The sequence below is a fragment of the Mesocricetus auratus genome, unplaced genomic scaffold, assembly GCF_017639785.1.
Source record: "Mesocricetus auratus isolate SY011 unplaced genomic scaffold, BCM_Maur_2.0 Super-Scaffold_100006, whole genome shotgun sequence".
Taxonomy (NCBI): domain Eukaryota; kingdom Metazoa; phylum Chordata; class Mammalia; order Rodentia; family Cricetidae; genus Mesocricetus; species Mesocricetus auratus.
In genome coordinates, this window is record NW_024429190.1 from 47,555,864 (window position 1) to 47,700,042 (window position 144,179).

A 144,179-nucleotide genomic window follows, 5' to 3' on the forward strand; every position below is an offset into this window, starting at 1 on the left:
ACAGTTTGAAATTTCCTGCTTGGGTGAGTAATCTGCCAGACACACTATGCCTATGGGCTGAAGACTGATGCCCCAACATTTTAAAAGAATTTTGGGTGGCTGTCCAGGCAGCAAGATATCTCTGTCAATTCTAGAGTTTATATACTATCCTTCTGTGGTCTTTTATGGAGTTGGAGAGAGATAGTAATGTTTATGGTTTGCCTTAGTTATAATAAAAGATAAGTTACATTTAAGACTGTAGACTCACAAAGATAGATGATAGAATATTTTCTTTAAATTTTGCTAAATGTTGATAGACTAAATATTGTGACTGTAGTTCTTACTTGATAACTGTTTTGTTATATATAATTTTGCTATGTTAAAGTTAAACTCCTTCTTTTTATTTAGACAAAAAAAGAGGAAATGATGGGAAATGTTTTTCTGTGTATATATTTGGCTTATTGGTTGATGAATAAAGCACTGTTGGCCAATAGGGAAGTAAGATAGGTGGGACTAGGAGAGGTGGAGAATTTTGGGACAGGCAGGTACAGTCAGTCACCATGTAGGACACATGAGGAGTAACAGGTCTGGACCCTTTTTCTGGTAAGAGAAGACCACATGGGAAATAATTACATTATTAGTAATAGATTAATAATTTAAAAAGAGTTATTCAATAAGAAGTCATAGCTAGTAGCCAAAAGTTTCATAATTTAAAAAAAGGAAGAAGTAAGCATGGAATGATTTTAAGAAATATGGAAAGCAATGTTTCAAGAATTTTGATAAGTTTGGTTTGACTATAGAGGAATGATTAAGGGAAAGAATCATGAACCAGTATTCTTGATTCTTTATCTTTCAATAATCTGATTAAGCAGAGCTGCAGAGGTAACCATTTTTTCTTCTTTATTTGTACCCTAATAATTTTTGGGGTTGGGATTCCTTTGAAAAAAAGAAGACAGAGGAGAGATTAAAGAAGTTTCTATCATATTCAACCTTAAATTGGGGACATGGGAAAAAAGAAACTGTGGAACCACATTCACAGTCATTCTACTTCCTTGCATGGGTTGAATCATTCATCGTTGGAGCTAATCCGCATTTGTACCATGGCAAACACTGCCATCCTACAGCCTTGTGCATGTACTTGAGAATGTGATTTTTTTTAAAAGTCTATCTCAGCAAATCTGAAAAACACAATCAATCTTGGCTATATTCTTTTACTCAGGAAGATTTAGAATGCTTTGGGGAGAGCAGCAAAGCTATAACTATCATTCTCTATCAGTTCAGTACCATTAAAATGTGTGTCATTCTATGATTAAAAACTAAGCAGAGGACAAACTGCTTATATAGCTGAGATGCTGTTGATAAACAAGTAGGTATGATGTTGAGATGCATAGTATTCTGAACACCCCCTAGATTATCATAAAAATGCCTTTGTCACTAGAGAATCAAACACATTGATACTATTTTTTCAGAATTTGAATATCCACTAGTAAAATAAATGCACCAATGCAAAACACATCATTATTTTCATAGGAAAGCACGTTTATGGATTCATTGATCAAGATTTATATAAATGGTATTCCTTTTTCTACCACTCCCTGTTTGTAACAAATGCCATCACTTATACAAATACCACTTTAAGGTATAATATCATAACTGAGTTCCTGGTGAATATGATAACAATGGACTTGCTAAAGTTAGTGTCACACAAGTCTGCATGGTAAATGGAAATAAAGAGAAAAGAAAGTGCTGGGATGTGTTGGTGTACACCTTTAATCACAGCACTTGGGTAGCAGAAATGGAAAGATCCTTTTGAGTTCAAGGCCTGACTGGGCTATAGAGCAAGTTCAGGGACAGCCAGGGATACATACAGAGAAAACCTGCCCTGGGGGTGGTGAGGGGGAAGCAAACCTTGTCTTTCAATAGATCCTAACAGGCATATACATGTGATGGTGTCTGATGGATTTTACAGTAAGTACTGAACTGTTGTTAATGGCAAGGATGTCTATAGACTTTCATTGTGAGCAACTGTGTTTATAAGAAACTCGAAATTCAATATTATTTATCCTTTGTCTCAGTTTTCAGTTTGGGGTTTGCAATTCTTAGGTGTGCCAAGGAAATCTTATACTTTAAAATGGAATGCCACAAATAAACTTCAGCTGAGAAAGGCAGTTACATAGAAAACTAAAACACATAAAATATAGAGGTTAGTGTCAGGGGCACAATCAACTTCAAGTGCCTTATCACCTTTATCAGGATCTTGGCTGGCATAGAGTCTCCAAACACTGAATTTTGTGCCATATAACACCTCCCTTTAGATTCTTGTCTATCTTTTTGTTTAAATTTATACTTTGAAAATAGAGTCCAATTTGTCATTGATCATGCATTAATCTGCACTTGGCATTTCCTGTCTTCTGTTCCCACAAGAGTGTCCCATGTCGTATGAATGAGTTGTCTGCCACCTACACCCCTGTGTCAGTTCAGCAATTGCTCTCACCTTCCATGAGACAGAGGTATACACAAAGGGTGGGACACATCTCTGCACAGAGTTGGCTCCATGTACAATTAAGTGTCCACACTCATTTCATGAAGATCTTCATGCCAAAAACAAAACAAAACACCATATGTCATTAAACAGGAAATAAAAATCATTAGAGGTAAAAACAGAAACAGCAAAAGAAAAATATTTTCTTGGTTTTCAAACAAAAGTCTCAACATTTTCTTTGGTCAGAAGACATGTGAGTTATATAGCTGGTCCTGATTTCAGTTATTACTGTATTATGTACCATTGCTTCTCCACCCATCATCCAGAGATTTTGTTTTCTGCTTTAACATGATGTTCATTGTAAATAACACAATCTTGATAAAAAATCAGGCCTTTGAGTTTACTGGTTGATGGTTATTTCAGATTCTAAATCCACTTAAACATACAAAGTTATACATCATCCTAAGTCAAGCATGGGGCAAGATATACTTCAAGTATGACAACAGAACTAGAAAAGGGAACTCATTTTATAAATCTTCCCTAGGATCTAAACACTCCAATCCCATAGTTATTATATAGATTAGACTGATTAAGTCACATTGCTTAGAAAATAATTGTAAATTCTAATGCAATGATGCCATTGTTATGTTTCCACAGCAAAATGTGTCTGTGTTTTAAAACATAACAAGAGGAATCTGATATTATATCCCGATTGTCTGCTGGATGCAGACTGACAGTGATGCATTTGGGAGTGATTTGAGTTATAACTGTTAGAGATATAGAAATTAAATACTGCTGACACACCCCTCCAGCTCTGTTCAGTCCTGTATCTGTAACTAAAAACTCTCTCGCGAGCATTAAAGTTAGATCTACATTCTCTCTCTCTCCCTTTCCAGTCATTGGTACTTTTATTTCTTCCCTTGCCCATCTCTGTATCTTCATTCGTTAAAATTTAAATGTACAAAAGATCATGCAGATTCCTAATTGAAACATAAAAGGGCACTAAGCATTCATATAAAATGTTCAGAACTTCTGGCAGGCTTTTTCCCTGTATGGTACAGAGGAATAAACTATTTCAGGGAGTTTCAGCATAGAATACAGACAGGTTATTTTCTGTGTAGTGTCAAAAGTAAACACATCTTGGAATCCTGTTTCTAATGCCTAATTTCACCATGAAGGCAGAATAATTGGAGGAACATCTTCCCAGTAAGGGGAATTTAAATTTATAAACATAGCGTGCAGTTTTCACTTTCTGACAGAGCCACAACAAATATATAATTTACAATTTGGGCTTATTATCAGGGAATGTGCACATCAAGCATCTTCCCAGATAGCTCATATGAAATGTTGACAGGCAGTATTTAAATACAGGTCCAAAGATGTAGATGCCGTTTTGTGACACAAGTTGTCAAGAGCATAACAAAAATGAGAACTAGGTCTGACTACACTCAAGTATTCTAACTGAAATACTATTTCATACCCACTAAGAGTTTAAGTTCTTTATAGGAAAAGAGATTCTACAGTTCTTCTTTCATGAACTAATATTGCCTCTAGGTAAGATAATAAAACTATGTATAGTAAAAAAGACTTTTAAAGACCTAAAGAAAACTAACAGGCAGGGAGTGTATGGTTAAAATGAAGGGCTTGGAAAGTAGATATGGGAAGTGAATCTAAAAAGTTTCCTCTAAGAAAACAAAGAAAGGTGAGCTGTTCAGTTCATTGAGCTAAGAATAGACTCTGAAGCTCCATGGTTACATCCATGAGGCACTGATCTGATCATCTCAGTTATTCTATGAAAATTTCTCTAGCCATATATCCTATATTCAGAATTCAGGAAGAATCTTATATTGAGAATGACATAAATTGCATCACTCAACATCTCCATGACTAAGAATCTAATTTTGACACCAAATCCCTGTCCTCCAGACACTGTTATGTAATATATATAATAAATTCTGACATATTTTCCATAGACTGCCTAACTTTTTCCCTTGACTCTATGCCTCTAGGTTTCTCAAATATTCTTAAGTATTTCTTATTCCTAGTTCCTTTTCTAACATTTGATTTCCATTTCCTCCAAATAAAGGTCATTTGATTATTTCCTTAATAATATATATTTATACTAAACTTTATAAAATATAATTACAGAAAAACATGTCCCCAATAAATTATTTTGGAAGAAGAATGTCATGATATTATATTTAAGGCAGACATTTGTGTGTATATACACCAAATATTCTGTTTCAAGATCTTATAAAATTAATTAAATTTCATGCTGTATTGAAAGTTTTCATATTTTCCTATTACTAATTTATTACGGGATAAAAGTAATATATAATAATATTTACAAAAAAGATCAAATGGCTTGAGATTAAGGTGGCCTTCTAAAATCATCTATAAAGTTTATTAAGTTTAGAAAATTCTAAACAATATCATGAAATTAATTTGTAGAACTTTTATTTTCAATTTACTTTATCTGCCCTTTTCACTGATACTAGCCTATTCTAATTTTGATGTACCTCATAACAAGTATCCATATTTTTGCACTGGACACAATGAAATGTAATTCACACATGTATTGTCTATTTAGCAAATTCCAAATAGTTATTTAAGAAAAATCCAGCATTTACTTTCTATATCCCAAAATCCTTTGCTGAAATTTCGTTGAGTTAAAAACAAAATTGAAATATTTAAACATTTTTAAGAAATATGTATTTTAGATCTTCTCACAAAAAAGATTGTGTATACTGCAATATATAACATATTGTATATAATATATATATAATATATGTATTCAGTAACTTGAGTTAATAATTCTCAACATATATGTATAACAAAACATTTCTTTGTAATGATAGATGATGGGGAAGTTCTGTGTATATGTCAATAAAGCAATGTTGGTCAATAGGGAAGCAAGATAGGTGGGACTAGGAGTCCAGGAGGACTCTGGGAAGGAGAAACACAGAGAGTCATCAAGTAGCTGCCATAGGGGTAAGAAGTCCAGACCCTTTTCTCCAGTAAGAGAAATACTTAGATTAACAATTATAGGGTAAATACTTAAGTTAGAGATAGCCAGTAACAAACAAGCAAGGCCAATAGCTTCGTAATTAATACAGCGTCTTGTGTGTTATTTGGGGACTACAATGCAGCAGAGCCCAGGCAATTGGTTGGGAAAAACCAAAGTGGCTGGCAAGGAAAAGACTTCACTCAACAGATAGATGTAATAGATATTCAGCTAAAAATAAAAATCTTAAAAATAACACCAACGACAACTTTTAAGGAAAGAACTAAAATGAATAAAGTTTATGGAAAGGTTTTCTTATATTTCACAGAAACTGTATTGCTGCTATTTTATGAAAGAAGTTTCCCTTGGAGGAGAGGACTAATGTGCAGCTGGGAAGGCGAGACTGAGAGGGTTTCCATGCGTGCTGCAGAAGAGAATATGAGTGTCTCACAGTCACATAGCAACTGTCACAGGGGACAAACACCAAAGTCATCCTTTAGTAGCTGATGAAAATAGTAAATAAATTTCATGGCAGATTCTCCTTTTGGGTAGTATTCTAGATAGAAAATATTGCTATCTGTGAATTTGTATATGTCTATGTCTCTCTGTCATTTAACCACTACATATACACTGGAAAATTGTTCGTATCGTTGCCATGTATCAGTTGAGTATGATAAGGCACTGATACATAAATAATGCTGCAGCATTCTCTCATAGAAACTAAGAGACTAACCTTAGACTTACTATTGAAGAATAAAATATTTAGAAGATGACTGGACTTTCAGACACAGATTATTTATGTGGTTATTAACATATCTGAAACAATTCATAATTCCTTTCCTCCCTTGTAGTCCCTGTGGACCTACAAAAAGATGATCATTTGTGTGAAAAAGATTCCAATTTAATGAGACAGTCCCTCAAGTTGTCTGAATCAATTTTTCTGGTTTCTCTCTTATCATGGTCTGGAGCAGTCCCCTGTTGGCCTCTTAGAAATCACTCTGGGGTTCAAGAGCTCACCTTGTCCAGTCAGCTCTCTTTGTGGGTTTCACCAGCATGGTCTTGACTGCCTTGCCCATCACTGCTCCATCTCTGTTACTGGGTTCCAGGGGATCAGTTCAGTGTTTAGTTGTGAGTATCTGTTTCTGCTTCTATCAGTCACAGGATGAAGGTTCTAGGATGTCACATAAGGTATTTTGATGGGGATTGCATTGAGTCTGTAGATTGCTTTTGGCAGGATTGCCATTTTTACTATATTGATCCTACCTAAACAAGAGCGTGGGAGATCTTTCCATTTTCTGGTGTCTTCTTTAATTTCTTTCTTTAAAGACTCAAACGTCTTGTGATACAGGTCTTTCACTTGTTTGGTTAGCATTACCCCAAGGTATTTTATCTTGTGTGTGGCAATTGTAAAGGGTGATGTTTCTCTGATTTCTTTCTCAGCCCTCTTATCTTCTGTACATAGTAGGGCTACTGATTTTTTTGAGTTGATCTTGTAGCCTGCCACTTTGCTAAAGGTTTTAATCAGCTGTAAGAATTCCCTGGTAGAGTTCTTTGGGTCACTTATGTAAACTATCATATCATCTGCAAGTAGTGAAAGTTTTCCCTCTTTCTTTCTAATTTGTATCCCCTTGATCTCCTTTTCTTGTCTTATTTCTGTAGCTAGAACTTCGAGTACAATATTGACAAGGTATGGGGAGAGGGGACAGCCTTGTCTTGTTCCTGATTTTAGTGCAATAGACTTGAGTTTCAGTCCATTTACTTTAATGTTGGCTGTTGGTTTGCTATATATAGCTTTTATCATGTTTAGGTATGTTCCTGTTATCCCAGATCTCTCCAAGACCTTTAACATGAAATGGTGTTGGATATTGTCAAAGGCTTTTTCAACATCTAGTGAGATGATCATGTGATTTTTGCTTCTCAGATTGTTTATATGGTAGATGACATTGATAGATTTTCTTATGTTGAACCAACGCTGCATCCCTTGATTGAAGCCTACTTGATCATGGTGGATGAGTTTACTGATGTGTTCTTGGATCTGATTTGCCAGTATTTTATTGAGTAGTATTTTTGCATCAATGTTCATGAAGGAAATTGGTCTGAAGTTCTCTTTCTTAGTTGTGTCTTTGTGTTGCTTGGGTATCAATGTTATTGAAGCCTCATAAAAAGAGTTTGGCAAAGACCCTTTGGCTTCTATTGCATGGAATACTTTGAGAAGAATTGGTATAAGCTGTTCTTTGAATTTTTGATAGAATTCTGCATTTAAGCAATCTATCCCTGGGCTGTTTTTGGTTGGGCGACTTTTGATGACTGCTTCTATTTCCTTTGGTGTTATAGGTCTATTTAAATTGCTTATCTATCCAGAAAGTTGTCCATTTCCTTTAAATGTTCGAATTTTGTGGACTACAGGTTTTCAAAGTATGACCTGATGATTCTCTGGATTTCCTCATTGTCTGTTGTTATGTCCTCCTTTTCATTTCTGATTTTGTTAATATGCATGTTCACATTCTGCTGTTTGGTGAGTTTGGATAAAGGTTTGTCTATCTTGTTGATTTTCTCAAAGAACCAACTCTTTGTTACATTGATTCTTTGTATTGTTTTCCTAGTTTCTGTTTTATTGATTTCAGCCTTCAATATGATTATTTCCTGGCATCTACGCCTCCTGGGTGTGTTTGTGTTCTAGAGAATGCAGCTGTTCTGTTAGTTCCTAGTGTAACTATTCCTCAGTTTCTTCATTTGGGCACTTAGTGCTATGAACTTTCCTCTTTGCACTGCTGTCAAAGTGTCCCATAAGTTTGGATATGTTGTGTCTTCATTGTGATTGAATTACAGGAAGTCTTTAATTTCATTTTAATTTCTTCTTTGACCCAGGCATGGTACAATAGCACATTATTCAATTTTCATGAGTTTTTGGGGTTCCTGAGGTTTGTGTTGTTGTTGAACTCTAAGTTTAAAGCATGGTGGTCTGATAAGATACATGGAGTTATTCTAACTTTTTTGTACCTGTTGAGGTTTGCTATGTTGCCAAGTGTGTGGTCAGTTTTTGAGATGATTCTTTGACAAATGTAGATGCCTTTGTATTTGGGGCATAGATATTCAGAATTGAGACTTCAACTTGGTGGATTTTTCTGTGATGAATATGAAATGACCTACTTTATCTCTTTTAATTGATTTCAGTTTAAAGTCTAATTTGTTATATATTAAGATTGCTATCCCTGCTTGTTTTTTGGGGCCATTTGATTGGAAAAATCTTTTCCCAACCCTTAACTCTGAAGTAATGCCTGTTTTTGAGGCTGAGGTGTGTTTCTTGTGTACAGCAGAAGCATAGGTTCTGTCTTCGAATCCATTCTGTCAGCCTGTGCCATTTTATGGGAAAATCAAGACCATTAATATTGAGGGATATTAATGACCTTTGATTGCTGGTTCTTGGTTGTTTTGGTATGGTTGTTCTTGGTGGAATTGTATGTAGATTTCCACCCCTTTTCTCTTTTGGGTATTGGTAAAGTGGGATTATCTATTTCATATGTTTTTCTGGGTTTAGTTAACATTTTTGCACTGGAATTTTCCTTCCAGAACTTTCTGTAGGCCTGGGTTAGTGGATATGTATTGTTTATATCTGCTTTTGTCATGGAATATCTTTTTTCTCCATTTATAGTGACTGAAAGCTTTGCTGGGTATAGTAGTCTGCACTGGCATCTTTGGTCTCTTAGTGTTTATAGACTATGTATCCAGGACCTTCTGGCTCTCAGAGTTTCCATGGAGAAATCAGGTGTAATTCTTAAAGGTTTGCCTTTATATATTATTAGAAATTTTTCCTTAGCTAATATAAGTATTCTTTCTTTATTTTGTATGCTTGGGGTCTTGATTATTATGTGGCTATGGGACATTTTGTGATTCACTCTCTTTGGTGTTCTGGAAGCTTGTTGTACCTTCATTGGCATGTCTTTCTTTTAGGTTGGGAAACTTTTCTTCTATGATTTTTTTATTATTTATAATTTTTTTTATCATTTTTTAAAAATTTTAAATAGCTTGTTTTACATATCAATCCCAGTTCCCTCTCCCTCCCCTCCTCCCGCACACCCCTTCCCCCCCACCCTCCTACCCTATTGCCAAATCATTCCACATAGGGGATATCAGAGTCTGTCATTTTACTCTGGGTAGGGTCCAGGCACTCCCCTAAGAGTCCAGGCTGAGAGAGCATCCCTCTTTGTCCTATAGGCACACGAAGACTGTTTGCATATCAGGGATAGACACTGATCCACAGCTCAGGGCCCCATAGGTTGCCCAGGTCTTCTCACTGACATTCACATTTGGGAGGTCCAGATCAGTCCCATGCTGGCCTCTCCACTGTCAGTCTGGGGTCCAAGAGCTCTCCCCTGTTCAGATCAGCTGTCTCTGCTGGTTTTGCCAGCCCATTCTTTGCCAATTTGCTCATTACTCCTCTCTCTCTGTCACTGGGTTCCTTGGGTTCAGTTCAGTGATTAATTGTGTGTTTGCCTCTGCTTGCATCAGTCACAGGATGAAGGCTCCCGGATGGTTAGAGACATCAAGTTCATTATCAGGAATGGGCATTCGAGATGGTCTCTCCACTATTGATTAGCTTGCTAATTGGTGTTATCCCTTTAGATCACTCGGGGTCACTCTGGTGCCTGATCTGTATTCAATCCTATGATTCCCTCTTCCCCCTAATCTACCCCCACCCCCTCAACTTCCTGTTCCCCCATGACCAACTCTCTTCCTCTTCTCCCCCTCTATTCTTCCCAGGTCCCACCCTCCCCACCCCTCGCTGTGTTCCCCATCCATTCAGGGGATCTTGTCTCCATCCCCTTCTCTTGGGTACTATGCATATATACATATCTTTTAGGTTCTTTCCTGTTTCCCAAACTCTCCATCAGTGGAAGTGCAAACTGGCACTATCCTGATCCATGTCTAAAATCCATATATGAGTGAGTACATACCATGTTTGTCTTTTTGCGACTGGGTTACCTCACTCAGGATGGTTTCTTCCAGTGCTATCCATTTCCCTGCGAATTTCAAGATTCCATTATTTTTTTTCTGCTGAGTAATACTCCATTGTGTAAATGTACCACATTTTCTCTATCCACTCTTCAGTTGAGGGGCATCTAGGTTGCTTCCAGGTTCTGGCTATTACAAACAATGCTGCTATGAACATAGTGGAGCAGATGCCCTTGTTGTATGAACTTGCCTAATTTGGATATATGCCTAAGAGTGGAATTGCTGGGTCTAGTGGTATATTAATTCCCATTTTCCTGAGGAATCTCCATACTGATTTCCAAAGAGGCTGTATGAGTCAGCAATCCCACCAGCAGTGGAGGGGTGTTCCCCTCTCTCCACATCCTCTCCAGCATAAATTGTCTTCGGTGTTTTTGATTTTAGCCATTCTGACAGGAGTAAGTTGGTATCTCACAGTTGTTTTGATTTGCATTTCCCTGATGGCTAAGGATGATGAGCATCTTCTTAAGTGTCTCTTGGCCATTTTAGCCTCCTCTACTGAGAATTCTCTATTTAGCTATGTACCCCACCTTTTAATTGGATCCTTTGGTGGTTTGGAGACTTGTTTCTTGAGTTCTTTGTAAATTTTGGAGATTAGCCCTCTGTCAGATGTAGGGTTAGTTAATATCTTTTCCCATTCTGTGGCCTGCCTTTTTGTCTTTTTGACTGTGTCCTTTGCCTTACAGAAGCTTTTTAGTTTCAGAAGGTCCCATTTGTTAATTGTCGATCTCAGTGCCTGTGCCACTGGTGTTATGTTTAGGAAGTGGTCTCCTGTACCAACTCGTTGAAGAGTATCTCCCACTTTCTCTTCTAAAAGTTTCAGTGTGGCTGGATTTATGTTGAGATCTTTGATCCATTTGGACTTAAGTTTTGTACTAGGCGATAAACATGGATCTATCTGCAGTCTTCTGCATACCAGTACCCAGTTATGCCAGCACCATTTCTTGAAGATGCTTTCTTTTTTCCATTGTACAGTTTTAGCTTCTTTGTCAAAAATCAAGTGTTCATAGGTGTGTGGGTTAAAATTAGGGCTTTCGATTCGGTTCCATTGGTCTACCTGCCTATTTTTGTGCCAATACCAAGCTGTTTTCAGGACTATAGCTCTATAATAGAGCTTGAAGTCAGGTGTGGTGATGCCTCCTGAAGTTCCTTTATTGTATAGGGATGTTTTAGCTATCCTGGGCCTTTTGTTTTTCCATATAAAGTTGATTAATGTTCTTTCCAGGTCCTTGAAGAATTGTGATGGAATTTTGATAGGGATTGCATTGAATCTGTAGACTGCTTTTGGCAAGATTGCCATTTTTATTATGTTGATCCTACCAATCCAAGAGCATGGGAGATGTTTCCATTTTCTGGTATCTTCTTTGATTTCTTTCTTCAAAGACACAAAGTTCTTGATATACAGGTCTTTAATTTCCTTGGTTAACATTATCCCCAGATATTTGATGCTGTTTTAGGCTATTGTAAAGGGTGATGTTTTTCTGATTTCTTTCTCAGTCATTTCATCATCTGTATATAATAGGGCCACTGATTTTTTTGAGTTTACCTTGTATCCTGCCACATTGCTGAAGGTGTTTATCAGCTCTAGGAGTAACCTTGCAGAGTTTATTGGGTCACTTATGTAAACTATCATATCATCTGCAAATAGTGAAAGTTTGACTTCTTCTTTTCCTATTTGTGTCCCCTTTATCTCCTTTGGTTGTCCTATTGCTGTAGCTAGAATTACAAGTACAATATTGAAGAGATATGGAGAGAGTGGACAGCCTTGTCTTGTTCTTGATTTTAGAGGAATTGCTTTGAGTTTCTCTCCATTTTGTTTGATGTTAGCTGTTGGTTTACTGTATATTGCTTTTATTATATTCAGGTACATTCCTGTTATCCCTGATCTCTCTAGGACCTTTATCATGAAGGGGTGCTGGATTTTGTCAAAGGCTTTTTCAGCATCTAGTGAGATGATCATGTGGTTTTTTTTCACAGATTGTTAATATGGTGGATTACATTGATAGATTTTCTAATGTTGAACCATCCCTGCATTCCTGCGATGAAGCCTACTTGATCATGGCAGATGATTTTTCTGATGTGTTCTTGAATCCGGTTTGCGAGTATTTTATTGAGTATTTTTGCATCAATGTTCATGAGGGAAATTGGTCTATAGTTCTCTTTCTTATTTGTGTCTTTGTGTGGCTTGTGTATCAAGGTAATTGTAGCCTCGTAGAAAGAGTTTGGCAGTGAGCCTCCTGCTTCTATTGTGTGGAATACTTTGAGGAGTATTGGAATTAGCTCTTCTTTGAATTTCTGGTAGAATTCTGCACTGAAGCGATCTGGGCCTGGGCTTTTTTTATTTGGGAGAATTTGATGACTGCTTCTATTTCATTAGGGGTTATAGGTCTGTTTAGATTGTTTATCTGTTCTTGATTTAGTTTTGGCAAGTTATATCTATCCAGGAAATTGTCCATTTCCTTTAAATTTTCAAAGTTTGTGGAGTACAGATTTTCAAAGTATGCCCTGATGATTCTCTGGATTTCCTCAGAGTCTGTTGTTATGTCCCCTTTTTCATCCCTGATTTTGTTAATTAGCATGCTCTCCCTCTGTCTTTTGGTTAGTTTGGACAGAGGTTTATGTAATTTGTTGATTTTCTCAAAGAACCAACTCTTTGTTTCATTGATTCTTCTCAGTGTTTTTCTGGTTTCTACTTGATTGATTTCAGCCCTCAATTTGATTATTTCCTGGCGTCTGCTCCTCCTGGGGGAGTTTGCTTCTTTTTGTTCTAGAACATTCAGCTGTGCTATTAATTCTCTAGTATGACTGTTCTCCAGTTTTTTCATGTGGGCACTTAGTGCTATAAACTTTCCTCTCAGCACTGCTTTCAAAGTGTCCCATAAATTTGTGTATGTTGTGTCTTCATTCTCATTGAAATGGAGGAAGTCTTTAATTTCTTTTTTTATTTGTTCCTTTACCCAGGGATTTTGCAATTGTGCATTGTTCAATCTCCATGAGTTTGTAGGGTTTCTGTGATTTGTGTTATTGTTGAATTCTAATGTTAATGCATGGTGGTCTGATAAGATGCAGGGGGTTATTCCAATTTTTTTGTATCTGTGGAGATTTCCTATGTTTCCTATTATGTGGTCAATTTTAGAGAACGTTCCATGTGGTGCCGAGAAGAAGGTATATCCCTTTGTATTTGGGTGGAATGTTCTGTAGATGTCTGTTAAACCCAGTTGGGTCATAACTTCTATTAGTTCTTTTGTTTCTTTGTTAAGTTTCTGTCTGGAGGTCCTGTCTAGCAGTGAGAGCGTAGTGTTGAAGTCTCCTAGTATTAGTGTGTGAGATTTTATTTGCATTTTGAGCTTTAATAATGTTTCTTTCATGAATGTAGGTGCCTTTGTATTTGGGGCATAGATGTTTAAAATTGAGACTTCGTCTTGATGTATTTTTCCTTTGATGAATATGAAGTGTCCTTCTTCATCTCTTTTGATTGATTTCAATTTGAAGTCTAATTTGTTAGATATTAGGATTGCTACACCCGCTTGTTTCTTGGGACCGTTTGATTGGAAGATCTTTATGTTTTCAGTCCCTTTGAGTTGGGTTTCTTCACCTTCTTCTATACCTATTATTCTTAGGTTTGGTCTTCTCATGGTGTCCCATATTTCCTGGATATTTTGTGTTAGGGATTTCTTGGACTTCAGATTTTCTTTGATTGATGAATCTATTTCTCCTAGTGTGTCTTCAACACCTGAGACTCTCTCTTCCATCTCTTGTATGAAAGTGGCCCAGCTCGCTCTGCAGGCTCCTAGTTGCTTGGTCATCCTTCATGCAGGAGTCAACCTGGCTACTGTCTCCAAGCCAGAGGATCTAAGAGAGGGAGAGCAGGAGGAAATTGGGTATAAAATGGGGAACTGGTGCTCACCTCTGACTTCTGCCCTGAGTGTGGGCAGAGGTGGCCCAGCTCTCTCTGCACGCTCTTGGTCCCTTCAATTGAAACATTTCTGCATGGCAATTAAACATATGTTAAAAGAGTGATAATTGCAAAGACAGCAATGAAAACCACTTCAATAAACCGCATTACTGTATTGGTAAATTTAGCATCACTGTGACGAAAAACATGAGAAAACATCTTTATGGTGAATGTTTTTGTCGGATAATGACAGACCATGGTTGCTGAGATCCATCTACTTTATTGTGGCAGGAACAGGGATACGAGGAGGCTATTCAGCTCACAATTCTCAGGAAGCAGAGAGAAAAGGGAAACAGAGTCCAATTGTAATGAGCAAAATCATGTTCTTGAATCCTACTTCCTTATAAAGAAATGGCTGAACCCAATTCTTAAAGGTTCTGAAACCTTCCAAAATGAAGACAACACCTAAAGAATAAATATTGAATACATGATCCTTTTAGGAAGATTTCCTATTAAAAAGTCTTTAATAAGCTATAACAACTTTAAAATAATTAAAAGGACAATAAAGAACATTGTAATTAAGTAAATTATAAAATAATATGTTGGTATTACATATCAATAAAGTTTAAAACAATGTGAAAGGAGTCAAATGCATAGAACTACTATAAAGTGACAAAATTGAAAAGTAGGAATCTTGAATGTGCAAGTGTTACTAAATTTATTACAATAAGAAGGAAGTAGAAAATAATAATAAAAACTATATATTTTATAATGACACATGCAATTGAAAAATTCCATATGTGTATCATATTAAATATATGTGACATATTAAATATGATAGTATATATGCCATGCTAAATCTGATACTAGTAGAAAGTAAATATGAGAGACAATAGACACTACAGAATAAAATATTTTAAGGTAGAAAGCGAAATAATGAGTCTTAAACTCTATAACAATCTCCTAATTGCTAGAGGAAAATAACATGATAAATGAAAATGATTTAAAAGCATATTTTCAAGTACTTTTGCATAAACAGAAAGGAACTTAATGCCTCAAACCATGTATCAACCCTATGGTAAGTATCGTAAAACAGACATGACTTCTTGGGTTGACAGTAATTTGAATGCTTTATTGGTATCATCTCCAACTAACTACATATTAAGAGTAGAACTTCACTGGTTAGTTTGTTAAAGTGGATTTGATATATCTATGTAAAAAGATGTTCTTTTTAAAATTTTCATTAGTTTGGGTGTTTAAAATCTTATATAAATATTTTGTAATAACCCACTAATGATTTATGTGAACTCTCTATTTGGAGGCAATAGTCCAAAGAGAAATGTGTATTTCTTTTAGCTGCTGACAGAATGAACATCAGATTATGGCTGATTATAATGCTCCCAAACTCTGGCATGCAGACGTGACTGGTTGAAACAAACAAGAGTTTTAGTTTCCTTTTTCAGTCTTGTTGTGTGCACACATGTATAAGCCAGACATTATTCTATACGTAAGGTGCATTAATGTGTGTCTCCTTTAAAACAATGGGACATATTCTCCGTTAAAACTATTCTAGTCTACAACTAGAATTACATGTTACACAATTTTCAATTTATCTGTGAATGTGGAAAACAACCTCTTGTAGCCAATTCAATAGTTGGGTCTTCATTGTACTTAATTATAGATATTCTGTATTCTTCTGTGAGCAAAACTCCTGACTTAAAAAACTACTGCTAAATATTGATTTCATCTGAGTCCACATTTCCATGTTTGCCAATTCACAGCACAATGTAGGCAACAGCCAATCATGTCTAATGAGATCCTCTAATGGCTTCATGAATGAGGTATTCTAGTCAATAAGCACCTTGTGATTTATTGTGAGACTCATCATTATTCCTGAGTAATCTGGGGTTTTTTAATCACCTTACATATCATGATGAAATCAACTTACATTTCCCACTCATGTCTGTTTTAAATTAAATCAACAATTCTATGAAATTCTTTTTAGCAATAGTATATTAATACTTTTACTGTGAGTTTTATAAACATCCTCAGTTGTTTAATTTTACAATTCACTTTATGAGAATACACACTGCTGGAACAATTTTTAGTATTTTGTAATTAATATTTCATAATTAATAATTAATATTTATATAATTTATCACAAAAGTAAAATAAATACTAAAAGTAACTCTATCATAAAATTAGTAGATCTAATGTACTATGTCTTTAGGCCATAGGCTACTCAATATCTGAATCAATTATTTTCATAATATTCAACACAACACAACACAATTCACACAGTTTCCCAACTCAAACATCATATAAACCTTTGAAAAATAGTTTTTCAGTGTCTGTAACCCTTTCAAAACTCATGCTGAAGTTTGATGCCCAAGGAACAATGTACAAAGAACATTATAAGTTTATAGGGCTGTGAAGGCTTTGCTTTCATAGATGTGATTGTGGCTTTATAAAATAACTTTGATTCTCACCTCCTTATTTTGGGTTCCATTGTTTTGTAATGGATTGCCAACCCTCCAGTACTTTTAATAAATATATTTGTAAATTACCCACTCTGTGTTCGTATGTTATCATGGCATAAATGACTAGGGGACACTCCACCCTGGCACAGTAACACTATTTCAGTTCATTTTCTTTGCTTGGTGTCCTTCCCCACCTTGCTTGTTTCTATTTGATGATTACACAGAAATGCAAAGAAATGAGAAGATGTCTAAATAGAAGAAATGGAACATAATGTGTCAAATGCTGGATGTTGACTCATGCAATGATAGGGAAATCCTTCTGTGTATATGCTTCTCTTATTGGTTAATGAACACTGATTGACTCATTGGTCTGGAAGGAAGTGATGTGGCTGGGCAGGATATAAGCAAGGATAAATAGAAAATCACTGCTCTTCTTTTCTCTGCAGACACTGAACAGATGCCATGTAGATCCCAATGGAGTAAGAGGCCCAGACCTTTTCTGTGGTAAGAGAAGACCATGTGGAAATACTTAGATTATTAGAAATGGGTTAATAATTTATACAGAGCTAGCCAATAAGAAGCCATAGCCAATGACAAACAGCTTCATAAATTTAGAGTCTGTGTGTTTCTTTGGGGCAGAGAAGGGTGGCAGGACATAGTCGGGTCAAGAAAACCCCACTTAACAATGCAAAATCTGTCCTCCTTTTCCCTAGGATATAGTTGTTAATCATCTTTGTACCTGTAGTCGATAAAACCACGTTCCCTGAAGGAGCCTTAAGATTTAAATTGGTGAAAGTATCATTTTAAATTATTCAAAAATTGTTCAAAAAGAATAAATTAAGAACTGCACGGCAGGGAGATTATCCTAGATTATCACATGATCCCAGTATAATAACAAAGATCTGTACCAGTGGGCAGTGAAACAGTCATAGACAGATTTGCAGAACTGACTTGAGTGTCCTTGAAGATGAGGAATACAGACTGAAAATGGGGTATTTCTAGAAGCTGAAGAAGACAAGGAAACATTTTTCCTACATCCAAAGATCCATGCCTCCTCGCACTGGACCTTGCCTCTCACTTCCATTTTTGCAAAATAATGACTCTGCAGTTTGAAGTAATTGCAATTATTAAATCATAAGTAGCAATGTATGAGCTGTGAACTCATCCTGTCATTCACAAACGTGTTTGATTCTCTCCTTTACTGTACATTCTTCACATGGTTCCCTACCTGGAAATGAAAGCTGACATATGGAGGCCTTACAGGGTCAATTGACTCTTTTGTCCATCAGTTTATTGTCGGTTTTGAACTTTAGACTGTATTTTCACAAGTTCAGTGCCAATATGTGTGTGCTATCAATATGTTTTCTAGAATATTTTTGAGGAATTAAGGGTATTATTTTTTTAAACAAGAGGTCATTTCTAAACAAAATAGTAAAAATAGGGAAACTTGGGGTCCAACCTTAACACATTACAAACATCTTGGAGAAAAATGAAGTCACTGTCTTGCTGTTGATAACTTTAAAAGATATTGCTGGGACATTGGGTGTAGTTTACATAAGAAATAATAAGGACCGATTTATGCAGCCAGATCTGTCTCCCAACATGGCCACACTCATGACAGCTCTGAAAAGTTTTCCTAATCAACTGTCCTCACTTCCTGTTGCCCTCTCAGAGAGCTGCTCTCTTATCAGCATGGGTCCCCCCCAGTTCTGAGCCCAAAAGACATTTCATTATACAATGATTGGTACATTTTCTCAGTTCAAGTATGCAGTGATGGAAAGCATTGCTTTCCTTCAGTCAAGAAAGATTCATCATCCTTCCTTTTCCCTAATTCTGATATCCTAAAAATATTATTGGGCAATAATGGAGAATGACATCCTCTACTCTATCACAATACTATGAAGATTAATATCCTGCATTTGTACTTGCCTACAGTCAGTCTCTAAACCTCATTAAAATAACAATGAATGGATTTAATGGATTTTTTGGAATTACTACACACTGGAGAAACAAAGAGACAAAGAATTATCTTCAGTAATCAGAATCTATAAAAATTAAGTTGATTCCAGTGCCTGGGGATCGCCTGGGAACTGCACAGAACTTCCAATCCTGGTGGGAGCCAAGCACCCCAGATTCCAGGTTTTCTCTCCTACCAACGAGACCAGAAAAACTAGCTGATCCAGGGATACCAGAGGACCAACTGTTCCGGCAGGATCAGGTACAACAGGCCCTGCTTTGGGGCCTGTGTTCCAGTGCCTGGGGATCACCTGGGAACTGCACTGACCTTCCAATCCCAGCAGGAGCCAAACATCCCAGACTCCAGGACTTCTCTCCCACCAACAAGACCAGGAAACCAGAGGAGCCAGGGAGACCAGGGGAACAGCTGTTCCAGCGGGATCAGTAAAACAGGATCCAGCAAAGGGTCCAGAGGACCAGGTGGGAGGCTAAGTGCCCCAGATTCCTGTTCTTCTTCTCCAACCAGAACAAGGACAAGGAATAGAATAATTACCAGATTATCGGACTTGCTAGCACCCACAAAAAGGGAACTCTGGTCCCCTAACAACCAAACCAGCAAGGGGGTCTTTGTGCACCCACTATAAGAAGATATGGGAAAGAGACAATACAAAAACACACTCAGCAACAGAAAAACAAATATGACACCACCAGATTCTAGAGACTCCACACCAGACTCCAACATTCCCATGCAAATGAAGCCGAAGAGAATGACTTCAAAACCACATTCATGAAAATGATAGAGGCCCTAAAATAGGATATGGGAAAATCCCTCAAAGAAATGGAAGATAAAACAATCCAAAAAATGCAAGAAATGGAAGAAAAAACATACCAAAAATGCAAGAAATGGAAGAAGAAACAAACCAAAAAGGCAGGAAATAGAAGAAAGAACAAACCAAAAAAATCATAAAAGGCAACAAATGGACAAAAAGATAAACCAAAAATTGCAAGAAACAAGGCAAACACTGCAAGAGTTGAAAATTGAAATAGAGACAATAAAAAAACACAAAATGAAGAAAGGCAGGAAATAGAAAAGTTGGGCAAATGGTCAGGTACTACCAATGCAAGCATTACCAACAGAACAGAAGAGATGGAAGAGCGAATCTCAAGTGTTGAAGATACACTAGGAGAAATAGATTCATCAACCAAAGAAAATCTGAAGTCCAAGAAATCCCTAACACAAAACATCCAGGAAATATGGGACACCATGAAAAGACCAAACCTAAGATTAATGGGTATAGAAGAAGGAGAAGAAAACTACCTCAAAGGGGCAGAAAACATATTCATCAAAACCATAGAAGAAAACTTTCCCAACCTTAAGAAAGACATGCCAATGAAGGAACAAGAAGCTTACAGAACACCAAATAGAGTGGACCACAAAAAAAATTCCCCTCGCCACATAATAATCAAGACCCAAAATATACAGAATAAAGAAAGAATATTAAGAGCAGCTAAGGAAAAAGGTCAAGTAACATATAAAGGCAGACCTATCAGAATTACACCTGATTTCTCCATGGAAACTCTGAAAGCCAGAAGGTCCTAGATAGATATTCTACCTACACTAAGAGACCATGGATGCCAGCCCAGACTACTGTACCCGGCAAAGCTCTCAATCACTATAGATGGAGAAAACAAGATATTCCATGACAAAACTAGATTCAAGTAATATGTATCCACTAACCCAGCCATACGGAAAGTTTTGGAAGGAAAACTCCAAACCAAGGAAGTTAACTACAACCAGAAAAACATAGGCATTAGAGAATCCCTCTCTACCAACAGCCAAAAGAACAAAGGGGTGAAATTCTACGCATAATTCCACCAACAACAACCATTGCAAATCGAAGAAGAATGAGCAATCAATGGTCATTAATATCCCTCAACATTAATGGCCTTAACTCACCCATAAAATGACACAGGCTAGCAGAATGGATTCGAAGACAGAACCCTTCCTTCTGCTAATTACAAGAAACACACCTCACCCTCAAAGACAGACATTACCTGAGAGTTAAAGGTTGGGAAAAAATCTTCCAATCAAATGGACCCAAAAAACAAGCAGGGGTAGCAATCCTAATATCTAACAAACTAGACTTTAAAATAAAATCAATCAAAAGAGTTAAAGAAGGTCATTACATACTCATCACTGGTGAAACCCACAAGATGAAGTGTCTGTCCTGAACATCTATACCCCAAATACAAAGGCATCCACATTCGTAAAAGAAACATTATTAGAACTTAAATCACATCTAAAGCCCCACACAGTTATAGTGGGAGATTTAAACACACCACTCTCAGGAATACTAGACAGAAACTCAACAAAGAAGCAAAGGGTCTAATAGAAGTAATGGCTCAACTGGGATTAACAGACATCTATAGAACATTTCATCCACGTAAAAAAAGAATATACCTACTTCTCACCACCACATGGAACCTTCTCAAAAATCGACCACATACTTGGCAACATATCAAACTTCAGCAGCTACAAAAATATTGGAATAACTCCATTCATCTTATCAGGCCACCATGCTTTAAAATTAGAATTCAACAACAACACAAATTGCAGAAAACCTACAAACTCATGGAAATTGAATAATAAAAAACTGCACCATTCCTGAGTCAAAGAAAAAATAAAAAAAGAAATTAAATCCTTCTTCAAATTCAATGAGAATGAAGACACAACATATCCAAACCTATGGGACACTTTGAAAGCTATGCTACTGGGGAAGTTCATAGCACTAAATGCCCACATGAAGAAACTGGAGAATAGTTATACTAGAGAATTAACAGCACAGCTGAACACTCTAGAACACAAAGAAGAAAAGTCCCCCAGGAGGTACACGCCAGGAAATAATCAAATTGAGGGCTGAAATCAATAAAATAGAAACTAGGAAAACAATACAAAGAATCAATGCAACGAAGAGTTGGTTCTTTGAGAAAATCAACAAGATAGACAAACCTTTGTCCAAACTTACCAAACAGCAGAGAGTGAACATGCAAATAAACAAAATCAGAAATGAAAAGGGGGACATAACAACAGACTCTGAGGAAATCCAGAGAACCATCAGGACATACTTTGAAAACCTGTACTCCACAAAATTCGAAAATTTAAAGGAAATGGAAAACTTCCTGGATAGCTATCACTAGCCAAAACTAAATCTAGAACACGTAAGCAATTTAAATAGACTTATAAACCCTATGGAAATAGAAGCAGTCATCAAATGTCGCCCAACCAAAAAAAGTCCATGTCCAGATGGCCTCAGTGAAGAATTCTACCAGAAATTCAAATAATTGCTTATACCAATTCTTCTCAAAGTATTCCACACAATAGAAGCAGAACGGTCTTTGCCAAACTCTTTCTATGAGGCTTCAATAACCTTGATCCCCAAGTCACATAAAGACACAACTAAGAAAGAGAACTTCAGACCAATATCCCTCATGAACTTTGATGCAAAAATACTCAATAAAATACTGGTAAATCGGATCCAAGAACACATCAAAACAATCATTCACCATGATCAAGTAGGGTTCATTGCAGGGATGCAGGGATGGTTCAACATACGAAAATCCATCAACGTAATCCACCATATAAACAAGCTGAAAAACAAAAATCATATGATCATCTCACTAGATGCTGAAAAAGCCTTTGACAAAATCCAAAACCCCTTCATGATAAAGGTATTGGAGAAATCTGGGATAACAGGGACATATTTAAACATAATAAAAGCTATATACAGTAAACCAACAGCCAACATCAAACTAAATGGACAGAAACTCAATGCAATTCTTCTAAAATCAGGAACAAAACAAGGCTGTCCACTCTCTCCATACCTTTTCAACATGGTACTTGATGTTCTAGCCATTGCCATACGACAACAAACGGGGATCACGGGGATACAAATTGGGAAGGAAGAGGTCAAACTTTCACTTTTTGCAGATGATATGATAGTTTACCTCAATGACCCAAAGAACTCTACCAGAGAACTCTCATAGCTGATTCAGCAAAGTGGCAGGCTACAAGATCAACTCAAGAAAATCAGTAGACCTACTATATTCAGATGATAAAAGGGCTGAGAAAGAAATCAGAGAAACATCACCCTTTACAATTGCCACAAACAACATAAAATACGTTGGGATAATGCTAACCAAACAAGAGAAAGACCTGTGTCGTAAGAACTTTGAATCTTTAAAGAAAGAAATTAAAGAAGCCCTCAGAAAATGGAAAGATCTCCCATGCTCTTGGATAGGTAGGATCAATGTAGTAAAAATGGCAATCCTGCCAAAAGCAATCTACAGATTCAATGCAATCCCCATTAAAATCCCAGCACAATTCTTCACAGACCTTGAAAGAACAGTAATCAATTTTGTATGGAAAAGCAAAAGACCCAGGATAGCCAAAACAACCCTGTTCAACAAGGCAACGTCCGGATACATCACCATCCCTGACCTCAAGCTCTATTATAGAGCTATAGTCCTGAAAACATCTTGGTATTGGCACAAAAAATAGACAGGTAGACCAATGGAATCGAATTGAAAACCCGGATATTAATCCACACAAGTATGAACATCTGATCTTTGACAAAGAAGCTAAAAATATACAATGGAATAAAGAAAGCATCTTCAACAAATGGTGCTGGTATAACTGGAGGCTGGCATGTAGAAGAATGCAGATCAATCCATGTTTATCACCATGCACAAAACTTAAGTCCAAATGATTCCAAGACCTCAACATAAATCCAGCCACACTGAACCTCTTAGAAGAGAAAGTGGGTGGTACCCTTGAACGAATTGGTACAGGAGCAGCTTCCTGAACATAACACCACTAGCACAGACAGTGAGATCAACAATTAATAAATGGGACCTCCTGAAACTGAGAAGCTTCTGTAAGGCAAAGGATACTGTCAGCAAGACAAAAAGGCAGCCCACAGAATGGGGAAAATATATTCACTAATCCCACATCTGACAGAGTATTGATCTCCAAAATTTGCAAAGAACTCAAGAAGCAAGTCTCCAAAACACCAAAGAATCCAATTAAAAAGTGGACTGCAGAACTAAATAGAGAATTTTCATTAGAGGAGTCTAAAATGGCTGAGAGGCACTTGAGAAAGTGTTCAACATCCTTAGCCATCCAGGAAATGCAAATCAAAACAACTCTGAGATACCATCTCACTCCTGTCAGAATGGCTAAAATCAAAAACACCAACGACAATTATGCTGGAGAGGATGTGGTGAAAGGGGAACACTCCTCCATTGCTGGTGGGAGTGCCAACTTCTTCAGCCACTTTGGAAATTTGGAAATTCTGAGATTCCTCAGAAAAATGGGAATAAACCTACCACAAGACCCAGCAACCCCAGTCTTAGGCATATTTCCAAAAGATGCCCATTCATACAACAAGGATGTCTGCTCCACTAGGTTCATAGCAGCATTATTTGTAATAGCCAGAACTTGGAAGCAACCTAGATGTCCCTCAACCGAAGAGTGGATAGAGAAAATGTGGTATATTTACACAATGGAGTACTATTCAGCAGAAAAAAACAATGGAATCTTGACATTTGCAGGCAAATGGATGACACTAGCAGGAACCATCCTGAGGTAGCACAGTGACAAAAAGAGAAACATGGCCTTTACTCTCTCATATATGGATTTTAGACATAGATATGGGGAGTGCCTGCCTACAATCCCATGGCCAGGGAGTCTGGGAAGCAGAAACTTCATTCAGTGGCTGAAGGAAGAAGAGGCACACTCCCATGGCTAAGCACTGAGCTGAACTCAAGAAAGCCAGTAACAGAGAGGGAGGACTGATGACTAAAGCGATTAAGACTGGGCTTGTTTAACCCTCAGAAAGAGCTGACCTTACAAAGGTTAACTTTTGAATCCCAGGCAAGACCCCCTGAATGTGGGTGTCAGTTAGGAGGCCTAGGTAATTTATTGAGCCTTGGGCAGTAGATCAGTACTCATCCCGAGTATACACATGGACTTTGGACTCCCATCCAACAATGTGAGATGCACTCTCACCCTGAACTCTTGGGGGAGGGTCTATGCCCTGCCCTGGATGAAATGACAGACTATGGATACCCCCATGGAGGGCCTCATCCTCCCTGGGGAAATGAGGGGATCATGGGGAGTTGTGGGGAGGGCACCTGAAGAGTGGAGGGAAAGGGAGAGGGATCTGGAACTGACTTGTGAAGCAACCTTGTTTCTAATCTAAATGTAAACCAAAAAATAAATAATAATAAAAAATAAGGTGATTAATATGATTTTAAAAATTCAAGTTATATATTTTTAAGATTCTGGGACTAAATGAACAGGGGAAATTTTTCTGCATGTGTATTTCTCTTGTCTGAGAATATCTGTGTTCATGTTAGTATTGCAGAAAAGTGTGCATATGTGTGTGCATGCCTGCAGAGGTCCCCTATGGTGACCTCTTCTATTGCTTTCTACCTTGGTTTCAAAATGGAATCTCTCACTGATAGTGAATTCACCAGTTCTGCAAGAATGGTTACCCAAGGCAGTCCAGGTATGTTCCTGTCTCTGTCTCTGAAACTCTAGGGTGATTCCTCATGGCCCAACCTCAGGTAGCATGGATGCTGGTAATCCACACTCAGTTTTTCTTGCATGCATGGGAAATTTTTTATTGACTAAGTCATCTCCTCAACACTGCTGTTTTGGGTAATAGACTTTATGGGAATAGCTGATAGCTTTTATTTAGATTCAAGTAAAAACTAACAAACGTACAGACATGTACAGTTAAATTACTATTAGTAATATTGGCATTCTATCACTTTTCATTCGTTTAACTATTGCTCAAAAATACATCTTTGTTTTAATCTAAACAAAGCTTTGTTATGCACCCTAAGTGTCAATGAAATATTAATGATGCTTGAATTATTTTTCTTAGTATGCAAAGTTAAAACTTAATTTCCTTTTATTCAACTTTTTCCGTGACAGAATTATGATTCTCAGATAACTCAAAGGGTATAATAATATCTGACCTGTGCAGACAGATAGCCAATACAGTATAGAAAATTCAAAATATACCACATATCTAATTGATTCTATCTTTTCCATCATCACTCACATTGAATTTATTTCTCTTACTAGATGAACTGCAAGGTTTTTATGAAGGTAGTTCTTCATTCTTCAAGGTCATGCATATTTACAATATTTACAAGTTATGAATTATTTAATTAATATTGATTCATAGTTACTGTACTAGTGTAGTAGAAGTACAAAAAAGAGAAAAAGTTGGCATTTTTATCTGAAAGAGTTTTTGACCACATTTCCATCTATGTTCTCTGCTACAGTTCCTCCAGAACAGACACAGCCATGATGTTGGATTAGGTTTTCACAGAGAAGCTGACAAATAAGATCCAAAATTCACAGTCATTAAAAATATTTAAATTTATTTCCATCGCATTGCTTCAAATTATGCTTCTAGTGAAAATACGGTTAACTTTATGTTTTGCACAAAATTTGACATTTCATTAAGTTTTCATACAATAAACATTGTAAATGACAAAAGAATGGCATTTTAAAACAGATTCATAAAAATATTTATTGAACTGTAGCTAGCTTTCACTAAATGTTGACTGGGCTCACAGTAAAAATCTCAGGCGTTAGACATACAGCAGTGAATGAATGTTGCCAAATGCTTGATGCCTATCACTTACATTCCATCCATCTCCCTGGTAACTTAAAAGATTACACGTCTGGCTTAGTAGATTCCTCAACGAAATTTAACAATGCTGAAGTTGGGGTATGAAAAGGGGAAAGGGAAAGGCAGGCATATACAGTATTTTTAAGTATGTCAAGATAACATTTCGGTGTCTATTATTTTGACATTCAAGAGACATTCGAACTTGCATTTGTCATTGTCTGCGTGAGCCACAATACCTGTGGTAAAAACAAATATGGTTTACTTTGGTACAGAAGCATGAATTTTCAGTTAGACATGTATAGAGATGTAGAATAGGGTTCTTTAGATACTAGAGTTTAAGAAAAGACTTTCATATAAAGACAAAAATACGAGTCATGAACCTACAGATGTTAAAAAACAGCAGTTGCAATATTGGCCATGGTGATGTTTAAAGTCTTAAACACTGGGATCTCCATCCTTCTTTCTCTTAAATTTTTCATCTTTGTGTGTGGTTATCATACCAAACACTTAGATTTTTATGTGCATATTGTCTTCTACATTTGTGTTGTTTAATAGTAGTCTTTCTCCATTTTTTCTTACAGTCACATTTGAAACACTACAATGATCTCTATCTCAACTATTTTGAGAACACTTGAGATTTTGTCTGTCCCAAACTATGTTTTCTGTTTTTACTCACTGACTGAAAATGAAGCAGATGTATATTTCTGCATTTCCTCTTTAAGATGAATCTCAGTTTACAGTAGGAAAGTCCTTAGATGTGAGTTTGGGTTTCAGAATTGGATGGAGATGAGTTGGATTTGATACATTGTTGCTTTGGGAAAAAGAATTCCTAGAGTCTGCAATCGCCTGTCTCTATATAGCTTTCCAAAGTCTCTCTTTATTCCTTTGGGAAACATATAGTGTAGTAGGATATGGCCAAGTGACAAAAGCCAGAATTTTCTGTCCCAGTTTAAGCTCCATGGTTGTGGCATGGTAGCATTCAAAGATTCATGACAGAAGAAGGATTTTCCCACCACACTTACTCATCCATACTCTAGTTCTTGCTGAACCATGAAGTTAGTCTTTATTTGCAGGGAAACATGCCTCATGGTGGCCTGCTATGGTAGACAGCATTTTGCATTTGAGGTAAACTGAAGGTGTTTACAGACCATCGAAATAGATTGCCATATGTAGTGTGTGATTGCTTATCATATCTTAGTTCTTAAGCTGCTGCTGCCTCTCACAGTCCCTTTACAATAAATTGGTCATTTCTTCTATTTGTCATGGAGAGTGGTTTAGGATATTTATCCATCATACCCACCATACGGCTAAAGGAGTATTTCAGTGGAGTGCATCATTCTCAGAAATATAACTGGAAGTTTAAATGACAGACAATATTTTCTGTCACTTTGTTGTTGGAAAAAAGCACTGATGTATTAGAATGTAGATTTATGGTCTGTATGGCTTTCCAGAATACATTTTTAATGGGGTAAAAAAAAAACATGTCTCAAAAATCTTCAATAATCCAATTAACACATTGAAACTTCCTGGAGAAATACTTAGAGACTACAAAAGTGCAGCACCTTGTAATATATGAAAAAGTCAAGCCACAGTTAAAACTTCTGCAATGATTTCTGGGTTTAAAAGAATCATTATCACTTTACTGATATTATGCACATTTTATGAACATAATTCATCCCTACTGCCCTTCTCTTGCTCTGTGTCTATTGATATATGGCCCACTGCAAATTATTGGAAACGTTATCATAGAGAGCAGTTTCTAATTATTTTCACTGATTAAAGTTCAGATACATCAAATATTCTGATCTTACATGTGGTCACCTAATGGGAGGAGTGGTGCTATTAATTAATCTGTGCCATTAAAAATAAAACAACAGATGCTCTCTTCCCAGATTTAGTCCTCAGAGCCATACTTGCCACTGCAACAGCGTACCAGCTGAAGCTTCCCCAATCCCCTGTGCCCTTCTCCTGCAGATTCCACAGACCATCAACCACTGCCCTTCATTTCCTGCCTCATATCTATGGTTCAATGCCTAGGCAGACACTACTTCTGAACTACAGTCCACACCTTCTAGAAGATCAAGTAAACTGTCTGTGGACCTTCCCCACGCCCTGTGTTATAACAGAGCCAATTCTTAGGGTCATCTACAGAAATAGAGTAGAAAATCAGGGGCAGTTTCCACTTTTCCAACCTGGTCCATGCTGGATTCCCTCCTTTCAAATAATTCCAGCTGTATCACGCTATCATAAAACTAGGCAGAATGTGCATACACACACATACAAACTGACTTATGTGTATTACAGGTATTTATAGTTAGATAATTTGTAACTATGCTTTTCCCAGATATTCTTAATATTTTGCCCTCCCTCTCCTTTATATCCCCAAAATAGAGTGCACCTTTTTCCCACTTTCTTCATCAGACCTCTTATACCCAAACATTTCCTTCCCCATTGCTGCTACACATGCAAACACACACACACACACACACACACACACACACACACACACACACACACACATAAATGTATGCACGCACACACTACTTTTTACTTTTCTACAATTACCCCAGGATATGTCCTCACAGGTGAAGATTTGGAGCTAAGAACCAACAGTGAGAGAGAACAAGTGAAGTTTGTCCATTAGGGTTTGGTTACTTTACTCAGCATACCTTTTTCTGGTTCTACCAATTTACCTGCTGAATTAATGCTTTAATTTTTCTTTGCATCTGAGTAGAATTTTGTAGTGTATTTGTACCATATTTCAATATTCATTTATCAATTGAAGGACATTTATGTTGTTTCTGTTTAATAGCTGTTATGAGCAAAGCTGCTATCAACATGACTGAGCAAATACCTGTGGAATTTAATGTAGAGTCCTTTGGGGTATGCCAAAGATATGATATGGGGTATATCACACATTTATTTTTGTCTTTTTTATTTTTAAATTTAAATTATGAACAAGGTTGCTTCACATGTCAATTCCAGCTCCCTCTCCATCTCCCTCCCTTCCTCCTATGCCCTCCCACCAATCCCCCATTGCCTCTGCCTTAATCCCCCCTCCTTTCCCCAGGGAGGGTGAGGACCTCCATGGGGATAACCATAGTCTGTCATTTCATCCATAGCAGGGCCTAGGCCCTCCCCCCAAGAGTCCAGGCTGAGAGAGCATCTCTCATTGTGGTATGGGCACCCAAAGTCCATTTGCATGCCAGGGATAAATACTGATCTACTACACAAGGCCCCATAGATTGCCTAGGCCTCCTCACTGACACCCACATTCAGGAGTTCTGGATCTGTCCCATGCTGGATTCCCAGCCATCAGACTGGTGTTCAAGAGCTCCCCCTTGTTCAGGTCAGCTGTTTCTGTGGGTTAAACAAGCCCAGTCTTGACCCCTATGCTAATCATTCCTCTCTCTCTGTCACTTGGTTCTTTGAGTTCAGCTCAGTGTTTAGCTGTGGGTGTCTGCCTCTGCTTCCAACAGTCATTGGCTGAAGGTTCTATTTCCCAGACTCTCTGGCACTGGAATTATAGGCTGACACTCCCCCTGATCCATTTCTAAAATCCACACATGAGTGAGTACATACCATGTTTCTCTTTTTGTGACTGGGTTACCTCACTCAAGATGGATTCTTCTTGTGCTGTCTATTTGCCTGAAAATTTCAAGATTCCTTTGTTTTTTTCTGCTGAATAGTACTCCATTGTGTAAATGTACCACATTTTCTCTATCCACTCTTCAGTTGATGGACATCTAGGCTGCTTCCAGGTTCAGGCTATTACAAATAATGCTGCTAAGAATATTTTGGAACAGACGTCCTTTTTGTATGATTATGCATCTTTTGCATATATGCCTAAGAGTTGAGTTGCTGGGTCTTGTGGTAGGTTTATTCCCATTTTTCTGAGGAATCTTCATACTGATTTCCAAAGTGGCTGAACAAGTTGGTACTCCCACCAGCAATGGAGGAGTGTTCCCCTTTCACCACATCCTCTCCAGCATAAATTGTTGTTGGTGTTTTTTATTTTAGCCATTCTGACAGGAGTGAGATGGTATCTCAGAGTTGTTTTGATTTGCATTTCCCGGATGGCTAAGGATGTTGAGCACTTTCTCAAGTTCCTCTCAGCCATTTTAGACTCCTCTATTGGAAATTCTCTATTTAGTGCTGCAGCCCACTTTTTAATTGGATTCTTTGGTGTTTTGGAGATTTGCTTCTTGAGTTCTTTGTAAATTTTAGAGATAAGCTCTCTGTCAGATGTGGGTTTAGTGAATATCTTTTCCCATTATGTGGGCTGCCTTTTTGTCTTACTGACTGTATCCTTGCCTTACAGAAGCTTCTCAGTTTCAGGGGGTCCCACGTATTAATTGTTGACATCAGTATCTGTGATACGGTTTTATGTTTAGGAAGCAGTCTCCTGCAACAACTCATTCAAGGGTACCTCCCACTTTCTCTTCTAAGTGGTTCTGGGCCTTTGAGTTGTGATAATTCTCCCTCCTGCATTCTTGTTATTCTTCTATTTGGTGATTTCATAGTGTCCTAGATTTCCTAGATGTTTTCTGTCTAAAATATTTAGATTTAATCCCTAGTGCACAAATGTACTTTTGGGAGCCTGTTTCCCATTCAGAGATATTATCTCAGCCCAGATATTTTCTTATCTTACATATCAACCACAGTTCCCCCTTCTACCTTTCTTCCTGCTTGCCCCCAGACTCTCCCCAACCGACTACCCTGTCCACTCCTCCAAAAGAGTAAGGCCTACCATGCGGAGGCAACAAAGCCTGTTATAATAAGGTGAGGCAAAACCAAGACCCTCCTCCTTCATCAACGATGAGCAAGACATGACTCCATAAGGAGTTACCTCCAAAAAGCCATCTCGTGCACCATGGACAGATCTTTGTCCCACTGCCAGGTGGTCCCCAAACAGACCAAGTCATACAACTGCTGTTCAGATTCAGAAGGCCCATCTCAGACCCTGAAGGTTCCACAACTCTCAGTCTAGAGTTGGTGAGTTCCCAAAGCTTGGTTCAGCTGTCTCTGTAGATTTCCCCATCATGGTCTCGACCTTCCCCTTGCTCATATTTTCCCTACTTCCTGTCTTCAACTGGATCCCTAGAGTTCAGCCTGGTGCTTGGCTGCAGATCTCTGCATCTGCTTCGAGCATTTCCTGGATGAAGGCTTTATGATGACATTTAGGCTAGTCACCAATCTGATTGCAGGGGAGAATCAATTCATGCATCGTTTCCACCATTAAGTCTTAGCTGGGTCATTCTTACGGATTTCTGGGAATTTCCCTAGTAACAGGTTTCTCCCTAACCCCATAATGGCTCCCTCTATCAAGATATTGCTGTCTCACTACATCCTCCCCCAACTCAACCATCCCCCATTTCCTCATGTTCTCTTCCCCCATTCCCTACCCTCTGTTGCTCCCCAACCTCCAGTTTATCCAAGAGATCTCATCTATTTACCCTTCTGAGGATGATACATGCATCCCTTTTAGAGTCATCCTTGTTACCTAGCTTCTCTGGAGCTGTGAATTGTAGTCTGGTTATCCTTTGCTTTACATCTAGCACCAACTTATGAGTAAGTACATACTATCTTTGTCTTTCTGAGTCTGGGTTATCTCACTCAGGATGATTTTTTCCTAGTTTCATCCATTTTCCTACAAATTCCATGATATATTTTCATAGCTGAGTACCACTCCATTATGTAAATGCACCACATTATTTTTATTCTTTCTTTAGTTGAGGGGCATCTAGATTGTTTCCAGTTTCTAGCTATCACAAATAATGCTGCTGTGAACACTGAGGGCAACTTATGTTGGACAGGTTGTGGAATAAGGGCAGCATTCCTCCATTGCTTGTGGGAATGCAAACTTGTACAGCTACTTTTGAAATCAGCATAGCATCTTCTTAGAAAACTGGGAATCAATCTACCTCAAGACCCAGTGATACCACCCAAAGAATTCTCAGTCTTACCACAAGGACTCTTGCTCAACTATGTTCATAGCAGCATTATTCACAATATCCAGAAAAATATTTCAGCAAGGTCATAGGAGAAAAATTTTTTAACCTGAAGGAGGTGCCTCTAAAGGTACAAGAAATTTACAGATCACCAAGTATATTGGATGAGAAAAGAAAGTCCCCTTCCCATATAATAATCAAAACTCTAAATACAGAGAACAAAGAAAGATTATTAAAAGTTGCAAGGGAAAAATACCAAGAAGTATATAAACTCAAACCTATTACAATTATACTCGACTTCTCAGAGGAGATTTTAATAATCCAAAGGCCTGGAGAGTTGTGCTACAGACTCTAAGTGACCACAGATGCCAGGCCAGTCTGCTAAACCTAGTAGACCATTCAATCAACATAGATGGAGAAAAAACGGTATTCCCTAGTAAATTCATATCTATCTGCAAATCTAGTGCCACAGAAGGTGATGGAAGGAAAAATTCAAAGTAAAGTTCACTACACGTAAAACACAGGAAATAAATACTCTTACATGAGCAAACCAAAATAAGGGAAACACCACACACACACACACACACACACCACCACCACCACCACCACCACCACCATCACCATTACCACCAAAACCCAAATAATAGGAATTTACAAGCATTAGTCATTGATGTTTCTAAATGTTAATGTCCTCAATTCTTCAATAAAAACATACAGGCTAACAGAATGGATACAGAAACATGATCCATCTTTTGACTTCATACAAGAAACATACTTTAACATCAAGAATAGATAATACCTCAGAATAAAGACCAAAGAAGCAAGGTGGTGTGAGCATTTTAATGTCTAACAAAATGGACTTCAAACAAAAATTAACCAAAAGAGATTGGGAAGGATCCTACATATTCATCAAAGGAAAAAATCCACCAGGATGGCATTTTAATTTTTTAGCATATATTCTCAAGTACTAGGGCACCCATCTTTGCAAAGGAAGCACTGCTTACTACAGCTTAAGTTATATATTGACATACAAATGCTAATAGGTGTAAACTTCAATACCCTACTGTCACCAATGGACAGGTCATCCAGACAATAACTAAACAGAAAATTGCTAGAGCTAACTGATATTATAATCTGAGTAAACCTAAAAGATATTTACAGAACATGCCACTCAAACACAAAAGAATATACCATCGTCTTAGCACCTCATAAAACTTTCTCCAAAAATAACCACAAATTTAGAAACAAAGAAATTCCTGAACTGAAATACCCTCGTGCATCCTATCAGATCACCATGTACTGAAGCTGGATCTCAACAGCAGAAACAACAGAAATCTTAAAAATCTCACAGAAACTATCTATTGGATGAAAAAGGGGTGAAGACAGAAAGAAAGAAATCAAGGACTTTCTGGAATTCAAGGAAAAAAATTCACAGCATCACCAAACTTATGAGACACAATGCAATTAATAATAAGGGTAAAGTGCATAGCACCAAGTGCCTACATTTAAGAAAAAAATTGGAGAAGTCTCTTTCTAGCAATTTAGCAGCATACCTGAAAGCTCTAGGACAGAAATAAATAATCATACCAAAGGAGTAGAAGGCAAGAAATAATTAAACAGCAGGCTGAAATTGGCAAAATAGAAGCAAATAGAAGTAGATCAAGAAAACAACACCCTTATAATTCCCTTCCTATGAGGAAGGGTGTCATGTGTTATTTTAGTATAAGAGACAAAGATGTGTATCTCTCAGAAAAGAGTAACCTCTAGCAACTGAAATGTCTTCAGGGATTTCCTGTCATAGTTTGAGCTCAGACCTTTTTCAGAGAGAAACACCAATAGTCTGAGGCACTGTTTCCAACTTAAATTCCCATGGACAGAGTTCTGGACCCATTCTAATTTTAATTTTAGTGAGAATTCTAAAACTTGAATCAGTAATTAAACTGTCACCATAGGAGACAGCCCTGAAGAAAATAAAGGTCAATATAATTTTTCCTAAACAATGCAGAAAGAGAGTTTAGATTTAGAAATTAGTCAACTAAAGTTGATTCATTTTTTACCCACTGACTGAGTCCGTATAGCGTTGTTCATATACACACAGATGTAAGACCAATGGTATATTGGGAACTTACTAGTGGTCAGAGCTAAAGTGACACTAATTTTTCAGCAGTCATAAACTGCTTATAGAACATCAGCTAAGCGTGGGGCCTCCTGAGCCACTTTCCCTTTCCTGATGAATTTTTTTGTTTTATTATTACTACATAATTTATTTAACCTTTTAAATTTAAATTAGTAACAATTTTTTACATATCAATACCAGTTCCCTCTCCCTCCCATGCTTCTACTGGCCCCCACTGACTGCCCTCTCTTCCCCCATCCCACTCCCCATCCACTCCCCAGGAAGAATGAGGCCTTCCATGAGGGATCATCGAAGTCTGTCACTTCATTTGGAGCAGTGCCTAGGCGCTTCCCCAAGTATTTTTTCTAAGAGAATATCCCTAAATGGGGGAATGGGCTCCCAAAGTCCATTTGTGAACTAGGAATAAATGCTGGTTCCACCACAAGAGACCTCATAGACTGCCCAGGCCTCCTAACTGTCACCAAAACTCAGGGAACCTGGTTTGGTCCTATGATGGTTCCCCAGCTGTCTATCTAGGGTCAATGAGCTCCCACTTGCTCAGGTAAGCTGTTTCTGTGTGTTTTCCCAGAATGGTCTTGACCCCTTTGTTCACCTGACAATTATTTAATGGCCTGATCTTTGTAGGTCTTGTGCAGGTTAAGTCCTGATGCTTCATTTTGACACCTACATTAGCAATGCCTTATCTCCTGGACATTTCATAGGACTCCTCTTCATCTTCTGTCTCTAAGATTCTTTCCACCACCCTTTCCAAGATGATCTCTGATGCTCAGGATGGAAAATATATCATTGATATCTTTTCTTTCCTAGCAGTCTACACAGCAACTTCTAACACCATACACTCTATCCAGGAAGGAGATACTTTTCTGGTCATTTGAAGATTGACTTCGATATTACTTCTATATTAAGCCATTATCTTTACCAACTAGCTATGGTAGGCAACAAACAGCAAGAGCAAAATACTGTGAATTCTACTACTTATTTCTTTTAATTGGATTGTAAGAAAATAGATTCCCAAGTAGTTCCTTCATGCACACTTCATTGTAGTTACCCTTTCCAGGGACTCCTAGCTTACCCATCCACATTACTCCCTTCAAGCTTGAGCTCTTTATCCACAGTATTTCTCCTCTACTTAAATTTCACTTATATTTAATTATCTTGTCTCCCTAAAAGTACCCTCTTGATAATTTCCCAGTTCTAAATTCCTAGCGTCTACATGCACTACAGTTTAAACATGTGAAATGAAAGATTTGAGGCAAAGCCCTATATATGAAATAGTATATGCAATGTTTTTGTTTTTTTGTTTTGGACTGAGTAGCTCACTGAGCCTAAATTTTTCCAGCTCTATACATTACTTGAAATTTTCATGATTTTTTTATTTAGAGTTGAATAAGACTTCCTTGTACATATGTATCACATTTTCATTTTCTATCCATCAACTTGATAGACAAGTAGGTTGATTACATCTCTTGTTACTTAGATTATCAATAAACATGGATATGCAAGCATCCTCTCTGTAGAAAGATATAAAGTTTCTTAGGCATATGCCCTGGAGTGGTATAACTGGATGTTATTATAAACTGATTTTTAGATTATTTTGTGAAACATCAAAACTGATTTCCGAAGTTCCCATACTACATGCCCAACAGTGTATAAAGTAGCCATTTCTCCAAAGCCATGTCAGCATTTATTGTGACTTGTAGTCATGATTATAGACATTTTACTGGGGTGACATGGTTTTACTCTGCATTCATCCACTAACTAAAGACTTTGAACACCTTTAAAGTGTTTACTGACCATCTTTCTGTTCCCTCCTCCCTCCCTCCCTTCATTCTTCCTTTCCTCTGTACCCTCCTTTCTAGATAGCAATCCTCTGTCAGATATACACTGACAAACATGTTCTCCCATTCTGTGCACTGCAACTTTGCTACATTGAAAGTTTACTTTGCTGTGTGGAAACTTATAATTTTCATGAGATAACATTTGTCCATATATTTTTGTCCCTTTGCTTTTGGATACCTATTTATAAAGTTCCTGCTATGGTAATAAGTCAAAGTTTTCCTCAATTAGTTTCAGTATGTCCAGTTTTACATTGATATCCATGATACATTTGAAATATTCTTTGAAACATGCCATCAGTGTCAGATTTTCTGGGACCAGAGGTACAGAAGGCTTTTAGTCACCATTAGGATGCTGGGAATCAAGACTTAGCCAGTGAAACCAGAGTCATTCCTTCAGCCCCTGAAGCTAGGTTTCTATTTGACTTCTAAGTTTCTTTGAGAAAGTTGTTTAGTTCATTAGAGTTTTGTTTCTTTGAGGAGAAGTTTAAAGAAAATCACCAATATTAAATTATTACTGTCAATTACATGTTAAATAATCTTTGAGGCTATTCTTAAAAAAGAGAAAAAAGAATAGAAATAATTGAGTAAATTTTTCAATCATAATAAAAAGATAATAATCTTTAATGCAATTAACAGCTCATTGGCAAAAATACAATTGAAACCATCATAAGAGAAATCAAGTGTCCAAAACCTTCTTAGCATAAATGTAAATCATTATGGAAATTATTTCTTCAGCTGAAATGAAGTATTAATAAGAATATTTTAAGGAATCAGCATATACCATAAATATGATAGAAGTATAATATATATTTAAATGGTAATGCTTATGATTCCATCAATTTAGAAAAAACAATTCAGTTAATAATATTGAACACAAACATTCAAGCAATGGAAACCACAGGTATGTGTAAAGCATACAATCTTCTTGGTATTCCAGGAGATATCAGATTTTAAACAATAATTAGGATGAGGACAAAGCCAAAGAAAACAACTTATATATTTAATAACACTAAAATGGGGTTTCTTCTATTTATTCCTGTCTATAAATGCAATTAAAATAATATATACTTATCTTTAGCACAGTATTTGAAAAATGAAAATAAAGTAATGTAGGCAAAGCCTTTCAAACAAAATTATCATAGCAAAACTATGATTTGTTTTTAAAAGTGCTACCTTTCAAATTCCTCTGCTATTTACTTCCTGGTTCTCAGAATCAAAAACAATCGATAACCTTAGCATTACAATAAATTTTTTTTCTCAGAGTCATATTCTCACTGTCAAATGTTTGGTACAGTAAAGAAAATATCAATTGGCAAGCTAAGCAATAGTGGAGGGACCACCTCGAATGCCCATTCCTGATAATGAACTTGATGTCTATAACCATCCGGGAGCCTTCATCCTGTGACTGATGGAAGCAGAGGCAAACACACAACTAAGCACTGAACTGAACCCAAGGAACCCAGTGACAGAGAGAGAGGAGTGATGAGCAAATTGGCAAAGAATGGGCTGGCAAAACCAGCAGAGACAGCTGATCTGAACAGGGGAGTGCTCTTGGACCCCAGACCGACAGTGGGGAGGCCAGCATGGGACTGATCTGGACCCCCCCAAATGTGAGTGTCAGTGAGAAGGCCTGGGCAACCTATGGGGCCCTGAGCTGTGGATCAGTGTCTATCCCTGGTATACAAACTGTCTTCATGTGCCTATAGCACAAAGAGAGATGCTCTCTCAGCCTGGACTCTTAGGGGAGTGCCTTGAACCTACCAAGAGTAAAATGACAGACTCTAGATATCCCCTATGTGGAAGGATTTGGCAATAGGGTGGGAGGGAGCGGGGGAAGGGGAGTGTGGGAGGAGGGGAGGGAGAGGGAACTGGGATTGACATGTAAAACAAGCTATTTAAAATTAAAATAAAAAATGATAAAAAAAAAAGAAAAAGAAAATAAAATGGTAGGTTGCAGTTGAACTGATGTTTCTGTTTCAAGTTCAGAAACGGACAGTAGCTCAGAATAATCAAAATGTGGCAACCCACTTTCTTCACCCTCTGGCTCCCCCATCGTTCATTAACATCTCAGATATCCCATCATATTAAAAAATGCACAAATAGCTGTTGCTTGGTGTTGTTTTCAAATTAACTTTTAATGACTATTTATTAGGTGATATATTGCACTTAATTTTGTGATTATATTTAGATATGTTATGTTAGAAATATGACAACCTGGAAAAGACCCCATATCCATTACATGTGAGAACATAGTCATTTTAGGCATGTTCTCTGATTAAATCTAATATGCAATTTTTTTCTGTATTTTTTTGTTTTTGAAATTCATAAGAGTTAATTCAATTAATTGGTTCTCAACAATTCTCCATGCCATTTGCTGAATCTGTTAAAAGATGTTGAAAAAATAGGACAGATTTACTAGAAACTAATAAATATAAATGGGTATAGCAAAAAAAAATCTAGCCTTGTAAGAATAAAATGTAACTGGGAAGTGGTTGCTCGTGCCTTTAATCCCAGCACTTGGGAGGCAGAGGCAGGTGGATCTTTGTGAGTTAGAGTCCAGCATTGTCTACTGAGGGAGTTCCAGGACAGTTTCCAAAGGTACAAAGAAATCCTGTCTTGAAAAACAAACAAACAAAAGAATAAACAAAAGAATAATGAGTCAGTATTATTTCGTTAAAATATTGAAATACTTAGGGAGAATAAAATGACTTCTTTTTATAATATAAAATTATAGTATAAAAATATATTGAAATTATGCATAACTTAAGACTTTTTGGTGAAATCTTGGTTTCACATTTTAAGTTAACAACAGTAACTTCAGCAAATGACTGAATAGGCATGCCTGGCATTCAAACCAAAATAGATACTACTGAAAACCTTTAAACATATGTGTATCAACTACTGTACAAGCTACCATATACATATATGTGTGTTGGGGAGACAGTAGAAAGACATAGACAGAGCAAGTTAAAATGGATTTACTTTAACATATGGTGTGTGTGTGTGTGTGTCTGTGTGTGTGTGTGTGTGTGTGTGTATTAAACATCAGAAGCTAATAAATAAGAAACCCAATGCCAGGAATGAATTAATTCTTTTGGAATTGTTGAAGAGTTGAGGCACATAGACTCACTTACCTCTTGCAAGCTATCACCAATGTTCTGGTTATCACCCACAACTTTGAGAGTGAGATCATGTTTCTAAAGACATCATCTCCTTGAGTAATAAAGCTAACCAATTAACAACTGGGGCACACACACAGGAAATAGAAAAAGCCTTTAAAATTGCTACAAAATTATTGTAGACAAATACATGATCTGCCAAACAGACAAAAATGTAGTTGCATAAAGAAATGAACAAATAAGTTAACCTGATACCTCCAAAGAAACCTGACCTCTATAGCAACAGAATCTAAAACAGAAGAAAACTGTATTGCCTGAAAAAAGAATTCAAAAGAAAACAGCATTGCTTGAGAGAATAAAAATAGATAATTATTGAGACAATTTACTTGTGGTGGTTTTTTTTGTTTTGTTTTTAATTTCAAAACCCAGCTATATGTGTTTTAAAAGAAAATGACTCCAAAGCAAGTGACACTAATGGGAGGTGTGGCCTTGTGGAGTAGGTGTGGTCTTATTGAAGGAAGTCTGTCAATGTGGAGGCAGGCTTTGAAGTCTCCTATATGATCAAGATACTGTGAGTGTCTCAGATCACTTCCTGTTGCCTTCAAGATGTAGGACTTTCAGCTTCTTCTCCAGCACCATGTCTGCCTACTTGCTGTCATGTCCCCCACCATGACAATAATGGACCGAACCTCTAAACTAGCTGTAAGTGTACCATCCCAATTTAAGTATTTTCCTTTATAATAGTTGAAATGGTCATCATGTCTCTTCAAGCAATAGAAACCCTATATAAGACATTATATGAATGATAAATTTGACAAGGAGTTAGAGAATCTAAGAGAAACTGTAGCTAAAGGATTCCATGAATGACTTCTTTCTTAATTTCTTCCATTGTAGACCATTGGTGTGCTGTTAGCTTCCATAAATTTGTTTACTTTCTGTTCTTTTATTTGTTGTTGATATTCACTTTTAAGTTACAGTGGTCAGACAGAATTCAAGATGTGATTGCAATTTCATCATATTTTATGAAACTTTCTTTGTGTCTTAATATGTGTTCTAATTTGGAGAAATTTCCATAAACAAATGAGAAGAGCATGAATTATTTAGTATTACGGTGAAATATTCTATAAGTACCTGGGTTTTAGAATGGATACACCTGCTTGTTTCTTCTGTTTACTTATATTACCTTTTTCCTATCCTTTTTCCTTAAGGTAGCATATATTATTTGTCATTGGGTGTATTTCTTGGTATATCCATTCTGATAAACAATTAGTCTGTGTCACTTTTTTGGGAAATTGAATAGCTAATATTAATAGCTTTATTTTATGGTGCCAATTTATTTTTGAGCATTTGTGTTATTGATTGATTGATTGATTGATTCATAGGCTGAGTTATCCCAGGACCTGAGACTCATTAATTAAGCTAGGATGGTTGGCCAGTGCAAGGGATCCACTTGACTCTCCTTCCCCAAGTATGAAATCAGCTGGATATTTAATGTAAATTCTGGGGCTCCAACTCACTACTTCATGCTTGCACAGCGAACACTCTACAAATAGATCTTTTTCCTTATTCTGAAAATGAGGATTTTAAAAAATTGATTTTGACAACAAAACCTGAGTGTTTTCCCTTTTGCCCATTTAAAACTATATTAAAATGCTCCAGTATGTTATTATTTAATATGTACAATATCATTATTTGTAAAATAAAATATGACATTAATATTTTAAAAATAAATTTTGGATTGCAAATTTCAAAATTCAAAAATAACAGTATTTTTCTCTATTTTCATTGGTGACTACTATTCAATTCTCCAAATAAAAGTGTGCTTGCTATACCTGTAAATTTCCATCTGTTCTGGATGTTTTGTGTGTCTTTTTCAATTTCTGTTAGAAGCAGAATAAATTGTTTTACTGTAATATGTGCTTTTATTACCATATATTAATCTTCTCTAAACTTTAAACACATGAGAGTATCCTAAGACAGAGTGTGTGCCTTATCATAAAATTACAATTCAAGCCAACTAGTCCAGCTTCAGGTGAAATTGGGTCTCCGGCGGGGACCGCCTGCCCAGCACACATCCCCCTCGATCTTCGGGGCCTCTCCCAGCATCCAGAAGACCTGCCCACATAGGAAAGAGATCAGCCCCTCCAAGACCCAACCCCAGCGAGTCCAGCTTCAGGAAAGGCATCAGCCCCTCCAAGACCCCAACACCAGCGAGTCCAGCTTCAGCATCCCCAGCTTCAGCTACAGGAAGGAAGGAGACCAGTGGAGACGGAAAGACCCCACCAGTACCCACTGGAAGAAGAGATGGGAAGAAGACAGAATATGAGATCACTCAGCTATAGAAACACCAACATGACCCCACCAGAATCCAGGGATCCAACACCAGCAAGACCCGAAAAGCACTACATAGACGAAGAAGAGGAGACAGACCTTAAAAATTATTTCATGAAGATGATGGAGACCCTCAAAGAAGAAACGAGGAAATCCCTTAAAGAAATAGAAGAAAAAACAAACAAAAAATCCATGAAATGGGGGAAAAATTCAAGAAAAAAACAAATCTCTCAAAGAATCTAAAGAGCACCAAGAAAAAACAACCAAAAAATTAAGGAAACAACTCAAACAGTTGAAGGATTGAAAGCTGAAATAGAAACGATAAAGAAAACACAGAATGAAGGGATGCTGGAAATGGAAAAGTTCGGTAAACGATCTGGAACTACACATGCAAGTATCACCAATAGAATACAAGAGATAGAAGAGAGAATCTCAGGTGTTGAAGACTCATTAGAGGATATAGAGTCGTCAACCAAAGAAAATCTCAAAACCAACAAATCCTTAACACAAAATATCCAGGAAATATGGGACACCGTGAAGAAGCCAAACCTGAGAATAATAGGTATAGAAGAAGGTGAAGAAATTCAACTTAAAGGTACAGAAAACATATTCAACAAAATCATAGAAGAAAACTTCCCTAACCTAAAGAAATGTATGCCTATGAAAGTACAAGAATCTTACAGAACACCAAATAGGCTTGACCAGAAAAAGAAGTCACCTCGCCATATAATAAACAAAACATCAAACCTACAGAGTAAAGAGAAAATATTAAGAGCAGCTAAAGAAAAAGGCCAAATAACATACAAAGGCAGACCTATCCGAATTACACCTGACTTTTCAATGGAAACGATGAAAGCCAGAAGATCCTGGACAGATGTCCTACAAATGCTAAGGGAACAAGGATGCCAGCCCAGACTACTATATCCAGCAAAGCTCTCAATTACCATAGATGGAGAAAACAAAATATTCCATGACAAACACAGATTTAAACAATATGTTTCCATGAATCCAGCTCTACAGAAAATGCTAGTAGGAAAACCTAGAGCCAAGGAAGTTAACTACATTCACAAAGACACAGGCAATATATAATCACACTTTACAAAACACCAAAAGAAAAAGGGAGGAGAAACTACACAAAATAACTTCACTAACAATAAATCAAGCGCAAACAAGGATCACCAATCAATGGTCATTAATATCCCTCAATGTCAACAGCCTCAACTTGCCTATGAAAAGACACACACTAGCAGAATGGATACGAAGACAGAACCCTTCCTTCTGCTGCATACAAGAAACACATCTCAACATCAAAGACAGACGCTATCTCAGAGTAAAGGGTTGGGAAAAGATCTTCCAATCAAATGGTCCCAAAAAACAAGCGGGTGTAGCAATCCTAATATCTAACAAATTAGACTTCAAATTAAAATCAATCAAAAGAGATGAAGAAGGACACTTCATATTCATCAAAGGAAAAATACATCAAGATGAAGTCTCAATTTTAAACATCTACGCCCCAAATACAAAGGCACCTACATTCGTGAAAGAAACATTACTAAGGCTCAAAATGCATATAAAATCTCACACATTAATACTAGGAGACTTCAACACTATGCTTTCACCGCTAGACAGGACCTCCAGACAGAAACTTAACAAAGAACCAAAAGAACTAATAGAAGTTATGACCCAACTGGGTTTAACGGACATCTATAGAACATTCCACCCAAATACAAAGGGATATACCTTCTTCTCGGCACCACATGGAACCTTCTCTAAAATTGACCACATAATAGGAAACATAGCAAATCTCCACAGATACAAAAAAATTGGAATAACCCTCTGCATCTTATCAGACCACCATGCATTAACATTAGAATTCAACAATAACACAAATCACAGAAACCCTACAAACTCATGGAGATTGAACAATGTACAATTGCACCATCCCTGGGTAAAGGAACAAATAAAAAAAGAAATTAAAGACTTCCTCGATTTCAATGAGAATGAAGACACAACATACACAAACTTATGGGACACTTTGAAAGCAGTGCTGAGAGGAAAGTTTAGAGCACTAAGTGCCCACATGAAAAAACTGGAGAACAGTCATACTAGAGAATTAATAGCACAGCTGAATGTTCTAGAACAAAAAGAAGCAAACTCCCCCAGGAGGAGCAGACGCCAGGAAATAATCAAATTGAGGGCTGAAATCAATCAAGTAGAAACCAGGAAAACACTGAGAAGAATCAATGAAACAAAGAGTTGGTTCTTTGAGAAAATCAACAAAATAGACAAACCTCTGTCCAAACTAACCAAAAGACAGAGAGAGAGCATGCTAAATAACAAAATCAGGGATGAAAAAGGGGACATAACAACGGACTCTGAGGAAATCAAGAGAATCATCAGGGCATACTTTGAAAATCTGTACTCCACAAAATTTGAAAATTTAAAGGAAATGGACAATTTCCTGGATAGATATCACTTGCCAAAACTAAATCAAGAACAGATAAACAATCTAAACAGACCTATAACCCCTAATGAAATAGAAGCAGTCGTCAAACGTCTCCCAAACAAAAAAAGCCCAGGCCCAGATCGCTTCAGTGCAGAATTCTACCAGAAATTCAAAGAAGAACTAATTCCAATACTCCTCAAAGTATTCCACACAATAGAAGCAGGAGACTCACTGCCAAACTCTTTCTACGAGGCTACAATTACCTTGATACACAAGCCACACATAGACACAACTAAGAAAGAGAACTATAGACCAATTTCCCTCATGAACATTGATGCAAAAATACTCAATAAAATACTCGCAAACCGGATACAAGAACACATCAGAAAAATCATCCACCATGATCAAGTAGTCTTCATTCCAGGAATGCAGGGATGGTTCAACATTTGAAAATCTATCAATGTAATCCACCATATTAACAATCTGCGAAAGAAAAACCACATGATCATCTCACTAGATGCTGAAAAAGCCTTTGACAAAATCCAGCACCCCTTCATGATAAAGGTCCTAGAGAGATCAGGGATAACAGGAATGTACCTGAATATAATAAAAGCAATATACAGTAAACCAACAGCTAACATCAAACTAAATGGAGAGAAACTCAAAGCAATTCCTCTAACATCAGGAACAAGACAAGGCTGTCCACTCTCTCCATATCTCTTCAATATTGTACTTGAAGTTCTAGCTACAGCAATAAGACAACAAAAGGAGATAAAGGGGATACAAATAGGAAAAGAAGAAGTCAAACTTTCACTATTTGCAGATGATATGATAGTTTACATAAGTGACCCAAAAAACTCCGCAAGGTTACTCCTAGAGCTGATAAACACATTCAGCAATGTGGCAGGATACAAGGTAAACTCAAAAAAATCAGTGGCCCTATTATATACAGATGATGAAGTGACTGAGAAAGAAATCAGAGAAACATCACCTTTTACAATAGCCAAAAACAGCATCAAATATCTGGGGATAATGTTAACCAAAGAAGTGAAGGACCTGTATATCAAGAACTTTGTGTCTTTGAAGAAAGAAATCAAAGAAGATACCAGAAAATGGAAAGATCTCCCATGCTCTTGGATTGGTAGGATCAACATAATAAAAATGCCAATCTTGCCAAAAGCAGTCTATACATTCAATGCAATCCCTATCAAAATTCCATCACAATTCTTCAAGGACCTGGAAAGAACATTAATCAACTTTATATGGAAAAACAAAAGGCCTAAGATAGCCAAAACATCCCTATACAATAAAGGAACTTCAGGAGGCATCACCATACCTGAGTTCAAGCTCTATTATAGAGCTATAGTCCTGAAAACAGGTTGGTATTGGCACAAAAATAGGCAGGTAGACCAATGGAACCGAATCGAAAGCCCTAATTTTAACACACACACCTATGAACACTTGATTTTTGACAAAGAAGCTAAAACTGTACAATGGAAAAAAGAAAGCATCTTCAACAAATGGTGCTAGCATAACTGGGTACTGGTATGCAGAAGATTCCAGATAGATCCAGGTTTATCGCCTTGTACAAAACTTATGTCCAAATGGATCAAAGATCTCAACATAAATCCAGCCACACTGAAACTTTTAGAAGAGAAAGTGGGAGATACTCTTCAACGAGTTGGTACAGGAGACCACTTCCTAAACATAACACCAGTGGCACAGGCACTGAGATCGACAATTAACAAATGGGACCTTCTGAAACTAAAAAGCTTCTGTAAGGTAAAGGACACAGTCAAAAAGACAAAAAGGCAGGCCACAGAATGGGAAAAGATATTCACTAACCCTACATCTGACAGAGGGCTAATCTCCAAAATTTACAAAGAACTCAAGAAACAAGTCTCCAAAAGACCAAAGGATCCACTTAAAGGGTGGGGTACAGATCTAAATAGAGAATTCTCAGTAGAGGAGGCTAAAATGGCCAAGAGACACTTAAGAAAGTGCTCAACACCCTTAGCCATCAGGGAAATGCAAATCAAAGCAACTCTGAGATACCATCTTACTCCTGTCAGAATGGCTAGAATCAAAAACACCGAAGACAATTTATGCTGGAGAGGGTGTGGAGAGAGAGGAACACTCCTCCACTGCTGGTGGGAATGCCGACTCATACAGCCTCTTTGGAAATCAGTATGGAGATTCCTCAGGAAAATGGGAATTAATCTACCACTAGACCCAGCAATTCCTCTCTTAGGCATTTATCCAAATGAGGCAGGTTCATACAACAAGGGCATCTGCTCCACTATGTTCATAGCAGCATTGTTTGTAATAGCCAGAACCTGGAAGCAACCTAGATGCCCCTCAACTGAAGAGTGGATAGAGAAAATGTGGCACATTTACACAATGGAGTATTACTCAGCAGAAAAAAAACAATGGAATCTTGAAATTCGCAGGGAAATGGATAGCACTGGAAGAAACCATCCTGAGTGAGGTAACCCAGTCGCAAAAAGACGAACATGATATGTACTCACTCATATATGGATTTTAGACATGGATCAGGATAGTGCCAATCTGTACTTCCACAGATAGAGAGTCTGGGAAACAGGAAAGAATCTAAAAGATATGCATATATGCATAGTACCCAAGAGAAGAGGATGGAGACAAGATCCTCTGAATGGATGGGGAACACAGCCAGAGGTGGGGGGGAGTGGGACCTGGGAAGAAGAGAGGGGGTGAAGAGGAAGAGAGTTGGTCATGGGGGAACAGGAAGTTGAGGGGGTGGGGGTAGAATAGGGGAAGAGGGAATCATAGGATCGAAGACAGATCAGGCACCAGAGTGACCTCGAGTGATCTAAAGGGAAAACACCAATTGGCAAGCTAAGCAATCGTGGAGGGACCACCTCGAATGCCCATTCCTGATAATGAACTTGATGTCTATAACCATCTGGGAGCCTTCATCCTGTGACTGATGGAAGCAGAATCAAACACACAATTAATCACTGAACTGAACCCAAGGAACCCAGTGACAGAGAGAGAGGAGTGATGAGCAAATTGGCAAAGAATGGGATGGCAAAACCAGCAGAGACAGCTGATCTGAACAGGGGAGAGCTCTTGGACCCCAGACCGACAGTGGGGAGACCAGCATGGGACTGATCGGGACCCCCCAAATGTGAGTATCAGTGAGAAGGCCTGGGCAACCTATGGGGCCCTGAGCTGTGGATCAGTATCTATCCCTGGTATACAAATTGTCTTCGTGTGCCTATAGCACAAAGAGAGATGCTCTCTCAGCCTGGACTCTTAGGGGAGTGCCTGGACCCTACCAAGAGTAAAATGACAGACTCTAGATATCCCCTATGTGGAAGGATTTGGCAATAAGGTGGGAAGGAGTGGGTTAAGGGGAGTGCGGGAGGAGAGGAGGGAGAGGGAACTGGGATTGACATGTAAAACAAGCTATTTAAAATTAAAATAAAAAATGAAAAAATTACAATTCAATAAATGTGGGAAAATATCTACAAATTATCATTTGAAATAGATTTCCAGATGCTGTTCAAAGTTTCGGCTGCGGAAATATGCTTTGTTGGTTATTGCTATATAATTTCTTAAAATCTATCACACTAATTGTCCTTATTGCTTCTTAAGCATTAGGATATAATTAAAAGTATTTATCTCAAATATCAGGAAGACAATCGAAAGTGTATTACATCTAACATGCATTGTTTGTTCTACTTTTAATATGAAGAACAACTTATTATTCACCTTATGTTTTGTATTGATATACTCTGCCAGAGGAGTTGTATCAACCTTTGCTAGGACTTCACCTGAATTTATAGCTATAGTGACACACTTGAGAACAGAATATGTTTTGGATTGTTACAATGGGTCTTGTGTATCACCTAAGATGATAATTTGAGTAGACATATTATTAGATAGTATGGTGCCCTGACTTAAATATTGGATTTTTGCCCCAGTTGATTCAGGAATCATCTTAATTGAAGATTCATCTAGCTATATCTTCATTTCCAGGGATGACTGACATGTTTTGAGTGTCTGTTAACATCTGTTTCATTCAGTCCAAGGAGACACAGTTGTCAGGCCACATTAGCTCTCAAGTTTAACTCATAGTCACTCAACACAGTTACTCAGTCTTATGTTCCTGCCAAATTCTGATTTTTTTCATTCTCGGGGCTTTTAACTAAACCATTACCTATTTAAGAACAGAAAGAAACAAAAGAACACTATCTGTTAACTTCAGTGAACTTAATATTCCCAGAAAAAAACTGATTTGACTGGAAGAAAGACAAGGTTATAGGCAAACCCATACTCTGGATTAGAAAAAGAAAAGAAAAAATCATGGAAAGAGGATTTATATGAAAATTGGTGCTTGGGATAATAACCTAAGTACAGTTCTGCTGCAGATGCTGGAGGCAGCAGGACCCAAGTGTCACTAAAACATCACTTTATCCCCTAGAGATAGAAACTGCAAACTGTGAACCTGAATGCACATTATTCATTAGTTTTAAATGCTGGATTTTAAATGCTAAGTGTAATTTCCATTCTATATACCTTTGTCTTTTTCTTTTTCTTTACTTAATACCAGTACCTGTTTACTGTTACAAATTTTTTTTTCAACCATTTTTTTTTTAAGTCAGGGTTTCTCTGTATTGTTTGAGGCTGTCAGTCCAGCCTGGCCTCGAACTCACAGAGATACGCCTGCCTCTGCCTCCCCAAGTGCTGGGATTAAAGGCGTGTGCCACCACCGCCCAGCTTGTTACCAATTTTTTTTTTCTCTGTATTATTTGGAGGCTGTCTTGGAACTTGCTCTGTAAACCAGGCTGGCCTTGAACTCAAGAGATCTGCCTGCCTGTGTCTCCCGAGTACTGGGATTAAAGGCATGTGCCGCCAACGCCCGGCTATTCACCCATTTTCAATCCAACGTTCAACCCAGGATATTCCCTCATGCAAAAAGCCTTAAGATTTACACAATCCACCCTCCAATTGAAGGCCATCTCTCAGGGTCCCCTTACTTTCCTGACTTTTGTCAGGCGAAGGCCTGGAGATTTAATCTGGTACCCCTAGCTTGGTACCCCTTTTTAACACATCCACATAGCCTTACTGGCTAGCCTTTTAGATCTCTCAGTTCCCCTTTACTTTCCTGACCTCAGTGGATCAGGCAAAAGACTGGAGATTTTTTATTTCTTATTTTACCCTTTTTTTTTCATTTCTTTTTTTCTTTTTCTTTTTTTTTTTCTTTTCTCTCTTTTTTTTTTTTTTTTTTTTTGAGACTGGGTTTCTCTCTATCCTTTTGGAGGCTGTCCTGGAACTTGCTCTATAGACCAGGATGGCCTCATTCCTTCCTATCTCTGCCTCCCGAGTGTTGGGATTAAAGGCGTATGCCACCAACACCCGGCTCTCTGAATATCATAGCAAACATCCTCCCAATCTGGGACATTTAAGCCTTCCCCAGTAATGAACCATGGGCTCCCTCGTTCAATCCATTTTAAAAAGCCTGCCATGCTTGTAGTCCCCTGTTCTTCAAGCAACTTTTTTACGTGATACTGTAATTTAAACTTCCAGGGACTATTTCCCATTGTTTCTTTTCCTATTTTCCTCCATCTGTCCCTAGCTGGCAAAAGGGACGGTCCACTTACCTCGCTTTCACGATCTCGGTAGGACCTCCAATTGTCGGGTCTGCTGTGCGGCCTGTGTCCGAGAACGTGCGGAGGGTGTCAGGGATTGACAACACAGAGACTCGTTCAACGATGTAAAGAAAACTTTAAGCAGGCTCCAAAAAGGTTCAAGAAAACTTCCTAGGAAAGGCTCCCACCAGAGAAGCTTCTGCTCTCTCCTCTACCCTGGCTGGTTCTGCTCTGACCCCAGAAACTGATCTGGGCGTGGCAGAAGGGGCGGTTAGTCTTTGGACAAGGTCGAGGTCAGGGTGGTTTCTGTGGGCAGGCCTTTTCCAGGAACTTAATGCCCCCAGGCCTTGTATTGTTTTTAGTAAACATGTCTTACAGCTGCCTACTCCCAGGCAGAAGGGGAAGTGGGTCTCTGCTCAAGGTCTGGTGTTCCCACAATTTCTCATAATTTAGTTCACATTTCCATAACATCTATTGTTTTCTGGATAGCACTCATTCTTTCACAGTCTTGTGTGTAATTATAGTAAAATTAATAGTGTTTATTAAAATGAGTGAGCAAAATGTGTTATTCAATATTCCAGTAATATTTAATTTCCTTTGTTCGCTGGACATTGAACATCAGAATGTCTCAGCAAATGTCCAATATGACCTTGAAAGCATACAAATCTCTCATCACTGTAGTATCAATAAGCTCACTAAAAATGAGTAAAAGAAAATAGAAACATCCTCACTTCCTGAGAACAGCAGATGATCTAATGATTGTCATATAGATCCCTATTAATAGGCTAATTAAACTGACAGAAATGTAAAAGTTAAACTATACTGCCTCAAATTCTTATAATCACTTCCTACTTCTACACCACTAATGTGATGCAAAGGCTCCTAACAGTGTCTTGGCCATGTTGTGCAATGGTACTTTGCCTCAAGGCCATGTCACATATATTGTTCTTTTCCTCAATTCTCTGATGCACAGTATAAAACATCAGCAAAAGCGATTTCATGCTTAGATACATTTAACAAGGAAATGAGAATACTAATACCCATTGGGCCACCCTTGTTGACTGCAGACAGTAATTAATGAATAAGTGTTTCTTCTCTTTGTTCTCCATGACAGTTCTGTGCCTTAAAATTGCATATTCAAGCACTTGCACTCCGAATTTTAATTTTGGTTCCTTCCTTCTACACTTGCTCCTTCAGGTAAATTATCAAATAAATGTCCACTATGTTCACGTTTTTCTTAGGATGTTGCTTAACGAATAACTGCTGTGACAGAGCTGTTACTAAGATTTTAGAAAAGAAATTCAAAGATATGAATTCTGTTCCACCTTAGTTACAAATTAGAAGTGATAGGAAGGTCCAAATAGGGCCAACTCCTGTGTGGAGTGGTAGTATTGTGTCACTGTTAATGTTAGTAAAGTACTTTTCTGTGCTTCATTGAAATGAAGCTCATAGGCAAGTAGGTGGTTGAGTTACTCAGCAATTATGACACTCAAGAGGAGTGGAGGCACATGCAATTGTCAGTATTATGGAACTGGCTAGATTGTTAAACAATATGTAAAGTGTTTATGGAGCAAAATGTTTTAAATTATCCACTTCTTTAAGCTGACCATAAAAAAAGTGAGATTTCATGAAATTACATGGATCTGATATTATGGAGAAACAATAACCTGAAAAGTAAGCCAGGATTTTTCACTCCAGGTACTAAAACTACAAATGAGATTGGAAATACATAGTGAAGTTGTTCAGTGTCAGCATCAGAAGAGGTTTTTCAAGATGGGAAAAAATTGTTTATATGAGCCTTAGACTTATTATTATATAGATACAAACTACCAAATTTTCCCAATAATCTCCATTAGTTTGTAAGAAGACATTGAGTATCAAAGAAAATCATGAGTGACAACACTGTGATTTCAGTTACATAGCATCCTGAGTAATCTACATAGCTTGCACACAGACTTCTGATCTCAAAACCATTACTTGTTGTTTCTCTGGACCACTGTGTTTGGGATTATTTATAGAGAATCATTAATGGCTTGGAATTAAAAACCCTCCAAGGATATGTAATCAGAATACAGCTCAGCTTTGTTATTATTCCAAATCTTGGAAACAACAATTTCTTACAGATAATGAGAGAAAAATGCCAAAAATAACTCAATATCACACTGAGCAATGAGAAAGATGTGTCATGTAGATAATGAAGTTAAAACAGTCTTGCAAGACTCAGAATTTTTGAAGAACATGGTAATGTCAATATCACAATAATCCATTCTGTTGGCTATACAAGCATTTGTGAAAGTCTTAAACATGACGATTCTCTGTGGATTCAGCTTGACTATTTAGCAGGTTAGTGTATTGTGACACAAAGAGATTCCAGAAGGCAAAGGTGGAGGGCAGTGGTGACTGAATAGAGTTCAGATGAATCCATTCCACTCAGACAGTCCAGATAGTTCAGGGCCTAAACACAGAACACATCAAAATCTCTAGTTTTCAATGCTTAGGAGGCCATCGAGATATCTGAGTTTAATTTGGTATAATTAATATATTTAAAAGTATGTACGTGATATATGTGAGGGTAAGATAATGGGGATGGAAATGGAGGTAGTGGTGGTGGTAGTTTAGGCAGACATGAAAGCTACTAAGGGATAAACACTGATAAATGCAGTGAGAAGAGATCAAGCTGCCAAAATGCTGCAAAATTACATAAAAGGACCCAGAAAGGACAGGGTTTGGAATATTTTTTCTTTCAGTAAATAAATAAATGGCAAACAACCAAAACGCAAAAATCCACATTCCCGCTAACAGGGTTCTTTTTTGAATGCCTAGTGCAAAGTAATGGTGAGACAATGAGAAAGGTGGTAGTGCTTATGAGGCAGGACTTCAATTCCCGACACATTAAAACTTGAATAGCTGTCTAAGAAGTAAAGTATAGCAACCATAAAGAAGAATAGGTTTGGCGATATTAATTTGATGATAATAAAAACAGAGATGTGATAGCTATAGCTAGGAGCCTAGATAAAATTACCCAAAGTATGGAAGTCACAGAATTCCAATAGTTAGTTGTCAAAAGGAAGGGAAAGAAAAAAAGGAATATATTGAGTGGGGGAATACATGGCCTAGATTAGATTTGGAACGCTGGTTCCCAATACTACATAAATGGTAAGATGGGTACTATTAATGTTGAAGTATAATGAATGTTGAACACAGACTGCCTTCCAGCTAAAAATGAAATACACAGAGCCCAATCAGTGATAAAGTATAAAGGGATAGACAGAGATTTGTACAATTTATACACTTGACTAAATTCACTCACATGCCTTAAATTTTGTGCAAATCTCAATAAAACCTATAATAGCAGAAGACCCTAGACAGTAGACTTCAAAGCCCCAGTGGTTCCATTCAAAAGAATTGAATGCATTTGCTCTGGTCTATGAAATGAAGGTAACTTTATTTTTGAGTCCATAAAGTATCTTTATTTTTTTCTGAAGCAACACAGGGTAAGCTAATCCTGGTAGTATGTCTTTCTTGCAAACAATTCTATATAAAAATTACATCATGCCTCCTCTCAGCAGACAGCTGCAACTGTTGTCAGAGGAAATCAAGACAAACAAAATGTGGCTGCTGTGCACTAAGGCTGCATGAAAGAATTCCCACAATAGCTGTTTGCTAAAGGCAATGTTTTATAGTCTTAATTATAAAACCTCTAGAAAATCACGGGGCACACACAAATTCATTTACCTCATTTATTTCTTACCCTTAGGTGCAATATTGTAAACAAGTGTATTTGAAATCTGAAACAGAGATTTATTTCACACCACTGTTTATTCATTTCTAGTAAAATGGACTTACTTCAAGCGGCATGTCATCATAGATAATTCTTGGCAAGCCAGAGTTTTAATTTCATTATAAAGTACATATTTTATAACTCCAAATGTTTACCACCATTTGCTGCTGAAGAACTTAGTAATAATTGGAAAATGTGAACTTCTGATTACTGGGAGGATATTTTGGTAAAGTAAGTAATTAGGTAATTATGGCCTCTATAAAAATTAATGCAAATGAACAAAACAAATGTGCAGAAAAGCCATAACAATGTCTTGCTTTGTCACTAAGTGAAAGTCTAGTCATCTCTGGGAAGCAAACATTTGTTGGTTTTGAATGGAATGAGGAAAACTGAATAAATCATCTCATGAAGGCAATGAAGTCTAACCAGGAATTCAGACAGATGATATTTTCCATCTGTTACTTCCATATCTTAGTGTTTATATCTAAAACAATCTTTGCATTATTAAATTCCTTACTGTCAAGCATTCAACTCAAGATATAATAGCATTGTACATGAGTGAAAGATTTTTCTCTGAAATTAGAATTAAAAGGCATACATAGGTGAGTAAAAAATGTCCCAGGTAAGAGTTTAAAAGGCAGGCATAAAGCCAAGAGGTAAGATTCATATAGAAATATCACCAGACATCAGAACACCATGGTTACTATCTCGTTTTCCTGCCTGGTACCCTAAGTAAACTTTGTGATAAATTTTTTGACTGTCACATTAATGTATAAAATGTAACTATAAATCTCTATTATTATGCTTATAAGGTTTTATGCGTGGTATGTAACAGCTAAAAATACTCAAGTGAGATGTGAAGCATTCTATACTGAGTCCCCTCAGTAGAGAGTCACATCCTCCCATTGAATTAGAAATATTCTGTACACAACATGACCTTTGTATTAACACAATGTTGGGTACACATAAAAAAGATTCTACAATGAAACCCCACATAAATACTAAGTATATAAGCTCAAGCTTTTCTCCAAGAGACATAGGCAAGTTTCCCACTGGACTCTAACTCTAAATTGATACCACTCCTTGGTAATACTCAATAGGATTTTAAGAACAAATAAATCTATAGTTTAGCCTATGTTCACACACAAGGTAGTTCAATTTAGATGCTAAAGTATGTTTAGCATTCTGACTTCCACCATTTCCAGAAAGTATAGCTACTGGAAGTAATATACTAAAGTTTGTTTTGTGGCAGAATCTTGTGTCAGAATTATTAATGGAAGGGCACAGTTACTTCAGTCCATCAGTTATAAGAAGATTATAAATAAAAGCAATCATTTCCCCTTTTAAAAGTCAAAGAGGTAAGCATCATCACCTAAAGAGACAGAGTAATGATTTACATGACAGCTCATTTAGGTACCTTATTTGACCAGAACTAAAGACAGATGGGTCTTTGAGAATAGCTGAATTATCATATGCTTAATTAGGTGGGGTTTTTGGTCACATCTGCTTTTCCAGGTGTGTAGCTACAGCAAATCAGTAGAGTAAAAAAGGACATAGAACAGTTAATGTGTTCTAATTGAAGAAAGTTTTTATAGCAGGTTTTGCTGCTTCCTTGGCATCATGAAATGACAGCCTAATGTAAAAATACACACAATTGTTGGTCAATAGATTTTTTGAAAAAAAATATTATACTTTTTAATATTTCGATGAGCTAAAATGCTTTAAAGTAGATGTAAATGAATATGAGACAAAAGAATGTTTTCAAGTGTGGTGGTAAATCTTTGTCACATGAATATTTATTAAGGGCTATACTGCCCTTTACAGACTGAGTCAATCATATTCAGAGGTTCAAAATGCCCCAGGAAGTCAGTATGAATAATAACCTCTGTCACCCAATTGCTTGTTTACTGGTCTTAGAAATGTAACACCTAGAGGTAACCCATCTATACACCAGTAACGTGTTCATATTTATTTACATTAGTTATGTTCTGCACTCTGAACCTAAGCATTATACTTTCTAGAATTAGCTGGCAATTGGGTTCATGTAAGTATTATGCAATGGGTGGTAGATCAAAGGTGGGGCAGTTATTTTTTCTTTCTTTCTTATTTCCAATAAAATCTGTTTCAATCATTTCATCTTTTTAGTTTCTGCTCCTACCAGGCGTCTACAGCAGTAGACATCTTAATCCTTGTACCCCCCCCCTTACCTAACAGTGGCAAATCTTCTCTTGCCTCATGGAAATGATGCACAACTCTCAAATTCTTCTCACATCTTTAAATAATTTTCCTGAATATAATATACCTGCACATTACTAAATGAGTGTGGTCTGGCATGTAGTTTACAAAGCAATAAGGAAATACGTGCTCACTTCAGGCTACATTTTTTTCTACATCAATGGCTTCTACTTTAACACTGGAGCATTTCTGTATTTAAACAGTGGCTGCCTACATTTTTCCTAATCTGTTTTCTACAATTCAATTTCCAAATATAAAACAATTTTTATGATAAGCTATAGAATGATATTTCTAACTATAGAAATTAAAATCAATATACACAAATCACCTAATAGAGTTCATCTCTCATAGGTGACTCTAAAAGAAAGAAATATGATAGCCAATAGCATTAGTTTAGAAATTCATGATAGCCATGGTGAAAATTTAGGGACTGATATCTCTGAAATGAACTTGCTAACAAAGCAGAAAATATTAACAGCTTCTCTAAGTTGTATAAGTACATCTTCCTTGTTCAAATTCTGTTGGTTCAAATTCTGCGCTTTAACCTGGAATAAACAGAACCTGCTTTTTTAGCTCACCAAGAATGCACATACTTGAAAATATACACTTAAAAAGAAAGGTCATGAGAATAATTTGAATATACAAAAATTAACTTCAGTCAACAGTAATATTCTCAAAAACTACTGTTTGTAGACTTAAGTGATAAAGAAATAAATGACACAGCAGCAAAACATTCATAGAAGCTCAAGTCAAGGGGTCCTGATTTTATGCTTATATGTTCCTCTTTCTACATGGAAAGTGATCAGAAAATTCATAGCATCTGAGTTGAATCAACACCTTAGCCTTCAATACTTAGAGAATTCTAGGACACTTCACCATCTGAATGTGTTCAAATACTGACTGCAATTGTGGGAATGCCACAATCAATGTCAAGGTGCTTTACTTTTCAGTTTAAGAATAGTAAGGAATTCTGTCTTCCAATTCTGTCATTACAATCTTCATATCATGGTAACTTTAATTCCTGAAGAACTCTTTCAAAATTGAACCTGCTAAATGGACTCTTGAAGAATATGGGTAAGAGAGAAGGATCATCAGACTCTAGCCTGAGATCAGAGCAGCTCTCTCCCTCCTAATTCTCATTAGGCTACATACAACCCTTTCTCAGCTGCAGGCAGACTCAACAGGTGTGAAAATATAAAGAAAACAAAGGCTAACAAGAAGAAGCCCTCTATGCAACTTTTGAAAGAGTGTCACCTTTGCTGTACAGATATGTTATTGAATGTGGCTGTTTGACAATTGCTTACACTCCTGTAGTACTCATCCATTGTTCTGTAAACTAGCCTAACAAACTCATTGGTTTACTAACCTAGATTCAAATGGAATCCTTTCTTTAGTTTCTCCTTGATGCCCCATGAGAAACTTCAATCTAGGAAAAGCCTTAACTTCTTTTAATTTAAATTATAGGATATTTTTGTGGAACCGTGTTAATTTTGCTTTCTTACAACAAAATCATTCAGAAATATTCTTTGGAATGCATGAAGGTTGATTCACAACTTCTTGCCAAGGATTATTATTCTATGGGAAATAAGAAAAGAAATAAACTTACCAGGACAAAAATTGAAAACAAAAAGCAGAATTGATAAACAGATAATAACTTATATGTCCAGTCTGATAAAGCTAAAACCCATGTAAGTCAATGGAAATAAAGATGGATGACTATCTCTCTAGATATACATAGAGAAAATAGAAAGACCTCATATCTTGTGAAGTTATAGTGTAATGACAAAAATAAGAGAAATGACCAAAATTTCTATATAAATAGTTATTCCAGTTATCATAGCATCACTATTAAAGAAGTGGCTTTTACAGTACACTTGACACAGGATGAACTAGATGGACAAAGTGAAAACCACTCACATCCAGTCCCATTAATTTTATTCTATTTGGAGATGTTTCAGCAGGGTATATGATCTGTAAAAGTGAAACAAAATAATTACAAAATGAAAATCTGTTGCAAGGAAAATTATAATCTGTTATAGGAATCTCCATGGAAATGCTAAATCCCACTAAGTAATCTGAATTAGTTTTGAGACTCTAGAGACCTTTACCATAAAAGATACTGGGTGAGAGAGAAGGGAGGAATGAAGGAAGGCACTGACAGTACAGAAATCAAAGTCTCTTTGGACATCTCACTTGTAAGAGACAATAGGCTAACATATAGGAAGCTGATGTAGAAGAGAGTTCTGATCTGATTCCCACAAGTTGTCCTCTGATATTCATGCATGTGCTTTGACACATGTACACACACACACACACACACACACACACACACACACACACACACACACTAATAATGGTGATGATAACACAATGTAACACCAAAGGCCTGAAGCACACATGTTATGGCAACAGATTAACTCCTTCTGGGAATCATGCTGTCCCTTACCTATGTTAACACATATGTCAGAGGTCTTTACTTAGAACATCCATCTTTCCCATCTCCATTGTCAAAAGCATTTTTAAATGATAGACTCCTGCTTGGGACAGGTTAATGTGTTAGATGTTATGGCAAATCTACCAGGAGAAGTCATTCTCCCTAATAGGAATCAGTGTTCCAAGTCATGTTTTAGTCCTCACAGGCTACTTACCATACTTCCTGATTTTATTCACTTAATTTCAAATTCCTCAGTTATGTTTATTGTTAATTATTCCAAATTAGAAACAATAACAAAACCTAACTCAAAAGTTAAAACGTTCGTGTCACTACTTACTTCTTAGCAACCTGTTTTAAACTCATTAAAATTTGCACAGTAATCTACACATGGGCCATTTATTTTCCTTTTATGCTTTCACTTTATAATTATGTTGTGAGCAGTGTGACTGCAAGAGCCAAGCAATTGTATTTTAAGTAATTCTTTTAACAAAAAACACACTGTCTTTTCATAACAGAAGTTAATTGGCAAAATTACTTTAAAATATATTTCTATGGCTGCTTTCTGAATGCTAAACTCATTAATTGGTAGCAATTGGTATCAAACCACTGTGGGTATTATTACCTTCAAAGATCGCTTCCTTTACATGAGGAAAATATGTAAGAAAGAAAAGGTGGAAGCTTGTGAGATTGATAGCATTTAAAGTATGCTAAGAATTAAATTGGATGTTAAAATAATGTTGATTGAATTTTAACTCTAGAGCCCAGTTAAACTTTCTCTTATTTGAAGGACAATAAGTATATCTACCATGAAGATATAGCAAGATAGATTCTGCAACTCTGGATAGCTCAGTCAGTGCTAAAAGCAAAACAGGAAGATCTTGCATAAATCAATGTTTCACCCTTGTGGAACTGGACACGGCATTTCTGGTTTCAATATGAATGTTTACTCTCGGGAACTCCTTGGCAAATGCTGACCAAATCAATTAAAACTGTTTTCCTCTATGAACAGGTCCTAGGAATAGCCTTGATCTGCCAATTTCCAAACCTATCCATGTGGCTTTCTGTCATGTAATATATAATATGTAATTATCCTGATTCTAGGAACATTTTATGAATCCTTAAGTATTTGCTCCTTGGACACTACAGTTCTCTTCTTTCTCTCTGTTTCTCTGTCTCTATCTGCCTCTGTTTCCATCTACCTTTCTCTCCTCCTCTTATCTCTCTCACTCTCTTTAAGTATGTGTATATGTGGGTAGGGGTCATACAACAGAACCACACAGATTCTATGCAAAAACTCAACCTCTGCTGAGTTTGTATTTTGGATGTTTTCATAATATAAATCTACTCTATCTGAAAATATTTCATATTACAGAATTCTTATTCATTGTTTTCATTAATTTAAATATCTTTTAAATGTCATCCTAAAATTGGCACGGAAATGATCAGACTGAATCTAGTGCTTCCTTAGGTTACACTTCTGTTTTTCCTCCATGATAGCCATTGTATTTCCTGCTTCTCAGTGGGAAAATAATGCTTCTCCTTCTAAAATACAGAAACTGTTATTATCCTTATTGTTCTTCTCTTCTGTGATATAAATACTTCTAATTTTTCACTTTCTTCCTCATGTGGTATGATCACTTTGTTCTTTGCCAAATGGAGGTCTAATCTGGAAGGACTTAGAAAAGTTTCCTTTGAAAATAAAATTTCTAGAATGGAAGAGAATATTGAGTTCTGGAGCTGTATTCATCCAAATTATTTGCTAAGATTAAAGTGGGATCCCCCAAAATCATAAAGTGGGTATTAAAACATATTTGTCTAGGAAACAGTAGGTATGAAGCAGCAACTCAGAAGCTGAACATCTAGGAGATGGAAACAACCAAGGCATCCTTCACCTGATGAATGGATAATGATTATGTACCTAATACACATAATGAAATTCTATTCAGTTGTAAGGAAATTAAGTCATGAAATTAGCAGGCAATTGGGTTGAGTTGAAAAATATTATACTGACTGACTGCAACATGAAAAATAAAAGACCCAGAGACAGATATTGAAGTTCAGACTTCAAGCTGAAGAACAGAAAAGCAAAGCATCCAGGCACTTCGTCTTACTCTACCTCAGACTTAATGGCAATCCTGGTTCCACAAAATCTCAGACCTCTTCTCAGCATGGCTGGAGAATCCTGAGACTTCAATGTCTTCCTATCCTCAATATGGCTGAGAATGAATGCCCTTTCTGAGATCATGTTCCTCTTTTAAATACCTCTCATGAGACCTGGGATTAAAGCATGTGATCCCAGGTGCTGGGATCAAAGGCATGAGTTCTGTTACTATTCACTCTTGGGTTAGCCATGGTGGCCTTGAACTAACAGAGATCCGTCTACCCCTTAATCCTGAGTCCTGGGATTAAAGGTATGTATCACCACTGCCTGATTTCTATAGCTTGAGGCTGACTTTGCTTTTTTTAATCCTCAGACAAGCTTTAATAAATCATAAATAATATATAACTACAATGTATAACACAGACCCAGAAATGCTAACACCACATTCTCTCTTCTTTGTGGATATTATTTTGAAATCCTTAGATTTGTATATATAATCTGAAATAACTGCAAAAGTCAGGAAAGTAGACACAAACAATGTAGGTGGGAAAGGATAAAACTCTAATGAGGTATACAGTAGAACACAGGTGCTATGAAAGGGGGGTGGGGGAAGTAGCGCCTGACTTTGAATGAGGAGAAGGGATAGGTCAGAAATAAAGAAAGCAGGTGCTATTTGAGAAAGCCACAAGGAGAAAATGTTTTATAAGGTTACTGAAAATTACAATAAAACAAACAGGACAAGTGGGGAATCTCTAGAGAGGGAAATGGGAAAAGTGGGTAAGTTAACTGGAAAGGTGGGAGGGAGGATACTATAGAGGGAAAGGGAAAGAAAAAGAATTGCATTCTAGCTCTAGGGTGAGTGTCAGCGAAAAGGCCTGGGCAACCTATGGGGCCCTGAGCTGTGGATCAGTGTCTATCCCTGGAATACAAACAGTCATCGTGTGCCTATAGCACAAAGAGGGATGCTCTCTCAGCCTGGACTCTTAGGGGAGTACCTGGACCCTACCCAGAGTGAAATGACAGACTCTAGATATCCCCTATGTGGAAGGATTTGGCAATAGGGCAGGAGGGTGGGGGGGGAAGGGGAGTGCGGGAGGAGAGGAGGGAGAGGGAACTGGGATTGACATGTAAAACAAGCTATTTAAAATTAAAATTAAAAAATTAATAAGGGAATGTAGTATTTTATATTTATATAGAATATATGTATATATAATTTTATGTGTATAAGGACACACATGTATAATGTGTATGTATATAAGTGTGTGCTGTGTGTGTATGTGTATATGTGGGACCATGGATAGGAGGGGATATTCCAAGGAAAAGGAAATAGAATTTTGTCTTATAAAGGAATAAAAGTAAACTGGAAGTATTTAATGGAGATGGGTATATGAGGAGAGGGCAAATGAGAGAATATGGGGAGAGACAAGTAACAAGAAAGGCCTTTTGAAAAGTCATAAAAACCTACTATTATAAGATTGTGACTTAGTAATATTTACCATTGCTATGATGAAACGTCATAACCAAAAACAACTTGGAGAGGAAAGGGTTTATTTCATTCATACTTTCATACCACAGTACATCATCAAAAGCCCATAAAGGCACTAAATTCAGGGCAGGAATCTGGGGGCACGGTCTGAAGCAAAGGCCATGGAGGCATGCTTCTTATAGAAGTTGTCTCCTTTCTTATAGAATCCAATACTACCCAGGCTGAGACCCCCCCCCAATCACAAATTAAGAAAATGCCCTATACACTAACCTATAACCCATTCTCTTTTTTGTGGCATACTGCTTTAATCTCTGCTATTGGGAGGCAACTGGATGAGGATCTCTGTGACTTTGAGGCCAGCCTGGTCTACAGATCAAGGACCAGGACAGACTCCAAACCAAAAAAATAAAAAGTTTAAGAGCCAGAAGGAATGGATGACACTACAAGTACAAGGCATAAAGGCATACAAGGCAATCTGAATTAACTGAGCAAGTATAATATAAGCTCATAAAGACTAAAGCAGCAAACACATGGCCTACATGGGTCTACACCAGGTCCTCTGCTTATGCCTACAACCCTTCTTTTTGCCACATTTGTTTATTTTATAGAAAATTACATATCCATCCACCCATTACCCCAACCTCCCATCCTCCTATGCTTCCCACCAAGCCCCCAACTCACCCACCACCCACTCACAAGGGATAGTGAGACACTCCACAGGGAGTCATCGAAGTCCATCATATCATTTAGGGGAGGGCCCAGGCCCTCCTTTCCATATCTGGGCTGCAATAGTATCCCTCCATTGGGAATGGGCTCCCCAAGTCCATTTGTGGCTTTGGAGTAAACTCTGGCTCCACTGTTAGAGGTTCCATAGACTGTCATGGCCTTCTAGCTGGTACCCATATTCAGAGGACTTGGTTTGGTTCAATGCTGGTTCCCCTGCTTTACAACCAGGGTCTGGGTGCTCTCTTTAGGCCAAGTCAGCTGTTTCTTCAGATATCTCCAGCTCCTTCATGGTTCATTTAGTCATCGCTTCTCCCTCTCCACAACTGGATTTTAGGAGTATGGCTCAGTGTTCAACTGTGAGTGCCTGTTTCTACGTCAATCAGCTACTGGGTCAAGGCTCTAGGAATGATACCAAGGTAGTCATAAATCTCATTATAGGGGAAGGGTATCAAAGGCAGTCTCTCCACCACTGCCTAGATTCTTAGATGGGGTTATCACTGTGAATCCCCTACCTTTTCCTATGTGCCAGACCCCTCTCCAAACCTATAGTGGTTCCCTTTATCAAGGTATCTCCTTTCTTGCTGTCTTATATTGTTCCTTTTACTCAGTTCTCCTATTCTCCTGCCCTCTTCTCTCCTTCTCTTCTTTCCATCTCCCTCATCTCCCCCTGTGCTCCCAATTTTCTTATCACCCTTTATTTCTTCGGAGGAAAATGGGTTTTTCTCCTGGGGTACTCCTTGTTTTCTAGCTCTTCTTATGGTGTGTTTTCTAGGCTGGTAATCCTTTCCTCTATGCCTAAAAGCCATATATGAGTGAGTACATACCATGTTTGTCTTTTTGTTACCCCATCCTGGGTTACCCCATGCAGGATGATTTCTTCTAGTTCCATCCATTTGCTGCTAATTTCCAGATTCCATTGCTTTTTCTGTTGTTTTTTTCTACTCCATTGTGTAGATGTACCACATATTCTATCCATTCTTCAGTTGAAGGGCATCTAGGTTTGTTTCTAGTTTCTGGCTATTACAAACAACACTGCTATGAACATAGTTTAACATATGTCCCTTGTATGAATGTGCATGCCCAGGAGAAGAATGGCTGAATCTTGAGGTAGATTCATTCCCGTTTTCCTGAGAAACTGCCATACTGATTTCCAGACTGGCTGTACAAGTTGGCACTCCCAGGAGCAATGGAGGAGTGTTCCTTTTGCTTCACATCCTCTCCAGCATAGACTGTCATTGGTCTTTTTGACCATTCTTTCTGGTGTAAGATGATGTCTCAGAGTTGTTTTGAGTTGCAGTTCCCTGATGGCTAAGGATGTTGAGCACTTTCTTAAGTGTCTTTTAGCCATTTTAAATACCTCTATTAAGAATTCTCTATTTAGTTCTGCATCCCACTTTTTAATTGGATTGTTTGATGTTCTTGTGGCTAGCTTGTTGAGTTCACTCTATATTTTGGAAATCAGTTCTCTTTCAGATGTAGGGTTTGGAGAAGATCTTTTCCCATTCTGTCAGCTGCTGTTTTGTTTTACTGACTGTTTCCTTTGTCTTACAGGAGCTTCTCACTTTCAGTAGTTCCCACTTATTAATTGTTGTCTCAATGTTTGTGCTACTGGTGTTATGTTCAGGAAGCAGTCTCCTGTACCAGTTTGTTCAAGGGTACCTTCCAATTTCTGTTCTAAGAGGTTCAGTGTGGCTGGATTTATGTTGAGGTCTTTCATTGATTTGGATTTAAGTTTTGTGCATGGAGCTAGATATGGATCTGTCTGCAATCTTCTACGTCTTCACAGATGCAAAAAAATGCAAAAATCCCCTGTATTTTATCAGACACCCATGCTTTAAAATTAGAATTCAACAACACAAATCGCAGAAAACCTGCAAACTCATGGAAATTAAACAATGCACAATTGCATCATCCCTGGGTCAAGGAAGAAATAAAATAAGAAATTAACGACTTCCTGAAATTCAATGAGAACGAAGACACAGCATACCCAAACGTAAAGGACATTTTGAAAGCAGTACTGAGAGAAAAGTTCATAGCACTAAGTGCCCACGTTAAGAAACTGGAGAATAGTTACATGAGAGAATTTCCAGCACAACTGAAAGTTCTAGAACAAAAAGAAGCAAACTCACCCAGGAGAAGTAGATGACAGGAAATAATTAAATTGAGGGCTGAAATCAATAAAGTAGAAACCAAGGAAACATTGCAAAAAAAAATCAATGAAACAAAGAGTTGGTTCTTTGAGAAAACTAACAAAACAGACAAACCTTTATCCAAACTAACCAAAAGGCAGACAAAGAGCATACTAATTAACAAAATCAGAAATGAAAAGAGGCACATAACAACAGACATTGAGGAAATACAGAGAATCATCAGATCATATGTACTGGACAAAATTCAAAAATATAAAGGAAATGGACAATTTTTGATAGATATCACTTACCAAAATTAAAACAAAAACAGATAAGCAATTTAAATAGTCCTATAGCCCCTGAATTAGAAGCAGTCATCAAAAGTCTCCCAACCAAAAAAATTTCAGGGCCAGATGGTTTCAGTGCAGAATTCTACCAGAAATTCAAAGAAAAACAATACCATTACTCCTCAGATTCTTCCACAGAATAAAAGCAGACGGGGTATTGCCAAATCTTTTTTTTTGAGACTACAATTACCTTGGTACCCAAGCTCCAAAAAGATACAACCAATATAGGGAACTACAGATCAATATCCCTCATGAACATTGAGCAAAAATGCTCAACAAAATTCTGGCAAATAGAATCCAAGAACACCATGATCAAAAATCATCCACCATGATCAAATAGGCTTCATCCCAGGTATGCAGGGATGGTTCAATATATGAAAATCCATCAATATAATCAACCATATAAACAAACTGAAAAAGAAAAACCACATGATCATCTCCCTAGATGCTGAAAAATCCTTTGACAAAATCCAACACCCCTTCATGATAAAAGTCTTGGAGAGATCAGGAATAATAGGATCATACTTAAACATGATAAAAGCAATATAAAGCAAACCAATGGCCAACATCAAGCTAAATGGAGAGAAACTCAACACAACTCTCTACAATCTGGAACAAGACAAGGCTGCCCACTCTCTCCATATCTCTTCAATATTGTACTTGAAGTCCTAGCTAGAGCAATAAAACAACAAAAGGAAATCAAGTGGATACACATTGGAAAGGAAGAAGTAAAACTTTCACTGTTTGCAGATGATATGATAGTTTACATAAGTGACCCAAAAATCTCTACTCCTAAAGCTGACAAATACCTGTAGTAAAGTGGCAGGATACAAAATTAACTCAAAAAAATCAGTAGCCCTCTAATATATACAGATGATAAATTGGCTGAGAATGAAATCAGTGAAATATCACCCTTTAAAATAGCCACAAAGAGGATGAAGTATCTTGTAGTAATACTAGCCAAACAACTGAAAGACCAGTACTGTAGGAGTGAACCCCACAAAGCTATCCACCCATGAGGGCGGAGACATGTAAACTGACACAGGTAGATATAAAAGGAAGTGAAAGAGGAAGGAACCTCCCTTTTTTCCTGGAAGCTAGCCACGCTTCTAACTCTGGTATGTGCGACTCTCTCTCTCTCTGATAAATAAATATATTGTTTTCCTTATATAGCCTCGATACAGTACAGTAATAACTTTGATTCCTTAAAGAAAGAAATTAAAGAAGGTACCAGAAAATGGAAAAATCTCCCACGCTCTTGGATAGGTAGGATCAACACAGTAAGAATGGCAATCTTGCCAAAAGCAATCTACAGATTCAATGTAATTCCCATCAAAATACCAACACATTTCTTCACAGATCTTGAAAGAACTATACTCAACTTTATATGGAAAAGCAAAAACAAACAAACAAACAAACAAACAAAAAACAGGATAGCAGCAACAACCCTGTACAATAAAGGAACTTCCAGAGGCATCACCATCCCTCTAGCCAGGAATAGTTGAATCTTATTGAAACATTGGACAAACAGGTTCCTCAGAAAATCCTAGAATCACAGGCCTTTCCCAAGGCAATTGGTTACTCTCCATAATATTATTGATGACAGAAAGTACGTAATTGAACTGGGAGAAATAGAGATTCACTTCTACCTCATCAAATTTACCTCCATATGGATCCCATTTCTGTGCTTCCACAATATACCACATACAGTGAATTGAGATTTTTAAGGTTTGATTTTCAACATTCTTATTAATTTGGGGCAATATTTTAACACGTGTAGGTGAAATTCTTGATCTTCAATTATCCTACACATAAAGATTAGATTCTCTTACTTAATGTTGTGTTGCTTGTAGATGTGCCTTAATTCAAGGTGAAGATAAAAATTTTGTAGGTTAAATAGAAAATCTTGCGATATATCACACAAGACATCTTTTCAAGAGAAAAATATTTATTAAACTACACTCATGGTGGTATCTGAGCATTTATTGAGCTGCTCTACGAAAACACATTTCTCTTTTCTCTGTCTTATCTATATCTGTGTCCTGTCCAAGAGGATTTCCAAGTGCTTCAAGGCATTCTGATCAGATTTGACTGATAATGTTCTCTGTTCACAAATCTAGCAGAGATAGTCTTAGTTGGGAAAGAAGTGGACATTTATTGAGTCATTAGGCCTTCAAAATACACAATTTATCTGTGGATAGATTGTGAAATGACCTTTTTATACCCCACAAACAAGACTACAAAAGGGAATCAAAACACTGTAGATAACTGATACTAGAATGGAATATGTCCTAGTCTTTTGTCACATCTAACTGCTTACTAACCGTGTGACAGTAGATGAGTTTGTCAATATTGCTATACATTACACATGTTAAGACATGATAAAATATTAATAGTCATTTTCACCCTAAATTCTATTTGATCCACAATAAATGTAGCATAAAATGGAACAAAATGATAGAAATAGCCTGTGCTGGTCATTTGGGTTGTATTTATATGTTTAGGAATGTGTTTTTCTGTGTGTGTATGTGTGTAAAACACCAATTATAGAAAATAAGGTTTTGAGAGAAAGAGGGGGGGTTACCTGGAGGGTGTTGGAAAGAGGTAATGATTTAATTATATTTTAATTTCAAAAATAAAATATTAATTAAACAGTTCCTAATGTGGAGTATAATGCCACTGCTTTACACATTTAGTGGTTTCTTATGTGTTTGTTTTGAAATAGTTTCAGTATTTCTGTGACTGCCCTCAAACATGCCACTTCCTGTTCTCAAACTCCTCAGTGCTTATATTACAAAGGAGTTCCAAGCATGCCCAGGTACACTGAATTTATTTATTTATTTATTTATTTTGGTTTTACGAGACAGGGTTTCTCTGTATTGTTTTGGAGGCTGTCGGTCCAGCCCGGCCTCGAACTCACAGAGACCCGCCTGCCTCTGCCTCCCAATTCATTCCATCTTATTTCTGCAACATGAAAATCCCACAATCTTGATATGACCTCATTTTCATGATTGGACTCCAACTCTAATAATCACATAAACATTCTAGAGATCATAATTGGTCAGGAAGAATGTACATAAGAGATTTATTTCAGAAAAGAAAGCTACATAGTACTCCTTAAGTTAGATCATGTGGCCCTGTTCTTCTGCCAGGAGCTCTAAAAAGAAAAACTAAATAACTTTGAATTATATGCACCTTCTCATAAAACCAAGTACAAATTAGGTATCCTTTTAATATTGGGTGGAGAAAATGTAACTGGAGAAAGAAAAATATCTATTATAAATAACTTTAAAAATATTTTCTTTTAGCCGGGCGTTGGTGACACACGCCTTTAATCCCAGCACTCGGGAGGCTGAGGCAGGTGGATCTCTGTGAGTTCAAGGCCAGGCTGGACCGATAGCCTCCAAAACAATACAGAGAAACCCTGTCTTGAAAACAAAAAAAGAAAATATTTTCTTTTTAGTATTTTAAGAACCTTTAGGGATTTCAAAGATGTGAGCTCTTATCATGATTAAAATATGTTCAATAAGTGTATTATGTCTTCATATATTCATGTGATTTGTCTAACTTCTAACAATTATTTTGAAGTGTCACAGACATCAAAACAGGGCAGTTTTAAGAATCAACAGAATGCCGGGCAGTGGTGGCACACGCCTTTAATCCCAGCACTCCGGAGGCAGAGGCAGGTGGATTTCTGTGTGTCTGAGACCAGCCTGGTCTACAGAGCAAGTTCCAGGGCAGCCTCCAAAGCTACAGAGAAACCTGTCTCGAAAAACTAAAAAAATAAAATGGTACAAACAGAAGACATGGAGGGTCCTTATCCTTACGTCACTGAACATATTGTGAAAGAAATAGGACATTGGTAAAGCATAAGCATTTTACTATAAAATTATATGTGGAAGGATTTAAGAAAAGACAAATAATAAATTAAGTAAGTCATGAAGAGTTGACTATATTTAGTTATATTTAAATTTACTTTTTAAGGAAAATGAATGACAATAAGATAGGGAGAAATGTGCTCTGGTTCAAGTCAGTAATATACGTAAAGCTTACATTAGAGTCAGAATAATGGCGTAATGTAACTAACGATTAATGGAAAGAAGTAAGTACAGAGAAACAAGACTCTCAGATGTTAGGTGTCAATCCACATATATACAAAAGCAATAATACATATTAAATGATTGAAATTGAGGTGTGGATAAACTCCGTGGAGAGTTTCTTGTTTGGTCATTGCTAGTAACATGAATGTAATATCTAACACATGAAGACAGCAGAGGACAAATGGCAGCTGCACCAATAAGTAATTAAAATGAGAAATGGTGAATATGTGACATAATGAGAAAAGGTGCCTTCCCAAAGTCACTCATCCTCTTATTGGCTCGAAACCATTTGTAAAATTGTTAAGTATTTTAAAGTCCAGAAATTATCATTTACAAGGGAGTAAAGATATTGATAGATATTATGGAACTTTCAGTTTTCCTATCATGCATTATTCCATTTAATTACTATTGTCCTATTTATTTTTCTTACTTAAAACAGCAGTTTCCACAACTAGATATCATAAAAACTAATCATAGCATAGAAAATGTGTCACAAACTTCTCATGGGATAACTTCATGTTCTATATTCATACAAAAGTAGTTATCTGCATGTGAGGTACTATTATTTAGAGAAGGTAAATAATTTTCACATGTGTACACATTAGGAAGTGAGTGGAATTTATATACATAACCAATTGTATCTGTCAACAAGTGAGATGTTTAGCTCCCACTCCCTTGATACCTGTACACGTTTTGTATAAATATTTTGTCTACTTAGTAATGAGCAACAGATATCTTTGTGGTCTCTCTACCTTGCTGCTGTTCTTCCAAATAAAATTTCTGTTCCTCCCAGTTGCAGAGAGGGAGGAGTGATGAGCAAAGGGGTCAAAACAGGACTGGTGAAATCCACAGAAACAACTGATCTGAACAAGGGGAAGCTCATGGACCCAGACTGATAGCTGGGAAACTAGCATAGGAGTGATCCAGATCCCCTAAATTTGAGTGTCAGTGAGGAGGCCTCTGCAATTTATGGGCTTCAGATATGTAGATCGTATTTATCCCTGGCATCCTAAGGGAGTTTGGGAGCCCATTCCACACAGAGGAATACTCTTTCAGCCTGAAAACATGGGGGAGGGCCTAGGCCCTGACCCAAATGATATGACAAATTTTGGAGATCCCCCATGGATGTCCTAACCATCCCTGGGGAGCCAAGTGGGGATTGGGTGGGGGGGTTGGCGTGGTGCAGGGGAGGAGGTGAGAGAGAGGAAGTTGGGATTGGCAATTAAAACAAGCTTGTTTCTAATTTAAATAAATTTAAATAAAAATTTCTATTCCTCAAAAAATATGCATCAGAAGGAAATTCTGATGCATGGTATAAAATGCTGGGAAGGTGTTTCAAGATGATAATGTATCTTCACATAGACTTGCAGCCTGTTTAAGCAGACTATTTTAAGTAAGAATCCTTTTTGGATTATGGCAAAATGTCTAAAATTACTCTCTGTCATTCCTCAGTTTTATTAATCTCCCTTTACCAGATGGCAATTTAAACACAATTTATTAACAATGAAAAGGTTTCGGTTTTCTGGATCTGCTATTGCAGAGCATAATTTGGTAATGCTATTAAACTTATAATTGAACCATTAACACATGTTCATATTACATAAAAATTAACATTCTTAATATTAACCACAATTATTTTAAAAAATACTGCTTCTCCACTTTTGATGTTAGATAATTGTTCAGTATTCAGCTTTAGAAGGATTATTAGAAGAAATGATTTTTAAGAAACATGATAGTAATAGACAAAAACCAAAAGACTAGGAGATAAAATCAGTAGTATATTAAAAAGCAAATACAGAAATTATCATACAGCAATGTTTGGGGCCAGGAAGTCATATTTTCTACTAAAACAATTTCTATTACTCCTTACTTATATGATCTCAATTAGGACATTTAGCCTCACTATTGTTCTGTGTCTTGATCTGTAAAATGCAATTTATCATCCCTTATTATAGGGTGTACTAAATAAAGTATTATATGGGAAATGCCTGGGATAATGTCTAAACCAGAGGTGGTTAGAGACTGCTGAGCTCAGCTTTCCTAAAACTCATATCAAAACAGGCACAATCTGAATTATAAATAAATTCTAATTAACTATTTAATAATTGAGACAACCCGGGCCACAGTAGGCTACAAATAAAACAGACGGCAAATACCTCACATCACTCAGTTATGGTTTAGCCTTTGCAAGTTATCTCACACCATGGGAGAAATCTTTTTTAAATTCTTTGTGAAACCACTTAAGAAAATTATTGTAGTTCAATGAGGAAAGAATTAAACCTCAATGGTATAGCGATCAATCAATACTGTAGAAACTTAGTGGCCTGCCGTATAGACGAAAAAGAAAATCTTCTTCGGAATCTAACTGTCCTAAACCATAAAAGCATGGCTTTTAAAAGTGCAATGAGAGCAAGGGAAGAAACGAGAGCAAGAGAAAAAAATGAAGTGAAAGAAATTGAGTTGAAGGAGGACTGCTTGGCTGTGCCTGATTTGTGATAACAGAAAAAAATAGACTTTGAGACAGTAAAATGGTGATACTAGAAGTTGAATTTGGAGTCATACAGACAGAAACCAAAGAAAAGTCACTAGAAAAAAAATAAAACTACCAAACCCTGCTTGGTACAACAGAGAATTCCGATATTAGTGCCAATAGCTACTCTGTGTTACTTAGAGATTACACACTGCACAGCGCGCTGGGTGTTTGCATGCAATCCTAAACTCGAACACTTTTGAAATATTTCAGTAGAAACGTTGACAAACACGACAGAGCTTTCACGTGGCAAACTAAGGTGTAAACCCTCCAAAGCTTGCCATCCTTTTCTCTGTGAACTCTATTAAACCCTAAACAATTCCTAAACCCAAAATGAGGAAAGGAGCGCTCATGCAGGCCATGCAGTGAACTGTTTTTCAATCCTGATGATCCCTGAATTGCCCTAAAACCCTCTTTCCTGCGCATCCTTAAGACTCTTCTCTTGTTTCAAGACAAAGGCCTTGTATCACAGTGAGCAATCAGTTAATTCCCAAAGCCCCGCCTTCTGGTACGTTGTATGAAACTCCTCTAGAAAATCTTCTTCACAGACTAAGTAAGATTGTTGGAAAAACAGAGGACACCTGAATTAAAAAGGAAACCACAGAGCATTTTAATGCAATCCGGAGCCAAGTACCTCCACTCCGCCCCAGCCTTATCTGGTAGGTCTTGAGAGGTATGATGCATCTGAGTGAATGGAGAAACAATGCATGGGTCCCAGGGAAAAAGTCAAGAACGCAAAGCCATTGAGAAGGGCTCTATTTGAAACACACTCTCTTGGCATTCTAGAGACTGACAAGGGTAGGTGTTAACTCTAGGCTTGGCCTGGGTCAGCAAGAGAACAGAGACATCCTTGGGACTCAGGGAAAGAACGGGACTGAGTGGCATGCTGTATGTGAAACTTTCACTTCCTTCTGAGCATTTCAGATATGACTGAGTTTAAGCCTAAAATGAGTTACAAAACCTCAAAATGACTGCATGATGACATTTCCTTTATTACATTTTTCTGCCATTGTATGGAATATGACAGAAATGTCTTGAGGTAGAAATGTCATTCTGATTTATAGGAATCAAAATAAATACCCTTCCTTGTGTGCTTAGGTATGCAATTTCTAAAATACTATAAATAAAAATAATTTTAAAACTAGTGCTTCAAATAACAAAGTTCTTGACAAGACTTTTTAATTTATTTTTTTACATTTTTAAAGAACTGAGTTCTCTGTACACCTCAGTTTCTATACTCACGTTACAAAAGAATAATTTATTATAACGTACATACCAAAAATAATCGTTTGGAATGTCAAGGCTATTTGTTCTATACCTGAAATAATGACAATGCCTCTTTCCCATTCTTTACCATTATGATGTTATTACACATTCATGAAACTGAATCCTCTTTTCCATTTCTAAAACAACTGATCAATATTCTTTATCATGCACTGATGTTGGGAACCAAGATGAGAGTATATCGTTAATGAGTCACAGACAAAGTAATGATGCCATTTCATTGATAAATTTAAAGGAATTTCCTAAAGCTACTTTCCTTAACTGATGGAACAAATTACCAGTGAAGTGCTCACACAGGGGAACAAATCTGCTTTAATACTCTTGTATTCCATGTAATGTTAAACCAGCATTAGAGACAGAATAGTGGGAGAATAAATTGCCTTACTGGTAGCTTCCCCCTTCTTTCTATTTAACTAACCTAATGAGATGGTTTTGTCCTGAGTTCAGCAAGCTCATGCTTTAATGAACCAGGTAATATGTCTGCTTTCTAGAATGTTTCCTGATGAATTGTACTCCGTGATCTATGAAATAGATGTTTTGTCTTAGATGGTATATGCTTTTCTGAAATTATGTGAATATACATACTGGAAAGTGATTATATAAATATACTATGCTATTTTATTTTTATGTAAATATTTTTCACCTTTTATACATTTTAATTAAAATGTAATTACATTACTTTCTACTTTCATTCTCTCTCTCTAGCCCCTCCTAATGTCCCTCCCTCCAACTCAGTCCACTTCTTCCCCTACTCTGAAACTAATAGCCTCTTCTACCTGATTGCTATTGTGGCACACACACACACGCACACACACACACACACACACACACACACCATACATATGTATGCATAAATACATAAATACAACCAGCTGAGTACGTTTATGTTTTTTTGTGTTCATGTGGTCCCAGGGATAGCCACTCTATATTGGATAACCGATTAGGGGACTCATGCCTCTCTCAGCAGTCATTAGTTGTCTATAGTTCCTTTATACAGGTATGTGGTCCTGTGAGACTTTCCCCCATCTAGGTACTATGTCTATTCTTATATTCATTGATCACATCTTACTTATCCAGCCATTTTTGTGAGAAAACGTTTCATAGCAGACTTTCTAGTACTCCATGCCCTTTTTCTTTGATATTCCTTAGCCATAGATACAGGGTCTATGATGCAGATATATACACTGGGATTGGGTTTCCCACAATCTGTTGATTGCTGAATTGTGTCCAGTGATGGTTTCCTGTAATAGTCTCTATTTTCTGAAAAGGTAAACTACTTTGATGAGAAGTGATACACAGGAAACAAAAAGCATGAGGAAGGGATGAGTAAGACAAAACAGAGTCTTCAAATCACAGTCTTCATTTACCTACTTGCCGCACCCATGACCACTTCCTAGAGTTTCCAAAATAGTGCTACCAATAGATGTTAGAGTTCCAACACACATTTGTAAGAGTTAACACTTTGTAACCAAATCCAATACTTAAACACTTTTCCCTATATACTTATTCTTCTTCAAGAAGTCAAGTAGCACAAAGGAAGAGTCAAGATAAGCAACAACAAAGTGTACTATTTCATAACCATGTATGAGCCCCTTTCTCCAAATCTGTAGCATAGTACTAATGATTTTATTTAAAAAATAGTGTCCTGAAGTAGTCAATAGTAGGGGGTGTAAAGTTCCAGATTCTAAACATTATTAAATGTTCGATATTGCTTAATTCCAAGAGACACAATCTACAAAAATACTCTTGTTTTATTTCTGATCTTTCCTAAGACTCTCATAACTCCAGTAGTGTCTGACTATTGATTCACAAATTAAAACAGATTCCTTAATGTTTCAACAATATTCTGTGATGAAAAAATGGAACCTAAAAAGATGACAAAAACTTGTTATGAGGAGAGCAAACCCCTTCACTGAAGTAATAAGGTTCTTTATGCATCTGGATATGGAACATATTTAATAACTGAAAATATGATTAATTCCTTTCCATAAGTGGACTCAGAAGGTTAAGATTTCAAAGGACCTACACAACAATGGAAAGAATTATATTTTCACATCTTCAGTATCCAGCTTGGTTAAGGACATAGTTTAAAACAGATTGAGCCACAGTGAAGATTTTAATAATGGATTTCACCCTGTCTTAGAAGTACTTAAATTAAAGATGAAACTAACTATTGCTTTATCTAGGTCATACCCTGGGGGCCAAGCAGGGTTGTTCTTTACAATTTAATGCCTTTGATTCTGTACAGTCTAACTCCATATGCTTCTGGCAGTGGGGTATCCCCAGTATCATTTGCAAAAGGCAAGTTTTCACAATTGATCTTATACTTAGAAAATCTTTGCAGATATTCTGAAGAATTTTCTCATTCACTTAATGTTACATATGTGACAATTTTCAGTTTAAAACTGCATGCAACATTAAATACTGGTGATAACACACACATACACACACAAACACACACACACACACACACACACACAAAAACAAACAAACAAACAAACAAAAAAACCCACTCAAGTTTTGTTTTACTAATAGTAAAGTTAAGTAGTACTAAAAAATGCACTCAAGATAAGCACCACTTCCTCAATTTGGCATCAGAGGGAGACATAAAAGGTTGATTCCTATGGAATGCCTCAATTACACTTTATTAATACATTGTAATGGAACTAATAACTCATTAGCCTTATTTGGATTGTACTTAGTGCTGAACGAATTAAACAATTCTAACTGATGCAATTAAACTATCTAGATCAGAGTTTTAAAATGGCAGTCTAGGGAGCCAGAGAGATGACTTAGTGGGTAAGAAAACTTGCTGTGCACACATGAGGACCTGAATTTAGATAACAATCCATATGGAAAAGGCAGTGTAGCCTTACCTTGTGCAATCACAGTACTAGGGGCAGTGCAAGGGGTCACTGGGCTTACTGGTTAACTGCCTGACTTCAAATTTAATGAAGGACCCTGCGTCAAGGACTGAGGCAATTATGATAGAGCAGGTACCTACATTTTTCTTTATGCATGTGCATGTCCTGTGTGTGTGTGTGTGTGTCTGTGTCTGTGTGTTGTGTCTTGTGGGTGTGTGTGTAAAGTTTCCACCTCCCTCCCCCTTCTCTCTCATACACACCCTCCCACACACATTCGCATTGCACAGATTACCTCTTGTTTATTGTACTTATTAGTTGACAACATTGAAAACTGGAAGACTGGGGGAAATGTGACTGTAACATTCTCATTACAAATACTGCAAGCACAATAAGAGAAAAGAATGGAAAAAAGAAAATGCTAGCAGTGAAGGCAGGAAAGGAATAAAAGAAAATTGGAGAAGATAGGGAATGGACAGGAGGAGATGGTCCAGCACCTCTGGGCCAACAGAGCTTTTTTGTAACAGCTACTCCTTTGAGAGCACAGTCCCCTTTAGTTATTATCTCTATTCCAAATTTCCTGCAATTCCCTCTATGTCCTATTCTTTTACAGCAGACCCTTTTCACTTGTTGGTTTCTTCTTTTCACATGTGCTTACTTTAATCTGTAGTCTTTAATTTAAACATCAAGCTTTTAAAGCAATTTTACTGCTCAGATGTTATCTAATCCACAATAGAGAGCATTTTTTTCAGTGAGAACCAAGCACTTTCCATTTTTATTCTTGAAGCAAGTAAAACATGAGGTGACCTTTACAGTTAAGTAAATGAAAGTGCACTAAGGGAATACACTTGGAGGTATGTCCTATAATCTTTGGCCATGTGAAAAGAGCCAAGAATATCTCACTCAGGTCTTTGCCTTTTCCATGGAGATGGTGTGCACGTGCCATGGCATTCCTTGGGTGTACTTGTTTTCAAGAGCATGCACTTATATACAGTTTACACAGTTCTTTCTAGAAGGCTACCTTATGGAAAGAACACTCAGCACTCCATCCATACTTCAATGTAAATTCACAGTTTGTTTGGTCTACAATTATAATCTCAAATATAAATCATAAAAAGAATTATCAGTCTTGATGCAGGTGGAGAGGGAACTGGTGCTGCCTCAACTTGGTATGCCAGACTTTGTTGATCCCCCAAGGGAGGCCTTACCCCCTCTAAAGAATGAATAGGGGGATGGAGGGGGAATGTGTGGGAACTGAAACAGGGGAGGAAGGAGGAACTGGGGCTGGTATGCAAAATGAAAAAAAATTAAATAAAAACAGAAAGGTTTAATGCAGTTCTTGGTCATGACTGTGAGCAATAGGCTTTGCTCTCAAGAACTAAGAAGCAGGCAGAGCCAGCTGCTAGAGGACTCAAAGGATCCAGGTGTAGCTTAACAGTCAAAAGTTTGCTTGAGGTTGGAAAAAGGCAAAAAGATACACAGTAAAAGAAGTCCAGACAGGAAACAACAACAAAAACAACAATAAAAAAGCAAGCAAGCAAACAAAAAACACTCCAAATAGGTTCCAGTGTGTTTTACAATGTGTGAAGGCTTAGTGCACATAGACAAACTTAGAAAGAAAGAGCTTAGAAAATAATGATGGAGGGCCTTACCCTCCCTGGGGAAATGAAGGGATATTTGGGGGGTTGGGGGAAGGGCATGGGAGGAGGGAAGGGAAAGGGAGAGGGACCTGGAATTGACATGTGAAGCAACCTTGTTTCTAATTTAAATTTAAAAATTATATATACATATATATATAGAGAGAGATACCATAATAGTTGGAGTCATAGCTTTGAGGAGAGAGCTGACACTAGTAGAACTCTCCAGAGATCTACAAGGATAACACCAACTGGCAAACTAAGTAATAGCGGAGAGTCTTCACTAATAGCCCCTACCTGATGATAAGGTTAATGACTACCTTATATGACATCCTAGAACCTTCATCCAGTGACTGATGGAAGAAGAGACAGATACTCACAGCTAAACACTGAACTGAGCCCCAGGAACCCAGTGACAGAGATGGAGGAGTGATGAGCAAAGGGGTCAAGACCATGCTGGTGAAACCCACAAAGACAGCTGACTGGACAGGGGGAGCTCTTGAACCCCAGAGTGATGACTAAGAGACCAGCGGGGACTGATCCAGACTCCATGAATGTAGTGTAAGTGAGGAGGCCTCAGAAATCGCTGGGACCTTGGGTAGTAGATTAGTGTTCACCATGGCATACAAATGAACTTTGGGAGTCCATTACACATGGAGGGGTGCTCTCTCAGCCTGGACACATGAGGAAGGGCCTAGGTCCTGCCCTGGATGAAATGACAGACTCTGGAGATCCCCCCAAGGAGGGACTCACCCTCCCTGGAGAATGATTTGGGGATTGGGCTGGGGTGGGGGTGGGGCTGGTGGAGGGACAAGGGGGCAGCTGGGATTGACATTTGAAGCATGCATGTTTCTAATTTAAATAAAAAAATAGTTGAAAAAAATAAAGTATTTAAAGAGAGTAAAGTAGTATAAGAGAAAAATGCCAAATAAGATGGGAAATCTACAGGGAGTATGGATCATAAATGTTGTTATTTCGATTTTCCTAAAAAGAATTTTAAATGAATGAAATTGTGTACAGAGTACAAGACTCAACAGTGCTTGTGTCTACTGATTTCCAGATCTTTGTCCATTAGGGACAGTGTTTAGTCTCTATTTCCTCTCTGCCTGTGTTTAGAATTCAATGCTAAAGCCCATTGTTCTCTCTTCATCTTTTCTAGGTAACGATTCCTGGAGATGCTTCCTTCCCAGCATTTTGTGTCATCCCAAGCTTCCTGTTAAAATCAGTATCTCTTCTTTTCTTTTGTTTTAACATTTTTATGTTCTGAACGTTATTACATGTTTACAATGTACTTTGGTCACATTCACTGGTTATTCCCTCATTCAAACTCTTTCTGTGAATTCTATTTCTATGCTGTCAGAATGTCCATGATCCAGTAACAATAAATGCTAGTGTAGATATATATGGAGAAAGACGAACATTTATATACTGTGGGTATGAATAAAACCTATTGGAGACACTTTGGTTATCAGTCTGGAAGGTTCTCAAAATCTAGAAATAGAACTATGACATAACCCAGCTAGGTTACACCAAGTAATATACTTATTAGATTTCTTATTTTTCCACAAGGACACTTGCATTTCCATGTTCACTTTTTCTCTGGTCACAATATCTAGGAAAAAGAACTGACAAAGATGTCCATTGACTGATAGTAGCATAATGAAAACTTGGTACATAGATAAAATACAATAAGTAAATAAATAAATAAGTAAATAAATAAATAAAACACAAGGGAAATTGCTCAGTTATAAATAAAAATTAAATCACTAACTTTGCATTAAAATGGGTAGAATTTGGGGGAAATTATGTAGAGAGTGAGCCCATCTGAGTCAAGAAACAGCATTTCTGCATGTTCTCTTTCACTTGGGGATTCTGGGTTCAAATTGATTATTTTGTGTGTTAAATTTTGTTGGTATTTGGAAGCCAGGAAACAATGGATGGGTCTTTTGGGAGAGGATGCATTAGAAGACTGAAGATAGTAACACAGGATAAAATAAAAGAGAGGAAGAATAATGATGAAATGTTCCAGCAAAAGTGGTCTAGAGAGACAAAGTAGAACTGGACAAGAGAAGAGGCAATTATAATGGAATACATAATGAATCTTGAAACCTGTGATGCAATAACCTAAGTAAAGAATATCATTAGAGCAGATAGTAAAACACTTGTGACATGAAAGAATAGGATGATACTGTAAGTTTAGTGTTTAAGCAGGGTAGATACTAAATCCAACAAGTTAAATCAGTGTTGTCATAAAAGTGATCTTTCTAACAGTGTTACAGGTAGAATGTGTTGTTATTTTGGAACTTTTGGAGTAGAAAGGCCTTGAATTGTAGAAGCAGAGCTTCCTGGGCTGGGTGAAAGCTGGGAATCAAGAATGGAAATAGATCTAGAGATATTAAAAATTTAGCTCAAGAATTTGGGAAAGGAAAAGGGACTCTAAGAAGTGCACTAGGGGCCATCCATGTGACATTTTGGCTTGGAATTTAGCTGCCTTTTGCCTGTTTTCTATACTCATGAGTGAAGAAAATTTAAAAATGAAAGACAAGGAGTAGAAACGTATGGCTTAAAATAATGTGTTTGACACCCAGTAAAAGAAAAACATGTATGACACCTCCAGATTCTAAAGACTCCACACCAACAAGACTTCTACATTCCAATGCAAATGATGCAGAAGAGAATGACCTTAAAAAAACCCCAGAAACAGCTGACCAGACAAAGGTTAACTCTTGAATCCGCATGGGACTGATCAAGACCCCCTGAATCTGGGTGTCAGTGAGGAGGCCTAGGGAATCTATTGAGCCTTGGGCAGCAGATCAGTACCCATCCCAAGTATACACACGGACTTTGGACTCCCATAGAACAATGTGAGGTGAACTCTCACCCTGAACTCTTGGGGAAGGGTCTAGGCCCTGCCCTGGATGAAATGACAGACTATTGATACCCCCATGGAGGACCTCACCCTCCCTGGGGGAATGAGGGGATAATGGGGGGTTGGGGGGAGGGCACGGGAGGAGGGGAGGGAAAGGGAGAGGGACCTGGAACTGACTTGTGAAGCAACCTTGTTTCTTATCTAAATTTAAACTGGAAAATAAAATAAAAAAATAAATAAATAAGTACAAAAAAAAGTTTATAAAGCACAAATGAAAAAAAAAAAAAACAAGTTCATGAAAATGATAGAGGCTCCAAAAGAGGATATAGGAAATTCCTTCAAAGAAATGGAAGGAAAAGCGAACCAAGGCCAGCATGGGACTGATCTGGACCCCTGAATGTGAGTGCCAGTGAGAAGGCCTGGGCAATCTATGGGGCCCTGAGCAGTGGATCAGTGTCTATCCCTGGAATACAAACAGTCATCATGTGCCCATAGAACAAAGAGGGATGCTCTCTCAGCCTGGACTCTCAGAGGAGTGCCTGGACCCTACCCTGAGGGAAATGACAGACTCTAGATATCCCCTATGTGGAAGGAATTGGCAATAGGGTGGGAGGCTGGGGGGGATGGGGAGTGTGGGAGGAGGGGAGGGAGAGGGAACTGGGATTGACATGTAAAACAAGCTATTTAAAATTAAAATAAAGTGATAAGAGTGAAAAAATTCAAAAAATGCAACAGATGGAAGAAAAGTCAAAGCAAAAATTGCAAGAAACAATTCAAACAGTGCAAGCGTTGAAAACTGAAATAGAGACAATAAAAAAAAAACACAATCTGGAGCTGCAGAGAGAGAGCTGGTACACTTCTGCCCGCACTTGGGACAGAGGACAGAGGTGAGCACCTGGTCCCCATCTTAGACCCGATTTCCTCCTGCTCACCCTCTCTCAGATTCCCTGACTTGGGGATGGCAGCAAGGTCGACTCCCCCCCTAAGGAGGGCCAAGCTACCAGGAGCCTTCAGAGAGAGCTGCTCCACTTCTGCCAAAACCCAGGGCAGAGGACAGAAAGCAGAGGCCAGAAATTATTGGATTTACTTGCACCCACTGAATGGGAACCCTAGTCACCTAACCACCAGGATAGGACGAGTCTTTTTCTACTCCCACTGAAAGAAGTGATGGGCAAAAGGGAATATAAGGATGCATTCAGCAACAGAAAAACAAATATGATACCACCAGACTCTAGAGAATCTACACCAGTAAGAACTGAAAAGCCCAATGCGGATGAAGCAGAAGGGAATGACCTTAAAAACACCTTCATGAAAATGATAGAGGCCCTCAAAGAGGATGTGAGAAAATCTCTTAAAGAAATGGAAGAAAATACAAACCAAAAAATGCAAGAAATAGAAGAAAAAAACAAACCAAAATTCCAAAAACTGGAAGAAAGGGAGGAAAACACGAATCAAAAATTACAAAAAACAATTCAAACAATGCAAGGATTGAAAGCTGACATGGAGACAATAAAAAAAACAGTCTGAAGGAATGCTGGAAATCAAAAAACTGGGAAAACTGACAGGTACTACAGAAGCAAACATTACCAACATAATACAGCAGATAGAAGAGAGAGTATCAGGTGTTGAAGACACACTAGGAGAAATAGATTCGTCAATCAAAGAATATCTGAAGTCCAACAAATCCCTAACACAAAATATCCAGGAAATATGGGACAGTGTGAAAAGACCAAACCTAAGAATAATAGGGATAGAAGAAACTGAAGATTTGGTTTGTCTATCTTGTTGATTTTCTCAAAGAACCAACTCTTCGTTGCATTGATTCTTTGTATTGTTTTCCTAGTTTCTATTTTATTGATTTCAGCGCTCAAATTGATTATTTCCTGGTGTTTACTCCTCCTGGGGTAGTTTGCTTCTTTGTGTTCCAGAGCTTTCAGCTTTCAGCTGTGCTGTTAATTCTCTAGTATAACTATTCTCCAGTTTCTTAATGTGGGCAATTAGTGCTATGAACTTCCCCCGTAGCACTGCTTTGTTAAGTGTCCCATAGGCTTGGGTATGTTGTGTCTTCATTCTCATTGAATTCTAGGAAGTCTTTAATTTCATTTTTAATTTCTTCTTTGACCCAGGAATGATGCAGTTGTGCATTATAAATTTCCATGGTAAGTTTGGACAAACCTTTGTCCGAATTTACCAAACAGCAGAGAGTGAACATGCAAATTAACAAAATCAGAAATGAAAAGAGGGACATAACAAAGGACTCTGAGGAAATTCAGATAATCATCAGGTCATACTTTGAAAACCTGTACTCCACAAAATGCAAAAATAAAGGAAATGTATGACTTCCTGGATAGCTATCACTTGCCAAAACTAAATAAAGAACAGATAAGCAATTTAAATAGACCTGTAATCCCTATGGAAATAGAAGTAGTCATCAAAAGTCTCCCAACCAAAAGAAGTCCAGGTCCAGATGGCCTCAGTGCAGAATTCTACAAGAAATTCAAAGAACAGCTTATACCAATTCTTCTCAAAGTATTCCACACAATAGAAGCAGAACGGTCTTTGCCAAACTCTTTCTATGAGGCTTCAATAACATTGATCCCCAAGCCACACAAAGATACAACTAAGAAAGAGAACTTCAGATCAATATCCCTCATTAACATTGATGCAAAAATACTCAATAAAATACTGGCAAATCGGATCCAAGAACACATCAAAACGATCATTCACCACGATCAAGTAGGTTTCTTCTCAGGGATGCAGGGATGGTTCAACATATGAAAATCCATCAATGTAATCCACCATATAAACAAGCTGAAAAACAAAAATCACATGATCATCTTACTAGATGCTGAAAAAGCCTTTGACAAAATCCAACACCCCTTCATGATAAAGGTCTTAGAGAGATCTGGGATAACAGGGACATACTTAAACATAATAAAAGCTATATACAGTAAACCAACAGCCAACATCGAACTCAATGAACAGAAACTCAATGCATTTAGTTCAAAATAAGGAACAAAACAAGGCTGTCCACTCTCTCCATACCTTTTCAACATGGTACTTGAAGTTCTAGCCATTGCCATACGACAACAAAGTGTGATCAAGGGGATACAAATTGGGAAGGAAGAGGTCAAACATTCACTGTTTGCAGATGATATGATAGTTTACATAAATGACCCAAAGACTCTACCAGGGAACTCTTACAACTGATTAACACCTTCAGCAAAGTGGCAGGCTACAAGATCAACTCAAGAAAATCAGTAGACCTACTATATACAGATGATAAAAGTGTTGAGAAAGAAATCAGAGAAACATCACCCTTTACAATTGTCACAAACAACATAAAATACCATGGGGTGACGCTAACCAAACAAGTGAAAGACCTGTATCACAAGAACTTTGAATCTTTTAAAAAAAGAAATTAAAGAAGCCCTCAGGAAATGGAAAGATCTCCCATGCTCGTGGATAGGTAGGATCAATGTAGTAAAAATGGCAATCCTGCCAAAAGCAATCTACAGATTCAATGCAATCCCCATTAAAATCCCAGCATAATTCTTCACAGATCTTGAAAGAACGATAATCAATTTTCTATGGAAAAACAAAAGACCCAGGATAGCCAAAACAATCCTGTTCAACAAGGCAACGTCCGGAGGCATCACCATACCTGACCTCAAGCTCTATTATAGAGCTATAGTCCTGAAAACAGCTTGGTATTGGCACAAAAATAGACAGGTAGACCAATGGAATCGAATTGAAAACCCGGATATTAATCCACACAAGTATGAACATCTGATCTTTGACAAAGAAGCTAAAAATATACAATGGAATAAACAAAGCATCTTCAACAAATGGTGCTGGCATAACTGGAGGCTGGCATGTAGAGGAATGCAGATTGATCCCTGTTTATCGCCATGCACAAAACTTAAGTCCAAATGGATCAAAGACTTCAACATAAATCCAGCCACCCTGAACCTCTGAGAAGAGAAAGTGGGTGGTAGCCTTGAACAAATTGGTACAGGAGACAGCTTCCTGAACATAATACCACTATCACAGACAGTGAGATCAACAATTAATGAATGGGACCTCCTGAAACTGAGAAGCTTCTGTAAGGCAAAGGACACAGTCAGCAAGACAAAAAGGCTGCCCACAGAATGGGAAAAAATATTCACTAATCCCACATCTGACAGATGGTTGATCTCCAAATTTTACAAAGAACTCAAGAAGCAAGTCTCCAAAACACCAAAAGATCCAATTAAGAAGTGGGCTGCAGAACTAAATAGAGAATTCTCAATAGAGGAGTCTAAAATGGCTGAGAGGCACTTGTGAAAGTGCTCAACATCCTTAGCCATCCGGGAAATGCAAATCAAAACAACTCTGAGATACCATCTCACTCATGTTAGAATGGCTATAATCAAAAACACCAACAATTTATGCTGGAGAGGTTGTGGTAAAAGGGGAACACGCCTCCATTGCTGGTGGGAGTGCCACCTTGTTCAACCACTTTGGAAATCAGTATGGAGATTCCTCAGAAAAATGGGAATAAACCTACCACAAGACCCAGAAACTCCACCCTTAGGCATATATCCAAAAGATGCCCATTCATACAACAATGATGTCTGTTCCACTATGTTCATAGCAGCATTATTTGTAATAGCCAGAACTTGGAAGCAACCTAGATGCCCCTCAACCGAAGAGTGGATAGAGAAAATGTGGTGCATTTACACAATGGAGTATTATTCAGCAGAAAAAAAAACAATGGAATTCTGAGATTTGCAGGCAAATGTATGACATTAGAAAAAACCATCGTGAGTGAGGTAACCCAGTCACAAAAAGAGAAACATGGCATGTACTCTCTCATATATGGATTTTAGACATAGATCTGGGGAGTGCCAGCCTACAATCACATGGCCAAAGAGTCTGGGAAACAGAAACTTCATTCAGTGGCTAATGGAAGAAGAGGCATACTCCCATGGCTAAGCACTGAGCTGAACTCAAGAAAGCCAGTAACAGAGAAGGAGGACTGATGACCAAAGGGATTCAGACTGGGCTGGTTTAACCCCCAGAAATAGCTTACCTGACAAAGGTTAACTTTTGAATCCCAGGTATCAGCCTGGGAATCCAGCATGGGACTGATCAAGACCCCCTGATTGTGGGTGTCAGTGAGGAGGCCTAGGTAATTTATTGAGCCTTGGGCAGTAGATCAGTACTCATCCCGAGTATACACACAGACTTTGGACTCCCATCCAACAATGTGAGTTGCACTCTCACCCTGAAATCTTGGGGGGAGGCTCTAGGCCCTGCCCTGGATGAAATGACAGACTATAGACACCCCCATGGAGGGCCTCACCCTCCCTGGGGAAATGAGGGGTAATGGGGGGGATTGGTGGGAGGGAAAGGGAGAGAGACCTGGAACTGACTTGTGAAGCATCCTTGTTTCTTATCTAAATTTAAACTTAAAATTAAATAATAATTAAAAAATAAAATAATAAAAAAGAAAGTGAAGAAACCAACTCAAAGGGCAGAAAACATATTCAACAAAATCATAGAAGAAAACTTTCCAAACTAAAGAAAGACATGCCAATCATGGTACAAAAAGCTTGCAGAACACCAAATAAAGTGGATCACAAAAAAAAGTCCCCTCACCACATGATAATCAAGACCTCAAGCACACAAAATAAAGAAAGAATACTTAGATTAGCTAAGGAAAAAGGTCAAATAACATATAAAGGCAAACCTGTAAGAATTACACCTGACTTCTCCATGGAAACTCTGAAAGCCAGAAGGTCCTGAATAGATATTCTATCAACACTAAGAGCCTATGGATGCCATCCCAGATTACTATACTCAGAAAATGTTTCAATCACTATAGATGGAGAAAACAAGATATTCCATAACAAAACCAGATTTAAACAATATGAATCCACTAACCCAGCCCTACAGAAAGTTCTGGAAGGAAAACTCCAGTCCAAAGAAGTTAACTACAACCAGAAAAACATAGGAATTAGATAATTCCACTTTACCAATAGCCAAAAGAGTAAAGGAGTAGAATTACACATACAATTCCACCAAGAACGAACATTCCAAAACAAAGGAGAACCAAGAATCAAAGATCATTAATATCCCTCAATATTAATGGTCTTAATTCTCCCATAAAAAGTCCCAGGCTGACAGAATGGAATTGAAGACAGAACCCATCCTTCTTCTGCAAACAAGAGACACACCTCAGCCTCAAAGACAGACATTACCTCAGAGTTAAGGGTTGGGAAAAGATTTTCCAATCAAATCATCCCAAGAAACAAGCAGGGGTAGCAAACCTAATATCTAACAAACTAGACTTTAAACTGAAATCAATCAAAAGAAATGTAGGAGGTCATTTCTTATTCATCACTGGAAAAAATTAACCAAGATGAAGTCTCAATTCTGAACATCTATGCCCCAAATACAAAGGCATCTACATCTCTAAAAGAAATATTATTAAAAGTCAAACCACTCATAAAACCTCACACACTAATAGTGGGAGACTTTAACACCCCACTGTCACCACTAGACAGGACTACACAACAAAAACTTTACAATGAAACAAAGGAACTAATAGAGGTTATGACTCAATTGGGTTTGACAGACATCTATATAACATTCCATCCAAACACAAAAGAATACATATTTTTCTCAGTGTCACATGGGACCTTCTCAAAAACTGACCACATTCTCGGCAACATTGCAAACCTCAATAGGTAAAAAAGGTTGGAATAACTCCATGTATCTTATCAGACCACCATGCTTTAAAGTTAGAGTTCAACAACAACACAAACCGCAGGAAAACTACAATCTCATGGAAATGGAATAATACACTATTGTACCATGCCTGGGTCAAAGAAGAAATAAAAAAGAAATTAAAGACTTCCTATAATTCAATGAGAATGAAGACACAATATATCCAAACTTATGGAACACTTAGCAGTGCTAAGAGGAAAGTTCATAGCACTAAGTGCCCAAATGAAGAAACTGGAGAATAGTTACACTAGAGAACTAACAGCACAGCTGAAAGGTCTAGAACACAAAGAAGCAAACTCCCCCAGGAGGAGTAGACATCAGGAAATAATCAAATTAAGGCCTGAAATCAATAAGGCAGAAACTAGGAAAACAATACAAAGAATCAATGTAATAAAGAGTTGCTTCTTTGAGAAAATCAACAATATAGACAAACTCTTATCCAAACTCACCAAACAGCAAAATGTGAACATGCAAATTAATAAAATCATTAATGAAAATGGGGACATAACAACAGACACTGAGGAAATCCAGAGAATCAACAGTTCATACTTTGAAAATCTGTTCTACACAAAATTCGAAAATTCAAAGGAAATGGATGACTTCCTGGATAAATATCAATGGCCAAAATTAAATCAAGCACAGATAAGAAATTTAAATAGACCTATAACACCTAAGGAAATAGAAGGAGTCATCAAAAGTCTCCCAACGAAAAAAAAGCCCAGGGCCACATGGCTTCAGTGCAGAATTCTACCAGAAATTCAAAGAACAGCTTATACCAATTCTCCTCAAAGAATTACATACTAGAAGCAGAAGGGTCTTTGCCAAACTCTTTTTATGAGGCTTCGACAACATTGATACCCAAGCCACACAAAGACACAACTAAGAAAGAGAACTTCAGACCAATTTCCTTCATGAACATTGATGCAAAAATACTCAGCAAAATACTGGCAAATCGGATCCAAAAACACATCAGTAAACTCATCCACCATTATCAAGTAAGCTTCATTCCAGGGATGCAGGTTTTGTTCAACATAAGAAAATCTATCAATGTAATCCACCATATAAACAAGCTAAGGAACAAAAATCACATGATCACTAGATGCTGAAAAAGTCTTTGAGGAAAGCCAACAACCCTTCACGGTAAAGGTCTTGGAGATATCTGGGATAACTGGAACATATGTAAACATAATAAAAGTTATATACAGCAATCCAACAGCCAACATCAAACTAAATGGACAGAAACTCAACATGATTCTGCTAGCATCAGGAACAAGACAAAGCTGTCCACTCTTTCCATATATTTTCAATAGTGTACTTGAAGTTATAGCTAGAGCAATACGATAACAAAAGGAGATCAAGGGGGTACAAATTGGAAAGGAAGAGGTCAAACTTTCACAATTTACAGATGATATGATAGTTTACATAAGAAATACAAAAAAAAACTCTACCAGGGAAATCCTAAAGCTGATAAATACTTTCAGAAAAGTGGATACAAGACCAATTCAAGAAAATAAGTAGCCCTAACATATACAAACAATAAAAGGACTGAGATTGAATTCAGAGAAACATCACCCTTTACTGTTGCCACAAACAACATCAAATACCTTGGGATAACACCAATTAAACAAGTTAAAAAGACCTGTATCTCAAGAACTTTGAGTCTTTAAAGAAAGAAATTAAAGAAGACACCAGAAAATGGAAAGATCTCCCATACTCTTGGATTGGTAGGATCAATGCTGTAAAAATGGCAATCCTGCCAAAAGCAATCTACAGATCCAATGCAATCCCATTAAAATACCAGCACAATTCTTCACAGACCTTGAAAGAACAAAAATCAATTTTGTATGGAAAAACAGAATACCCAGGACAGCCAAAACAACCTTATCGAACAAAGCAACAGCTGGAGGCATCACAATTCCTGACTTCAAGCTCTATTATAGAGCTGTAGTCCTGAAAACAGCTTGGTATTGGCACAAAAGTTGACAGGTAGACCAATGGAATTGAACTGAACCAATGATATTATCCCATACATGTATAAAAATCTGATCTTTGACAAAGAAGCTAAAAATATCAATGGAAAAATGAAAGCATTTTCAACAAATGGTGCTGGCATAACTTGATGCTGGCATGTAGAAGAATGTGGATAGATCCATGCCATGCACATAACTTAATTCCAAATGGATCAAAGACCTCAACATAAATCCAGTCACACTGAACCTCATAGAAGAGAAAGTGGGTAGTCCCCTTGAACTAATTGGTACAGGAGACAGCTTCCTGAACATAACACCAGTAGTACAGACACTGATGTCAACAATTAATACATGGGACCTCCTGAAACTAAGAAGCTTCTGTAAGGGAAAGGAAACAGTCAGCAAGACAAAAAGGCAGGCCACAGCATGGGAAAAAATATTCACTAACTCCACATCTGACAGAGAGCTTATCTCTAAGGTTTACAAAGAACTCAAGAAGCAAGTCTCCAAAAAACCAAAGAATCCAATTAAAAAGTATGCTACAGAACTACATAGAGAATTCTCAATAGAGGAGTCTAAAATGGGTGAGAGACAATTGAGAAAGTGCTCAACATCCCTAGCCATCCAGGAAATGCAAATCAAAACAACTCTGAGATTCCATCTCACTCCTGTCAGAATGGCTAAAATCAAAAACACTAATGGCAGTTTATGCTGAAAAGGTTGTGGTGAAAGGGCAACATTCCTCCACTGCTGGTGGGAGTGCCAACTTGTACAGTCACTATGGAAATTAGTATGGAGATTCCTCAGAAAAATCAGAATAAGACTACCATAAGACCCAGCAATTCCACTCTTAGCCGTATATCCAAAGATGCACATTCATACAACAAAGACATCTGTTCCACAATGTTCATAGCAGCATTATTTGTATTAGCCAGAACTTGTAAACAACCTAGATGCCACTCAGTTGAAGAGTGTATAGAGAAAATTTGGAAATTTACGCAGTGGAGTACTATTCAGCAGAAAAAAAAAAAAACAATGGAATCCTGAAATTTGCAGGCAAATGGATGGCACTAAAAAAAAAAAAAAAACATCCTGAGTGAGGTAACCCAGTCACAAAAAGACAAATATGGTATGTATTTTATACATATATGGATTTTAGACGTAGATCTGGGGAGTGCCATTCTACAGTCCTGTGGCTAGAGAGTCTGGGGAACAGAACCTTCATCCAATGGCTGATGAAAGTAGAGGCACTCTCCCATACCTAAACACTGAGCTAAACTCAAGGAACCCAATGACAGAGAGGGAGAACTGATAAGCAAAAGGTTTTAGACTGGGCTAGCTTAACATCCAAGAAACAGCTGACCTGACAAGGGTTTGCTATTGAATCCCAGATTTATGGCTGGAATCCAGCATGGGACTGATCAAGACCCCCTGAATGTGGGTGTCAGTGAGGAGACTTCGGCAATCTATTGGGCCTTGGGTAGTAGACCAGTATTTATTCCTGGCATACAAATGGAGTTTGGATGCCCATCCAACAATGAGAGATGCACACTCAATCTGACTCTTGGGGAAGTCTAGGCCCTGCCCTGGATGAAATGACAGACTGCTGACATCCCCATGGATGGCCTCACCCTCCCTGAGGAACTGAGGAGGTATTGGCATTTTGGTATGAGGGCATGGGAGGAGGGGAGGGAAAGGGAGAGGGACCTGGGATTGACATGTGAACCAATCTCGTTTCTAATTTAAATTTACAAATAAAAATTTTAAAAAATAATGTGTTTTAGTGAGTGCAGAATTGACAAGGGCTGAAGTTGGTTCTTGTTAATTGTCAACTTAACGAAACCTAGAACTACCTGAAGCAAGGTCTCTGGTCTTACACTTGGGAGTTATCTGGGCTACAATTATTGATGTGGGAAGACTCACTCACTGTGAGTGGAGCCATTCCTAATTAGGAGCCCACACTGTATAAGAAAATGAAAGGGATTGCTCCCTGCTTTTGACAGCACCTGGCTGTGATGAACTGTAACCTGGTGTAGGATCCAATATATCCTTTTTCTCTCTATTTTGTCTCACAGAAATTGGAAAAGAAACAAAGATGACATATTTTTTTTTTGGTTTTACGAGACAGGGTTTCTCTGTATTGTTTCGGAGGCTGTCGGTCCAGCCTAGCCTCGAATTCACAAAGATCCACCTGTCTCTGCCTCCTGAGTGCTGGGATTAAAGGCATGCGCTACCACTGCCCAGCTGAAACTAAGATGACATCTTAACATTACATTTATAAATATTTTTGTTCACAATAATTAATGTTATTTATCATTTGTCAAATATGACGTTTTATGGAGATACATATTAGTCATTTCTAAGTAACTTGGACCCTTTAACCACAAGACTCAGGAATCACTTTATTATCAATTTACATACCTCACATGACTTTATGGCCCATGTGAAAATCCTCATTAGAGGTAAACAGAATTTTCTGAAGGACTTTTAATAGTAGAGCACAACTTTAATCCCAGCATTCTGGAGGCAGAGGCAAGCAGATCTCTGGACATTGAAGCCAGCCTGGTGTACAGTGTGAGTTCCAGGACTGTTGGGCCTAAGAGAGGCTTGGATGCAAGGCCCAGTGTAAGCTCCTGAGCCTGACTTGAGTTTTGGGCTCAGATGTGAGGCCCAGTGTAACCTCTTGAGCCTGGCTAGAGTTTAGCGACCTGTCTCTAACCTGTAACTCAAGTGACTCAGCCAGATCTGATGCAAGATTGCCCCCTACCTAGCTACCTGCCTGCTTGGTGGAATACTATTGGCCCTTAATCCTCATGTCACCTTACCCTATCCCAAGATTCCCATCCCTTACCTTAGTCCTATATAAGTTCCTGTGTGTTTGAATAAATCGAGATCCTGCTTTGACAGACTCCCGACTCAGTGTGGTTTTTTCTCCCTGGTAACTAATGGGGGGAGGGTCTGAGTCATTGACACTCACCATCCTGCTCAGCCCCCTGGAAGAGGCCAGCTGGACCGGCCCTTCCCCCGCTCTACCTGCAGGGAGGACCCTGCAAGGACATTCAAATCTGTCACACAGGGAAACCCTTTGTCAAAATATGACAAACTTGAATGAGCAGAGAAGGAGTGAATTATGGAAGACTTACGGAGATGAATTTCATCAAAACATACTTATAGAGAGAGATCTTAGATACCTGTGTCACTGACCACACCTGTTTTGGCCATGGCTAGAGGTACAAATTTCTAAGATTTCTCTCTACAATCCTCTTTTTGGAAGGGGTTGAGGACCTACCTGGAATATACTTTCTATCTGCTGTAGTGGTTATCAGTTTGGTAATCCATATAATTTCATTAAATAAATGGTTCAAGAATAGGGCAAAAAAATGACAAGCTTATATAAATCATGTGGTCATTACAGGATGGTTATGAAAACCTACAACAAAGAATTCAGACAAAAGAAAATTCCTTACAAAATTGTAAGGAAGGTTTGGTACAAAAAAAAAGATTCAGAATATTCAAAATGATAATGAAGACCTGAGAAACAGGCTGAAAAATACAGAAAATAACATTGAAATACTTTCAGGAAAAATATGTTCCATATCTGTTGATTCAACAGACAGAATAGAAAAAGTAGAACATAATGTTGAAATGCTTAATCAAAAAACCTCTTCCATGTCTGATGATTTCACTAAGAAAATACATAGACTAGAACATAAGATTGAAATACTAATGGAAAGTATTTGTTCAATGACTGATAATAATGGCAAACTAGCAAATAGAACACTGTTTCTGGAAGGCAACTTACATGCCATGCAGATAATATCTAAGGATGAAATATTAAATGTTTGGAATCACGTATAAATGATGAATCAAAAAATGACAGATCCTATGAAGTTCTTAGAAATTTATTTGACCCAAGGTCTTCAACAGCTCAGGGGAAACAATGATAAATAGATTGCAGGTCCCAGAAGACCTCCAATATGATGCATCAGAATCAGACATACAAGCAACAGGTTATGACAGAGGTTTACCTATACCTATCAGATGCTGGGAAGACCTCCCTAAGGTTATGCCCTCTCCTATGGTCCTCCCAGTATCCATGACTGAAAAACCAGCAACAAAGAAATACCCAAATGGCTTTGTTGCTTTTCAGTGGGAACCGATACAGATGAAGGACCTAAATAGAATTCCAAGAAGTCATTGCTTTATATGGTCTTCATTCTCCCTATGTCAGAGAGCTCCTGAACTCATGGGCAACTGCAAATAGAGTGACCACTAAGGATAGGAGCCAATTGGATCTCAGCATTGCTCAAATACATTGTAGAGATTTATGGAGGAAAGAGGCAAAAGCCCTGGAGCTTCACGGATTAAAGAAAGGCTATGAAGAACCCCAAGAAAAGATTCTTGGTGAGGGTATTTATGCTGACCTACAGGCTCAAGCTGCATATGATGAATACATCTTGTCTTTATGCTGTACAGCAGCATTGAATGCTTTGGATAAGGTTCATGAAACAGGAGAGACAATAAAACCCTATACCAAAGTGGTACAGGGTCCAAGGGTAAGGATCATTGAATTTTTGGAAAGATTGCCCAGAGCAGTAGAATTATAGGTAAAAGATTCAGATTCTAGGTGAATACTTATAGAATCTTTATCTTATGAGAATGCAAACAGGTACTTTGGCCATTAAAATGAGATTACACCATTGGAGGGATAGGTCCTATATATAGCTAACCTTGAGTATAAAGATCAAGATAGAGATGCTTGGGTAGGTGAAATGATTTCTAAAGTTTCGAAGAGGCACCACGATGCCAAATGCCTTAACTGTGATGATATAGAAGCTTGGGCAGGAGAGGCAATCTCCAGAGATTTAAAAAGACATTGAAATACGAGATGATTTGACTGTGGAAGAATAGGATATCTAGGAAGGAATTTTAGTCAAAGCATTATTAGAAATAATGCTCCTCCTAGGAATGACTCAAAAAGAAAGCCACAGTCTTCTGGATTATGTAGGAGATATGGCAAAGGCCAACAATGGACCAGTGAATTTAAATCGACTACAGACAAACAAGGTAAACCTTTACAATTGGGGAAACTCCTCAAGGGGCATCTCAGAGACCCCCATGTTAAAAGTGGTTCAGTCATTCCCAGTCATGTTGGAGGACAATCTCTCCCAGGACAATTAGAAGATCCACTGCCTATTGTAAATAGTAGTGCTCTGAATGATAGATTAGCTACTGAGGATGAACCAATCATAACTGGAGGAAACAAAAAAAACATATTTTTGCAAACTTCTACACAGGATCACAGACTCAAATTATCAGTTAAAGTGAATAATAAGGTGATAATCAGAATTGTAGGCACGGACATCAACATCATTACTCAAAAATCCTGGCCTTCCAGATGGCCCCTACAAGAAGTAAACATTCACTTCTTAGGGATTGGAAACCTATCTCAAGTAAAACAAAGAAGATGGGTTGACTAGTGACAGAAGGACAAAGAGGAAGACTGAGGCCATATGTCACAGACATCTCTGTAAACCTCTGGGGTCCTGATCTGTTTCAGAAATGGAATACCCAGATTAACATTCCTCCTGTATCAGATATGAATCATAAACAAGCTCTTAGTGTTAGAAAAAATATTGTAAGGCACTACAGAAAGCAAATGCTAAATATACAGGCTGTACAGATGCAGGATGATAGTCCAAAAGCTACAGAGGAACCAAAAGTGCTAACTTTAAAATGGTTAACAGATGAACTTGTGTGGGTAGGTCAATGGCCTATATCTTCTGAGAAGCTACAGGTTTTAGAAAAACTAGTTTAGGAACAGCTAAATTTGACATATTGAATAATCTACAAGTCCATGGAATTCTCCTCTATTTATTATCAAAAAGAAGTGTGGTAAATGGAGAATTCTTATTGATCTGAGAGTCATCAATAAAGTAATTCAGACTATGGGCTCTCTCCAGCCTGGGATGCCATTGTTTTCTCTGATACCTAAATGATGGCCAATTATAGCAATTGATCTAAAAGTCTGCTTCTTCACTATATCTTTACAAGAAAAACATAGAGAAAAATTTGCCTTCACAGTGCCTACCTATAACAATTCTCAACCAGTTAGGAAATTTCAATGGAAAGTTTTCGTACAGGTAATGTTAAATCGTCCTACTTTGTGCCAGTATTTTGTGCAAAACATTTTGGAAATAATTCACAAACAATTTTCACATTATATGGATGGTGTGCTGCTGGCTGGCTCTAAAGAAGGAATGCTGGAAAAGATGTTTGAAACAGTAAAGGAAATTTTACCTCACTGTGGTTTACAGATTGCTCCTGAAAAAATACAAAGAGGAGATTCTATTAATTATTTAGGTTACAAAATAGATTTACAAAAAATTAGACCTCAAAAAGTACAGATCAGGAGAAATTGTTATCAGACTCTTAATGACCTTCAAAAACTATTAGGAGGGATTTCTCTACTACAGACAATTATTGGAGTAGAAGGCCATGATTTAAAACACCTAAAAATGGCCCTAAAGGAGACAAAGACTTAAATAGTACATGAATATATTATCAACTGATGCTGAAAAAGAATTAGAATGGGTAGAAAAAAGTGTTCTAGAAGCACATGTGAACCATGTGGATCCAAAACTAGATTGAATTCTCGTTATTTTACCATCTAGAGAGTACCCCTCAGTGATTTTGATGCAGAAGGTAGATATCATTCTAAAATGGATATTTCTACCAAATAAGCAGAATAAAAAACTGAAGACATATATAGAAAAGATCTCTGATTTGATCTTAAAAGGTAAGTTAAGACTTTGTCAACTAACTGGAAGGGATCCAACAGAAATTATTGTACCTTTAACTAATGAAGAAATTTCCTCCTTACGGAACGATAAATGAATATTGGCAAAAGGGTTGCAGTAACTTTTTGGGAATGATTAGTAACAACTATCCCAAAACAAAGAGAATCAAATTCATAAAGAAAACGATTTGCATCCCTCCACGTATTATAAGAAAAACATCAATCTTTGGAGTTCTTACATTCTACACAGATGCAAACAAATCTGGTAAGGTAAGTTATAAATAAGGAAATATAAGTAAAGTAGTTCAAAGCCCTTACAACTCTTTAAAAAAGGCAGTGTTGTATGTCATTCTCATGGTACTTATAGATTTTACAGAACCTCTCAGTATAGTTATGGATTCTCAGGATACAGAGAGTTGTCTTACACATTCAGACTGCAGACTTTGTTCCTGATGATACATAATTAACCTCATTGTTTTTACAATTACAGGAAACTATCAGAAATAAAGCTCATCCTATATATAAAAAACACACATAAAATCCTATATGGGTCTGCCAGGTCCTCTAGCACAAGGTAATGATGAGATTTATCATTTATTAATAGGAAGTGTGTTGGAAGCTTCAGAATTTCATAAGAAACACCTTGTTAATAGCAAAGCTTTACAGAAATATTTTTCTATCACTTGGCAACAAGCAAAGGAAATAGTAAGAAACTGTTCCATCTGTTCATTCTATAGTCAAACTCCATTACCAACAGGCAGTAATCCCAAAGGTATTTGCAGAAATGAAATTGGGCAAATGGATGTATTTCACTTTCCAGAATTTGGAAGTTTGAAATGTGTATACCGTACCATAGACATGCTTTCAGGCTTCCATGGGCTACTGCTCTTAGCTCTGAAAAGGCTGATTCTGTTACCATACCCCTCTTAGTGGTGATGGCTGTTATGAGTATACCTGCACAAATAAAAACTGACAATGCTCCAGCATATATCTCCAACAAATTGGAACAGTTTTTCAAATATCATAACATAAAGCACATATCTGGTATACTTTACATTCCTACAGGACAAGCAGTGGTTGAGAGATCTAACCGAGTCTTAAAAGAAATGCTCCATAAAAAGCCAGGGGGACCAAAGACCCTCAAACTCAGATTATATAATGTTTTACTAACATTAAACTTTCTTATTGCTAATGAGAAAGGACAAACAGCTGCAGAAAGACACTGGACTACAGAAAAAACTTCTGAACTAAATCAGCCAGTGTACTTCAAGGATATTATGACCTCAGTTTGGAAACCAGGATATGTGTTACCTTGTGGAAGGGGTTTTGCCTTTGTCTCTGCAGGAGAAGCAAAGCTCTGGATTCCCTCAAAACTGATCGAGATTCTATCCAAACAAGAGAAACCTCAGGAGGAGGAAAGATGACATCATATTCACAAAGTCACATTCTACTGTGTAAGGAGAACTCACAAAAGGAAAGGGAAGTGTTTTGTTTTTGTCTTCGCAGGAAATCCCATTTCCAAACAGTGAGAAGATATTGAACTTGATGACACCTAAAGAAGAGAGGATGGCTACCCAAAGGACCATCAAACAAAGAAGAATCTAATGTTTGGTATCAATGTCTAATTCTCTTAACCTTGTACTTATAATATGTATTTCTCTTTACTTTCTAATGCTCTTTTGGTCACATTTCACTTAAACTGAAGCTGGCTTTGAAGGTGGATTTGGCTCTTCTCCTCTAAATCCAAGCATGTTTTTAAAATAAAATTCAGACTTTCTGTATTATATCAAGGAGTCAATTGATGTAAGACATAAAAAAACAAAATCTAGGCACTGCCATCTGTTTATACTCAGATCTTTCTCTGAAAGCCCAATTTCCCTCACATTTACTTTCTTCCTTATTTTTGCCTTTCCTGGTATGTGTATATATATAAAAGTTGAAATTTCTGTGTTGACCTTAACGTTTGAGTTTTCCACAGAGAACAAGGAATTTCCTAATAGCAATCTTCAAACATTTGGGAAAGAAAAATGGGGCCCAACTTCATCGACTCCACCTGATCCAACTTGATGCATCTGAACTGACAAGTATCACCTGAAACTGATTTGGGACTACATTGTTCTATGCAACTCCAGACTAATTAACTGGTATGGTTCACCTTTTACACTCTGGACAGAACCTCAGACAAGAGCTTCAATTAAGATTAGAACTTCAGTCAAGAACTTCAATCAAGCATCTCCTGCCAAATGAGACTGGATACAAATGTGGTAGCCATCCACTTGAGACTTTCCCTACACTAACATTTTCTTTGTACAGGATCCTATGAGGTTATCGTTGTCCCATTTCAGCAGGAAGTAGTTCTGAGAATACTATGCCCTCTTTCCCTACAATTGATGTTTCATGATAATTTACACCTGTTTTGAGTTACTTTTAAATTGTTTAGGGTTGGGATTGGAAGGAGGTGTTCAGACTTAAGCATCTCTTTCAGATAAGTTTAGGTTTAGGTGGAATAGATAAGCTTAGGATAGGATATAGGTAGATTATTAAATCTTCTGGCGATTTATAATTTGTTTATTACAATTCATCATACTGTGTAAAGTCTTCTTTCTATGCATAAATATCCTTATCATCTTCTATGTATACATGCTTTACATATGTTTGAGACACTTTGTATATTGACACAATTTAGTTTTGTTTTAAGCCTAAATATTTTATTTGGGCTAAAAAGGAAATTGTAGAGAGAGATCTTAGATACCTGTGACACTGGCCACGCCTGCTTTCAGCATGGCTAGAGGTGCATATGAACATGGTAATAAAAGGCTGTGCAGGAGAGACACACGATCTCTTTTGGCTTCGGTGGTCTCAGAAAGCTGCTGACTCACCTGGGTTGCCAGTATCTCTCATAAGTACCTTCCAAAATAAATAGTTACCTTTACCCTCATCAAATGTTCATTTTATTTATGGTGACACATACTATATGAAGTTCTTAATGAGCTAATAAAAACTTTGAAAATATCATTCATTTCATCTAAAAGTTTCAAGAAATGAAGACAGTATGTGATTTATACTCTATTAACCACACATTTCTTAGAATGATATTGCTTTTCACAATTGGGAAAGCTTTTTTCTTCCATTGTATAATATTTTTAAATAGTCTAGAGCATTTAAATATTTTTCATTAAGAAGTATTTGAATTACAACATATCATAAAACATTCAATATTCAGAAAGTGCATCAATTCTCTCATTATTCGCTTTTATATCATTTAAGAAGTCCCACCATCTGTATGTTTTCACTTTAAGGAAAGCTCCTGACTTCCATGTTTCTTTACTATTTAATATGACTACCTACTTGCCAAGATCTTATTGCCTGTCTCTTAATAATAAGCATAAAACACAATTAAATAGGTGTTCTTATCCATTTTAAATTTTATATTTTAATTCACTTATTTACTTTCTATAACTTCTCTATATGTTATCATTGAACATGCCCTACTTTTGGTATATAATGTCAATGATTACTATTACTGTTTTCAGTTTAACTTTAAAAATCACTCATTTTCTTCTTGAAAGCTTCAACACTATCTAATTTCTCTCTGTCTCTCTGTCTCTCTCTGCGTGTGTGTGTGCACGCACGTGTATACCAAACGTTGACTTGTTTTGATTTGGAAGACCATAATAGCTATATTTTCTTTTTCATCAAACTGTACTCATGAACCAATATCCCTGTTTATAAGTCTAGTCCCATACATATACATTATATATATACAGACACAAATGCACATATAGGTATTCATCTTATAATATATACCATAGGCATATACATTTGGTGTTGCTCACATGCATATGTGATTAGGGCTGAGAACTTGGAATCTGATAAACTGTGAGGGAGGGATACTGACTTCCAGTTACTCAGCAGTCATTAGTTGTCTATAGTTCTTCATGTAGAGTTAGGGCCTTGTAAGATTTCCAACACCTGCAATGGTATATCAACTGGCAGTGTCTTTTTCATATATTGTTAAAGCAACAATATTTGATGAGATTTTGTGAGTGCAGCTTCCCAATCAAATGTAGTAGACACTATCTATAACATCTCCATTTTCTGGGGCTTGGACTCTACAATATTCTTTGAGTCTTGAGTATAGAAGCTATTTTGCAGTTGTATCAATTGGTGTTGAGTACCCTAGGTGAGTTATTCTCAGCATTTTGACTAGTTATGGATATCTATAATGGTCCCTTGATGCAAAAAGTCTTCTGACAGTGAGATGATTTTAGCCGAAATCAGGGTCCCTTTAAATTCCAGACTGGAGGGCTTTCCTCTTAGAGACAGCTCTCCATATACCATGAATATGTATCCCTGGCAGGCCCTGTAAGTCCAGATGGCTGAGCTCCTTGCTTCTTGCTGATGGAAGCAAGTGCCTCACTTTAAGCTATTATAATTACTTAAGGATGATAGAGGGAAACATGTCTCATTTTCCCTCCTAAAAATGCTAACCTCAGGCCATTCTATTTTTAAATTTGGTCAGACACTCCCACACTGTTGCAAAAAACACATGTAATATATCTGAGGATTTACAAAAAAACTGATTGTTTTGGTGATAGGACATAGTGTGTTTCTAAAACTCTTATAAGTTGATTTTTGGGGTCTATCTCTTAACTCTTGGTCTATGATTGTAGAATTAGGTCACTGTATACGGTCACTTAGTTTTCAAAACCCTCAGAATTTTGGAGGATGTTTGTGCACAGTCACCTTACTTCAATACTCTGCAAATGCTCTTTTAATCACTAGATTGAGTAGGCTTATTAACATTAACAATTTTCATATTTTTTAGAAAAAAATTTTAATTAAATCTGTGAATACATCTTTCCTCATTTCACCTCATCTGATTGATGGGGGTTATGACTGCTAACAAGTTCATTGACATTTTTTCTATCTAGAAGAGAAGGCTGTAGTGGATTATGAAGGTCATGCTAATAAATGCATGCCACTCTCTCTCTTTTATATAACATTATAAGGTACACTGGTGCACTGCTCTACATTCAGCAAGCAACTCCACAAGTACATTCATTCAATTGAAACTGTGCTAGTAATTAAAATCTATGAAATATCAGTGTATGCGCAACATATAGTGTAAGGTAGTAATAATGTAGATTTCCTAATTCTATGGCCTCATTTGCCTTTCTCTTTGGTGCAGAGGTACTCAAGGTACAAAAAACATAATGTGATCATAATAGAAAATACCTGGTTTGAAACTTACTTTTATTTCAACACAAAAATCACCAACAAATGAGGAAATAATTATTCAACTGCTGTCTGCCTAACAAAAAAACAAAAACCAAGCTGAGTCAATCTGTTTTGTTATGTTAATCTATTAAAAGTTACAAGACATTTATCTTTGAACTTGCTTACCTTGAAAGTAAGATCTAAGCTCTTAGTGAAGAGATGAATTATGAGTATCTGTGATACCTGTCAGTAGTATTATTCTAATGCCTATATTTGACATGCATCCATCTTCAAAGATTATTCTACCTATGTGCTTAGATCAAATTTCAAGGTAATATATATAAATATGTTTCATATATATGAAAAATAAAGAGTAGATACATAGATGCATAGATGTTGAAAGAAGAATGACCTACTGATATTTTTGGTGTCAAAACAATATATTATTTATTGCTATGTATTCTATGATATGAACTATAATTTAATTACTTAAATTTGAGAGATACTAATTTCACTGCTATCCTGCTTTCCACCACCATATATCTTTCTATTTATTGACCTTTTATCTACTATCCATCTCTGTTTTAACAAAGTCCACTTTGATCATCATGGTATAAGTTCAGATCATTGTTACTTCCTGACATTCACTCTGAAAATAGAAATGGCCTCCTAATCCTATACATTTCACTGTTTTAAAAATTCTTATCATGTTCTCATTCCCATTTTTTCCTGGTCAAAAATCAAATGTATGATATCAGCGCTATTTACTATATGCTGAGCACTGCTTATAATTATGATATTTATAATATCACATTTAATGTATAAACTAGTCTGGCAAAATTGGTTACAAATTATCAGAATTTTATAAAATGCCCTTCCTCTAATGATATATCCAAAGATCTGATGCCAAAACACTCAGAGCTGGAAGGTATAACACTTCAGTCTTTTATCAGCCACAACCTCAGTGCCTGCAGCAGCTCTTGTCCTTCATCAACTACTGAAATCATCTAATCATGTATATGTATACATGACTAGATGTATAATACAGCCAAATCTAAATGAGACCCTCTCTTTCTAAAACCTCACAATGCCTTCATACTGCTTGATATAATTAATTGTTTTTTAGGCTCAGTGAGATTCATGAGGCTATAAAATTCATGTCCATTCAACCTCATCTCTTGATGTATTTTTCTTCAAGTTATCCTCTAAATGACAACGAACCTCTTTATATAGGAATCCTATTTATAGAGAATGTCTTTCCTAGTCCCATGACATGGTACATTAGTAAACACATACTGAACTACTCAAGAAGGTAAAGTTGAACATACCATAGTGATTCACATAGTAATAGAAAATTTACTTTTCACATAACTATTCAGCATGGGAATTTCTACAGGAAATTAAGAGCTATATTTCCACTCATTTTGAATTATTCCAAGCTTGAGAATGATGGCATCTTATCCAACAATACAAAGTCTCCAAGGTTGCAGTATGAGTCTCCATTCAAGTTTACTCCCAAATTTCACGAGCTATCTCTGTAAGTGAGACAGTGACTCCTGCATAACCTCTTTTGCAGTATCAGAGAGAGGGGGAGAAGAAGAAGGGAGAAGAGGATTTGGGGGAGCAGGAAGGTTGAGTTGTAGAAAGAATAGAGGAGAGCATGATGAGAGGGACCATAAGAGAGGGAGCCACTATAGGTTTGAGAAGAGATCTGGCACTAGGGAGATTTTCAGAGATCTACAAGGATGACACCAACTGATAATCTAAGCAGTAATGGAGAGGTTACCTTAAATGCCCTCCCCAATAAGATTGATTACTACCTTATATGCCACCCTAGAGCCTTCACTCAATGGCTGATGGAAGCAGAGCCAGACACCCACAACTAAACACTAAACTGAACTCCTGGAACCCAGTTGCAGAGAGGGAGGAGTGGTGAACAAAGGAGTCAAGACCTTGCTGGTGAAACCCACAGAGGCAGCTGATCTGAACAAGGGGAAGCTCATGAACCCCAGACTGGTGACTGAGAAGCCAGCATGGGAGTGATCCAGACCCTCTGAACGTGTGTGTCAGTGAAGAGGCCTTGGAAATCTATGGGGCCTTGGATAGCAGATTAGTATTTGGCCCTGGTGTACAAATGGACTTTGGGAGCCCATTCCAAATGGAGGCATACTCTCTCAGCTTGGGGAGGGCCTAGGCCCTGCCCGGGATGATATGACAGACTTTGAATATTCCCTATGGAGGGCCTCACCCTCCCAGGGGAGTGGAGGGGGGATGTGGTGGGGGATTGGGGAGGTTGGTGAGGGGTGGAGTAAGGGTGGGAGGGTGAGGGAGCTGGAACTGACATTTCAAGCAAGCTTGTTTCTAATTTAAATTTAAAAAAGATAAAAAGACTATCATTAATCACAGCTGTCGTTCCCAAATGTTCATCAGCCACTGTCCTCCATTGCCACAGGACTAAAAGCAAACAAAAACAAGATAACTCTGGAACAATGTACCACACCTACTATTTCGTCCTCTTGTAAATAAAGACTATGATGATTTGCCTGGAAACAGCTTTTTAGATTGCATCAATTACTGTGAAACATATTGGTTACATCTCTCATACCTCACAGTATATTGCATAGTTTCTATTAGATGGGAAGATTTCTTTTAGCCAAAAGAAAAATTTATGATGCTTAATGTTCTCAATACCTAACACTTTTCTTGGCATATAGATTGAACTGAAATAACATGAAATAAAATAATATAATTTGATGCACACCTTTCTTAAAATCAATCCAATAGAGTAACACTCCAAACCAGGAGGGTATATGAACACTAGATGATAAAAAGTTTACATCCAATATTTTACAGAAAAAATTAATTTTATTAGTCTTAGCCAAAGAAAAGGCAAAAAGCTTTATACATAGTAAATAAGTAAATAGTAAAAAAAAATAGTGATGAACGTGGAACATTTAGGGTGTTGAATAAAAGGTTAACTTAAAATAGCAACTAACTGCTGAATACATCTAGAGAATTTTGATTAGGATTGTCTTAAAGATGGAAATCATGGAAAAAAGTAACATAGATATAGAAAGTAAACAACTTTCTCTATTGTTATCAAGTTTCTAGATTGGATTCAATTGTTTCATACTAAGGAAAAAAATAACCTTCCCCTCAGGTATTCAAGGTTAATGATGTCCAATTTTGGATATTCTCAGTTGTCAAAAGAAGTATACTTTCTCAAGTAGCTGAACAGTTACATAACTAAACGGGAATATTTTATTACTGGAGTCAGGATATTTTGAGTGACTTTGCTTATAAATGTGTTCCAAGGTTATTTTGCAAAGGAGTCCTACTTCTTGCTGTCGTGGTGTGATTTCATTTTCAAAGAGAAAATTTAAATTTGATGTTCTTTTGGCAATGCAAGTGCCAAAATAAGCCACAGGAATATTTACCTCTGCTTCAATGAAACAATTCTTACAAGTGCACTGCACTTTCCTGAGCCCTGTGTCAAAAATGAAATCCTTCTCAGTATGTCCTCACTCCCCTTTTTCTTTCTTTCCCTTTCACTCTGGCTTCCAGATCTCAGAAATCTGTCACTTGGGGAAAGATAAAGTTATAAGAATATGTTCAGGATTTTTGAGAAAGTTGAGGAGCAGTTCCACATGCTGCAGTTTCTCAACTTCATGTTCACTGTTAGTCTAGTGTCCTCTGGCAGCTTTCCAGAGGCAGGAAGTGGTGAACTCTCTGAATATATGATATTGATGAAGAAAGAAGACCTTGTTTAGTCAAATATCAATCCATGTTTTTTCTACTTTGGGAAGTTCTTGAACCTGGCCTTGTGCCTGTTGAGTATGGGTACCAAACCTGTACTGTGTGTTTCCAGATAGAAAAAACACAACAGGCAGCTTCGGAAACACATATCTCATTGACCCAGTGATGTCACAGTTCTGCCTTAGCACCATCTCCTAAGGCAAGGAGGAGGGAAGGCATGGGTGATTACTAGGAAAAGAGCATGTGTGCTATAGACACAGTTGCTGTGGAGACAAAGCTTTATTCAGTACCAAAGAGCACATCTGAGGGTTGTGACTCTGTCTGTTAGTAACACAACATATCATTTGTCTTCAAAGACTTTGTACAGTTGCAGAGATAAGATCTCAGGGCAATATGAGTTGATAATCATAAAGGAACCAGTCATGATCAATGAATTAGTAACTGTGAACCCCCAGTGTTTTAAAAAATGTGATTTTAATCTACTTTTTAAAAGGTCTTTCTTCTCCACTCACCTTCTTTAAATCTATCAAACACTACTAGGAATGAACAATTACTACTGCATCAAAGACCAGTTTGGTAATAGCATTTTAGGTATTCAAGAAGATGAATGAAAATTTTTGGTGAGTAATAATTTGTATGAGGTAAGATTAAGCTATACTTTTTAATCACCAAAAGCAAGTTCATTTGTGTGAGACAATGTTATCATTTGTTTGCAGGGATGTTTCCTGTATTGTCTGAAATTATATGTGTGCTTATTCACATGTCACATGTGTGTGGGCATAAATATGTAGTGTGATTATACCTGTGTGTACATGCATATGGAAGCCAGAGGCTGGTGTCAGATATCTTTCTATAGTTGGCATCTTTCTGCTTTACACAGTGAGGCAGTATCTAACATGTAAAACTAGGGTTTACTGATTGATATTCTACAAAGCCAGATTGCTAATGGGATGTTCTGCTTCTGCCTCCTGAGTAGGTTTAAAGGCAAGCTACAAGCCCATAAAGCATTTAGATGTGTTCTGGCACACTGTACTTTGGCCCTCAAACTTCTGTGGCAAGCACTAGACAAACTGAGCCATCGCCATAGATAAAGTAAATCCCTTCAGGGAACAAATCACCAAATTAATTTGACTAACATAAAATTTGTATGAGAATTTCTCTTTACATATTATTAATTATTAACAAATATTTTGAGGTTACAATAATATGACAAAAATGCATTGCATTTGTTTGAAATAGATGGTTTTACAAACTAACCAAATAGTTTCCATTATAAAATACGCTCTTGAGATTAGAACCACCTATCCAAAACATGTATCTAGAAGGACAAAAATAAGAGTTATTTTATGTTTACAATGTGTAAGCATCTCACTGCCTAATTTTAGAAAATTTTATATCCTTAAAATAAAGCCTATAATCATTAATATTGATCTTTCTCAATTGCCCAACATCTCTATAAACAGTTCTACATTAACAATTAACTGATGTTAGTTTTTTATTTTCTAATTTTAGATATTTTATAGGAATGCTATAGAACAATAAACTGCTATCTAGGACCAGCTTTCTTTACTTAAAACATTTTAAGTTTTATCAAATTTTTATATGGGTCAATAATGCATTACTATATGTTAAAGAGTAATTTCCAGTGTATGTATATGCCACATTTTTCTTTATGCATTTACAAGATGGCAGTCATCGAGGTGTTTCCCCTTACAAGCTGTTATAAATAGTATTTCTATGACTAATATAGCACAGGTTTTATGTGGAATAAGTTTCTACTCTCTTGATTTGGATTGGAAAATCAATATTTGACAGCCCTCTATATGCCTCTTACAATCTAGATTTGTATTAATCTTTAATTTTTCTTCACCCCTCTGAAAAAGAAAACCATCTAACCTACCACTACTGTTGTAGAAAATCCACTTGCTTCTTACATAGTGTGAAGAACAAAGGATCATCTACTCAGAGGAGAGAAATAGAGGGAGTCCTGCTGTACATAGAGACATTGTATTTATTAGTATGATTCATTAAGAAATGAGACCCCTAAATTTATTCTAGCAGAGTTCTTGGAAAACAAAATGATTTCAAAACTTTATTGATAGAGTGAACAGAAATGCTACAAAATTCATCAAAATAAAAGAGGAAGGAGTCAGCTGTTTTTCATATCAGTAGTGAAGGTGTTGCTTCTATTTTACTTAAGGATATCAATTCTACATTCATATTTAATAACAGGTCTGTTTATTTTGTGGTGATTTCACATAGTAGAAAGAAATAGATGCAGCAAATGAACTATTTTTTAGACTTTTTAAATTTAAATTAGAAACAAGTTTGCTTCACATGTCAATCCCAGCTCTTCCTCCCTCCCCTCCTCCCACAACCTCCCACCAACTCTCCCATCCCCCCACCCAATCCATACTCCATTCCCCAGGGAGGCTAAGGCCCTCCATGGGGGATATCCAGAATCTGGCATTTTGTTCAAGGCAGGGCCTGGTCCCTTCCCCCAAGAGTATAAGCTGAGAGAGCATCCCTCATTGTGGGATGGGTATCCAAAGTCTATTTGTATGCCAGGGATAAATACTGACCTACTACCCAAGGCCCCATAGATTGCCTAGGCCTCCTCACTGACACCAACATTCAGGAAGTCTTGATCATTCCCATGCTGGCCTCCCAGTCTGGGGTCCAAGAGCTCCCTCTTGTTCAGGTCAGCTGTTTCTGTGAGTATCAACTTTGATACCTGGGTGACTCTGGAAATTCTGTGTCTTCATTTGAAAGAGGAAGACAGTAGAAAACATACAAAAAGTTTATACAAACCCACTCAAAACAGGCTTACTTTTATGAGTTTAATGATAAAATGGATACAATAACAAAGAGATGAAACTTAGCAACTAACATAAATATTGAAATATTGAAAAGATATGACCCAGCTCTTACAACATTCATCCCGGGGAGGAAGTAACCATATAAGCTGGAAAGTTCTGCATGTAAGATAGACATAAGAAGGATGATGCTACAGAGACACAATTCCAGGAAAAATTAGACATGGTAAAGTTTTTCTCTTCAGTATTTTTATCAATACATTCTCATCATCTGCCTCATAGCATATCTCAGCATAGACAATGTTTCATTTGAAATCTAATCTGTTTCAAACCCTGTCTATAGGAAGTAGCCAGTTGCCAACACTTAGATTATACCTACAACCTATGAAAAGCAGATATATCTGTGAAGCAAAGACGTTTTCTTGGTTACAAATCCCATTGTAAATGAAAGGAAGACTCAAGTGGATCACTGAGTTCTGAATATTAAAAACCTTGAATGGCCACAATGTACTTAGCTGATTCTTATTAAACACAACTCACTAATACTTTTGATATGTTTTTTATCTCCCATCACTAATTGTGTGGGTGATCAACTTATTATCTAGAGTGTCTAACTTTCTGTCTCCCAAAATTTGAGTAAAAAATAACAATAACAACTAAGTCCCAAGATGTTTGCAATTATGCTATTTGAAAAATAATTGAGGAGTATACAATACAGAGTCTACCTGTATTGGCATCCTATTATTCTTTGGTTGCAGAGGTTATGGGAGTACTGTGAAAATGACCTCCTCTGCCCTACACTATGCTCTGAAATTCCAAACCAGTTCTGTAAATAGTTACCTCCTTCTGGCTCCCTTCCACTAAACTCACAAAAATGCTACAGGAACTTAGCCAAGCCGAGGAGCTAAAGGGAAAGTCATCCTCATGAAAAATTAAACCTAAATTTCAAAGCAAAGCAACATTGAATTGAGTGAACATTGATAATATTTAGTGAGAATTAGTAGGGGATATGACAAGAGAAGTGAGAATTAAGAAAATTTAAAGACATTGAGTGATCAGAACTGAAAATTTAGGAATTTCCTTTTTATGACTTTAACAAAAAAGGTATATAATATCTCCTTGTTGATTTGTTTTTACCTTGGCTTTATTCCTATCATTGAACATGTTTTCCAATGTAACAGTTTATGAATACAAATTTCCTTTATCCATATTCTTAGAGCAAAAGTGCAGTTTTCTACAGATATTAAATGAAAGTTATAGTGTCATCTTGGGATCAGAAAGTCAGTGACTATGACTTATTTATTTCTCTCACTTAAACCTATGACTGTAGCAGCTGTGACTGTGACTATACTAGCGGTCACATCCTTCAGCTGTCACCCATGGAACTAGAGAGCTAAAGCTTAACCAAAGTGGGTAATACCACATAGAAGAAAAAAAAAAACACCTTGAATCTTACTCAGAACAAATCTTCATTTTTGTGAAAAATGGGTAAATGAAGGAAACTGGATAAGGAGAAAATAATTCTGTGGTTAAATTAACACAAACAAAGTGCCAATGGAGCTTGTAAATCAAATTCCATTCTTTTTACTGACCAAAAGAAGTATGTGGGAAGAGTGCGTATGTAAAGCATCCATGTTAAAGTCTGGACTTGAATTATGGGTCTAAAAATTTCTTTACATGTGAATATTTACTCATCAGCCATGGATAAGTATCCACCATGAAATAGAGACTGTTCTGTATGCTTTGCTGAATAAAGAACTCAGTTCCTTTAAATGAATACTGCAGCAAGGGATACAAATGATACCATAAAAAATAAGTAACTATTTTTATAAAGTTTCCAGAAGATAAGGAAAACAACAGACAGGAAAACCCAGAGAAGTTGAAGCTTTAAAGTATGAAACTCATCGTGAAGATATTTTAAAACATATGAAAGTTTCCCTAAGGTGATAGCTGAGGAGGAGCAATCTAAGCTATGGGACAATTAAGAGCTCACAGTAAGGTTGTAGGCATATGCCTAAGAAATTCAATAAAGAGCAGAAATGACACTTGCACTAGCCAGGTTTGTCAGAACAAATACCCTTTTAGCTGAAGGCATTTATTTTGGATTATGGCTTTAGCAGCTTCAGTTTAAAATAAAGAGATCTTGCTTTAGGAAACTAGGTGATAGTGGCAGGGAGTACATGACAGAGAAAATCACTTCACGTCCAGGAATGAAAACAAAGTGGAGGAAGATGTCAGTGGTGTCTCATATCCCCTTAGAAGTCTTATTTCTGGCTACCTAACATCACACTCAAATCCCATCTTAAAGTTTCTGCTACCTCCCAGTGTGCCACAGGCTGGGAACCAAACATTGGCCTTTCAGGGTAATTTATCCAAACCCCAGTTTAGGCAAAGCAACATGAATGAAATGAGTGTGGGAGAGGAAGGCAAATACCTGTGAGGCCTTCAGGAAACCGATACTTGTAAACACAATAATTTATTGTTTCTGAAAATACCCTCAATTGTGTAATATTGCATTTTTTACATTTTGTACATCTGTACAATTTGAATAAATTTGTATAATTTAAAAAGTTTATTTACATATGTATCTACATTATATGTATATATATATGTGTGTGTGTTATTATCATCTTATATAAAGTTCTTCGATATCAAACAACTAAGTTTTTATAGTTTTTATTTCTAATGGTAATAATATAAATCACTGGAAAATTATGCTTGTTAATATAGTTTTACAACCTATGAATTTTTGAAAGGTATGTATAGTTTTTATTCTGTTATAATGTCAAATTCAAAAGAAGGGTGCACCAAAGTAAATGGATAGTTGAGAGACGTATTAATAGGCCAACATTTAGGAACCAAATCCCAGATGAAGACAAGAATGTTATCAGTAATCCAAAACATCCATGTCTGCCTACTCAACATGCTGATCTTTGCTGTAATTATTCCACTGCTTTCTAACTCCCAAGAAGCCATTTCTGTAAAGAATAAATAATCTTGTGCAGGTTCTATAGCTGTCCGTCTGGAGTCTGTGACCTCCCACTTGCTTGGGTCAGCTGTTTTTGTGGGTTTCCCCAGCATGGTCTTGACCCACCAGGCCCCCTGAATATGGATTTCAGTTGGGGGACTTGGACAGTCTTTGGGACCTCTGGCAGTGGAACCAGTATTTATCCCTAGTGCATGAGGCCATTCCTTATGGAGGGATACTCTCTCAGCCTAGATACAGGGGGGCAGGCCTTGGTCCTGCCCCAAATAACAGACTTTGATGATCCCCCAAGGAAGGCATCACCCTCCCTGAGGAGTGGATATGGGAAGAGATGGGAAGATGATGGGGGAACTAGGAGGAGAGAAGGAAGAGGGAACTGGGATTGGTATATAAAATAAAATTGTTTTTAATTTAAAATTTAAAAGAATAAATAATCTTATATTATTTAAATAATTAACTTAAATAGACTCATATAGTTTACATTGTTATTTTGAAACCATTTTTAACTAAATAAATATTTTATGGTATGAATGCTGTTTTATGGCCTATATATAAATTATCCCATAAAGACCCATGTACTGAAGTTTTATTTCTAGCAAAAGCAGTGTTGTACACTTGAACTTCAGGGATGTTATTTAATCATGTGAACTATGACTTCATTAATGGATTAATCCACCAATGGATTTGGAATCTGAATGTTCTTTTGGGTGGGAGAAACATGGCTTGTGGAAACCATTTGGGAAGATTGGATCATTGGCAGGATGTCCTGGAAAGACACCCCTCAACCCATACTTTTTCCTGACTCTTCTTTTGCTTCTTGATTGTCTTGAAGTGAAAGATTTGGGTATGTTGTCAGGGTGATAAGCCTTATCACAAGCCCAAAACAATGGATCCAGACAACCCAGTGAAACCTCTCATTTGGTGAGCCAAAATAGAGTTTTCCTGCCTTTCACTCATGTTCTCAGCTGGGATTACTAGTCTAACACAGCTACACTTCCATTGCATGTAGTTAAAATGTGTCGGGTCTATTGCTGAATTGTCTTCCACTTTATTAGTCAGCAATTATGTATTTATTTTCTTAGTGATTTTCAAAAGAAATTACATCCATATTTTAACTATAAAAAGCAATGTTACCCTGAATGCTCTTGTACATGTCTCAAGGAAGGAACACTGTCATGTATGTGATTGTTATTGACTGTGGTTTTGTTGTGTATGCATGTTACTACACTTGTCTGAGGATATGAAACTGTTTTCACAAGTGAATATACAGATCTGTAACGTTCCAATTGATGTATAAAAGTTTCTGAGGTTGTATTTTCTTAATTACTCTTGGATAAGACTTTCAGTTACACCATTCTGTTCTGTAGTAAATCATTGAAACTTGGAATTCCATTATTGTGCTATAAATGAGGTTTGGTAAGGTTATGTATGTTTTGTTTTTTTGGATGCTTTTACATAAATTGTTTAAATATGCCATTGTTAGTTTATGTTCCACCTTAGTAAGTCACAGAAAGAAAATAAATGGATGTGTATGGATTCTCTATTCTGACATGAGTGAATTCCTTTATAGAGTTCTCTTCATATAATTAAATTTTTCAAGTATTTCTTTGTGTTTCTTAAATCACAGTGGTTAGTTATTAATGCATTTAAAATTGTTACATTTCCCTTAGTGCTTACAACTTTTAAAAACTAGTTTGATTTTATTTTGCACCTGAAATTATGCTTTAAACTAGCTTCTAGAAGGCTCATTGTTTCAAAGGTTTCAAAATTAGGAGCTGCTTCATCTATTGAGTTGTTGAGTATCATGTGAGGTAAAATTTTATTCTATCACTCCTGCATCACAAATATGCTCAATATTGTTTTCAAGGCAAAATTTTCTTTCTATATTGTTAATTGCATTCATGTAGTTATTTTAATTCTTTGAGAATTTTTTCAATATGTTTTGATCATGTTTACCCCTGTCAACATCCCCTTCTCTATACACCCCACATATTACCTTCCTCTTTAAATTTTTAACCTATGAATCCAGTTTGTTGCCCATATTTTATTGGAAGAGAGTGTTTTGCTGTAACACAGCCAATCACAGGAAAACACTATTATAGAAAACTGACTCTCCCTTTCTCAACAGCTATCAGATGCCAATTGCTCCTCAAGTAGTGGAAGTATTTTGCTCCCATCTACTTCTATTTTGCTCCCATCTACTCCTTTCCATTCTGGGGTTATGTCTTATTTGAGTTTGCACAGATATTGTGCATGCTGTCATACCACTGTGACTTTATGTGTGCTTTATTTTAAAACCATTATTCATATACTTTTAGAGTTTTTTGTTCCTATGATTCCATATGATATAAAGAATAGATGGGCCATTTTGGATACTTTGTATTCCCAAGGCATATATACACACACTCAGCCTACTTAGATGGATACTATTTCAATCACTTTTGGTTCACAATGATCTAATTTCCATATTTGATTTGACAATTTTGGAAATTTATAGTTGCTAATCTGCAATTATGTCAATTACATTTTAAAAATCATGATCTCTAAGTACAACTCCTACCTAAGAAGATCTTTGAAACAGTTAGTTGTTGGGTCAGGGAGTGTCAGTTTTCTTCAAAGACGTGGATCCTGATGGGTTGACCACATACTAGTGAAGACCACTCATCCAAAATATCAATCACTTTTCAAGAATCTCAAATACACTTCTGTAATGTGAATTTTTCTCGGGCCCTATTAGGTCCTGCCTCCCTTCTCTGCCCCAAAGAAACACACAGGTGCTATATTAGTTATAAATACTGTTGGCCTTTGACCAAGGTTTCTTATTTGCTAATTCAGTCTTCATTATTAACCCATTTCTAATAATGTAAGTATTTTCACGTAACCTTGTCTTACTGGAGATAAGGTTCAGGCCTCTTACTCCTTTGGGGTCTACATTGCATCTGCTCAGCATCTCCACAGAGAAGGGAAGACAAGAAGAGAGTGATTTCCTGTTTGTTCTTGCTTATATACTGCTACTGCCTGATACCTCACTTCCTGTTTGGATCACATGGCAACTTCTCTTTACTACATTTTCAAGAATCCTCCTTGTCTCCTAGTCCTGCCTATCTTGCTTCCCTATTGACCAATAGTGCTTTATTCATCAACCAATAAGAGAAATATGTACAGAAGACTTCCCCCATCATCAAATGTAAATATTTACAGTAAAGACAGATTTGGATGAAGAACAACCCTAAACCATTTTACATGCAATTTTTTGAAGGTCTTTGAAAGGTTTGGAGAATATTTATCCATCTCAAATACATCTCTGTATATCTAGAAAACCTAACTAACCTAACTATAATTTCTGACAATTATAGGTGACTATATACAATCTATATTTACTTATGCATTACATTTTAAAAGATCAGTATAAACACAATACTAAAACAAAGAAATACACATAACACAAAATTGACTTTAAATTTGTATAAATAAATGAAAATCCATTCCAATAAAAGTATTCATTTCTATATCATACTTCTAATAGCACATGTAAAGGAGATGAAATAAGTGTTAAAAGTCATATCATCCTGGCTCTAAGATCTATACCCGTGCAATAGCACAGTGATGTGAATATATTCCCTGAAATGTAAAAATATGCCTACTTAGTAGACATAAGGCAGACCATCCATGAAAAGGAAGAAATACGAATACAAGGGAATTTTAAAAATAAGTTGATCAAAGTGGTACAGGAACATTATTTCCAATGATAAAAACTTAGATATTTTAATGAATTTTTCATAGTATATTTTGGTCTGATTTGATTTGCACAATAAAGTTAGAAGAGGCAATAATATGGTTTGATTGGCACTGTAGGTTGGTGGGAAACAATTAACTTCAAAACTGTTTAGACCATAATTTAAAAATTTCCTTCTGTGAAGAAAGCTTCAAATTCAATGTAGCCATCAACATACATTGCCTCGCAAATTGGTACAGCTGTGTGGTGAGTTAAATGCTTAGGAAAACCATTGATGTCATTTTCCCTCCAGCATGCAGAATACCATATTCTGGCAGATCTAATGCTAGCCTACTGGAAGCTTAGCAGTTAATTTGAGATTTATTTCTCTGTGCCATGCAGCTATCATGTGTGGTGACTTCAAATTTAGTTTCTCACCATATTGTTATGATTGGTAGCCAATAAGAATGAATTTATCCTGTGATGTTTCTCAGAATTCTGAGTTGTCCATGACCAGTAGCTACATGGTGTTATTCCATCTCACATAGTTTTAATTTAAAAAAATACTATGTCTTTTAAAAACTACACTGTCAATCATTCTGAGTAATTTCATTCTAATTTGTCATTCTCTCTTATTTTTCTGATTTGACATTTTCATATCTCTGAATAATTTTCTAAAACACTTATTGCAAGTCAAGTCTTCTCAAAATTAATTATATTAATAATTATTAATGAATCTAAGAAAGTTTTTGTGTATCTTTCATCTTTTATGTATAGATTAACCAGATACAGAATATTATGTTGGTTATTCCTTTCTATCAATCCTGCCATCATTTACCCTGTTCATTTTTCTTGCATGGTTTCTGAGGAGAAATCAGAAGTGATTCTAATCATTGTCCCACCATAGGTAAGATGTTTGTATCATATGCCACCTTCAGGAATTGTTTCACTCTTTGATTTTTATGTACTTTGAAAACATAACATGGAATGGGAATAGTGTACTAAGATTGTGGTGTGATCTTTCACATTATTGTCATGTTTTAGATGTTAGTGGGCACATGTCTCTTGAATATTAAGGGTATTTTATTAAGGATCTTTCAATTCACTGTTTCTTTTCTTCAGAAAGGTGGCTCCATAGGTTTGGATTGAGAATATCCACTCTACTATGTCAATTTGGCTTTGATAAAAGCCCAGAAATTTTATTACTCTTCATTCAAGTTCTTCCAAGAAAATTCTTGATAAATACACCACAGACTATCATTGTATAAATTACTGCCTTTCCCCTATTTTGTACCAGAAACTTAAAGACTTTTCTTTTTTCCTTATTGTCTCATATTTACTATGAGAGCTTGGTTGATTTACCAGATGTAATCTTACAAAAGTCTGGGTCCCAAAGGATTTAATTTCTGAGGTTTTCATAGTAGCTTCCTGAATATTCAACCACAGTCTTTGTTCTGCATGCTCATTAGTTTTCCAATGTGGATTGTCCTGAACTTCTGCTCTATTAAAACCTTGACTTCCCTTGCTTACTCACCCATCACTTCCCAATTATAAGGGAATGGTCTGCTTGTGCCCTCATCTCTCTTATGGATCCTAGAGTTGATAGCATTTCAGGTCCTTCAAAGGAGGAACAAACATAAAATCTCCATCCAGCCTTAATGTATAATCTGAAAGTGAATGATTCTAGGGTTCAAATACAGGAGGGTACTATTGAGTAAAAGAAGTTAGGGAGATGAATATTTTTGAAGATTCAATGATGAATTAATTTATTTATGTGTTTCATTGAGGAAGGATATATTATGGTGAAACTTAAGAGAAAGATTAAGACATGTTTATTGAAGAATGATTGAAGTAATAGACCATGAGGAGAAAGCTGACCTTCCTTGATGACTACAGATGAAAAAGCTCACAATCTTTAGGCATATTATAGACATGGCTTCTTGTTGTTGTGTTGTGCATGGTGGTTCCTTTGATTTAAAGGGTTGGACCTGGCATGCTAAGCAAGAACAACCAGCTGACAGTTCAGTTCATGTAAAGTGAAGAAGTTAAAATGAAAGTTAATGAAAATTTGAAAAAAACAAAATGGCATGTCACAAAAGAAAAGATGCAAAACTAATGTGAAGGAACACGGGGATGGGCTTCCTGAACAATTTTTAAAATAATTTTTACAACATAGAGTAACTGTTCCTATTAATTATTCTAGAGACAATTATAGACCACAGCTAATTAGGTTCTGTTTTACCATAAAATTAATGCATTTATTTTGAAGCTAATTTAAATTACAGAAATCCCACTGAAATGAATAAAAATAAATTGCTAATAGTGATATATGGATTATGGGGTTTTTATTTTTATTGAAATCTATTTAGAAACTTGGAAAATGTTGGTTCTTAATTGCTCTAGGTAATTGAGTCTGTCCTGATTAAGTTACCAAATAGTTTGTAATGAAGAAATAGAAATGGTTATTGATTATAAGTCTGTGAATATTCTAATTAATATTAATATTAAGATAAAATGTAAGGTTTGGTTTTGCTTTCCTATTCTTTCTGTTTTGTATAGGAAATTAGCTGTTCCAGTTCTGAATTGAACAGCTTTCCTGATTGACCTTCTGTTGGGCCTAAGGTTTCTTAATTTTCAGCTTTTTCTTGGCCAGTAAAAACTGAAAATGATGAAAACTTGAGAGACAACACAGCAAAATGAAACAAACAAACAACCAAAAAAATACTACCACCGCCAACAAAAGCAGCTTGCTCATGTATTTGTCACCTGAGACAAATGCATTAACCCACAGGAGACTTTTAACCCACACATTAGATTCCGTCCTGGTATACCTGTAGTAAAAGCTATGGTTTGAGCCTTCAGTCTCATCAAGCTCCTCCCCATCATCAAGAGATTCAGCTCAATTATTTCATAAACATTACAGAAATGTGAGAGTGCTACATGTTCTATCTTTGCTAGCAGTTATTTCATTAACCATTTTGACTCTAACCAAAGGTCAAGGAAAAATCAGAACATTCTTAGTTTTGTGATGAATCACTATTGTGGTGTGGTTTAGATCATAACATTTTTGCAAGCTTTAGTTGACCTTGAAGCTAGTGAACTATGTTGCTTTGCCTCTAACATTTTTTTCTGTATTTCAGTTATTGCCCTGCAAGTACCAGGTTGTAAAATTTGGAGATGTGCCATTCTGACTCCTGAAAAGAGAAAAACAAAAAACTATGATAGAAATAGCCAATACCCTCAAATTTCTAGTACTAAAATCTTCCAGGTACTTACCAGAAATAGGCAGATAACACTTGGAAGGGTCAACACTTAGACACTGAGCCATCTCTCGTGTCCCTTTATCTGCTTTCTAAATTTCACAAATTCAAGATTCTAGGAAGTGATAAATATAACATTTTCATTTATGATTCTTGTGTTCTATAAGATATTTCAGCCTTAAATTGTAATTTTTACATGTTAAAAAATCATTGCCTAAACTATTGAAAATGCTCCATTTTCTTGGCTAAATGTAATTTTCGTAGCTAAGTCAAGCAATGGAACCAGAAGATACCTCAGTTATAATGAAGCAAAGTACACACAATAGAATGAATCATTACTGTAGCCATAGGTTCTGACATAGTTACTGAAGTAGAATTGCACTATTTGAGAGATGACTGGTTTTCACTTTTGTGGCATCTGGGTATTTCTGTAATAACATATAAGTCAAACAATGGATAATAAAAGATATTGATAACTGAGATTTACAAATGGCAGTTATAAATTGTTGAGAATAGCATGGGGAAAATATAAAAGCTACAGGGTCTACAGTTTTCTACTTCCAGGGTACAAATTCATTCCTCCATGAAGAGAAATGATTGCAAGGGTGGAACTATAAAGGGCTGTGATTGATTTCCTGGGTGACTAGAAGCCATCAGTATCTTCCTTTTGAATTACACCTCATATGTCACAACTCAAAGAGCCTTAATGCCAGTTAATGTCTGCACCCAGGAAGAACAAATAAAGAATTCACGGATTGCCTTTCTTTCTACACTTCATTTACAAAAGTTAATTGTTTTGGGAATAGATGTTCCTTGGCTCATTGCCTTAATAATACAGGAACCTTTCTTGGAATTCCACACAAGGAAGCCAAACTCAGCCTAAATCCTTCCTTAACTCACACATGTGACAAGATGCAGAAATCCTTATTAAATCTAAACCAATAGTGAATTAACTCACTAACTATTCTTCCCTGCTGGGGCATTTAGCCTTTAGTAGCCTTGAGTGGTAAACTGTGCAGAGAGTAAATTCTCAGTAATTTAAAACAAAAGAAAGCCACAAATGTAACTGTCACTCACAAAAATCTATCTTCTAATTCAAAGTGATAGGAATAAAGACTGGGAGAGCCCTATTTTCTAGGCACAAGCCTATTCTCAGGTCACAGGCCTTTAAGCAAACAAAAATGTTTCCATGTCCTGGCAAAATTGGAAGTCAGACCTGGGACCAGAAAAGTTCTCCAGTAAGCACTACACAATGAACAATACAGCCAAGGGACAAATAAAGAATATGGGAGCTGAATTCCAAGGACTAGCTAGGCCTCATAAAAAAATGCATGGTTAACAATCTTCTTATTTATTTTTCTGGTTCTTATTTCTTGGGTCTGTACTCTTCCATTCTATCCTTGACCAATCAGTCAGTTCCTTGATTCTATATCCTGTGGCCTCTCCACATGTCCTAGTTAGAAAATTACTTTCATCACAACTTGACACCTCGTTTATGTTGTGCATGAACAAATTGGCCTGTTCTCAAGTTATGAAAGTACTTCCTTTGCCAAGATCTTAGCAATTTATGTTGAGATCTCTCCTTGATGAAGGAAGCTGTTACCCTATACTTCTCAGTAAAACCTTGTTATCTAGCCTGTAACAAATGTCTAAACTGTTCCAATATAATAAAAACAAAGGAGTCAGAAATTGAACCAGTGGATAAATCCAAGGACAGTGGAGATGTCAATTGGTTCACTCTCTCTAAATGGTTTTCCTGAACCACCACATCAGGAAATCCCTTGTTGTCTCTTCCTGTCCTCTCCAGTATGCTTTCTCAATCCTCCAAGAACTCTATGGGCAACATGGTCAACCAATTGCTGTCTCTATCTTTTGATTCAAGGTGGTTTTATGGGATCAGTGGAATGGCTGTAGGAAAAATTCTTCCGCAACACTGGTTCTTCTTTTGTTCTTGTCATTTTTTTCAACTCTATTGTGAGACAAGCTCCAACCCAGGTACCTCCCAACAAAAGAATTTTTGCTGTAAGAACAGTCATTTTTGGGTAATGTGCTTCATATTGCACTATACTACTTGCTTTCGTTAGTTCTGATAGAGATCCAGCAGTCCTACAGTAACATAATTCTCTTGCATTTACTTTAGAAAGGAAAATTCAGAATGGATTTCAGCCACTATTCCTGGAATGGCTTTGTTGCCAGACTTGCATATCTTATTTGTGAAAATCACTATTTGCGTGTTTGAAAAATTGACAAGTTAAGAATAAAAATGAGTAACATTTTATATTTGATTTAAAGAAGTAAACACTTCTCATATTCAAAATCCACATAAGTGGAAGAAGAAAAGAACATATATACAGTTTTATGTTGCAAATATACTGGTATAATAAATCAATAAGTAATACAAGTATGACTGTGATTATGATAAAATAGCACTGTTGTATTAGTAATTACAATGTTTGGAGACATTCTACACATAGTTTCCTAGATTTGTGGCTTAATATTTCTTTTTGTTGTGGTTGTTTGGTTTTTTGTCTCTACAGCCCTGGCTGTCCTAAAACTCACTCTGTAGACCAGGCTTGCCTCAAACTCTGAAATCTACCCTCCTCTTCCACTCCAAATTCTGGGATTAAAGATATGTTCCACCATGCCTGGATCATGGTTTAGTATTTCTATATAAAGTAACTCTGTGACCAATAAAATGTATTATCAATTAATAAAAGGTCATTATCAAAATCCGATGTCTATAATTTTTTAATGCAACGAAATTATGTTTGCACCATTTACATATCAAATTTATAACAACTTTTCCCAAGGATAAGGAAGAATAAAGCTGATGTAGAGAAATTGTAAGAAGATGAAATGAAATCTGTTGCACTCTGAAAGACAGCCCACTTTTCTACCATTTATGCTCTTAGTTAATTCCACTATGTTACATAATTGTGAATAATATACCATCTTATAGAGTAAAGGTTTAATTTCTGTCTTCAACACTAATGTTGAAATAATCCAAAGATGTTCCTGGATTTTGAAGATGAGTCCCTCACCAGCAGTCACACTTCTGTTTAGCACTATGTTGCAGTGCAGATAATTTCTCTCAACACTACAAGTTCTAGTCTTTGTATCTGTTGAAATAGAGTTGTTAACTAATCAACAAAGAACAAAGCACACAAATTTACTAATGTTCATGTGAGTACACAGCTTGTAAACATGAGGCACTAGAATGGCTAAATAATTGAGTCTTAAATCCCTTCCACATGGGGAAATGCAAGTGCTGATACAGACATTTTTAAAAGGGCAAAGTTAAACTATGTTTAGGAGAAATATAAGGGACCAAACAATAGACACTAGCTTAGGGTTGGGATCCTTGGGCTGTATGTGTGACATCTGTCAGTTTCTTTTGCATGACTGATTTTGTGGGATACTGCTATCTCATATTGATGCTTTCCTTCTAGGAAGGGAATTTGGCTAGAAAAGGGAACTTCAGAGAATGTCACTCCATATGCTTCCAAAGCTAGGGGGGGGGGGTTGAAAGAAGACGAGAAAGTGGGTGGGGGGTGGAGGTCAGAGAGAACTGTTTTCTGAACTGTGTGAAGAACCTTATTCTTAAAGGCTCACAGGAGAAAAACTGGGATGAACTTTGAATATAAGGACAGCTAAAGATGTATGTCAATGAGATTGGGAGAGAGGGGGTGAGAGAGAGAGAGAGAGAGAGAGAGAGAGAGAGAGAGAGAGAGAGAGAGAGAGAGAGAGAGAGAGAATCAGTGAGGATCTGTGTGTTATAAGTTACACAGAAGGGCTCAAGCAAGAAAAGGGACTTTTACCAAATTCAGACAAGTATTTTTCAAGAAATCAGGTCAAAGATTTAAACATTGACAGTGAGAGAAGAAGAACTTGATGTGATACTAAGGATGAGGGAATCTCTGAAGTGATGCCAGGTTCCTTGTTAAAACAGGATCTGGGAAGGACAGTCATAGAATTCAAAGGAATAACTCTGATTCAGTGAAGAATCCAGGTCAGTCTCAGTAAAACTTGGTCAAGGAGAGAACTGAGCAGCTAGCTGTTGGCAGAGATGTCATCCTGAAAACCTTGCAGAGACCCCAGTTGTAAGAGGAACAGAGATGGACACACACACCAAGGTTTCCTCTAAAAATGAAGAATTATCTCTGCACAGAGTCAGCCAGGAAACAGAAAACAACGAGGACTTTCTCACCACTTAGTAAAGTTTCCTAGAGAGTGGAGAACTCAGAAACTAAATAGAAAAGTTGTTGAGTAATTTAAGTCTAGCTATGCCCCATGTTTTGTCATCTTTGCTTGGTGTAGCACACACACACAGAGAACTTTATAGGCTCCTCCATGTGACTGCCATTTTATATCTTTAAAGATTATATTTTCTCTGAGATGACATGAGAAACAGTACCAGTCACCTGTCTCCTGGATACTTCGGATGCCTCATAATCTTTCCCTTTATGATTCATGAAATGTAATGAAGGCAACCTGAATGGCATCTAAACAAGATGTAGCAGAGACAGAGACATTTACTTTGCCATTAAATCATAGAGAGACATGGGAACTCACACCGAAGCCAGCATGGAATATATTTACCAATTTGCTTCCTTAATGTCTCCATGAAATGAAACAGAATATAGGAATTTTAAATTGTGTCTTCAGAACACTCAGTGATTTCTGAAATATTCATCTTACATGAAAAGTAAAACTCTGATCTTAGTCTGAAGACTATTTTGCTAAAAGAAAATTTCAGAGAGGAGAAATGGAAAACACAGTGATGCGCTGGGGGCTGTCATCTTTGCAGAGTGGTGCTAGGTTTACCCTTCCTTTTGCTTTATTCTTTTTATGCTGTTGTGGGTTATAAATTCTTACTTCTCTGTGGTATGTATTTATTAAATGAATTTATTGCTTTAGGACCAAGAAAGAAAAATCAAATTGGAGAAAGAGAACATTAACATTTATGATGAGTTTGGTGATCTATGTAAAATATGGCCTGAACCTTCCCTAGTCCCCAGTATCCTGACTCTAAGTTCACATGGGGACATGTTGAAAGCCAGGAACTTTCATTGGCATTTAGCCAGTGCCTATATTTCACAGCACATCATAAATGACACATTACTCAGTTTCCATAGCTATACAACATGCTAGGCAGATCAGATATACTTTATGATTTCTCCCAGCTACATAATTCCCAACTATGTGATTCAGTGACAGAATTCTTATGAATTCTCAGATTTGATGCTGATTAAAAATTTCACTTTGTTTTTAAACTATACAAACTCAAGACATACCACCTTTGAGTCTATTATGAATGGAGACCCGGGATAGATGAAAATTGAGGCACAGTCCATCATGACACTGAGGAGGCCTTGGATGCCACCATTTATAAAATATGTGACTTGGAAAAATATACTTCACTTCTCTATCTCCAATTTCACATCTAATAATAATAATAATAACATTAACTGCAGAACTCCTAGCACTGGGCTGGAAATCAAATTAATTAAGTAGGAGAGTATATACGTAGGAAAGTAATGCTTAGGAAAGTGCTGGGCCTATGTAGAATGAATATTAGCTATTGTCATGAAAGATGTAGCTCATGGGAATTGAAGTAGTTTATCCTGTACTTATAAAGGACACACAGGGACACTCATAATTCTGAAGCAACCTTATTAACTTTATCATGACTTCCTTCTCCTCCAAAGCCTTGTCTTTACATTTATAAGCATATGGAGGAATACTTGTGGGCATGGTGCTGAAGACACTGAATTAGTTCTGAGATTCTAGCTGGGTATCGAAGGATTCTGTGTATAACTTGGTTTCCAAACTCAATTCTCACCAGGCCTTTAGGCCACTTAAATGCCATCCCACTATGCTTTCAAGGCCACTCAAATGCCTCTTTCTCTGTGAAAATTTCCTACCATGTTTTTATGTTGGCACATGCATTGCTCTCCACAGTCTCATTGAGTAAAAGAGTAAACTGTGTTAACCAATCATTGAATGTAAACATGATAATGTGTTAGACCCAAGTTCTAGTTTAGCACTTTAAAAACATTCTCTTCTTTCATTCTTAAGATGAGATACAAAATAAACTATGATTCTTCATGTCTTTTTTTCGTATATCTCTGTATCATGTCTTAGCCATGCTTTCCTGATTTTTTCTCTATCCCTCAAAGCTCTGCTATTCTGAGAGTTTATTTTGCTAGAGTACAAAACGTATGTTGTGTGTTAAAAACTGAGACTTCAAGGGTCACTGCCTGTGATATAAATATAAAACAAATGTAACATTATTCCCATGTTACAAATGAAAAAGCCTGATGTGATACAAGGAAGTATTTGATACCTGTTCTCTCTGCATAGACATTGTCTAAAGCACAGGTACCACCACACTTTATGTTAAAGTGAACCTGTGTGTCGTATATATGACAAATCCTCAGAAAATACCACTTATAAATCACTAAGGGAACAACATTTAACCTTTCTAATTTATCACACACTTCCTTTTGTAAATAAGGTCAATTAAATTTCTTTTTCATGTTGTTCCACTGAAGATTACATATGCCACAAAATATTTGATAATTGCCTTTATAGCTGTTAGGAATCATGATAATAACCTAGCAATGCCTAACAGAAACAAATGTATTTTTCTCCTCTCCTTTATATTTCAACTCAGTGTCTAGGAATTTTGGTAACAATAATCTTAAAGATGTGAAAATTTGTAAAAGAGAAGGTAAAACAGACAGACAGAATGCTCTGTCATAGACTCTAGGTTAGTAGGCTTTTAACCTAAATATATGGCAGGAAAATGAAGATTATATAGTGAATAACCATGGAATATTTCACCTCCATGAAGAAAAATCAGGAGTTCTTCTTCATCATCTGTATGGACACACACACACACACACACACACACACACACACACACACTTCATTTTTGCTTCACTAATAAATATGTTGCCTACTTAATTTCAAAGAAGACACCACAGATAATACATGTGAGGCTCAACTGCTAGCACAGCCTAGACACTTTTGATTTATAATTAAATGAATAAATATCACAAATCCTTAGCAAGCTTAAATCTCAGGCCTCCTGACCTATTCGGATGCTAATGTCCCATTGAAGTCTCTGCCTTTGCCTCAGGAAAATAGGACTCATGGGAATATCTTGAATGCCAGCCCCAAGAGGTTGAACTTTATCAGCCAATGCAAACAACAGGAAAGTAAGATCTCTGTAAGTCAAGAAGATGCTCCCAAAGGAAATATAAATATAAACATGCTAATTTTCCACTGCTGCTGCTCTCCTCCCAAATCTATATACCTTTTGAGCATTAGAGACAAGCAAGAAATATGCCAGGTTAGCAAAATGAGTTTACTATCAAAGGGCAAAATTGGAAAGCACATTAATTGCAATTTCAGGTAATTTTAATGCAAAAATCTGCACATTCCAGACAAGATCATTTACTACCTTGGATAAAGCTTAATTTTAGACTTGGAATTATACATTAGACAGCTGTGTGTAGTTTTCATTGTGGCTAATTTTATGCTTAAAAAAAGTCAGAAACCAAAGAGCAGACACAAGAAGCTAAGGAGGGGAGAGGAGAGGAGGATGCAGCATATCATTATGGAAGTTTGAAAAGATAGATTCAGAAAGATAATAAGATTTGTACATTTAATTATTTCTTATTGTCTTTTCTCCTCTTGCAGAAATACATTAATAATGGGAATATTAAATCCTGGGATCTGGATTTAGAACTTAATAGATTCAGTGCTGATACAGTGAGTAAAAGATCATGGTCATATCACTGTGCACACACACAAAGCTAAGAATTATCTGGATGGAGACTAAGCTACTCATGTTGATGATGAAGTCTGTATTCTCAGTTCCTGCCTTCACGGGTGAGGGAATTTGTTCCAAAGCCTAGATATTACATTTCTTTATGCATTTTCTCTACAATATCTACAAGATTCCAACAAAAATGAAGATCAGAATAAAATAATCTTTTTTTACCTCACTATATGATAAAACATAGTTTGACTCCAGATCCAAATTGGCACTTCCTCTGTCTTTATCTTTCTACATCCCCAGAAATATTCTAAATTTAAACTGTTGGACCCATAGGAACAGGCAAACTCTGAACATATAAGCAGACATTTGAATATAAGGTCAAGTTTATTCAACACTCCAGGAGAAAAATACATGACAGAAGAGGAATGAGACAGAACAGCATTGCCTTCAGAATCATCTTAATGATCCCATAGCACCTGTACAGTAAGAGACTACTCTTTGGGGCACAAGAAAAGACTGTGAAAGTTGAGACTTAGCCCCAAGTGCTTTAATACTACTTCTTCTCTCAAGTAGAACAGAATGTCACCAATAAATAAGTGAATAAGGCAGGAAAAAAGTGCCCACTCTGGTAAAATATTAGTAATTGTTAACTTCATCATGAACTGAACCAAACACACACTGATCAATGGGTTCCTAAAAAAAAACAACAAGAATCATTTCTACACAAGCCTTTTATTAATTTAACAATGCAATTTAGACACATAAGGCTATCAGTTCATGAAGAAGGAGGGTGAACAAACAAAGAAAAGACAAGGAGGGCATGGATGATGGTAGAGGGAAGAGCAACAAATCATAGGAAACTATCAAGTATAATGTCATGGCAAAAAGAAGCATGGGATGGGGATCAAAGTACAGACAGAGAGGTATTCAACCATTTAAGAATAGGAGGCCATTTAATATTTTCTTTTTTAAAACTCTGTCAACTAAGTTATTGTAAAATTCAAAACAATACTAAAGTCAATCAGGCAAGAGGACTTTATTCAAGGGCATTGGCATTGAAAATCAAGTTTGAACTCTTCTCCCAAGAAGCCTACGATGCTCAAAACTCTAGAGAGGGGAGTGGGAGTTAATAGATAGAGAAGGGGAGAAGACAAAAGGGGAGGAGGACATGAGGGAGCAGGAAGACTGAGTCAGGGGAAGAATGAGAAATATCTTAATACAGGGAGCCTTTATAGGTTTAAAGAAAAATCTGGCACTAGGGAAACGACCAGATATCCATAAGGATGACCCCAACTAGGAGTCTAGGCAATAGTGGAGAAGCTACCTTAAATGCCCTTCCCCTATAATGAGATTGATGACTACCTTATTTGCCATCCCAGAGACTTCCTCCAGTAACTGATGGAAATGGAGGCAGAGATCCACAGCCACCATCATTGCCTTCTCCCATACAGACAGTAACTTGCATGTGGTAGCTGTCTTGCTTAATGATTACATTTCAAAGAGACAGTTTCTAGGTCTTTAGAAAAGATAGTTTGGGGTTGAAAAACTAGGAAAAAGTTTCAGAAAAATATTTACATCTCAAAGCAGTGGTTTACAGTAACAAGTGATGTCAAACACTGTGATTGAAAAGGGTGGGGGTGGTTCAGAAGCCCCTCAAAAGTTTAATCAATGTTAAGGGAATGTAAAATTCCATCTTGGTCAATATGAGCAGGACTTCCAGAAGAGAGGGGGAAATGAAGGTGAAAAAATGATTAAAGGAGTGCTGGTGGTATAAATGGAGGCTAAGAAAGTCTTGCCTGGGGAACTAGAGTATTTCCCTAGGTAACTTCTAAGATCTCCAGTTTACAGAAGAGAGTACCACTGAAGGATTAGCGAGGATGCTTTTATAATGGAGGCTGATGGGAGGGATGGGTAAGACCCTTGTCTGTTCGGTTCTTAGTCTCATCAACATAAGAATTTATGGACAGACACAGCAGACCAGAAGAATGATTTCTTTAGAAGAAGCAATGCTATGTAGGAATGAAAGTGTATACACCGGAAGCAGTATTGGAGCCTTTACAAGTAGGATCTGCTGAAATTACTTGGGCTTGTTTTATTTAAATGGATCAGAGATATGTGTGTGGGATATGTCAGCGTGGATTATTTGGCTCATTCCTTCTTTTACAACAAATACTTTATGGAACGAGTTATATAACTCCTGGTCATGATACTTGCATAATTAACTTGAATCTTGGAGACACAAATGCTAGAGCTCATTTTTCTCCTTTGCCCTTACATGGTTGTTTGGTGGCGGGAGATAGGGAGCTTTGAATTCTCTGAAGTTTTAGAGCTGGTGATGATTTTGGAAGTTCAGGGAGGCATCTCCCTTTTAAAAACATTGACCCTTGTGAATAGACAAGTGAGACGAACATACCCTCTGTTATGTGCAAGAACAATGAAAGGAAAGCATAATGCGGGGCATTGATCACTGTCACTGGTCCTTGATTTTCTGCTTATCAGCTGTTTCTCATTGTGATAAAATATTGTCAGAAGTATCAAAAGCACCAGAGTGCCAATGGTTTAGAACCTGACCCCAGTACTGGAATCTCTGTAGACTTACAGTTCAAAAACAATCATAAGAAAACACAAATATATTAAGAAAATAAGACAATTAATAAATGATTATTAATTGGAAAGAAAGAAGAAAGAACTTGCTGAGTTGGATGTCGTGTGGTATTCATAGAAAAAAATGAAAGACCCTTTAGCCACAGAACTCTTAAATAAAGAGATGACATTAAGGCAGGAAATTAAAAAGCAAACATCATTAAAATGAAATTAAGCTCTAATATGAAGTATGATAAAGGCACACAAGCATTTAAAATTAATTTAAAGCCCAGGTCCAAGTTTCCAAAAGAAATCATGAGGCTGAACAATTAAATATATCTAGGAAGACTGGAATATTCAGAATTCATAAGTTATATTAATAGCATTTGAAAAACCATATAAAACAAAATACTTATTCAAACTATTGTTTATTATTTAAGAATCTCCTCTTTGTATTTTTTCAGGAGCAATCTGTAATCCACAGTGAGGTAAAATTTCCTTTACTGCTTCAAACATCTTTTCCAACATTCCTTCTTTAGAATCAGCCAGCAGCACATCATCCATATAATGTGAAAATTGTTTGTGAATTATTTCCAAAATGTTTTGGATAGCCAAAACAACCCTGTATAACAAAGGACCTTCAGGAGGCATCTCCATCCCTGACTTCAAGTTCTACTATAGTGCTATAGTTCTGAAAACAGCTTGGTATTGGCACAAAAATAGACAGGTAGACCAATGAAATCGAATTGAACACGCTGATTTTAACCCACACACATATGAACACCTGATCTTTGACAAAGAAGCTAAAAATACACAATGGAAAAGAGAAAAAATCTTCAACAAATGGTACTGGCATGATTGGATGCTGGCATATAGAAGACTGCAGATAGATCCATATCTATCACCATGCACAAAACTTAAGTCCAAATGGATCAAAGACCTCAACATAAACTCAGCCACACTGAACATCTTAGAAGAGAAAGCAGGAGGTACTATGTAAGGAATTAGTACAGTATACCAGTAACACAGACACTGAGATCAACAGTTAATAAATGGGAACTCCTGAAACTGAGAAGCTTCTGTAAGGCAAAGGACACAGTCAGCAAGACAAAAAGGCAGCCCACACAATGGGAAAAATATTCACTAACCCCACATCTGACAGAGGGTTGATCTCCAAAATTTACAGAGAACTCAAGAAACAAGTCTCCAAAACACCAAAGTATCCAATTAAAAAGTAGGCTGCAGAACTAAATACAGAATTTTCAATAGAGGAGTCTAAAATGCCACTTGAAAAAGTGTTCAACATCCTTAGCCATCCGGGAAATGCAAATCAAAACAACTCTGATATACCATCTTGCTCCTGTCAGAATGGCTAAAATCAAAAACACCAATGACAGTTTATGCTAGAGAGGATGTGGAGAAAGCAGAACACTCCTTCACTGCTGGTGGAAGTGCCAACTGTATAACCACTTTGTTAATCAGTATGGAGATTCCTCAGGAAAATGGAAATCAGTCTACCAGAAGATCCAGCAATTCCACTCTTAGGCATATACCCAAAAGATGCACATTCATAGAATAAAGACATATGTTCCACTATGTTCATAGCAACATATTTGTAATAACCAGAACCTGGCAACATCCTAGATGCCCATTAGCTGAAGACTAGATAGAAAAAATGTGATACAATTACACAATGGAATACTACTCAGTGGGAAAAAAAAACAAAGGAATCTTGAAATTTGCACTCAAATGTGTGAAACTAGAAGAAACCGTACTGAAACCCAGTCACAAAAAGACAAACATGGTGGGTTCTCACTCATATATGGATTTTAGACATGGGACAGGGGAATGTTTGACTATAATCCCACTCTCAGAGTGTCTGGGAAACAGGGAGGACCCTAAGAGAGATATGCATGATACCCTGGAGAAGGGGAATGGGACAGGATCTCCTGAGGGGATTGGGAGAATGTAAGGAGCAGAGAGGGAGCTGGGAGAAAGAAAGGGGGGACTAGGAGAGGAGTTTAGGACATGTAGGGCCAGGAAGTTTGAGTCATGGGAAAAATAGAGGAGAGCAGGATGAGAGATACCATAATAGAGGGAGCCATTATAGGTTTGAGGGCAGATTTGTCACTATTGAGTTTTGCAGAGATCTACAAGGATGATACCAACAGTCAATCTAAGCAATAGTAGAGAAGCTACCTTAAATGCCCTTCCCTGATAATAAGATTGATGACTAACTTATATACCATGCTAGAGTCTTCTGCCAGTGATTGATTGAAGAAGAAGCAGAAACCCACAAGTAACACTAAACTGAACTACTGGAACCCAGTTGCAGAGTGGGAGGAGTGGTGAGCATAGGGGTCAAGACCAGCTGGTGAAACCCACAGAAACAGCTGACCTGAACAAGGGAGTGCTCATGAACCCCAGACTAGTGACTGAGAGGGCAGCATGGGATTGATCCAGTGAGGAAGTCTCAATAATGTAAGGGCCTCAGATAGTAGTTCAGTATTTATCCCTGGTGTACTAATGAATTTTAGGAGCCCATTCCACATGGAGGGATGCTCTCTCAGCCTGGACAAATGGGGGAGGGTGTAGGCCCTGCCCTAGATGATATGACAGACTTTGGAAATCCCCCATGCAGAGTCTCACCCTCCCTGGAGAGCTGAGGGGGGATGGGGTGGGGATTGGGGGTTTTGGTGTGGAGAGGAGAAGGAGGGGAGGGAGAGAGAGCTGGGATTGACATGTGAAGCAAACTTGTTTCTAATTTAAATAAAAAATAAATATATAAAATATTGTATATAAAAAATAAAAAACCACAAGCCTATTTTGAAAAATGAGAGGTGGCCTATAGATTTTTGTCTGAGTTACTAGAGAAAATACTTCTATAAAAAACATTCTTATTCATATTTTGAATATTCTTCATTTATGAAGACTAAATATCCATTTAGTTATAAGCTAAGGTACAAATGTTTACAACAAAAATGATTAAAAATCTTTCAGCTTTAAACATATATAAGGAAAGACAGCCCTGAATATTTTCAGTCACCTTCACATTATTACTATTATCTTGTACCTCAAACATCTCTTAGTAGAACTATCAATACTACAGGCAATAATTTAGGATTTCTTTGCTGAACACAAACCTCGGAAAATCAGGTAAGTGAAGACTGACCAGAGAATTCTATTCTTCCCATATTTAAAGAACCAATGAATGTCTGGTCAGTTCTCTACTACTTTCAAAATGCATTCCTCAGAAAGATTTTGATGTTAGTTATTAAACTTAATCATACATTTTACTTTCTGCTGCCCCCCCCAAGTGCAATTGCTTTGAAACAGTCCATTCACCCATATTGTGTCATTTAGGTTTTTTATCCATTCCCTAGCATGATGTCTATACAGCAATCACTCCTAAATTTCTTTTACTAAAAAGCATAAGAGCATGACATTCAAACAGTGTGCAAATTTACTGTCCCCTTAGAATACAGGCACAAAGAACTGATAATAAACATCATTATGGTAACACACCAAAACTAATTCCAAAAAACTATGAACAGATGCCCATCTTTCAACACTGGCAATTTATTTATGATTTTAAGGCTGTGATTGGAGGAGAAATAATTCTTTGCAAATGATATTGTTTCCCTTAAGCAATGAAGACTTCTTTATAATAATGTACAGAATCAAATGGAGGACACATCTGACCAGGACTGCATGGTTTCATGCATCTCTGCCCACTGCCTAATTTTCCTTGTGTTCAAACTGAAAGTTTATATCACTATTCTGAAAACAGAATTGGAATCACTGGACCCCTTGACCTGTTCTTCCCAAGAACACTCTTGATTTAATTTCTGCTTTCTCTCCCTTACCAATAGTTATATATTTAATTGGTTTACAAGCATGAGGGGCCTGTGTAGCATGAATAATAAAAATACAATGACATATATAAGGATTTAAGCTGAGTATCAAAAAAGCAATGTAGCCAGTCATTAACTCTTATCTCACCCTCAGACTGGGGTAACCCTGGCTCCATGAATCCTCAGTGTGGCTGGAGACTAAATGCCTTCCTGTCATCAGTGAAGTTGGAGACTAATCGCCTCATAAGACTTTTTGCTTCCTCCTTATATATCTTTCTAGTGCTGGGATTAAAGGCATGAGCTCTGTTACTCCTTTAAACTGATTCACACTCAGGTAGCCCTGGGTGGTATTCCAGTCAGAGATCTATCTGCCTCTGCCTGAGTCTGGGATTAAAGGTGTGTACCATCACTGCCAGATTTTATGGCTAACTAGTATGGCTGACATATTATTCTCATCCTCAGAGGCTTCATTAGATCATAAACAATATGTTGCCACAGGCATGTGCTTTGCACAATAAATCTGGTAAGAAGCACAGTTTATATATTGTACTTTGAATTCTTTATTTCCATTTTAAATACTTTATTTTTTTCCTCTTTTTTATTTAATTTAAATTAGAAACAAGTTTGCTTCACATGTCAATCCCAGCTCCCTCTCCCTCCCTTTCTCTCCTGCCCCCCTTCAACGCTCCCCCAATTCCCACTCCACTCTCCAAGGAGGGTGAGGCCCTTCATGGGGGACCTCAAAAGTCTGTCATATGATCCAGGGCAGGGCATAGGCCCTGCCCCATGTGTCCAGGTGGAGACAGCATCCCTCCACATGGAATGGACTCCCAAAGTACATCTAATAGACAGGGCTAAATGCTGATCTATTGCCTGAGGTCCCAGAGACTGCTGAGGCCTCCTCACTGACATCCACATTCAGAGGGTCTGGATCAGTCCTATGCTGGCCTCTCAGTCATCAGTCTGGGGTCTGTGAGCTACCCCTTGTTTAAGTCAGCTGTTTCTGTGGGTTTCATCCATCAAGTCTTAATCCCTTTGCTTATTTCTCCTCCCACTCTGTAACTGGGTTCCAGGAGTTCAGTTCAGTGTTTAGCTGTGGATGTCTGCCTATGTTTCCTTCAGCCTCTGGATGGATGAAGGCTCTAGGATGGCACACAAGGAAGTCATCATTCATGTTATCAGGGAAGGGGATTTAAGGTAGCCTCTCCACTATTGGTTAGATTGCCAGTTGGTGTCATCGTTGTAGGCCTCTGGACATCTCACTAGTGCCAGACCTCTCTTCAAATCTATAGTGGCTCCTTCTATTATAGTATCTCTCATCCTTCTCTCCTCTATTCTTCCCCCAACTCAACTTTCCTGCTACCCCATGTCCTCCACTCCCCTCCTCTTCACTCCCCCTCTTTCTCTCAGCTTCTTCCCCCCTCTCTCCCCTGCTCCAAATTCCCTCAGAACATTCTGTTCCTTTCTCTGGGTTACCATGCATATGTCTCTTAGGGTCCTCCCTGTTTTCCAGACTCTCTGGCTGTGGGATTGTAGGCTGGCAATCCCCTGCTGCATGCCTAAAATCCACATATGAGTGAGTACATACCATGCTTGTCTTTTTGTGACTAGGTTACCTCACTCAGGATGGTGTCTTTTAGTGCCATCCATTTGCCTGCAATTTCAAGATTCCATTGTTTTGTTTTTCTGCTGAGTAGTACTCCACTGTGTAAATGTGCCACATTTTCTCTATCCACTCTTTCGTTGATGAGCATCTATGATGCTTCCAGGTTTGGGCTATTTCAAATGATGCTGCTATAAACATAGTGGAACATATGTCCCTGTTTTATCTGTGTTGTAATGTTCAGATCTTGATGGTGTACAGTCCCTAGACTGTGGTGACATCATATTGTTTTTTTTCTGTTTCTGAATTTGTTCTTGTATTGTCATCTTCCCATCCCTTCTTTCAGTGGGTACAGGTGGGATTTCTTCCTTTCCTAGTGAGCACGGGTCCAAGGTTCTCTTCTGGTGGGTGCAAGCAGGTCCAATTCACTGATGGGTCTCATGGTGGGTGCAGATGGGCCTCACGCACTCCCACTCCCAGTGGGTGGGAGCTCTGCCCTCTGCCCTCCGCCCTATGCCCAGAGTGGGGTCAGGAGTAAGCAGACTCTCTCAGCAGGCTCCTGATCTCTCAGATCTGGGGGGGTGGGGGAGCAAGCTAAGCTTGCTGAAGTTACTAGTCCCATACTATGAATTCTTAAAGTATCTATTTGAACTATGGTTATTAAGTAAATAGTTAATTCAGTAAGTTTCAGGTATCAAAATTTCTAAACACAGACTCTATAAACTTCCACTCATCTATCACAATATCATTGCATAATAGCAGGCAATGGAGGAGTGGAGGCCAGGGGTAGCTTGAAGTTGTGATCCAACATGGTGGATGTGCACTAAACCCTGGTCCTTTGTAAGAGCTGTGTGTGCTCTGGTTTTAACCACTGAGCCAGCTCTCCAACCTTCACACCATAACATTCTTAGCAAGCATTTGGCAGTTCCGGCTAAGAGACAACTGCTCTTTTATTGATTCAAACTACAATATGTTTTTCTTGGCTCACTTCATTAAACAAGCAAGTACTGGCCAATTTTTTGTATCTATTCTGTTTTTTTTTTCTGTCTGACTATTGTTTAAGCATGTTCCTTGAGAAACATTGACTTCCTGCTTCTACCAGTAACAAATCCAAGTCAGCAGAGTTGAATTTCAATGCCTTCTGTTGGAATAAATAGCTGAAGCGATTTCATACCACAAGATTAGGCATATATGAGGGAGGGTCCTAATATCTTTGTGAAACCTTCCTATGCAGCTCTCAAATCATCCCTCCCTTGCCTACTTTCTCTTGAGAATAATTTAAGTATGGCTATATGCTTTATCAATTGAATAATCATTCACCCATGCCATTATTTAGAAAACTTTAAGTGGTATCTTTTTAAAATTATATTCATTCAATTCATAGGCATCCAAATTAGTTCATTTTCATTCCAGATAATTTTTAGTTAATGTACACCTTCTGTTACCTTCAGTTTAAAGTCATAAATGCTCACAAAATCAGTAACAGAAATACCTTACTTACAGTTGATACTAGGTGAATTCAGAAATAGCCACTATTAAAATAATTCCACTCCACAAAGCATGTTATATAACATTTGTGTCTGAAAGAATGATAGAGTTGATATTAAACTTTTCAGTAATTCCATCCCTAAATTTTTGAGTATGTGCTGTTTTGACAGCGTGGAAATAATGCATCATTAAATTAGCTTTGCTGACACTTTGCAGATTCAAAATCAGTTCTAGTTGCACAAAAAAATATAGTGTTTTTAAACATGAGAACAGTAGTCTAGTCAGGATAGAATTATTCTTTTGCCAGTCTTTATGTGGGAAATAGGAGGTATCATGATCATCTGTCATGTAAAGGCATTTTTTCATATTATTATATTTTTAACCAGATTTTTGTGGTGTTTTCACCTGGTTCTCTCCCACATTCCCTGGAGCCCTCCTTGCTTGTGCCCTCTGCCTACAGTATTCTCTCGACCACTTCCTTCTAACATGTGAACAACAGCAATGATTATGAAAGTTTGAGTATAAGTAAGTTCAGTCTTCTGGCTTACTAATAAATGTGTATAGGCTATATATATTATTCATTTAAGGAGCTTATAGATGGACAAATACATATAAACTTGCCTTGCAAACAAAATCTTTCTCTTAAATTGCTTCATAATACACACTAAAATACATTGACATTTTTGGTAAAGAATTATCTCTCATAGGTTATCTAGCAAAAGCTTTAGACAAACTGTCAATATAATTCCTACTTACTCTCTTGCCATCTTTGGGCTCCTACAATAACAAATATTCCTCTCTACCCTACACTTACTTAATTCTCCCCCTCATAGCATCACCCTTCCATAAGCAGCCATCCCCTATCAATACTTGGAGACCTGGAATTGAAAAAGGTTACAAAATGAGGGTGGATTTGGCTAGAATATAGATTTGTATCCTTTACATCCTACATGATCTTTAATCTTGTCTGAGTCTGTCCATTTATCTGTAGAATAATAATATATATGATGTAAACTTAGGAATTTGTATACAGCTATATACAGATAATTAAACTGCCCGAAAGGCTAGGCAAATCGGAAGACTTGAAACCTCATGCCTTGTTAGGCAGTGTTCTAACACTAAATACTGATGACAGCTTATAATGGGGTTGGATCCAGATTAGCTGAGGGATCATCCCATTTGACTTCATAGCACTGATAATGACACTATTGGTAGAGCTTCCAAAATAAATAGAACTAAGACATTACTATGAGAAACAGATTAATGACATCAATCCCCCCCATGTCACATTCAAGCCTGTGAGCCAGAAGATCTGTGAGTAGAATCCTAGTCTGAAACTAAACCTCTGAGAGCCAAAGGAATCTAGGATGTAAATTGGTATAGACAATACCAATTCAGTCAGTCTGTCATCTAAAAAGTACAAGGAGAAAGGTTCACCTCTCTGTTCTCCACAGTAGATTGAACAGTACAAAATCTGAAACAGATTCAAATCCTCATCATTCCTGAAAACACTTACTAGATACAACTAGAAATATTGTTCAAAGTGGGCACCTTGTGCTAAGTTGACATAGGAAGTGAACTGCAGATAATCACATTCCTTCGTTTCAAAAATGGATCTACTATCTTACATCCAAAGTGAGTTAATCTTTTATGTTACAGGTCGTGAACAATATGACTGACTATCTGCCATGTTGCATGACAATCATTCAAAGGACTACCCTTACTGCCTCTATCTTCACCACAATGTGAGTATACTACAAGAATCTCAGAGCAGCATGTACACAAATGACTGACCCTCAAGTTTTACTCCTCTTTGAGACACTTTATGTTGATAAAAATATGCTCAGTTTTGTTAGTCAGAAACAGATATTAGGAGCCTTGCTTTGTTTTGAGGTCTCCCATGTTGCCTGTGACCTTTTCCTTCTTAAGGCCTATTTAAAGGCCTTTTTCTCTTTACATGTCATACTGTTTTAGCTTTTCCAAACTCTTTTATTTGGACTCCATGGAAAACTTCACCAATACAACCTACGCTATATTGTCAGAGGTGTAGTAATGCCTGTATGTTATAAAAGAAATGTGTGTGTTCTCTATCAAACTTATAATCTCATATAAGCAGATTTCCTCTTTCCCCATTCTTTATAAGAGACCCTTTAAGTCTCTTCTAGATCATGTTGGAAACCTACTTCCTTAATTCTAGACTTCAATTTTTTTCATCAGATTGTATCACCTGGAACCATTTTTATAACTTTCAGAGATTTTAAGATGAGTTTTATCTTATTGTTTAAATGTTTTTCAGCTTAAGGCTATATTTTCAACATTGTACCTCTCTTTGCCCTTAACAATCTTAATTTTCCCACCAGTGTGACCTCTAGTGATTTAAAGGGATGACACCAATTGGCAAGCTAAGCAATACTGGAGAGACCACCTCGAATGCCCATTCCTGATAATGAACTTGATATCTATAACCATCCTGGAGCCTTCATCCAGTGACTGATGGAAGCAGAGGCAACCACCCACAGTTAAACACTGAACTGAACCCAAGGAATCCAGTGACAGAGAGAGAGGAGGGATGAGCAAATTGGCAAAGAATGGGCTGGCAAAACCAGCAGAGACAGCTAATCTGAACAGGGGAGAGCTCTTGGACCCCAGACTGACAGCTGGGAGGCCAGCATGGGACTGATCCAGACACCCCTGAGTGTGAGAGTCAGTGAGGAGGCCTGAACAACCTATGGGTCCCTGAGCAGTGGATCAGTGTTTATCCCTGGAATACAAACAGACATCATGTGCCCATAATACAAAGAGGGATGCTCTCTCTGCCTGGACCCTTAGGGGAGTGCCTGGACCCTACCCTGAGTGAAATGATAGACTCTAGATATCCCCTATGTGGAAGGAAATGGCAATAGGGTGGGAGGCTGTGGGGGATGGTGGGGGGTGCGGGAGGAGGGGAGGAAGAGGGAAAAAACAACAAAAACAAACAAACAAAAAAGAATAATCTTAATTTTCGTCAGTTCATGGAATACAAAACATTATTATCTATTATTATCTATTTTTAAAACCAATCTGTCGAGTTTTATATAAACCCCTACAGTTAAATTCAAATTCATGTTCATAGTACACTCTGGAACATTGCAGGCAGTGTAAGTATGTAATATTATGACAATGAAGTACTCCTGATACATATCTCCTTTCCATTGCTCTATTGCTGTAATACACATTAAGTTGCAGTCACGAAATACATTGATTTCAACAAACTATTGTCCTAAGAACACTGTTGTTGAATTTGTTATTTTTTTGTCTTGGAGTGTGCATTTGCGCACACGTGTTTGTGTGTGTGTATTTTGCCTACATGTATGTTCATGTACCCCATGAATGCCTGGTGCCTGCAGAAGCCAGAAAAGAGCGTTAGATCCTCTGAAACTGCAATTACAGGATGTCATAAAGACCAAGTGATGTGTTGTGAACTACTAAGTAGGTCCTCTGGAAAAGCACACACTACTCTTAACTATTGAATCATCTCTCCAGACCCTGCAAAGTTATGTTTGATGGCTTATAAAATGCCCCAACCAGAAAAGGCTTGCCAGCAAACCTGAAAACCTAATTGCAGTCTCTTGAGCCCATATGGTGAAAGGAGAGAATCCACTTCTGCAAATTGTCCTGTGATGTACATACCTACTCTTGTGATGTACATACCTCACACCCCATCACACACACACAAATGAGTAAATAAATGTAAAAATGCAAAAAAGTGATTACAAACTACTTATGTGTTGTTTTTAATTTTAAATTGTAAATATGAATGTGGATCAATATTTAGGTACATGCCCTTGACCACAGGCATCAATCTCCCGTACCTGGAGTTACAGGGAGATGTACACTTTCTGATGTGGATGCCAGGAACTGAACTTATACATTATAAAGAGAAATGCTTGCTCTTAACCCCTGGAATCTTTATCACTACTGGCTAGCTTTCATAGTGATGGAAGGTGCCATTCATGCTACCATAGGAGAAAAGAAATCGCTGAGCTTATTTGCTGTGAACTGTGGGACCTAAAATAATGACTAGCCTGGAAAATATGCTCACTGGCACAATGGTGGTAAAAATGTCAAGGGAATAAACAATAACTTTATGATTTGATTTAGGATCTACTCCGTAAGTGGAAACTCATACAATGTCTAAGAACCTGTATTTAGAGGCCATCACAGGCCTTGAGAGAGAAACCTACTACTATTACTCTGATATTAAACAGAGTAATTATATACATAGATTAGCATATCCCTCAATTCTCAATATGATCAAAATACATTGAATAAAATTATCAAATAGCTAATATAAGTTTGACAGCTTTGAAAGAATTATTATGTGTTCGATCAATTAAGAATAAGAAAAATAAATTTTTTAAGTTTTGCTTTTACTTGCCCTGCCTAAAGCATTTCTGTCTTATGCTTCTGGTTGCTGGCCTGCATCATTATCCTCTTATAAAAACTGCAGTATAACTTGTCAGGAGAGTATATAACCAATAATCTACCCAATTGTTTCACAGAAATTATCCATCTCTAAGTTGTTAAGCATATTTTATTATGATAATTGGCTTATTTTATTCATGTTTTTATGGATTTTGCAAAGAAATCAAATGTTTCTCTAATAACACTTCACAGAGTGTAAAACTGTTTCAGCTGGTCTCTATTTGTTTTATCTATTTATCTTAAATTCTGTACAATTTGGCTCTCTCACATATCTACATATAGTTTTATGTCTTTGACCTTGAAACTAATGGGTATTTTCTGGACTTCTGGAGTCTATGATTTGGAGCACTGTAACTTCCAGGAAAGCCAATTTCATTACTGCTTCACAGATACCTTCTGTCTTCTCTAAGATTAGTATCATAAATGGGGTTCAATTTATGCAGATTTTTTATACTTATTGTATGTTCTGATCCACATATTCCTCTGCCTTCTCCTTTTCTTCAGTTTTAGAACTCTGTTCGTGCATTCCAAAGCTTAGAAATTTGTTTTCTCATTTTACTAAGGGATCTATACAAATATTTTAGAAGACAATGAGACTCTTATATCTCATGTATTTAGGTAACACAAAGGCCAGATAAGGGTGTCAGATCCACTGTCAGTGGTGTTACCCGTGTTAATAAAAATATTTTTATTTAATTGGTAGGCTTCTTCTGGCTATTTGTATCACATTACCTCTTTTCTGGTTTTGTATGTGTAGGCTTGAATGTGTTTGTATGTGATATAATATGTGTGTATATGTATGTTCATGTGTTTCAGTGTGGAAATATATATAAATTTAAGAGGAAACTTGCAACACGAATATTATAAACACAGAGACAATATTGGTGTTGAAGATGAAGATCCAGAAGCAAATCAGCCAGCCCCTAGAGCGTTCCCACCTCTACCAATGTTCAGATTGAAGGGACTATCCACCGAACCGCTGATTGCATCTCCAGACTGCACTGCTATCCATCAAGACTCAGAAACCTAGACTGCCCTCTGAAATTGCATTGAGCTCCTTATGAAACGGGATGGAATTTTATTTCTTATAATTCTGGCATCTAGAAGGTCCAGAAAAATAGAGCTGGCAATTTTAGTCCCCAATAAGGACTTTCACCTCATGAATATTAACTCTGGTTGCATTCACTCTTATAGAAGGATATAGCATTCTCTCCCAAGTATCTTTTATAAGTTCAAATATCACTCATGACCCAATTAACTGTCAAAGCCTATTTCTTACTGCTAGAGCTTTCACAAATTTCAAGTGAATTTGTGAAAACACATTCAGACCATGGAATCACCTACCTCCCACAAGTCGAGTGCTCCACACTCACCTCTGCAATGTGGGGCCATTGCTGTTATGATCTCATTTGCTACCTGTCTTCACTTCAATTTGACCTCCTCACTCTGGCGGCTTCTTGGTCAGAATCTTAAAACTTTGTTTTTGGCTTCTTTTTGGGAGATTATGGTTTTAGGTTTATGTAACAATAGAGTGAGTCATACCCTGAATTCTTATATGCCTCTTCAGTCCCTCTAGTCTGCTATTACTAAAGTCTTATAACTGTTCTTTTGTTGTAACTGATTAATTAATATCAATAAATAATTGGCTGCAGCCCGTTGTTTGTGTATTTACATTATTGTGATTCTTTATAAGGGTCAATGCAAAACAAAAAAACAAACAGAAAAGAACACCTTAATTGGAAAAAGAGATAGTTTATTCTGGAGCCATTTTGAGTGATCATGACCTGAGAATACAGATTAAGATATCCCAAATTCCAAGTTTCAATATGAAAGAAGTTCCACAATTTTTTATAGTTTTACAGAGCAGAGACAGCCATAAATCAAGGCAAGTTTCAAAGTGATTGGTGGGCACATCAGAAAGGCATGTACATCCATGTGGGGGTAGGATTTCTATAGGTCTCAGATGCTACTGATAACACTCTTAGGTTTTGAATGAGTAGGCACTAGTTGTTTGATAATTCTGAAAATTGTAAAGAGTTTTTTCTATTGTCGTAAGATGTTAGTTCCAATGTAGACAGACGAGGAATGGTTGTTGCAGGGGGTGAGAACTTAGCCCAAAATAAGTAACTAGCCCCTGGACCTGCAATATTCCAGCCTCTCCACAGTATTGAGTTTCTACAAACTCAGCTTTATTTCAGGAGCTCACATTCACACAGATTTATGAATTTGTGAATTTTGAAAATCTATAATGATGCATAGTTGTTATCTATCTATAATTGTTTGGCTGCTCTGAGATTGTTCCATGATCAAGTTATTTGTTCCTCCTTCCTTCTAGAGAAATACTGTGTATAATTTCCTTCATTTTACTTTTCTAGGATGTTCATATAGTGGAATTCTCTGATGAAGCTGTGTTTTGTTTTGTTTTTTATATGTGTGTGCTGAGTTATTTCATTACCAATACCTTGCTTTCTTCATGACTTTCATAGCTTGAGAGATCATTTATTTTAGATTGCATAATAATCTATCATATAAATGTACTACAGCTTGTTTTTCAATTCTTGAGTTTTAGAAATTATGATCACAGTTGCTTTGAATGTTCATTTTCAAGAGTTTGTATTGACACAGGTTCTCATAATATTTTACATAAATTTGGACTGCTTGACAAAGACTATGCTCAGTTTTAAAATGGGAACCTATACAATGACCTTGCAGATTTATTCCTTAAATGCCTTTTTAGAAAATTCTATTTCAACTTTAAGCTGTATTCCTCTGTCTTGACCTTCATATTTTCAATGTCTAGACAAGAATGATTATGTCCTCCCAAACTAATGTGTTGAAGCTGGACTACTTCCCACGCATGTCAACTCCTTTGTGGTGTATTTGGTGTTGATACCTTCAGGAAGTGAAAATTAATTAATTATCCTTCGTTAATATGAGCCGGGAAAACACCCTCATCTCTTCTACCAGGATGAACACATTGCAAAGGTGGCTGCCCATAATCCAAGGAATGGGCCTTCATCAGGCACCAAATCTAGCAGTGACTTGATGCAAGGTTTTTCTAGCCTTCAAAGATATAGAAAATAATTTTTATTGTTTATAAGCATCCATTCTATTGTATTTGATGATAGTATTCTGAGTTGGTTAGAATGTCATCTTACCCTCTGGCTATACTTCAGAACACTAAGCTAAATAATAAAATGTACATCATCTGATACGACTAGTATATGATTCAGATGAGAGTGGAGATATTTTTTTAAATACCTATTTCTCAACCTTGTAAAGGTAGATCACAAACTCAATTTAAATATTTATTAACTTGTAGGTCATTTAATTTCCAAAACTTTCCAAGGTCTGAGATTTTATTCTGTTTACAAGTTGAATTAGATTACCATGGTTTCATAGACACTGGAGAATGTAGGAGGTCACTATATTAGATAGGAAGGGATATACTAGATATGTACAGCAAGAATTATGGGTCTAAAGGTCATAGTCCTTACCCATAGTTCTCCAAGACCATGTATTCAATAATGAGATGGGTCCTGGTGTTTGCTGCTTATGCACTCGTAGGAACTTCAAGAGTATAGAAATGCATTCCTTTATAATGAGCTGTAAGAACATTGTTGAGGTCTTGGCAGTGGAGGAAGATAGCATTCTTAATATAATTAGTAAGAAGCAAATTTGTCTCTGCTTGAAATGTATTTAATAACATCATACAAATGATATCTAAAAACCCCTTTGACATGAACTTTGTATAATGTGGAAAATTTTCTTTTGACAATGATTAGCAAGCTGCGTTGTGGATCCTTGGTGTGGAGCTCCTTGCAAGCAACATGGCAGGCAAGGAAACAAACTGCAAATAGGTGAGAATGAAAACTTGGTTCAGCCCAACTTAATCAGACTCACTGGGTCAAATTTCTAGCATGTCAGATGCCAGGTGGTTTACTGTAGCCATGTTAACTACAGTAGAATTTGGAAAAAGGTTTTGAGGCAACAATCATTTCAATTCCAGGTGCTCAAGTAAGTTTAAGTTGTGACTATACAAAACTTCCTTTGCAAAGTACATTGTAACCATGAAGATTGGCTCTATAGTTTAAAAGCCTAAGATGTGGTCTGGTCTCTGAGATAGCATAAAGAAAAGCAAGCTATCTCCCTTAAGGACAAATTATATTAACTGGGACCTGAAGATAAAGGCCTAAAGAATAAGAGTCTGAGATGATCATATTGGGAGATTTGCATGAGGTCTGGCTCTACAGATAGCCAAAGGTCCCCAGGTAGTTAACAACTTCCTGATGGTCATGCAGGAATTTTGTTTCCTCCATTGAGGAGGCTCCCCTGCATGTTTAAGATTCCTAATTTCCCTATTGTTTCTATGTGAATACAAGGACCTTTGTACCCCCAACACTATATTTTATATTCCATTGCATTTCCCAACTTATTTGTGAGAGGTACATGGTATTCTTTGCTTCCTTTTCTGGAGGATCTTTTGATGTCGCTTCCTCCAAGATGTTCCACCTTTAAGTATCTCTCATTGCCCTACAACTAAAGTAAACTATCACTTTGCCAATAAAATTTCCCTTTGTACTGTTATTTCTTACGTGATTGCTCAGCTATA